This window comes from Zootermopsis nevadensis, unplaced genomic scaffold (genome assembly GCF_977971745.1).
Source record: "Zootermopsis nevadensis isolate Lab colony 2312 unplaced genomic scaffold, Znev_1.0 Znev_ptg000028l, whole genome shotgun sequence".
NCBI lineage: Eukaryota > Metazoa > Arthropoda > Insecta > Blattodea > Termopsidae > Zootermopsis > Zootermopsis nevadensis.
Window position 1 is genome coordinate 20,131,508 of NW_028259160.1, and position 110,364 is coordinate 20,241,871.

At 40.7% G+C, this 110,364-nt stretch overlaps 1 protein-coding gene and 1 long non-coding RNA gene across 3 annotated transcripts; one reads left to right on the plus strand and one right to left on the minus strand.

Annotated features, from left to right (window-relative positions):
• Nucleotides 1-201: 201 nt before the first annotated feature.
• On the plus strand, nucleotides 202-110,111 carry Oamb (Octopamine receptor in mushroom bodies). 2 transcript variants are annotated; one of them, XM_087357828.1, is made up of 6 exons: nucleotides 202-342; nucleotides 51,184-52,609; nucleotides 94,228-94,420; nucleotides 104,117-104,235; nucleotides 105,350-105,585; nucleotides 106,045-110,111. In XM_087357828.1, exons 2-6 carry the CDS (start codon nucleotides 52,358-52,360, stop codon nucleotides 107,030-107,032), a joined length of 1,788 nt encoding a protein of 595 aa, XP_087213954.1. In that variant the 5' UTR covers nucleotides 202-342; nucleotides 51,184-52,357; the 3' UTR covers nucleotides 107,033-110,111. The 2 variants fall into 2 exon arrangements, with proteins under 2 accessions (XP_087213954.1, XP_021913790.2); XM_022058098.2 differs by having other exon boundaries at nucleotides 94,246-94,420.
• Nucleotides 6,707-83,015, minus strand: LOC110826950 (uncharacterized). The gene is made up of 4 exons (XR_002542176.2): nucleotides 82,640-83,015; nucleotides 81,818-81,887; nucleotides 48,245-48,408; nucleotides 6,707-7,694 (listed from the first exon to the last, which is right to left on the minus strand). It is a non-coding gene; the product is annotated as an uncharacterized LOC110826950 (long non-coding RNA).
• Nucleotides 110,112-110,364: the final 253 nt, after the last annotated feature.

A 110,364-nucleotide genomic window follows, 5' to 3' on the forward strand; every position in this document is an offset into this window, starting at 1 on the left:
CTCATAATGAATTCGGACGAATTAGGAAGGAATTAGCCATTCATTGCCTTTTCGAAGTAAACTCCCAGTTCTCTGCAGCAGAGACTGAATACAACCAAGAAACTTATCAGAATAGGCGGTATCGAACGGAGGACCTCCCTTATACGAAGGTGTGACGGTCACTTGAGAGGCGATGTGTCTCGTAGCAACAGAGGACGCTAGTCGCAAGGCCAGAGCTCCGTCCGCATGGACACGAGTGGGCTGGCTCACCTGAGTCCGCTAATTGCACACTGACAGTTGTGCTCCGGTCGGTGGAATTGTAATAGTGCAGTGTGTTCTGTGCACCAGGACGCCGTCAAATGGGTGAGTAGATTCTAAAGTACCGACACTAATTAGGTTAAAATCGTTCTGAAGTAGTTTGCGCTGACCAACTGCTGGATGAGTGACGCGGCACTGGTCATTTCGAGGCAAGTATCGGCCAATTTAAGGCTAACGAAAAGTTTTAACATCTGCAGCGATATTTTATTCTAAACCAGATGTAAATAATGTTTATGTGCATGGATTTCGTCAAAAAAAATTGTCAGTGGAACCACGGTTCCGGAGAATTTGACGTAAATACGTCTATACGGAAAGGAAGTTTATATATTGGCTTTATTCTAAATATTTCCTTTATACATGTTTTACAATTGAGTAAAGTTTAATTAAGACTTTGCTTATTTAACTTGAATTAGTTACGATTAAAATGGGCCTGTGGTAGATGAATGTAATGTAAAGTAATGTAATATAAGGTAAGGTAATGTAAGGTAATGTTTTATAGGTAACAACAATGCCGAGTAAACACGACATTTCCTAGGTAACTAGGTTACTCTTTTTCGTTCCCCTTTTTTGCCGAATGACCCTTCCTTATAGACGTATTTACGTCAAAAATTCGATTGTACTTACGAACGGAAAACTATGCAACGTGATCTGAGAAACAGAATCATGCACTTTTATTCTGAAACCTCTTCGTAGCGTATGTCATTTGTAGGGCTTTAAAGTATAGCAGTTCAACCCCCCGCCCAAAAATCCCGGGACTACGCCCTTAAAAATCACTGCAGAATTCAGGGTATTGATTGGCAACAATAATGCCTTGTGGGAATTTGGATTTAGAGTAAACGGGTTGGCTCTTAACACTTATCAGAGCCTACGAATTGAATTTTAGTCGAAATAAATCGATCATCCGCGAGACTTGGACGCAGATTGGAAGAATTAAAAAAAAAACTTCTTGTTGTAGAAAGACATCGTTATCGAAAAACACAAAGCAGACAGCAGGAATGATTCCGCTTTGTATTTATTGTTGTAACATTTGTACAGTCTCGTTTTTAGGGAAATCTATCAACTTTAGATGTTCGTCGCATCTATTTTACTTGAGAATGTTATTACGCGATAGAGTGAGACTGAATCTCGTCTATAAAGTGTACATAAATAATTGTAATGTGTTCTGTACCCCTGCACGTCTTTTTTCATAAAATAAACATCACTTTGACGGAAAATGTGATAACAAACGCGTAGCCCGAATTTCTGAAAGGAAGATACAATATCGAAGACCCATGCGTGAATAAGAACATAATAAAACAATTAAAAAGAACAATGTGGAAAGGCGAAGTTGTTTGAATTCATTCAGGATAAGAAATAGTGCGGACTTTTCTGAATGCCATAAGAAACTTTCGCGTTGTATAAGGCGTGGGGCAATGCTTGATAGTGCCGCATGGATCTACTTTGTTCTTGCTGGTATATTATTATTTTTGACGTAAATACGTCTATAAGGAAGGGTCATTCGGCAAAAAGGGGGAACGAAAAAGTGAAATGAAAACGTGGAACGAAAATGTGTAAGATCCATATCAACAAATCGACAACAATGGTTACCGAGGGAACGTCGTGTTCACTCGGCATTGTTGTTACCTAGGAAACGTTACATTACCTTACCTTACCTTACATTACATTACAATACATTACATTTCATTACATTACATTACATTACAATACATTACATTTCATTACATTACAATACATTACATTTCATTACATTACATTACATTACAATACATTACATTACAATACATTACATTTCATTACATTACATTACAATACATTACATTACATTACATTACATTACAATACATTACATTTCATTACATTACATTACAATACATTACATTACAATACATTACATTCAGCTACCACAGACCCATCTTAAGCATAACTAATTCAAGTTAAATAAGCAAAGTCTTAATCAAACTTTACTCAATTGTAAAGCATGTATAAAGGAAATATTTAGAATAAAGCCAATATATAAACTTCCTTTCCGTATAGACGTATTTACGTCTAATTCTCCGGAACCGTGGATCCACTGTCAACTTTTTATCATCGATTTCCTTATTATTATGTCCACTGAGCAGAGAGCTTCTGCCTTCAGCGGCCTAAAGAAGGTTCACTCATTCCGACGTACTGCCAAAGTCCTGAATGCTTTTAACATCAACCCTGTCTTTATTACGCGATGCCTAGTTCACTCTTATCGTTATTATTTCTGTTACATTTGGATCCATTCCTGTTTTTATTAGTGGCGTTGTGATAATGCCGTGTTCCAGCTGCGTTCGAAGACGTTTGCCAACCACAGGGCGAGAAGTGACGCAGGCAATGTCTGAGATCGGTGGTGGGTGGACCTATCGTTCTTAAAGCAGGAAGGACAAATGTACAAATGTTTCGAGTCTCTTCCTTGCTGACGTTTTCAGAATCCTATTGCCTCACTAGTTTTCTAGTTTAATTGTCGGATGTAACCAGAAAAACTTAATATCTTTTGTTGGAATTTTTGGATTTTCCATCATATCGTAACCCACAATCATTCCTCACATTTCGTTACAAATTTCTCACAAACTCAATGTGTGACGCCTTCATGTGCTTTGTATAACAACATGTTTGCCAGATAAGAAATTGAAAGGGTCTTCAGTCATGTGTGAAGGACAGGCCTTGGATAATGTGGCGGGCTGATAAGTCATATAGGGGCTGAGGCAAAGCCCACATTATGCTAAGAAATTGTTTTTTGAATTTCTGATACGTATTTTAAAATCGTTTTCCGAATATTTTTTTTAATACATGACAAATAATTTATTTTACGCTAAGCGTGGAGTTTGTAGATCGACAAAAATAAGAACGGCTTAAGTCGACAGGTACAAAACGTGATTAAAGCTTTTGAAGATTTTATATTATGTGGTTATTCACAGACATCCGATACACCGCGTATTTTCGTCTTTAGATGTAATATATACGTTCATACTATATTAATTTATGTTTATCTTCCTTCAAATATTTTTCGGTAAACACAACGTAATTTAATTTTTAATTCAAGACCTGGATCAACTATTGAAGCGTTGATAATAGTTACACAACAAAAACTTTAAAATGAAAACAGCATTACAACAATTTATGTGCAAAAGAATTTCAATTCGCAGGTATACTCGTATTACATTGGGCATTTTCCGTTGTCGGACACAAGTTTCATAACACAGTAATCCCCAACTCGTCGCGGAAGTTATGTTAATGAACGCACTGCGGTTTGCAGAACCAACGCCTTGTGGGAAACCGAGGTCAAGCTACGAACGATAAAAACACAGCATTTAAAATACTAACACAACAGATATGTGCCACACAACAACACACGTCGATAACAATCTCTTCTCCGCACTATAAAACTGATTTCCCGAAGCTACTGCAATTCTGCAGTCAGCGAATGCGCGGAATCTCAAAAACTTCCCGCGTCTGTAAGTCACAAATACATGAAAACAAATGCCAACGCCGGCTACAATTGACGCAAGTTGACAACTGCAGTTGGAGAAACAGCGATTGGCGAGGAATTGCTGACAGGATGTTTCGATAGTTGTCCACACTGTCTTCTTCAGGTTACTGGCTGTCATAAAGGACTCTGATCCATTAAGCTGCTTTCTTGATGTTCATGTACGGTTTTTGCCTAGGGAATAGCATGGATATAAGGCAAGTCGGTGGATTATGGTCTGATGTGTCATTTCTCTGGAATGCGCTAACTGACTTCCTTTTAGGGCGAGATTATAAATGACAACAATAAAACAGAAGCTCGCGACTGACACTGGCTTACGGTCTCACTCATACCCTGTGTCCTTACGTAACCAGAATTCGCTTCTGTCCACGCTACGTCATCGGCAGAGACGAACTTGCACGTCTTTAACATCCGTGAGGTGCACGTACATTCTAGCAACACTGTGTTGCGTTAAGGGAGACGTATTTTGGAGCTTCTGCGATGAGTGCGTACGTATTTAACACCACTACGTCGTCGAATATGAGCCGGGATAGCTCAGTCAGTATAGTGACTAGCTACGGGCTGGACGACCGGGGTTCGATCCCCGACGGGGGCGAACGATTTTTTTTTTTCCTGTGTCCAGACAGGCTCTGGGGCCCACCCAGTCTCCTATACAATGGATTCCGGGGTCCTTTCCCGGGGGTAAAGCCGGCCGGGGCGTGATGCTGACCACTCACCCCCACCTAGTGCCGAGGTCAAGGTAGAGAGGAGCTATAACTCCTCTCCCCCCAAGCGCCTACATGGCGTATAGTGGGACAAACTTTACTTTTACGTCGTCGAATAAATTAAGAAAACGCCATCTGGGTGGGAAAATACATGCATGTGTATCAACGTCAATTTCAACGGAGTGCGTAATTTAATATCTTGGATTCAACATTTTCATTATAAAGCATTTTTCATTGGCTGCAAAGCCTGAAAAAGCCGTTGGGGAGGAAATAACAGGTTAAAAAAAAGTAGACCTGCGTGTTGACAATCGCTAACATATCCAATTTTTTTCTTTCGATTTTTAAGCTCACGACCGACCAAGCCCGTTCTCTTATTATTTCAATAAAAATGTGATGAACTGTTAGATGTTCGAGGACCACCGATTGTCGGCTGTGCCCAAATCCTTGTGCACCTTTTTCGTGTCAGAAGGCAGTCTCTTAAACCCTCGTACACAGGACGAGCCATGCCACTGTTAGAAGTCGCCATATCAACTACTGTCCACAGATCACGAGAAAAACCCTGCTGGGCGAAGTCGTTTCTGGTGCGGTGCGGGGGGAATATTTACTGTCTGGTGGACTAGAGGGCTGCTATTGGTGGGAACTGTGACACGTCAGTTTTTTACGCTACTACAACACAGACTGAAAACATCAGGCAGTTGAGATTAGCCTGTAGTAAGAGCGTCTGTACTGTGTCCTGTGGGTGTTGTAATAATATTCTAGATTAAATCGCTGTGCCACTGTGAGGTAATCTTAAAGCTGTACCCATTAGAACACGTGAAAGCCTGTCGTCTGTTGTTCGTTCAGTGGTTGTGGAACGAATGCTTTTAGGATGGGTCGTCACTCACCGCGAAATCTTGCGCATGCGCGTATATCGAATTCCTAGCAGGGATTTTCTGCTGGTTTGTGAATTGTAGCATGTAGCACGAGGGAGAGAGGGAGTCATGAAGGGTCATTGTACGAGAACCTGTTGGCTGGTCACACGTGTGCTCTGATGTTCCCACGTTTGCTATTTGAATTGTATGTCTGTCAAGGTTCTTGAAGGCCGCTGTACCAATCATATTCTAGAAGCCACAGATTTGAAAGAGGGAAACTGAAAGCACTCTATATGTCCATAGGGCATAGAAGTGTCTTTCTGTATGTTCTAAACCAGGGGTTCTCAACCTTTTTCTCTGGCGTAACACTAATTCTAATATAACACATTAAATGTACCACTAACCAAATGAGTTCAGGGAAAACTTGATGCCTGCCCCCAGAGACGTATAACATAAGTTTCGCGGTCACCATATGTGCATGTATTTCAATGAGAAACATTTTCTCTCTTTAACTGCATTTACTGATAGAAAAACTACATAAAATATACTGAAAGGTACGTACAAAATAAGACTCAATTAGTGAATAGTTTAATAACTACTAAAACGCATAATAGTGGAAATTAAAGTATACATAACCATTTAAACAAACATCTTCGCCCTGAAGAAGGACGTAGCAAGAACCTCTGAAACGTTGGTAAAGTCTACCACACTAAAAGGTGCTATAGCACGGAAGACAGCCATCTTTGTATTAACAGTTGTTATAACAATAATAAATTTAGGATGTATGCGATCTGGGGGCTAAGATGTTGGCCATTTTCAATATCGGACAGCCGGAAATAGAACATCACTTAAACTGGTTTATCAGAAATGTAACATATGAAATCCTTCCTACGCGTTGATGCAGGAACAACTTTGTATGTTAATGGCACAAAGATCAAACAACATACAGGATTAGTTGTAAGTTCGAAATAATAACTGCTAAGGCGTAGTTTATAAGGTAAAGTGAGTAGAGATTGCGCACAATTCGGGAAAAAAAATCACTAAAAATCGAATGTTTATCTATTTTCGTAAATAAGTGTACACATGTTTTCTTTGGTATGTTATGCATATTTAATGAACAATATTCCGATTGTTTTTTTTTCAATTTTTGATAAGATAATGCAGTTTTTTTCAGACATTTGATTTTACGCAATCTCTCCTAACCGGGTAGGTGAGATTGCGCAAATGGATAGGAAAGATGGTTTATGGTTTGAATTACTTATTTCGATCAAACTTTATTAGAAATTGTTATTATAAAATGAATTAGAAGCTTTATTATTACAGAAAATGAATAGTAATGTTAATAAGAAAAGAAATTGTTTTATTATTACAAAAAATAAATAGAAAATTATATCCGACTGTTTATACTCAAAAGCACACATATTATTCTTCATAATTTTAAGAAAGTTAACTCGGCCTATTGTATGTCAAGAGAAGAAACACACTTAATCAAACAAAAAACTGAATCAAACAACAAACGTACTTTAATTACTAATATTAACCCTTTGCGGTCCCTTTTAAATACTACTACAGCTCTCTGCAAGTCTATTTAAATACCAATATTTTGTGTTTCCAGTGCTATTAAAACGAACCAAAGTAATTTTTCCTGTTGTTTGTGTGGGTATCAAAATTTGTGTCTCAGTTTCAGGGGCTAATATTCATTGCGAGTGCTTGAGATTAGGTAGCACCTGGGGAAAATTATATTTTGTAACAACGTCGTGAGTTCAATTCAAGCTGGATTTATTCTACAGCAGTATAATTAAATTCTCACTAAATAATGCTTCATAAATGCGCTTTAAAACAATGTGAGAACAATACTTAAAACACCTGGTCTTAGCAATGCACTGAGGCTTTCATTTCTCACATTCTGTCCCTCATGGCGGGCAATTCAGTGGCCGACACTGACATAATGCTTAATAAACTACAGTGTAGTGTAAACATAACTTTTATATCCACTGGGAAACCAAAAAATTCGTGTGACTCGTTTTATTGCGTTGGTCTGGAACCGAGCCCGCAATATCTCCGAGGTATGCCTGTGTGTCCAGAACGTGTTTCCCGTATTTCTCCACGGCACGGCGCCAGTGAGACCCAGTTGACTCCGAGAGGTCCCCATTTCACGCTATCAACTTCTCGATTGAAAGGCTGCCATCTGCTTGTTACTCAAAGAGAGGAATTTCTGGGGGTCAGGAGCCTCGCTGACGTAGTCACAAGCCACTGTAGAGATCTTCCATCCTCATGGTTGCACGTCCAGATGTAGATCCGATTCACCACGTCGTACTCTTGCGTCATTTTCTGTACGGGACGTACAAAGTTTCTAGGGCTTACTTAGTTTATGTAAAGAGTGCATATATTTTATAAAATTTATTTGTAAAGTAAATTAAATGCGAAAATATTTACCTACAAGCAAATATCCACCACACTCCACTATTAGCATCGAACGAGCTTCGTTTTAATTCTATGCTACCTGAGTCGCATCCCTCAGAACGTACTTTGAATTTATTTTGCATAGCACGAAAGGCAAACTTGTACAATATACGATATACGAGGTGATTCAAAAAGGACTTTACAACTTTGAAAGTGTATAGAAATTTATTCAGAAGGCTTACAGAATCGGTTGAGGTGTCATTTTGTAGCAAAACAAATCAAGTTTGACTCACGTTGTGCTGTAGTACCGAATTCCGTCACCGCGAGCGCAAGCGGCAGTGCATTTGAAAATGGCTCGAAAATTTTCTCATACCACAGTTAGACGAAGATGACCAAGAAGGACGCATTCACTTCCAGCAAGACGGCGCACCACCTCACTACCTCACAGAAGTCCGGGATTTCCTCAATAACCGTTTCCCAGGTCGGTGGATTGGTCGAACAGGGTCGATAGCATGGCCACCTCGTTCTCTCGATTTTTTCTTATGGGGTTTCATTAAAGATCGTGTGTATGTTCCACCCTTACCTGCCAATCTCACTGAGCTCGAAGCTCGAATCACCGCCTCAGTTGCAGAAGTGACATCGGATATGCTGGATCGTGTTTGGCAAGAAATTGATTTCAGGTGGGATGTCTGCAGTATCACCAATGGCAATCACATCGAACCAAAATGACTATTTGAGGTAAAACGTGATTTGTTTTGCTACAAAATGACACCTCAACCGATTCTGTAAGCCTTCTAAATAAATTTCTATACACTTTTAAAGTTATAAAGTCATTTTTGAATCACCCTATATATAAAGGTCTAAATGGCAGGAGGCGATTGCGAGGTAAGGAGCTTTAGAGTTTGTGCTATCCACCATGTATAATAAATGACAACATGAGGATGGGCGGGATGTGTAGCAAGCATTTAGGTGATGAGAGTTATGTCCCAGCGCCTATACTGAAGAGGCAGCTCGGAACTCCACGTCATAGATGAAAGTACGATATTAAAATCGATAAGATAGTGTAATTGCGTCATATTGTGAATATTATAACAATTATTTATTTTAATCCGTCTTATCACAATATTTAAAACATTTAAAATTTCTTATAATTAAGATAATAAAATATCATTGATGTTCCATATCGATTGATCGATTTACATTTCGGAACATTTACACAACATGTTTCGGTTTTTATAAAACCATCATCAGGTGTAAAATATATCTAAGAACTTAAAACTCAATTATGATTTCTGTAGTTTTTTTGGTGATGTTTCATTACGTTTGTTTTTCCATTTTTGGGCGAAGGTGTTGTTTTTCTTAAATATTATTAGATGTACATATCGGCCAAAGATGTAGGAGTGAGTGTCCCGATATGTCCAGAAGTACTAGTGTCTTCGAATATTCGAATCAGAGCGCTTCACATTTGTACTCTCATATCCTATCAGCGCTCGCGTATGTTAGTTAGTCCAAGCTCCACCGCATTGTCTCGCAGATTTTTCTATGTTATTCATTCTATTCTGGAAAGCGGCCTACAAGTTCAACTACTTCAAGTACATCAAAGCCTCTCCTTGGATGTAAAACTCTCAAGTGTTGAGGCTGTTAGAAACTGGCAAGAGTGTCAGGTGGATGTCGGCTCTCCTTTGATCTTGGCTACATCAATAACTATAACCATTATTAAAAATGGAGACAAGATAAACGATTCTGTCATGACGACCTCGAAGTTATCGGTAACGAAGGTAGTTCGTTCAAGGAGCAGTTTGTTAGAACAAAACGGAAAGCGGACTTAGCACATGGGTGGATTACCAAACGCAACTTAACATGGCATTAAGCCAACTCATCATCATTGAAGAACCACGGAGGAACGTCATTCATCTGCAGGGAGTAGAAGGAGATGTCCCAAAAACATTCTCAGCTACCAGAGATTGGTTTGATGAGTTCATCCACATCACTGAAGCTGCGAGTGTGGACAAATCACCCAGGAGATTCCTGTTACTCTCAAAGCTGCAATCGAGCATGGCAAATAGCCTTTTCTGGAAGACAATGCCATCACGAACTTTCATCTCCCGAGAAGAGAAATATGCTTCTGGGTTCAAGGTTGGAAAAGACCGTTCAACACTGCTCCTGGGTGATGACGCCTCAGGAGCCGATGATCGTCTGTCAGTCTGATACACCACGAGCTATGAAGGGATTTTCAAAATTACATCTGATTTGGGAAACAAACGAGAATGCCTGGGTGATAATTAATATTTTCCAGCAGTTTTGTGTTACAATTTGCCCAGAAGTGAGACGCTGATGTGAAGGAAACAAACTTAAACCCGGAGAGAATTGTCGGTGCTCCATAAAACCCCAGGCCACTCACACAATCTAGACATCCTTTGGACCTGCATGTCTGTAGAAGTGGTTTACCTTTCGCCAAGCACAACTTTCTTACTACGACCAACGGATCAGGGAGTCAATTCGAATTTCAAGGCCTACTACCTTCCTCGAACCTTCAGAAAACTTGTTGAAGTTAAACAATCGATCAATTATGGGAAAACTGCCACATCATGAAGGATAAAGAAATCAAAAACTGCATGCACGGGGTCTGGAAGAATCCAGCGACTTCCTGGGTTTGAAGCGACATCAGATGTCGTCAGTGACTTAGTCGAGCCGGCCAATGAAGCAGAACTGGAGAATACCAATGTACCAATGGAGGAGTTATTGCAGTCTCATGGTGAGAGCCTTACCGACGAGGAGAGCAGCGCATCCAGAGTGGGGCTAAAGACCCCGACGACCCTCACCACATAATTCCTCAGTGACATCACCAAGATCACAGCAATCATGGACCAGTTTACTGAGAATGTTCACGACTGCGAGTGCAGCAGCCAGGCTAATTGAGGTCTTCTCGACATGATTTCTTGCTACCGAGAATTGCTTCGTGAGAGACAACTTAAGAAAAGGAAGTCAACCCGAGGTGTCTACTTTAAGAAGCACTTAAGACACGAGAAGGACCCAGAATCTGGCCCCTCATCCTAGATGTAGACTCTTATTCATCAAACCGTTCAGTATTTACGAGGTGCGAACGGAAAGTTTCTAGACTGTGTCAATAGAGGGCGAACCGGATGTAGTACGAGCTTCTGCCGCTAAGGGGTGCGACCTACATTCATAGTGAATCAGTGTGCCAGCCGGCATCATCGAATTAGCATTTGTTTCTTAGTTACGGGCATTTTGGTAGTGCATTACACCGACCCTCCTGCGATTTCGGAATGGCGTGTGCATCACATTTTGCCAAAGACTCGCCAAAACGGCTACGGAAACCTATGAAATGCTAAAGCAAGCATTTGGGGAGTCCGTAATGGGTCGTGCACAAACTTTTGTGTGGCATTCACGTTTTAAAAATGGCCGAACCTCTGTCGATGATGCCGAGCGTTCTGGACGACCATCTTCGAGCACAACGCCCGAAAATGTTACGAAGATCGACGTCGTACCATCAACGACTTGTGCGACATTGTTGGGATAGGCTATGGGACCTGTCAGCTGATTCTAAAGGAAGAATTCCACATGCGATGCATCGCAGCCAAGTTTGTGCCAAGGCTCCTGTCTGAGGACCAGAAGCAGAATCGACTTCTCGTTTGTCAGGAGCTCAAAGATCTTGCAAGAACCGACCCCAACTTCCTTTCTAAGCTCCGTGTGACTTCTCCTCTTGCCAAAGATGAAAATTCAGCTAAAGGGAAGGAGATTTGAGACGATAGAAGAGATTCAGGAAGAATCGCAGATGGTGCTTGACAGGCTGACAAAGAAAGATTTCCAGGGATGCTTCCAGGTTTGGCAGCGGCGCTGGGATCGTTGTGTTCACTCCCAGGGGAACTACTTCGAGGGTGATGGATGAATTTAATACCTGAGATAAGTGTACGGGTTTTTATACGCGCAGTCGCAAGATCGCATCTCCATATATGTAATGTTAACCCCGTAGAACGCTGTTTCGGTTATCGCCTCATTTGCTAGGAATATATTCTTAGCGCTAATTACCGATTATAATCGGCGAAACTTGTATTTCAGACTGCAGACGTAACACATTTTTGCCGAATGACACTGACCCTAAAATATAGACGTATTTACGTCAAAAAATTAATGAACTTAAAACTGGTTACAGAAACAAAAATATTAGTGATTTATACAGAAGATAAATTAATTTAAGAAAGGTTGCCAACCTAGAGTTAATATTACCAAAGGTGGGAATAGTTATCTGCTCGCAGACCCTGACAAGGTTTTGAACAGGTGGAAACATCTCTTTAACAAGGTGTTAAATGTTAACGGGGTTCATGACATTACGCACATAGATATATACAAACGGATGACACATTAGTGTCAGAGCCTAGAATCATCGAAGTGGAGACTGTTATTGAGAAGTTGGAAAAGTATAAATCCCCGGGTACTGGCCGACTTGATCAAGGCAGGAGGCGAAACGTTGCGTCTCGAGATACACGAACTTATTTTCTCTAAATATAATAAAGGCGAAAGTACCATAGCGAAGGAAGGAATCTCGTGTTATTATAAACAATTCATAGGAAGGGTAATAAGGCTGATCGAAATAATTGTCGAGGAATCTGCCTTTTGTCGTCTTCCTACAAAATTTTATCCGACATTCTTCTGGCGAGGCTGACTCTATATACCAATGGAATTACTGGAGATCATCAGAGTTGGATCCATCGAAATAGATCTACAATTGATCAGATGTTCTACATTTGCCAGATGCTAGAGAAAAAGTGTGAATACAACAGTCCATTAATTATTTATATATCGATTTTAAGAATACCCACGACTCAGTTTTAAAAAAGTTAGTCAGGCAAATTAAAACGCGTTTAAGTGAAACCATTATCGAAATTAGTGGAGGTAAAGATTTGTCCGATATATTTCCTAATCAGAATTGCCTGAAACAGGGAAATTCTCTATCGCCGCTGCTTTTCAATTTTGCCTTAGAACATGACATTAAAAAGTCCAAGAAAATCAGGGCGATTTCGAACTGAAAGGGACACATAAGCTGATGGTCTCTGCTGATAATATTAATCTGTTGGCCGATAATATAAATACTATAAGAGCCAACGTAGAAACACACTTACGGGCTGGAATGGATGTTGTTCTAGAAATAAAATCAGAAAGACAAAGTACATGATAATGTCTCGGCATCAGAATTCAGACAAAACCAGAATATAAGGATAGGTAATCAGTCGTTCGAAAATGTGACAAAATTTATGTAATTGGGGACGACACTAACAAGTCAGAATGACACCGAGTGGTAGTGTGGTTCGACGTTTGCCTTTACAAATTATTAATATTTTTATTATCCAAAAAACAAACGTCAAAACAATTATTGCCAAGTTAATTTTTACGTTATGTATTATCTTTTTATATCTCGAATACGGAATCTTTCAAGTAGATCTTCAGTTCCAAAATACTTATTTTGGCTTTTGTAAATCTTCGGAGTTAATTTTTAGTTGTTCAACGATACAGAAATTAAAGTACGACAACGCATATCTGCCTCAATTTGCCTCACTCGGGTTAAGTCGTCTTTTATACACAATAAAAGTAACTACTTCTTACGCAGTTTGCCAAGAAATCACTTCCAAATTTGTCATTTTTCAAAACTGCAACTACGCTCCACAAATATCACCAAAAATATATAAAAAATAATTAATTGATTTCGTCAATATACGGGTTGCAGTTCGATCTTCATCTTCTATAAAATTACACAACCGGTGGCATTCAATTCGTGATTCGAATTGCAACATCGACTCATCGCTCCACATTTAGGTACAACAGAATCGATATCTCGATCGACCAGGTCACGTGGCCAGTATCGATCTCAACATTCTTAGAGGTTTCGTGTCGTCGATTTCCTATTGTCTGATGTACATAAAAACAAGATAAAAACAAATGATTCAAACAAAAATTAACGCCTATGCAGCTGGAGGTCTTGTTTACGTATTTTACAAGCCATAAACCGCTGACTCAAGCGTTGAGTAACAGTTAAACCATCTGTGACAGTTTACCGAAAGTACCAGCCACTGGCCACAATGCAGCGAAAACGATAAAGAACTGATTGTAGTTAAGTGTGATCGATAAGCCACTGTACTTCTGTAGCAGAAAGGACACGGAGGAACAGGGCTCCTTTGGGAAACCAAGAGCTTGTTTACGAGGGAGACTAGCATCCAATTTATTTCTGAATTGCCTGCAGTGGGCGAAAGAAGGGAAGTGTTATTTTGCGGACGGCTGATTGATAGAAGGTAAATCCCCTATTTCATGTACTGCCAAAAGAATAAGGGACAGAAATCACTTGTGTTTCCTCAAAATGTAAAAAAAAGTAAAGACAGACTCCGTCCTGAGGATTTGATCGAATTATTTTACAGTTTTGCAAAGAAACAATTCGTATATCTTACAATTACTAGTCCACAATGTTTCCTTAGAAAATATTAGTATAAGACACGGAGATATCCTCTCATTATGCCGAGAAGGCTTTGAATAATTGTACGCTGAGAATTAATTTTTAACGTGCGGAATGAGCTGATCACCAGATTATGGACTATGTCGCTTGGTACTATGGTTTGTTGGTTTTTAAAAACCGGGTTTAAAAACCGATTTTTTTGGATAAATTTGTAAAATTCGAAAACCGGCTTTTAAAATTTAAAAAACCGGTTTTAGATACTAGAATTAATATGTAAAAATTAATTAATTAAAAACTTTAACATTTTGACTTGAAATCGCCTCGGGCAAAAGCATATTGTAGTAAAACTAATCTTCATGAGTCAGGCGAATGTTTGATTTATTATTTGATAATTATTTGAAAATGATAAAACCAAGTTCAGTAGCCAGTGAGAGAGTATTTTCTATTTCAGGCAATTTTGTATCTAGAATAAGAACAAGAATAAGTAATCGTTCAGTGGACATTTTATGTTTTTTTTAAATCATTTTTCCCGAAGAAAAATACTAAATGAAATAAAAATTTATAATTTATATTTTGTACGGATTCTAGTTATTTTATTTTTTTATTTGGTTTTGTATGGAGTATATTTTATTTTGTTATATTTTTGTAGTTCCATAAATATTAAATAAACCGAATTTTTTCAAAATAAATATAAATATTTTTTTACTGTTTTAATTTTTTTGTAAAAATTCGAAAAACAGTTTAACCGGGTTTTTTTGAAATACTGGAATTCGAAAACCGGTTTTTTCAAAAGTCAGTTTTTGTATAAACCCTAGCTTGTACGTAAAACACTACACTTTACATTCATTGAAATGTGACAGAAGATACAGAATGGAATTTATTGAACAAATCGAAATTCTAACTCGGCTGATGCAGTAATTAATGTCATAAATCAAGTCTTGCGTTTACCATTAATAGGAGATAATTTCTCTCTTCTACTGAGACAAGTATTCGCTGTATGAACACGGGACTCTATGTTTCTACCCTATTTCCAACAACGCCGCGTGGTGGGCAAATGACGAACTCGTGATTCCCCACCCTCACCCCTCCGACCAACCAGAAAAAGTCCAGTTGGCGGGAGGAATACATCCGCATAATTTCTACAAGAGTTGCTGAATTATAAAAGGTGATATGCAGGTGGCATTGTGAAGTTAGGAGTGTCAGGACAGTGTTGGGTTGTGTCAACGGCTAGAAATATTGCTCACTGCTTAGTTGTTGGGTGTTGAAAGCTTCGGTAACCAAGTGATAAGAAGTGTTTGAGTTTTAAAGTGGATAGACGGACAAGTGCGAAGTGATCAGTGTTCATATCGCTTGTTCAAGGTCAATAGAAGAACTGTAAAGTTACATACACAATAGTTGTGTGACAAGTAGCGACGCGGCACGGGAGGAACAAGTACTGAGTTCGACACCTGAGGAGTAATTGTGGGCGTTCCGGAGATGGACAGGAAAGGCCACAAGGAAGATTAATTGTCTCAGTGTATCCCTGTGAAATATAAAGTCAAACTGTTTGTCATTTTATTTGTAATTTCAACAGTATTTGTGTCAAATAAAATCGATTTTGCTTGTACACGTAACAATCTTGTAAAACGAATGCTTTCTGATGTCTATCGACAGTCATCGGACGTCATTACCTGGTCTCTAGAGTAAGATTCATCTTCGTGCTCACTGAGGAGAACAAGAAGATTCTTCCTGTTTTCAGAATCTATCAAGGGAACGAAATTGAGTTCAAACGTAGTGTGTGCTCCGGATATAATTTTCGATGTTTCTTCAACTTCAATGAACACACAAGAACGGTGACAGGTTAGAGGTTCACTGGCCTCTGATCGATTCTCGCCAGTGGTACAATTCTCGTTGGCGGATCCGGTGTCTCTCAAATAATAATAAAAAAAACTTATTGCCGGGAAAGACGTTCCCGTAGAAGACCCAACTAGAGTTTGAAGATACTTGCATATAACCATTCAGCGCGTGCATCTTCATGACAACGTTGTTTTATGTTGTGGCAGGTCCTTTAATGATATGCAGAAAATTTTAAATTATGTTTGTGACGCAAAATGAAAAGTCAATTTCCTGATGAATTTAGTGAACGAGGTAAGGATGTCAGATTAATGTTGTGGCACTAAACACTACTTATGGGCATGTCTGTACGCATTACGTGAGGTGAGTTATAAGACATTTTATATATACGTCCTCGAAATATTATATAAGACGTATGGTTATCTTTAATCATTAGAAAAGCGTAGCCTAACTCACCACGTTAACACTGAGCTGTAATATTTGTTGTGAACCCAACCTAACCTAACCTAACCTAACCTAATCTAACCTAACCCAAACTAACCTAACCTAACCCAACCTAAATTATCCTAACCTAAGTTAACCTAACCTAACCTAACCCAACCTAACCTAATCTAACCCAACCTAAATTATCCTAACCTAACCTAAGTTAACCTAACCCAACCTAACCTAACCTAACCTAACCTAACCTAACCTAACCTAAGTTAACCTGGCCTGGCCTAACCCTACATCAATTAAATCCGAAGAATTCTGAAGATGGTATATTTCAGTAACTATTCTGGGCATATCCATGGTCTTGGTTTTTCTAAAATAAGGTTATCCGCAACATGTCAAGGCCTTCAGCCACGACAAAAATCCCGTCAGTGTAAGCAGGTTCCGAGTTAACAGCCTCGCGATGCACGAATGCTATTTCGTTGCTAGGGACTGCATGATAAGCAGCTTTAAATGTAACTTCCGGTGCCAGAATAAAATTACGCTGTAGGCAGAACACGTGGGCAGGCGAGTGGCACGACGTACGTCAGAGCGCTGTGAGCAGCAGACTCTGAGCGTATCGATTGTCTTGTTTTCTCAATTAGTGACTCTGTGTTTCCCAGCCAGAGGTCTCTGCTAGTTCTTCAGTTAACGTTCTTCCTGTCTGCCTGTCAATTAATCCGACATCTGATCTCTCTGTGTCTGAGACCGTCCGATATTAAAACATGTGAAAGAAGATTCTTTTAGAGTGTTCGTCTTAGCTCTTATATTATCTTTTAAACCCATTAAATAAATACGTATTATTAATTAGCCGTCGGCACACATCAGTGACAAAATATACGCGCCATCCACCTGTTTACATGTCTTGGTATTTTCCTCTGCGACGTTTCGGACTGACATGGTTCATCCAGAGGCCACTACCAACGCAACTATTTCAAACGTCAGGATAGTCATTAAGTGTGATAAAAATATAAAATATGAAACGCGTAAAGCTTTGGACAGTATCTTTCACAAAGAATCAAGGATCTGTCTGATTAAACAGCTTTGAAAATCGAGCTTTCGTCGCAGAATTTCAGTTGGATGTAATACGAGTCTCGGACAGGAAGAGCGAAAGATGAGTCTGGAAAATCACGTCAGCGCTCTGACAGAATCATGAAGGAAATAATAAATTGTAATGGAATTGATTGTTTCAAGTTCACCTTCCTAGAACAAGAACTGGGGATATTTGTTGCCGATAACCGTTCCATACATTAAAGAGAGCAGACGGATTGGAGTGAACATCTGATTGTCTTGCGATATAATTTTATTTATTTATTTAGTGTTCTGTCTGGCGACAGGTCCATATGAACAGGATCCTTGCATCCTTTTCTCGGACTGGGACCTGTTCATATACGTTCTTGGCAGATGATCCAGAAGTGGTTTGCCATTGCCTTCTTCTGTGTGTGAATGGGATGCCACGGAGAAACCGGGGAAGCCCCCGGAGGAAAACTCCGTGTTGCCTAGGCCACGGCCTTGCCCAACACAAGTTATAAATTCGGGCACCGCCGGGAATCGAACCCGAGACCCCAGTTATACAAGGCCAGCGTTCTAACCGCTAGACCACCTCATCTTATTATTATTTAGTGTTCTGTCTGACGACAGGTCCATATGAACAGGATCCTTCCATCCTTTTCTCGGACTGGGACCTGTTCATATACGTTCTTGGCAGATGATCCAGAAGTGGTTTGCCATTGCCTTCTTCTGTGTGTGAATGGAGTAATTGTTGGGATGCCACGGAGGAAAACTCCGTGTTGCCTAGACCACGGCCTTGCCCAACACAAGTTATAAATTCGAACCCGAGACCCCAGGATTACAAGGCCAGCGTTCTAACCACTAGACCACAGTGGCAATTTGCGATATAATCTCTGCCGAAAATGACTGTCGAATACGTCTCACGGCGGTTTGCCCACGCTTTGTAGCTGTTTATTCCCTTCAGCAGAGCGACGCGTAACCCACGGGACCTATCAATCATCCACCTAGTGGCCCTTTCCAGTTTAAACAAACATTCGTGCGCGCCAAACGCGAATCAGTGCCTTAAGAACTGTTTCCTGGTGAAGTTCATATGATAAGGGGATAGTTTTCGTGGTTTAAGGCCTTCAAATGTTCACACTAGAGATTACTGCTACTGTTGGAGGCCCCAGAAGGGATGAGATTCTTTTTCCTGAAGGATCATCCGACTCTGCAGAGGGGTTCATCATGACCTCCTGAATCCGCCCTGCTGTTTCGACCAGATGTATTGGCTCTCCGAGAAAATGGATTGGTTGTCGGAAAAGGGCATTGCGAGGTTCTTAGAGACTTTTGTAGGAATCCTGCAATCCCAAAGTCAGTGCTCAGATCTGCCCAGATACGTTTGCGGACAAGTAACGAGAACCGATGGTCCGCTGGACATTAACTACAAGAGCCGTATGTCTCTTACAGAGAGACAGCCCAAAGCGTTGGGACACTGCAAGCGTGTCTTTTCAAAAGAGAGGGGGACAAGTTAGGCCGATGTGCAGATTCGGTTCACTGCAAGGACGTTTTTGAGGCTCGTCAGTGAACGTATCAGGACAAGGATTTAACCAGTTACGACGTGATATTTGCTTAATAGGTTCGTAACAGAGAATTCTGGCCCATATGGTGTTGAAGGGGCCCACAGAAACGCGTAGCGCCTTTTCAGCCAGGGTTGAGTCGGTACTAAAACCTCGGACTCCGACTCTTTCATAAAGGCTTAATATGAATTAATAAGGGTAAAGCTACTAAAATGGTAAATTCCAAAATAAGAGATTTTATCACCACCATCAGGCTACCTTTTAGACTCATATCCTATATTTAAGAGCCACGCTGGCCTTGTAATCCTGGGGTCTCGGGTTCGATTCCCGGCGGTGCCCGAATTTATAACTTGTGTTGGGCAAGGCTGTGGTCTAGGCAACACGGAGTTTTCCTCCGGGGGCTTCCCCGGTTTCTCCGTGGCATCCCAACAATTACTCCATTCACACACAGAAGAAGGCAATGGCAAACCACTTCTGGATCATCTGCCAAGAACGTATATGAACAGGTCCCAGTTCGAGAAAAGGATGGAAGGATCCTGTTGATATGGACCTGTCCTCAGACAAAACACTAAATAATAATAAGATGAGGTGGTCTAGCGGTTAGAACGCTGGCCTTGTAATCCTGGGGTCTCGGGTTCGATTCCCGGCGGTGCCCGAATTTATAATTTGTGTTGGGCAAGGCCGTGGTCTAGGCAACACGGAGTTTTCCTCCGGGGGCTTCCCCGGTTTCTCCGTGGCATCCCAACAATTACTCCATTCACACACAGAAGAAGGCAATGGCAAACCACTTCTGGATCATCTGCCAAGAACGTATATGAACAGGTCCCAGTCCGAGAAAAGGATGGAAGGATCCTGTTCATATGGACCTGTCGTCAGACAGAACACTTAAAAGAACCTATATTTAAATATACGTCTAATGGTTTTTGCCGAAATCGGTTGATTTGTGGACAGTTTGTATTCTTAAGGTACCGGAGCCAAAGTTACAAATCATTATTCCCACACCACGTGGCTCAACGGGTCGTTGAATCTCCCTAAGCGTGAGGCCACACGGTATAGAAATTATTCTTAAGATTTTATATAGAGGTCGGAGTCGGAAGATTTTTACCGACTCCGACTCCACAGCCCTGCTTTTATCCTCTTGTCAATTTCTTTTTAACACTTCGAGAATATGGGTCACACGCAGCATCGTCCTGGGTCGAAAATTAAAATTTGAGTTCACATGAGTTGTTGAACTGATGATGGAGTAAGAAACCATTCGGAAGTAAAAAAGCGTTGATTGAATTCTATCACAAATTTTACGTTATATGAGCAGTGCCCTTTGAAAACAAATTCTTTTGATTGTTATATAAACTTTAATTTGACTTCTCTAAACCACACGTTTGCCGACTCTCAGATTTCTTCGTCAGTTTATTCGTTTTATAACGGTAATCTGCGTTTACAACGTCAAGGAATCGATTATCACGCCTTGAACAACACAGAAGAATTAAGTACAAATTATAATAATTTCACTGGACCACGACCACTTCTATAAAAATAAGTGTCCGTGCTGAATCTGGGAATCCAGTTTCTTGCTGATTTGGATTATAATTTATATTGCGTCATTTCACTACAAGTCTCTGTCCCACTATACGCCATATAGACGTTTGAGGGGAGAGGTGTATCGCTCCTACTCATTCCTGACCTCGGCACTAGATGGGGGTTGAGTGGTCAACCTCGGTCGTACTTTACCCCCGGGAACGAACCCCGGTACCCGTTGGATAATGGGCTAAGTGGGCCCCAAAACCGGCCTAGACGCAGAGGATAGAGGAAGAAATCCTCTGTCCCCGTCGGGGATTAAACCCCGGTTGTCCAGTCCGTAGTCAATCACTTTTCTGACTGAGCTACCAGAGCCAACGGTTATATGACGTTGAAAACAAAGATTCCACTTATACTTTTGATAAGTTCAAGTACTGTATGAGTTATGAAGCAGAGTGTGCTAATGTTACGTGGGTTTCTAGCGAATGACTGGCGAGCCAAGTGTCCTCTTGAAAACTGACCAAGTAGTTCGGTTCGAGATGATAAATTTCATCCTCTCACCCCGAAACATGATATTTGTGAAGATTGTCGATCTCTTCACTGATTTCATTAAGGATTGGCGGACTGGTTTAAATTTAAATCAAAATTCTTTCCTGTGGTTGGCCGATTTTGACACTTAAGTCCAGCCGCCTTGCGATGTGACGCTCCATTCGGAAGATATTTTCGATATTTCATATCGATGAGGTCGGCCCAGGATTAATTTAATTCATGTACTAAGATGAAGATGCGATAAATTTTGGACTCATGAATGCCACTGATTGGAACAATGTATATGAACTACACCTGAACTGATAAATATATGTAAAAAAAGCTGTATCATCAGGCATTTATTGTTTTGGAGCGGAGAATGCACAATTTATTGTTAATATTTCTATTCGCAAAGTTGCCTAAACAACTGTCTTGATGTCCATCGCTCGATCAGTTGGCTTCTACTTTATTCTTATAAGCGTAATCATCGACTGACGTCTGTCCTATGTGTTACACACGCAAAATAGCTAGAAGCCTACATTGCAACATTCTGCAAATGCAGCCCATCGAATGTGCTACTCAACCTGACCATCATTATTAGGGTTTATACAAAAACTGACTTTTGAAAAAACCGGTTTTCGAATTCCAGTATTTAAAAAAATCGGTTAAACCGTTTTTCGAATTTTTACAAAAAGATAATTAAAACAGTAAAAAAATATTTATACTTATTTTAAAAAAATTCAGTTTATTTAATATTTATGGAACTACAAAAATATAACAAAATAAAATATACTCCATACAGAACCAAATTAAAGACTAAAATAACTAAGATCCGTACAAAATATAAATTATAAATTTTTATTTCATTTAGTATTTTTCTTCAGGAAATTGGATTTCAAAAAACATAAAATGTCCACTGAACGATTACTTATTCTTGTTCTTATTCTAGACACAAAATTGCCTGAACTAGAAAATACTCTCTCACTGGCTACTGAACTTGGTTTTATCGTTTTCAGGGCATCAAATAATAAATCTAAATTCTTTGTTCTTTTATTGGTTCCCTCAAATACTGAAAATTCGGCCTTCAGTGTCTTCGGATTTGATTGATTTCAAGTCAAAATGTTAACGTTTGTAATTAATTAATTAATTTTTACATATAATTCTAGTAACTAAAACAGGTTTTTTAAATTTCAAAAACCGGTTTTCGATTTTTACAAATTTATCCCAAAAAACCGGTTTTTAAACCTGGTTTTTAAAAACCGACAAATCCTAATCATTATTAATTTCAGGTACCGCTGGAAAATAAACTAATTCCTGGACAATTGACAGACGAAACGCATAAGCTAGCACTTCAGTGTCGGCTGATATTCACATTTTATTGGGATCGACAAAATATCGTGGTTTTATTTGGTTGACTTGATGGATTAAGTGATTCTAAGGTTCATGACTCGGCGAACACAGAAAAAAACATATTTCCGAATATCAAGTGCAGAAGAAAAAAATGTTTGAATTAAGTGAAATTGATGTCAATTATTTATTTTAATCCGTCTTATCACAATATTTTAAAATTTCTTATAATTAAGATAAGAAAGCATAAGAAAGCTATTAGCTCAAAAGACTTTTGTACTAATACAAATTTTACAGATTATGAAACACCGTTCCATGAAACGATTTTCAAATTCTAAGACGTAATATGTGTTATTTTTACCATCCCAAAAATATCTGGTGCTTGGTTGGACCCTGCGCTCTTCCTCGGAATCACAACGAAGTCCTGCTTCTTAACCGATCTACCATTTCTCTGCATTCAACTGTTAAGACCAGCAGAATGAGCAATTTTTGTTAACAAATCCGCAAGGCTTGTACATCTATACATCTAGCTGTAGGAGACGTAAGTGGGATATATAAACAAACGAATTACTAAAGATATGTTTTTTAAACAAATTTTGGTTTATATCCTGATGTCAGTGACACTGTGAGTCATCGAAAAGTAGCCATATGACTAAAACCCGTATTTTACGTCTCGTTTGTGTATCTGATATTCAAAATCTGTAGTTACAGACCATATCTGAACTTAGAGGTCGCGCGAGAAGTGATAACACCTGCGCAAAGGACTGATTTTGGTCGTATGAGATGGACTCGTCCGAAGCACGCGCTAGAGGGGTGTAACCTTCAGTTGTTTTGTAGCTCTCGCTGTGTTTAGTTCGGTGTATCACCGCACCTGAGGCTGTGCGACCCCCACTACTACTGAACTCCCCTCTCTCAGCTTACACATCGCGCATTTAGGTGCCACCATTACTCGCGCGACTTCTACAAAAAATTTCTTTACACCATATCAGATTGGCGAGAAATGATATAGCTTGTTCATATTCCTATTACTAGATGGCAGCAGGAATATTTCGCGTGGCTGTACAGACGATAATACCATCAGCCGCTGCAGAGAATCATGGGAAACATGCTCAAATACGTGACACTCAGACGGAAGAGACCGGGAAGGTGGTCATGTTTTCTGCAATTCATATTTTTATGGGCACAAGTTTAAATTCAAGCACCTAAAAGCACGGAGTCTATTTCGTTGTAAGCGACTGGTTTTTAATCACAAAATTCAACGGGGGATGGTATTCGCCAAGAGGAAGGATAGTACAGTGGCCGAATTCATTTTTGAACTGATACAATGGACTTTCTGTTTGGAGATTCGATCCAGAGAGCACTGGAGCGGGGGAAATTCGCTAAATGGCCTCAGGCAGGTCTGTGACTGTCATGGGTCATCAATATTACACATCAAACACGTCTGTCTGGAGCGAAATGCGTCAGTGGGACAGACATGTACTTTCATCCGGTCACAGACAACATGTGACGTCAGGGCGGTATGAGTTACATCCATTATCGATGGCTAAACCTTCCGATTCCAATTTAAACGCAGTGAATCAATCCCACACAGTTTTAGCACATTCAGCAACGTATGAGATTATATGATGCTTATGAATGTGAATTTTCCAGCCAAAAACTTCGACAACTTAGAAGGAATGTTAATAAGTTATGAAGTGTCTGCACGGTCAGTGTGAATGTGACTGCAAGGAGGCTTTATTGTCGTGTCTTAAATCACGAAATCCTGACATTACAATTCTAAAAGAACTCTGCCAAATATAGGTTATCTTTCACCAGAAGATCTTTGCTCAAAACATTTCTTATGTCTTCCTCCAGTAGGGGCTTCCTCGACAGAAGTTCGTTCTTCCGGTTACAAATTAGAGGACGCCAGTTAATTTAATCTGTATATGGACATTCTTGACGAATTATAGACCATGTTCTTTTTAAGTGTTCTGTCTAACGACAGGTCCATATGAACAGGATCTTTCCATCCTTTTCTCGGACTGGGACCTGTTCATATACATTCTTGGCAGATGATCCAGAAGTGGTTTGCCATTGCCTTCTTCTGTGTGTGAATGGAGTAATTGTTCGGATGCCACGGAGGAAAACTCCGTGTTGCCTAGACCACGGCCTTGCCCAACACAAGTTATAAATTCGGGCAACGCCGGGAATCGAACCCGAGACCCCCAGGATTACAAGGCCAGCGTTCTAACCGCTAGACCACCGTGAGACCATGGTTAGGCAGTATAAAATACTGAAGATGGCTGTCTTCTGGATTGTTGCGCCGTGTTGTTTGTTAGAAGTTTACCGACGTTTCAGAGGTCCTTGCTGTCTCCATGATCAGGACAAGGACCTCTGAAACGTCGGTAAACTTCTAACAAAGAACACGGCGCAACAACTCAGAAGACAGCCATCTTCATACTCACCGCCGTGAAAACCTAAAATCCTACGTCATAAAATACCATTCGTGAAATTCCATTGGTCAGGATTGTCTCGGATCAATGTAGTATTTCTTAACCCGCATTCCGCTTGCGTTGTTTGTAATATTTTGTCAGGATCTGGTCTATAACTGTGAAGAAATGTAGGTCAAATCTGGAACTCAGACACCAACGATAACTGTCAGGAAAGAAATGTCTACTGTCCCACTAATGACTGATTTCGTTAAATAGAATTACCGAGCCATTGGTTACCGCAATAACACTTGGCACGCCGTGGGCAACAGACTTGGGAAATCTTTAACCCGGATCTCTCAAGAACGCTCCGAGCACACAGCAGCATTTGAAAACACGTAAGCGTCTCCTCATTTAGAGCTCGCTCTACCCAGGCTATAGCAACTATCAGGCGATACCATAAAATGAGCGTGTCGATTAAACTTAAGATTTTTACAGAAACTCTTTCTTAAGTACCTCACTTCCTGCTCAGAAAAGGAAGTGAAGGTCATTTCAATATATTTCATGTACTTTTCTCTTGTCACACAAACCCAGAACCTAGGCTTCATTGTTTTTCATTCTCTATTGACTTATTTGTTTGCTAAAAAGTGATTGATAAGAGAACAACATGATTTAGAGTACAGAGTCTGGACTTCTTTGAAAACGTCCACAAAAGCCTCCCTACAGTCTGGCAGTGGTTTCCAGTCTTCGGTGGACCAACGAAGGAAATATACTGTTATTAGACTGCATTTCTGCCAACTTTTTTGTGAAGTTTTATAGTACTGCATTCAAAAAGATATAATTAGAGAAATGAGAGAATTGCGCAGTGTTTGGAAACCATGTCACTGCGGAATGAACAGCGCGTACTCATCTTGTTTTTGTCCGCAGTCCGACTCTCCGATCGATTGGAACCCTCCGACGAATTGGCTCCGGTACTGCAGTCAACTCTCCTCTGACTTCTGGGACAAAATATTACGTCCCGACACTCCACTGTCTCTTCACAATACGAAATTAGCCAACATACAAACATTTTCGATCCAAATCCAAATCAGAGAGAATAGAAAGGCTCTGCTGGTTGGATTTAAGTTCCTATTAGCGTAGGTTCGATCACCAGTCTACGTTGTCATCCCATATATGGACCGGCAAGCAGCTTGGCTTTCGGGTGACGTCACGAAACTAGTTGTAATACTTGTCATAACTCAACACGCACTTCACTTGAACTTCTATCCAGATACCAAATACGACATTGCCAGGCGGGATCTATGGGAGATAGGAGTTGAAGGAGACTGGATTTGTTGGCCCAGGACAGGGTCCGGTGGAGGGCTTTGGTTAATTCGGTGATGAACCTTCGAGTTCCGTAAGCCATCTGGTTGGTTGGGTCCACTATTTGGGAAGCCTGAGGGGAAGAGACCTCTGGAGAGACCTAGACGTAGATGGAAGGATAATCTCAGGCGGGATCTATGGGAGATAGGAGTTGAAGGAGACTGGATTTGTTGGCCCAGGACAGGGTCCGGTGGAGGGCTTTGGTTAGTTCGGTGATGAACCTTCGGTTTTGGTAAGCCATCTGGTTGGTTGGGTCCACTATTTGGGAAGCCTGAGGGGAAGAGACCTCTGGGGAGACCTAGACGTAGATGGGAGGATAATCTCAGGCGGGATCTATGGGAGATAGGAGTTGAAGGAGACTGGATTCTGTTGGCCCAGGACAGGGTCCGGTGGAGGGCTTTGGTTAATTCGGTGATGAACCTTCGAGTTCCGTAAGCCATCTGGTTGGTTGGGTCCACTATTTGGGAAGCCTGAGGGGAAGAGACCTCTGGAGAGACCTAGACGTAGATGGGAGGATAATCTCAGGCGGGATCTATGGGAGATAGGAGTTGAAGGAGACTGGATTCTGTTGGCCCAGGACAGGGTCCGGTGGAGGGCTTTGGTTAATTCGGTGATAAACCTTCGGGTTCCGTAAGCCATCTGGTTGGTTGGGTCCACTATTTGGGAAGCCTGAGGGGAAGAGACCTCTGGAGAGACCTAGACGTAGATGGAAGGATAATCTCAGGCGGGATCTATGGGAGATAGGAGTTGAAGGAGACTGGATTCTGTTGGCCCAGGACAGGGTCCGGTGGAAAAATTTTGTTAATTCGGTGATGAACCTTCGGGTTCCGTAAGCCATCTGGTTGGTTGGGTCCACTATTTGGGAAGCCTGAGGGGAAGAGACCTCTGGGGAGACCTAGACGTAGATGGGAGGATAATGTCAGGCGGGATCTATGGGAGATAGGAGTTGAAGGAGACTGGATTTTGTTGGCCCAGGATAGGGTCCGGTGGAGGGCTTTTGTTAATTCGGTGATGAACCTTCGGGTTCCGTAAGCCATCTAGTTAGTTGTCGAGACTTCCACAGCGACTGTCACGACCCGCTCGAAACGTTTTCTAGGGCGCCAAATACTTTCTCCGTCGTCATTCCTGTCAAATACATTGGGCTTTTCGTTGTATTCCAGTTTTTCTGAGACACAGACACAAAATTCTTTTGACATACTCGGTACAACCTTAGAAGTGCGTACTGTAAACAATAGCAAAGAGAAATATCTTCCTAAACACGAGTCCATGGACGCTTTGGTATCAAGCAATGACCTTCATGATCAATTTACTGGATCTGACCGATTTATATTTATGGGACCAATTTAAAACAATTCACCTAAATCATGTAATGGCAATTCATGAACAGAACGCAGTCAGTTGTGGGACCGACGTCACTTTAGAACAAAAATTACCTCTGGGTCGAAATATGGAGGCAGAAACTTGTGTAAGACTGTAATTCAGATGAGCCATAACATTAAGGTATTTATACTAATGTGGCCTGTATATTCTTGTCAACAACCACTGAAGAGTCAATTGACGTAATGACTTATTCGGTCTTGCCTGCATTCCAGCCCGGATATTAACATTTTCTTCAGTCAGTACGTCTTTTAAGCTATTTATTTTTGTCAACAACTTATCCCGTGGAAAGTTGTTTTGTTTCATTATAAGCCACTTTTTTCAGACGATAGAATTTTATTCAACACTACATTTAATTTTTACAAGAAATTTCCCAACACTACGAACTGTAATTTGCACGTAACTGAAGAACGTCTAACCGTGCTAAAGAATTAACTCTGCCGATATTCGAGCGAGCAAGCAGTGGGCCGACGTGGGCGAAAAAGTTTCTAACTGGTCGGTCTAAGTCCAAATTGGATTCCCTTTATATTCGAGGGTAGAACATGAATGTAAGTTAATAAAGTCACATGCTTGGAATTTCTGAGCGAATTCCACTCTCCTATGGAATGAGACGCGTTGTGTGGAAACTCAGGGACAACACCGCGTACTTGCATGTGATTTGTTGTTGTCAGAACAACAATTCGGAACGATGGGACATGTAAATAAACACTTTCCTCTGGACGAGTGCGCACTAAAAGAATTTAACGGACTGTAACTCAAAGCCGCGTATTTATTCAGTTCCCCCCCTTTTCTGTATAGAACACGCCCCTAATTTTTTACCGTGTACTTAATAAATATTCCTTACCATAACTGAATAGCGACGGTGGTCTAGCGGTTAGAACGCTGGCCTTGTAATCCTGGGGTCTCGGGTTCGATTCCCCGCGGTGCCCGAATTTATAACTTGTGTTGGGCAAGGCCGTGGTCTAGGCAACACGGAGTTTTCCTGCGGGGGCTTCCCCGGTTTCTCCGTGGCATCCCATTCACACACAGAAGAAGGAAATGGCAAACCACTTCTGGATCATCTGCCAAGAACGTATATGAACAGGTCCCAGTCCGAGAAAAGGATAGAAGGATCCTGTTCATATGGACCTGTCGTCAGACAGAACACTAAATAATAATAAGATGAGGTGGTCTAGCGGTTAGAACGCTGGCCTTGTAATCCTGGGGGTCTCGGGTTCGATTCCCGGCGGTGCCCGAATTTATAACTTGTGTTGGGCAAGACCGTGGTCTAGGCATCACGGAGTTTTCCTCCGGGGCTTCCCCGGTGTCTCCGTGGCATCCCAAAATTACTCCATTCACAAACAGAAGAAGGCAATGGCAAACCACTTCTGGATCATCTGCCAAGAACGTATATGAACAGGTCCCAGTCCGAGAAAAGGATGGAAGGATCCTGTTCATATGGACCTGTCGTCAGACAGAACACTAAATAAATATAACATAACCATAACTGAGTTGAAGAGGAAATTCTATGTCCACATCTTTGTCTGTTCATCTACAGTAGATTATATTATCCGTCCAAAGTTGATTTGTACGTGACTGTAAAACTCCTTGCTCTGAAGAAATTCTTTAATAATTTCACAAATGGCGCACGGTCACATTCGTGGTTTTAATGCAGCAGAACACGTTAAAAGTTACTGTAAATAACATACATCGTCAAGCTCTCAGTGTGAATTATTCCAGACACAAACATTTGTTTCAGACAACGGTATGAATACTGCAAGTTGAACTTAAGAAGATCTTAAACCTATCTTGTGTGGATTCAGATTTAACTTAACATTTATCTCGGCACGTCATTAAATTTGGCCTGTTTACAAATGTCACAGACATTCCGTTGCCTCGGCAGAAAGATTGATTCGGTATGGGCGGCCGTCAGCTCGGCAGAGACTCAAACCGCGGACCTGCGTTCTCGCGACACCAGGCAGGCGTCTGCAAAACCCTCAGGCGTCTCCGCGAGGCTGCTCGGTTGGCCCACCGCTGGCCGAAATCAATACGCTGCAGCCCTGTGCTCTGCACGCTTAATGCTTTCTCGTGTTATTTCACTCAAGTCCACTATTAAGCCACTCAGAAGAAGGACGCAGAACGTTTTCTAACTGGAAAGGGATCGTTCATTCGCTTACACTGTGAAACGCAAAATGAGCTCAGGTCTTAAGAAGAATTCTGTGCCGCAAAGTCTGTGTCGCGTTCTTTACTGAACGCGTTAAAAACCCAAAATTTGACACAACGCGGCATTAGGTTAAACGTTTCGGCGCTCCATTTTATGCCGTCCTCAAGGCTTTCAAAAATCAAAAAAGCAAACAAGGTTCTGAAATTATTCTACTTGTCCATGGAACTCCACCAAATAAAAATGATGCGATGCGAATATTTATGTAAATCATACTCTATCCTCTGCGTTCAGACCAACTGTACGCCCCCCTGTCTATTGACTGTTTACCAACAAAATGACATGAGTCCTGGACACATGTTGTTTTCATATTGGAATTTTGTTCAGGTTTCGACCGTGACGAAAACTTTTAAAGCCGAAGAGACTAAAATAGGTCACCCCAGCAGTAAAAAATGACACAACCACACGAGTAATAGGATGTTTCTACAATGATAATGAAAAACAGCTTTGGCTTGCAACTTAAAATGCAAAATATGTTACTGAAGTCTAACTGTATCATATGATTAGATAATTTTCAGTTACTAACTAACTAGATGGCTTAGGGAACCCGAATGTTCATCACCGAATTAACCAAAGCCCTCCACCGGCCAGCAAAATCCAGTCTCCTTCAACTCCTATCTCCCATAGATCCGGCCTGACATTATCCTCCCATCTACGTCTAGGTCTCCCCAGCGGTCTCTTCCCCTCAGGCTTCCCAACCAATACCCGGTGCACACATCTTGTCCCATCCATGCGCGCTACATGCCCAGCCCATCTCATTCTTCTCGACTTAATCACCCTGACAATATTGGGGGAGGAGTACAGATTTTTAAGCTCGTCATTATGTAGTTTTCTCCATTCCCCATCGTCTTCTCTCTTAGGCCCAAATATCCTCCTCAACACCCTATTCTCAAACACCTACAATCTGTGTTCCTCCCTCTGAGTGAGAGACCATGTTTCGCACCCATACAAAACAACAGGCAAGATTATTGTTTTGTATACTTTAATTTTCAGGTTCTTAGACATCAGACCGGAAGACAAAATATTTTGAAAAATTTTCAGTTCGGCTTTGTCCCCCCCCCCAAAAAAAATTATATATTCAGTTTTAATGTTTTGTTAGTCTGCGTTATTTCACTTCATCCTCTGGCATCAACCGTCGATGTGTGTCAGGTGACTTAGCGCCACGATGAACATTCAGATATCCTACGATTCAGTCACTAACCTAACCACCGCAGTTGTCAACAAAACGAATTTCGCGATGAATCGAAATTTATTCTGTTGGCTGTGAAATTTCTTTATCAGCCAAGAGGGGTGTGGGGGAACTCTAAATGCAAGAAAACTGCGCGTTTTCGCTTTAAACTGTCGCATTGCGAAATACTTGTTATGCAAACCGAGGGCAAGGAGCAACATCACTACGTCTTGTTCCTCTTGAAACTAAATACGTACACCTTCACGTAAAATCAACAGTTACCATACAATGCCACCAGTTTCGCCAAAGCTAGACGTCCTCTAGTTAGAATTAAAATCTCTCACACATGATTCGTGAATTCCAATCACGCTGTTATAAGTCCTCACCCCCTCAGAGAACATCTGTGATTGGCTGGCGTCTTAAAATTTAAGTTCTCGTTAGAAGACATCCATCTTCGGACACACCGCATTGAAAACTTTAAATCCTGCTGCGTTTTCGTTAGTTGGAGACAGGTGACGCCACGGTATCGTTCCTCAGGGCAATTCTTTCTCCAACCAACGCGAAGATAAACTGTCACAGGGGCTTCAAGGAAAACGCAAGCCACGACCTATGCATGTCTCGGCATAATTATCCCACGTTCCGACCAAACTCGAAACTCTGACTTCAATTGTTTCAAACTTCAGTATCCAGTAAAATGGTCTTCAAGCCGGCAACAGTTGAATTATGGGTCCTCCAGGTGTTCTAAACCAGTGGTATTCAACCTCTTTTGTTCGCGTACCCCCAGATATAATTTCTCTTCAACTTTGTACCCCCAAAGTTGTTGGTGTATAATTCAAGTTATACGTAGTATATAATCTACATCTAAAATAAATTAAATGAATTACATTACTGATTATTCAGTGTTTATCATAAAATAATTTTTTTTTTTAAAATTTCACGTAACCCCTAAGATGTCTTCGCGTACCCCCAGATATAATTTCTCTTCAACTTTGTACCCCCAAAGTTGTTGGTGTATAATTCAAGTAATACATAGTATATAATCTACATCTAAAATAAATTGAATAAATTACATTACTGATTATTCAGTGTTTATCATAAAATAATATATATTTTTTAAAAATTTCACGTACCCCAGGTTGAATAACACTGTTCTAAACCAACAACTACCAAACTACTTACAGTATTTTGCAGTTAAATGATAAACAAAACCGAAATGTTGAAATAATATAACAATTTCGTGATATTTACTCTTTTGGAAGGCCGAGATCAGATTGGAACCACGTGATCTGGGTTTCTTGGGCTCTGGGATTGCTACGAAGTCTCCGTTGAAATGAAGGCAATTTTTTTAAAAAAGCAATGAAGCCGTGTATTAGTTGAAGAATATCGATATGACAGTAGACCTATTGCAAAATGAGTCGGTCCGCCATTAGACAATATTCTGCCTCCCCGGGGACCACTGATAATACTTTGCTGAAAACCACAGCTGAGGAACAGCGACAGGAATTATACAGGACCATCGTCGATATACGACGTCACCGAAACTAGAATTTCTTTCCGGCGACTTGCTTTTTGGGACTCGAAAGTCTCATAACTCCTGGATTTTAGCCATCTCCATACAAAGGAACACGCACCCCCCCCCCCCCGCCACCCACTACCCTCTGCCATCCCTTGCACAGAGCTTTTCCCGGATTTCCCAGGGTTGCTCAATTCAGGGTTTCACTACTTGTGATCCCTTGCTCGAATGCGATGCGTCAGCACGGCGATCATTGGGGCGGGGGCCTGCGGGGATGAGTAGCGCACGGAGGAGTACAGAATCACACTTGCAGCTAAGTCCACGGAGGGAAGTCGTCATTTCTCAGTCACCGTAGTGTTAATGCCACCAGGTACATACACCAACATGAACGAACTCTTAAAAAAGTATTAAAAATCTGTCTTTTACTTTCTTCACTGGATAACTAACTAACTAACTAGATGGCTTACGGAACCCGAAGGTTCATCACCGAATTAACCAAAGCCCTCCACCAGACCCTGTCCTGGGCCAACAAAATCCAGTCTCCTTCAACTCCTATCTCCCATAGATCCCGCCTGACATTATCCGCCCATCTACGTCTAGGTCTCCCCAGCAGCCTCTTCCCCTCAGGCTTCCCAAATAGTGGACCCAACCAACCAGATGGCTTACGGAACCCGAAGGTTCATCACCGAATTAACCAAAGCCCTCCACCGGACCCTGTCCTGGGCCAACAAAATCCAGTCTCCTTCAACTCCTGAGATTATCCTCCCATCTACGTCTAGGTCTCCCCAGAGGTCTCTTCCCCTCAGGCTTCCCAAATAGTGGACCCAACCAACCAGATGGCTTAAGGAACCCGAAGGTTCATCACCGAATTAACCAAAGCCCTCCACCGGAACCTGTCCTGGGCCAACAAAATCTAGTCTCCTTCAACTCCTATCTCCCTTAGATCCCGCCTGAGATTATCCTCCCATCTACGTCTAGGTCTCCCCAGCGGTCTCTTCCCCTCAGGCTTCCCAACCAATACCCGGTGCACACCTCTTCACTGGATGTAAAATTAAATTAGTGCTAAACAACATTAGCGAGCCCCGTGTCTGCATCCACTACACCAGCACTCAACCTCTGTTATCACATGCATGCACAGATATTATCATTTCTCTGAATATACAGAGTAATCGATAAGTCACGAAACCCACATTAAAATAGTTATCGATAATATCTCGTTTCGTGAATCAGGAAATGTGTTAAAATCGACCCTTGGTTAGTGATAAGTGATGGTCTACATTCCAACACCCGACATAACAATGTTTATTTGTTTGTTTTTCTTTTCTGACTTCAATGAAATCTATTTTTTGGCGAGCAGGGCACGTGTCACGAATGTATCGCGTGACTTCCTAATCACGCGCTTATTTCACGAGAAAAAAAGGCAAATTACTCGCGAGCTACAAACATTGTTTTCAAATCTGTTACCTCTAACTTTACTTATTCAAATTGGCAAATAAATAGCAATAATAAATATGAATGAAATTTTATGTCCTTAATAAATAACTTGAATGAAATTGTAACATGAGGTTCAGAAGATACAAAGTTAAGGTTCAACGGAATAAAATTCTAAAAGTGCTAAAAATATAAAAACCATCCCTTTTTGCCAATTATAATTCAACTAGAAAATAACCAGTCAAGAATGATAAAAAAATAGCAAACAGTGAACCTTGATACTGTGGCATGGTTATTTTGTTCCTTACGCCACTTTGGAATCCATGAACAGACATCTGAAACTATAATTATGACAATAGTGATTTTACAAAATTATCGCTAGGGTTCGGATGTTTATGACCTAAAAACCGAGAAATATGCATGCAAATATGCCCCAAAATATAGCTAAATATGACCCCAAAAAAAGCTAAATATGACCCAAAAATAGCTAAATATCACCCAAAAAATAGCTAAATATGACCCAAATCATAGCTAAATATGACCCCAAAAATAGCTAAATATGACCCCAAAAATAGCTAAATATGACCCCAAAAATAGCTAAATATGACCCAAAAATAGCTAAATATGACCCAAAAAAGCTAAATATGACCCCAAAAATAGCTAAATAAGATCCAAAAATAGCTAAATATGACCCCAAAAATAGCTAAATATGACCCCAAAAATAGCTAAATATGACCCCAAAAATAGCTAAATATGACCCAAAAATAGCTAAATATGACCCAAAAAAGCTAAATATGACCCCAAAAATAGCTAAATAAGATCCAAAAGTAGCTAAATATGACCCAAAATAGCTAAATATGACCCCAAAAATAGCTAAATATGACCCAAAAATAGCTAAATATGACCCAAAAAAGCTAAATATGACCCCAAAAATAGCTAAATAAGATCCAAAAGTAGCTAAATATGACCCAAAAATAGCTAAATATGACCCCAAAAATAGCTAAATAGGACCCAAAAATAGCTAAATATGGCCCAAAAAAGCTAAATATGAACCCAAAAATAGCTAAATATGACCCAAAAATAGCTAAATATGACCCCAAAAATAGCTAAATATGAACCCAAAAATAGCTAAATATGACCCAAAAATAGCTAAATATGACCCAAAAATAGCTAAATATGACCCAAAAATAGCTAAATATGACCCCAAAAATAGCTAAATATGACCCAAAAATAGCTAAATATGACCCAAAAAAGCTAAATATGACCCCAAAAATAGCTAAATATGACCCAAAAATAGCTAAATATGACCCAAAAAAGCTAAATATGACCCCAAAAATAGCTAAATATGACCCCAAAAATAGCTAAATATGACCCAAAAATAGCTAAATATGACCCCAAAAATAGCTAAATATGACCCCAAAAATAGCTAAATATGACCCAAAAATAGCTAAATATGACCCCAAAAATAGCTAAATATGACCCAAAAAAGCTAAATATGAACCCAAAAATAGCTAAATATGACCCAAAAATAGCTAAATATGACCCAAAAATAGCTAAATATAACCCAAAAAAGCTAAATATGAACCCAAAAATAGCTAAATATGACCCAAAAATAGCTAAATATGACCCCAAAAATAGCTAAATATGACCCAAAAAAGGCAAAATATGACCTAATTTGTTATGAAAAAATATTCGCTAAAAATATAAAAAAGCGTTTTGCATTTCATTCATGTTATTTATTTACATACGCATGTACAACGATTACATTACTTGATTTCCTAGCAATTTTAATCAAACACCTCAGTCTCTTTAAGTTGTAAATACCTCGTTTTGGATCAGCATCAGATGTTGAGAAGACGTTATTATTGTCATAAGATAAATTTTATGAAATTATCCTTTCATGTATTTCAAATTCATTAATTACAAATAAATAAATGAACAAAATTCAAAATATTAAGTACCTTTCTTCATTCTCCTTTCTTGGCAGCATTACAATATATAACGATGTGCATTTTCAAGGCCTCAAATGAAAATCTTCGTAGATTGTCGAACAATATGATCTTGTAACTTGAGACATCACAAACGTTTCATGGCGTTATCGAAAATTACAGCGATAGAGGAGTGGTTTACTGTATCAAGAAGGATTAAGTCACCAGGACGGTCATCGAAGAGCGTGCCAATAACGATATTCCCTACATATCTGCCGTAGACATCCGTTGTTTCATCAACCGAAACTCAAATCTTATTGTCACCCACAGTACATGTAATTTCTTTTTAGAAAATCTTCATTCTTCTTCTTAGTGTTGATTCGTCTGGAATTAACCGAGTCATGTACTTCTCCAAAAAAAATTTAAGCTACTCATTTTTCATCTTGTTCAGTGATAAGTTGGCAGACACCATAATTGCACACAGGTCTTTTGAAAACTCCGAACTCTTGTTTGATGGTGAAGGTGTTGCAGTGTTATGGAACAGAAGTCGTTGCTTCCTTTGATGACTGATTTTTCAGCTCAAATTATTGTTATGTTTTGCCGTATAACAATGTTGTTTCACATTAAATCGCTTACCAGCTGTAACTTTAACTTTACAAAGTTTACAGAACAGAATTGTTCCATCACAACTAAAATATTCCACTTTCAGAACACTACACTTTCGGCATCTTAACTAACTCAAGGATTCGCTGTAAATGCCTGAGAAACGTAGTTACAAGTAAGAATTTTATACCCAAAATATGAATTTTATCCTCAAAATATAACCAAAATATGAAATCTATCCTCAGAATATAACCAAAATATAAATTTTATCCTCAAAATATAACCAAAATATGAATTTTATCCTCAGAATATAACCAAAATATGAATTTTATCCTCAAAATATAACCAAAATATGCTTTTTATCCTCAAAATATAACCCAAATATGCATTTTATCCTCAGAATATAACCCAAATATTAATTTTATCCTCAGAATATAACCAAAATATGAATTTTATCCTCAAAATATAACCAAAATATGCATATTATCCTCAAAATATAACCCAAATATGAATTTTATCCTCAGAATATAACCAAAATATGAATTTTATCCTCAGAATATAACCAAAATATGAATTTTATCCTCAAAATATAACCAAAATATGCATTTTATCCTCAGAATATAACCAAAATATGAATTTTATCCTCAAAATATAACCAAAATATGCTTTTTATCCTCAAAATATAACCCAAATATGAATTTTATCCTCAGAATATAACCCATATATTAATTTTATCCTCAGAATATAACCAAAATATGCATTTTATCCTCAAAATATAACCAAAATATGCATTTTATCCTCAAAATATAACCAAAATATGAATTTTATCCTCAGAATATAACCAAAATATGAATTTTATCCTCAGAATATAACCAAAATATTCATTTTATCCTCAAAATATAACCAAAATATGCATTTAACTACAAATATGACCGAAAACATAAAAATGACATAAATATGCTTTTATATGCAAAATAAATAGTCTCATTGTGATAATAATAAACCAAATAGTGTTTAATTTCAGTTTATAATTAAAATAGAAGCCTCAATAAAAATATGAGATGTCATGAACATCCGAAACCTAGTTATCACCAAACAAGACGTCTGTGTTACACGGACTTATTTATTGCTGGCTAACGTACCGACTAAGCACCTACTTCGAAGAAAGTCCTTCTTAAGTAGCTGAGAGTGCATTCAACTGTAGAAGAATTAGAGCATGTTAATGAAACACGAAAATTCGCTATCTTATTCAGAACAGCATGAAAAATTATCCTTATCATGCGTAAAATTAATCCACTCCAAATACTCTCTCCTAATTCAAACACATCTGTTTTAATATTATCGTAAATCTACTCTAAGGTCTTCTTGTAGACGCTGGTGGCGTTGCACTCTTGATTTAAATCTATAATGAACATCATTTCACGCACACCATATCAGCACGCAATTTAAAGATTCATGTTTCTACCTTCACGAACGGAACACTAAAATCAATATGGTGGTAGTGTTGCGTTGCTACGTTCCAAGGGACCAGGGCGACGGAGTCAAAGTCCAACGCGTGGTAAGATACGTTACGATCGGCCTTGAAGGGAGACAGAAAAACACGAGAACACTAGCGGAGTGACGAATGGATTATGTGGAAACTTGGTAGGCTACGACAGCTCACATGAAGGCGTCTTTCAATTTCCTTCTCTACCATCACACGCCAAGAAGTCTATGGAGCGCGTATTAATTCCGGGCGTCAAATTGCGGAGTGTTCCACTAAATCTGAAATATTGTGTAGTTGCTACACTGAGTCTAATTTTAAAGTGACTTTCAATGGATTAACCAAATGCTGAATGGGTCTGTCTACTATGTTTGATATGTATTACATGCTTCAGACAACCTCATTCAACAAATGTACACACGAAATAAAGTGGATGAACCACGTTTCCACAGGCCCGGAACCGTTAATTTTGACGAGAGAGTGTCCGTCTGCCGTCATATATGAAACTCTCCGCGTTTATACACGACTATGTACGTGCTGTTTGTTAACTGCATACTTCGTTGTGAATCAAAATGCATGATTCATTAAGCTATAATCCAGACTGCAAGATAATTATTCAGCTCTCAGTATGATAACAAACACTTAATTAGCACATTACCACACTAACAGCGTGTCCCTAACCAGCGGTTGGGCTATATGTAAATCCTGACACCGAGTGAAAGTATAAATGTATTCCCCGTGCTTCTGTAAAGCACGAAATTGTTACCCGACGCACTTAGAAGTCCTTCATAAACCAGTTAGAACGAGAGGAGATTTTTAAAAATGGCAAATGGGTATGAATTTGGAACCAATTATTTATTTTAATCCGTCTGATCACAATATAATTTTTATTTAAAATTTCTTATAATTAAGATAATAAAATATCATTCAATGGAAAAACAAACGTAATGAAACATCACCAAAAAACTACAGAAATCATAATTGAGTTTTAAGTTCTTAAATATATTTTACACCTGATGATGGTTTTATAAAAACCGAAACATGTTGTATAAATGTTCCGAAATGTAAATCGATCAATCGATATGGAACATGAATGATATTTTATTATCTTAATTATAAGAAATTTTAAATAAAAATTATATTGTGATCAGACGGATTAAAATGTGTTGATGTATCTCATTGTTTGTTGTGTCTTATTGTTTTTGTTGTGTCATTTTTTGTTGTTTGTTCTATCTCTGTGTTGATGTATCTCATTGTTTGTTGTGTCTTATTGTTTTTGTTGTGTCATTTTTTGTTGTTTGTTCTATCTCTGTGTTGATGTATCTCATTGTTTGTTGTGTCTTATTGTTTTTGTTGTGTCTCATTGTTTTGTATCTTATTGTAGGTCACTGCCACCGGGTATAAACCCATTTGCAGTCAATAATAAATATAATATATATATATCAATAATTGATATAATATTCACAATATGACGCAATTACACTATCTTATGAATTTGGAAGAAGACAGTTGACAGATTCAAGGCATTGTCTCGGTATTCATAATGGGAGACTGAGGAAAACGCACGTGATGCTAGGAGCCAGCGCCTTCCAGGAAGGTTAAAGTGGGCTTGCCCCATTTTTCGTAACACGCGATGGCTAATAAGAATAATAGCCGAATGATTTTCGTTCATGACACTGCAAGTGGGTGAAAGTGGGTTGCTGTTTGCAAGGAAAAGAAGATAAATGCATACGTCAAGCAAGCATCGAACATTACTTACACCAAAAGCTCCCATATATCGTTTTAGAAAGGCAGCGAGAAATCGAACAGTTTTATGTCTCGAGAGATCGCAATTTATCTTATCCATATTCTTTCCTTGCTCTTCACCACCGAGTGGAACATTTTCTCTTTGCTGTTGCGTTAGTTTTATCGAGCGCCGTGTTCAATCCCACCTCCTTCGTTAGATCGCGTTCAACACTCAGCTTCTGACGGCACAGCGTGAACGTATGCAATCGGACAATCTTCAAATACCGCTCTGTACCCACAAGATTACTCGTTCTAATTCTACGTCTGCGTACCTGAAACTACGAGGCGCGTCCACAAAGTAAGTTTCCCTGGGGCCGTTTACAGAAACAAAACACAATTTCATGGAAATATTTATTGCAACAGATACAGCAAGTGTCCAGCTATTTTTCAACATATTCGCCACCGGAATTGAGACATTTGTCATACCGTGGGACCAACTTTTGAATACCTGTGTCGTAGAAGTCTGCCGCCTGGGATTGGAACCACTGTGTGACAACCATCTCCGCCTCTCTGTCATTCTCAAAACGCTGACGCTGACCGGACAGGAATTTCTTGAGGTGTAGGAAAAGATGGAAATCACTGGGAGCGAGGTCCGGGCTGTAGGGTGAATGATTAAACACCTCCCAGCTGAACTCCTGCAGGAGACTTGCTGTCCGTCGAGCCGTGTGCGGCCTAGCGTTATCACTGACCGCACTTCACAGTCGGCGGGAGCTGGAATAAGAACCTCCATCTTCAACAGCTGCAACGATGCTACTGTGAGAACGCGGGAAGTGCCGTTAGTGCATGCGCCATGCTACGTCATTGCTCTATCACGTACGCACAGTCGCTTCGCGCAATATAAGGTTTGCTAGCTGTGGGACGAGTGGGAAACTTACTTTGAGGACGCGCCTCGGATAATTTCGACCAAGCATTCTTCGACGTCGATCAGGCGCTGTGGCAATCTTAAGAGTGGCCGGAGGATCAGAACTTCTGGGCCTCAAGAATCTTTCCTGGCGTAGATGTTTGATATTACAGTTACCAGTACACGTTTCATCAAAACTTTGACCAAAGTTTTCCAGTGGTTTCGAAGGGTCACCTCAGACATTACCCGGCAAGGATCCGGCTTACATAAGGAGACGCGGAACCAGAGTCATATCGTATCAAAGATGATTGAGGCGACAGACCCCGAGGGTCTGAAAGCTCTGAAGCTCTGGTCACTCCAAGAGATAATAAATACGAACAAAGAAACTTCGTCCGATTTGGGGCCTACTTGAGAATGTTTATCGCTGAGTTGTTGTAAGGCTAATCAAGGAACGGAGGACAGGTGGGTTGGGTACGTAGCACAGTAACACTGATAGTCCAGAACAACACGTACGTTTAATCTTGAACTCGTCCCTTCTTGCACTGAGCGATAATTCCTTGTTTTCACGCGGTGCTAATCTTGACAGCGACAGGACAAGCGAGGACATCGAACACGATAACGCGGAGTGATTGAAATTAATACAGCCAGGATTGCCTCTACGGGTCCCACCTTTTCGTTAGCTTGATCTATGGACATTCGGTACGACTCCTTGGACGAGTGATCGGCCCGTCGCAAGGCCTCTACCTGTACACAGGACAGCACAACACAGAGAGACGCGGACAAACATGAGTGGGATTCGAACCCACGGTCCCAGTGACCAAGTGGCACAAGGCCCACGCCTCAGACCACTGATAAGGCGATTGCTTAAATAACTTACTTTAATTAAGTTTAAAACGCCACTGTGGTCTAGCGGTTAGAACGCTGGCCTTGTAATCCTGGGGTCTCGGGTTCGATTCCCGGCGGTACCCAAATTTATAACTTGTGTTGGGCAAGGCCGTGGTCTAGGCAACACGGAGTTTTCCTCCGTGGCATCCCAACACTTACTCCATTCACACACAGAAGAAGGCAATGGCAAACCAATTCTGGATCATCTACCAAGAACGTATATGAACAGGTCCCCGTCCGAGAAAAGGATGGAAGGATCCTGTTCATATGGACCTGTCGTCAGACAGAACACTAAATAATAATAAGATGAGGTGGTCTAGCCGTTAGAACGCTGGTCTTTTAATCCTGGGGTCTCGGGTTCGATTCCTGGAGGTGCCCGAATTTATAACTTGTGTTGGGCAAGGCCGTGGTCTAGGCAACACGGAGTTTTCCTCCGGGGGCTTCCCCGGTTTCTCCGTAGCATCCCAACAATTACTCCATTCACACACAGAAGAAGGCAATGGCAAACCACTTCTGGATCATCTACCAAGAACGTATATGAACAGGTCCCCGTCCGAGAAAAGGATGGAAGGATCCTGTTCATATGGACCTGTCGTCAGACAGAACACTAAATAATAATAAGATGAGGTGGTCTAGCGGTTAGAACGCTGGTCTTTTAATCCTGGGGTCTCGGGTTCGATTCCTGGCGGTGCCCGAATTTATAACTTGTGTTGGGCAAGGCCGTGGTCTAGGCAACACGGAGTTTTCCTCCGGGGGCTTCCCCGGTTTCTCCGTAGCATCCCAACAATTACTCCATTCACACACAGAAGAAGGCAATGGCAAACCACTTCTGGATCATCTGCCAAGAACGTATATGAACAGGTCCCAGTCCGAGAAAAGGATGGAAGGATCCTGTTCATATGGACCTGTCGTCAGACAGAACACTGAATAAATAAATTAAGTTTTAACACAAAGGCGACATCAATTATACTGACGTCTGCACTGAATTAAAGCGACTAAACGACTCTCACAGATATCAAATTTCATCAAAACCCGCATTTACATTTCGATTCACCCACGTACTGATTTGAGCTCGAAATGTTCACTCCTTTTCCAAACTATTCTTAGTTTCCAGCGTCATGCTTATTGTCTAACTTCTCTTTAAAATTGGTCCCCTGAAATCAAGACGTGTAGATAGACGCCTCCGACTGAGGATCGTCGTAGGGTCGTTGAAAACACACGTTAGTAGGCGTTTGACTAAGGGCAACCCTTCCTTTTAGGTTAGGTTCAGCGAAAGGACAGGAACTTCTCTTAATAACACTTCTACACTGACTGTACCACAGTTCCCGGGTCACGCATTGCATTAGGACTCTAATGAAGGACGGAATTGAACATGGAAATTGTAATTTACGTACAAAGAAACATAGCAAACGGGGATTGAACTCACAGCCGACACTGAATATTCTGGCTAATGCAAATGAACACTGCCTTTCGCTGATTCTTCTCGAAACACGCGGCACTTATAAATACGTTTCCTGTGAAGAGTTTAACTTGCTTTGTAGTCAGGGCAATTTGTGTGATGGTACACTCACATTTTATTGATTCCACTCCTGTGACTCTAGTTCTTATCGTCCCTGAAACTACGCGTGCGTAATCCACCCTTCATATCTCGTGATGATGGAGGCAGTATGAACTCTGAAACGTTGGTTAACATCGACCAGACTACACAGCGCAACAACCCAGAAGACAGAAATATTCATACTCATCGCCCTGATGATGGAGGCAGTATGACCTCCGAAACGTTGGTAAACATCGACCAGACTACACAGCGCAACAACCCAGAAGACAGAAATCTTCATACTCATCGCCCTGATGATGGAGGCAGTATGACCTCCGAAACGTTGGTAAACATCGACCAGACTACACAGCGCAACAACCCAGAAGACAGAAATCTTCATACTCATCGCCCTGATGACGGAGGCAGTATGACCTCTGAAACGTCGGTAAACATCGACCAGACTACACAGCGCAACAACCCAGAAGACAGAAATCTTCATACTCAACGCCCTGATGATGGAGGCAGTATGACCTCTGAAACGTTGGTTAACATCTACCAGACTACACAGCGCAACAACCCAGAAGACAGAAATCTTCATACTCACCGCTGTGAAAGCCTCAAATCTTACATAATGTGGAAATCATTAAACGCAAATTGTGCGTGTTGATGCCTGTAACAAAGGTCAATGAAAGCTTCATATAATGTAAGGGGTCGTTGTTCTGTGTAACGTCACTGTCAACTGAAGTCTGCTTTATAGCTTCTGAGGTGATAATTGGAAGTAGACCGACAGAAACACGAAGACCTTCGTATGCCTTAATAATCTACGCAATTATTCAAAGATTTCTAGGACGTCTGCGTCTACATAGTCACTCTTTTGTGCCAGCAAACGTTACATTTTTCCTTCGTACATTTGTTTCAGAAGTGCCCGAAGCTTCCACCAATGACAGTACTTTGATGACAGGGACAGATAAGCCTTCCGTAAGTTCTAAGGAAATATAATTAATTATCTGGCTTATTAAAGCTTCTTCATTTGGTGTCCCTTTCAGTAGGACAACTCTGTAACTTCCACGAAGACGAGATTCTGATATTGATTAGCTATTGTAAAATTATAATTACATTTTGACTTAGGTTAAAACTTCGTGTAAGGATAAGGCTGCTATAAGCATGATTTACATATGTTTACGGGTCGTCAGTGTTATTAATACGTTCACTGCACTAACAATTTTTGACGTAAGTACGTCTATATTTTAGGGTCAGTGTCATTCGGCAAAAAGTGGAACTGCATTGTTATGTTACCTTGGAAACGTCAATTGTTTACTCGGCATTGTTGTTACCTAGGAAACGTTACATTACTCGGCATTGTTGTTACCTATAAAACATTTCATTACATTACCTTACCTTACATTACTTTACATTACATTCAGCTACCACAGACCCATTTTAAGCATAACTAATTCAAATTAAATAAGCAAAGTCTTAATCAAACTTTACTCAATTGTAAAGCATGTATAAAGGAAATATTTAGAATAAAGCCAATATATAAACTTCCTTTCCGTATAGACGTATTTACGTCTAATTCTCTGGAACCGTGGTTCCACTATCACTTTTTTACTTCAATATGTTGTTCACCTTGTCTACTCCCTGAAACCTGATTCAAATGACATATAATTTTCATTTTGTTTAAAACAAATAAGCTGACTGGCCAAGGGAAAAGTAGCCAAGTCCCCCTGCATGGTTATGCAACACAGAGGTACTTTAGCGTCCCGGAAATTCCAACAATCGGTCTTCACCCCTTTTTGTTCTCAGGAGGCCGACTAATTCCGAATCATAACGAAGCTCTTCAAGAGCTCTCTGTCGTCTTTGTTTCACACTTAAACAAATCGGCTCAGAATAGAAGTCTCAAAAACAGTTAATTGAGATCTGGATATGTACGAACAGAGAAACTGAAATACTACAAACAAGACAATGAGATTTCTGCTATTTTATTTGAATGCTACTGTACTTGGTTAAATACAAAATTCAGACACAAATTAATTACATTCTTCAGTTAACAGCTGCAAAGGCCAACCACGCAATTTGTGATGTGGTGACCAAACGACCACTTCTCCTGGTTAATAAACGTATCGGCACTATACCTAAATGTACAGGCTACCTCGTACAAATGCGAAGTTACTTGCATCACACACAGAAAACAGCGCTTACGTCGTAAATGACATTAATCTTAAAAGTTTGCATACCGTGTAGTGTATTAGAATAAAAATACGCAAACAAACAACTATTAACACGATAAAAAAGACATTATTGCGTATGATAATATTTTTATAGTGTTAATAGTTGTTTGTTTGCCTATTTTTATTTTTAGTCCATGACATTGCTTTTTTTTAATTTGCGGGGAAATGTGACATTAAAAAAGTTTCCTATAAAATAATGACATTACAAAAAACATCTACCCCTTACATAACAGTAGATAAATTATACTGCCCATTTATAGCGGGTGATTCAGAAAGGACTTTACAACTTTGAAAGTGTATAGAAATTTATTCAGAAGGCTTACAGAATCGGTTGGGGTGTCATTTTGTAGCAAAACAAATCAAGTTTGACTCACGTTGTGCTGTAGTACCGGATTCCGTCACCGCGAGCGCAGGCGGCAGTGCATGGCTCGAAAATTTTCTCATACCACAGTTAGACGAAGATGACCAAGAAGGACGCATTCACTTCCAGCAAGACGGCGCACCACCTCACTACCTCACAGAAGTCCGGGATTTCCTCAATAACCGTTTCCCAGGTCGGGGGATTGGTCGAACAGGGTCGATAGCATGGCCACCTCGTTCTCCAGATTTTACACCTCTCGAGTTTTTCTTATGGGGTTTCATTAAAGATCGTGTGTATGTTCCACCCTTACCTGCCAATCTCACTGAGCTCAAAGCTCGAATCACCGCCGCAGTTGCAGAAGTGACACCTGATATGCTGGATCGTGTTTGGCAAAAAATTGATTTCAGGTGGGATGTCTGAAGTATCACCAATGGCAATCACATCGAACCAAAATGACTATTTGAGGTAACACTTGATTTGTTTTGCTACAAAATGACACCTCAACCGATTCTGTAAGCCTTCTAAATAAATTTCTATACACTTTCAAAGTTGTAAAGTCCTTTTTGAATCACCCTGTATTAAGAGCCGAGATAGCTGAGTCAGTATAGTGACTAGCTACGGGCTGGACTGGAGTTCGATCCCGACGGGGGCACAAGATTTTTCCTCTAGCCTCTGCGTCCAAACCGTTTCTGGGGCACACCCAGCCTCCTATCCAATGGATACCTGAGTCCTTTCCTGGAGTTAAAGAGTGACCAGGGCGTGATGCTAACTACTCACCTCTCATCTAGTGCCAAGGTTACGAATGAGTAGGAGCTATACCGTCTTCCCCTCTAAACGACCTCCATGGCGTGTAGCAGGACGGCTATATAAGTTCATGAAAACCCTAATGAACTTTATGATTTATTTGTGAACACCAGAGACTCATCAACATAGTAAAAGGAGTGTGTAATTATCTTTTAAACACTACTTTAAATTTTGCCTTTTTATTTCTAAGACTCGTGGGACTTAATTCTAAATTATTGAAATGTTGATACCCGCATAATATTCTCTGTTCCGTGGACTGCAATGATGGATAAGGCCTGTTTGTCTGCTAACATTCTTAGTATCGTATAAAATAACGTAAACTTCGATCTTGAGTCATCTGGTTTCGATATTTAGTTACGAAACGCTGTAATCTTTTCACCACATAATTTAAATCCCGTAAATTTCTCAAATCATTCAATGCTTTATATAATTTTATGTCTAAACCTGTATGTAGATTACACTTATTATGGATTCGATGTTCTACCCCTAACGAATGAACACCATAAAGTACAATAGCGCTCTGATTACGTCAATTTTAATCCAACTCTGGTCTGATCGTTTTAATTTCCCTCCGACAGATTGAATATAGCTTGCGAGCATAGTGCAACCTGTAAAGTTTCAAATGTCAGCGTGGCTTATACACGGATTTCACTGGATTATCTGTAAATAAGGCAACAGCTGCTGTACGCTGAATAAGGGAAAGTTGGGAGTTGACGCTCTGGGTTCGAGCATGGAAATTTACATTTATAAAAAAAAAACAGCTAGTATATATCATGGCACAACCGTCGACAGTTGATACAAAGATAAAAAAAAAGCGAGGCGAACATCAATCACGCGTGTAAAAAGTTGGTGTTGTTAGAGGAAGTTTACGTGTTTCACTGTTTGTTTACATTGCCGTTTCAAATCACTTCGCTTCGCGCCGAGTTCTTGGAACTTTAACCTTGAAAAATGTTTCCCTGCACGCAATAATACGTCAGAATAGCAAACTTGACGCTGAGAAACTTTGGGAGTTGTGGTTGTTGTACTCACTCGCTTGAAATATAAACTAAAATGCGATACTCTACTTATATCCCTCTTGCCCGATTCTCGTTCAGTGTATTCGAATCATTTCAGTTATCTTATATCAGTGTTTTTAATATAACCCCAAGGATTCAAAACAAAGTAATAAAATCTTATGTTGCGTTAGCATAATGTTTTCCGAACGCAGACAACAAATACACACACGAGCCCATTCCTTTCCCTAAATAAAAGTAGCCCGCAACCTCTGCCTCAAGCTTTGGACAGGCTTTGAAACCGCTTGATAATTAGCGAGGATGTATACGCTATGAGGTTAGGAAATCAAACGAAAATTTGGCCTCCTCTGATTACTTTTGAAACACGTAGCATAAATGTTATTGTCGGTACTGAAAACGCATGCTTCTATCATACTGATACATTCATTATCATTGAAACTCTTTCTGCCTGTCACACTCCGAGAGAAAAAAAACAGACAATTTTTATAAGCACTCAGGAACTAACCTATTTTGATACGTCACATAGCAAATGAAAGAATTCATTTCTGATTATTAGTTCTAGAACTGGCTCGATACAGCGTTGTTATAACAAATATGCACCAACAAAAAAGTCGTATGTTCAACAATGAACTTACGTAGCATCTACTGTTACATGTAATGAATACTCACCAATATGGCGCTCAAAATCGTCATTGCAGGACAGAAAAATATAATTCCTATTTCATTGTTTAAAAAGCGAGAACAGTAACTATGAAATGACACTGTACGAGAGGGCAAGGTCGAGAATCAGGGACAGAACGACTTATTTAATCCTCCTTCCGTCTTACCTGGAATGCAGTATAGTAATGGTTGTAACAGGCTTCACATAAGATGACGCGATTGCGCAGTAGCAAGGACTGTCATCTGGTGGGAGGTAAACCAATCAGAGCAAGTCTTTCTTATTGCTACTGCTCGCTTCCTCTCGCAGCTGTCACACCTGAACTAGGTTGTCCTGGAAAAGAAATGTTTCAAGTCAGGGGCTACTGTGTTAAAAAAAAAAGAACGTCTCGCGTTTGATATCTCTTAGACGATGTACATGTTCAGTTACATTTGCGTTTAATTCGTTTAAGTGGATCAGAACACGTGCCACCAACTGACGGTAATAATGGTCTTAGTCTCCTTCAGTGCCATCTTGGACGTCTTCAAGGTCAGTATCTTGTTATATTCGGCCAGTACCAAGGACGTGTCAATTTCAAGTCGCTGCTGGAGGCTAAGTGCAGACAGAATGGTGCGTGAACGCTGAAGGACAAAGGCATGATGAACTGTTAATGACTACAAGCTATCGAATTGTCTCTGCAGAGTTTAGCTGTGATATTCATTGACGCCTATAGAACGTGGTTATTAATGCCCAAAGTCGTGAGGTGCCTAACAAATGGTTGACCTTGAAAGCTTCGTGCATTACGACAGAACTTAAAGAGCCGTCTTACCTTGAAGTCCTGTTTATATGGCAAGTCCAGAAGAGTGACATTAGAAGTGTATGAATTTATACAAATTTTAGTATTTGCTGTCAGTTGCAACTGTCACAAAAATTATTACGATTCTGATGAAACTATTTATTTATTTTATTTAGTGTTCTGTCTGACGACAGGTCCATATGAACAGGATCCTTCCATCCTTTTCTCGGACTGGGACCTGTTCATATACGTTCTTGGCAGATGATCCAGAAGTGGTTTGCCATTGCCTTCTTCTGTGTGTGAATGGAGTAATTGTTGGGATGCCACGGAGAAACCGGGGAAGGTATATAATCAAGTTAAATTAATTTTGTATCACAAATCTTGTTTTGAACGATCCCTGTGTTATTTCGACACACACATGAGACCAGAAATAAATTTCATCTGCTCCTGGCACACAATTTCATCTGACTATCTTTTTCTTGGTCTATCTACTTCACCTTCCTCTAAGACGGTGACAAACTGATGATCGCTCGAATATTGACGGAGTTACCACTGTTCATTGCAACCAGACATTACCGTGTTCACAAGACCCTGCCATTGGTTCGTATCTTAAGCCAGATTAATCCAGTCCACTCCCACACACCCAATTTCTTTAAGATACTCATTTTTCAATTTCTGCATTATTTACAAGATGTTCATAAAATTAAAGCAAAGCAATCTTTCCTGTTGTAATTCGTACTTTTGAATTTCACACAGTCGGTAATACCAACATGTCAGATGAACAGATTCGTCAGGTGGGATCAACACCAGCGCCACTTGCGACAGGGCCGTACACTAATGTATGGTTATAAATAAAAAAAGTGACTGTCGTATATAATTTTTTGTGTAATGTAGAATAACAATATGATGGCAGCTTGAAAAAAATTTCAACCTCACCAGGAGTCAATCTTATGACTACTACGCTACCACAGAACTAACGCATCTTAAATTTCTTGAAGAAGTCACATGATTTTTAAACTTTAAAACTAATGTTGCCTGAAATGAAGATGACTGACGTAATCTTTTATCAGCGATACAGAATATACGAACAACGCTTGTATCTACGGAATAAACATTTCCAGTCTCTTTTAGTATTATCCCACGCCTGAAGGTTTTTTTTTATCTTCAGATTTTACAATTAAAATTTTGTTTTCGTGTTATGGGGTGGAGGGGGGATATAGCTGACGTATTGTGAGGAACAATAAATGTATTTTACTGGGGGGGAAAAAACTGATCGAAAATATCGATACATCGCAGAAGCTGAATTCACATTGGGAAGCGATCCCAAGTATCTCTAGAACACAAAATGGTCTGAGACATACTCACTGGAACTATCTTCGTAATTATTAGCTTATCACTCATTTACAAAATGTTATATTTTTAATGCCAATTATTATTTTTTATTTTTCGTTATGATACCGATAACTAAACGTATATTTTTTAACGGGCCTCTTAGCATAGAACAGGCCTATCGATTGGTAAAACTCCGTGGTCGTATTCTAGCAGAATTCTCTTTTGATTCCCGGCTCTTCTGACTCAAACTGTCGTGTTTTCCTTCCTAAGCCAAAGCGAATTCTGACGTCACGATCTGACCAGTAGAAACGGTGTCAGATGTAATCGATTCAACTGGCATTCCGTCCTTACGTGTTTTCCTAGCACAGATTAATGACGGTTCTGAATAGACATTCGTGCTTTTAACGCGGTATTCGTCGTCCATATGACGTGCATGAAATGCAACAAGCAGCTTTCCAGCGTCATATTTTCGATTAATACCGCGTTGTCGAATGTCAAGATTTGTTGCTATCAAACGTAAGCTCGACTTTTTATACAACTCTGGGCCCCGAAAGTCCATTTCACACCCCCTTAACCTACCTCATAATTACTATTTTAATATTATTCTCACAGATGATTAATTTTAATGAAGACTTCCAGTGGGACTTAGCACATTTGCATGAATGTTATCGTAGTGTTAATAACTTTGTTCTGTTCACTCGAGTGGAGGTAAACAAGGTGGAATATTCCTCGTCTGTTGGTACAACTCTGTTGGGTCCAGATGCACTTCTTACCAACAGACTTTGTACGACTAAAAATGGAACAGATCAATATCTGGGCGACTAAAACATGTGGTTATTGTGTCCAACCGAGGGTGACCCAGTCTCTTTCTATCAGAATTAGACGCTGCAGACTAAGTTCTTGGTAACATTTTAATATTTATCTTGTTCAGAGATTTTCCTTTGGCCAGGATTATACTTATTTTGCCTTTAGGTCGTTTACATTGTGGGGGTCTGTTTCAGGTCTTGACGTCAGGTCGACTCATGCGCTGTAATGACGTGGCAGCGTCGGTAGAAGACCGTATGAGCTCGCGAGATCAGTGAGGCGTCGGTGACTGGCGAAGGGAGACATCGTCCTGGCTTCAGTCACAAACTTCGTCACCTGACGCAGAGGAAGTTCGTCGCTGAAGGAACTCGTGATAAGTGTTGTCCAGTAACGTCCATATTTCTTCTCTTAAACACGGAAAGTGTTATAAATAATGTTCTGTCTTTTGAATTTTAATAAATGAATGCAGCTGACAGTCCTCCTGCGAGCACAACTGTGGCCGATATGCAGAAACATGCTATCAACATGTTCGTGAGAAAGCAACCCGCAGGGAAGTTTCCTTCGAAACTGTTTCATCATCGTCAGTGTTACCACCCTCCAAACTGCAGGCTGATTATACGTTGGACACGGGGTGTGATGTGAAGAACACGGGAGGCTTCTGTTCGCTTCCAAACCCTTTCTAGTCTGTGGTCGAATGTTCAAGGACAATATTGGAAAGAGTGTTTAACGCTTATTACAATGTGCATTGTAACTTAGCGGGATTTATCCTTGAAATTTGATGTTCAACTCGTTTTATACAACGGAGTAGCGGGACATATAAGATGTTTCGTATCCTAAACCGAACTACATTTTGTCCAAACGTGTGTTAAAGTGTTAATAAAGATTACAACTATAAATCAACTGTTTTATCCACCGTTTACTACAAAACAACACCGGAAGGGAAGAGACAGGCTTTGACCGGAACAAAAATATCCTAAACAAAGGTTTTGAATGAAAATGTAAAGAATAAGAAGACCATAACTGAACTAATATTAAGCCTGAAAGTATTTGAGATGTTCCTGATTTTTGAATTACTATGTCGTCCCAAGTATAAATGACTTTAAGGTAGATTTACGAAACTTTAGACGAAATATTATAAACTTCCAGAGCACGCCGAAGTGCGTCATATCTTATATCATTCCGCACTTAACAATTAAATTATCGAATTCCATTTCCCCAAACTTTGTGTGCTGAAATGAATATTTAATCTGCAAATGCTTCTCACAACTGTGAAACAGAACTAAACGCTAGAAACTTCTCAAGACGTGCGTGTAATACAAGAAGACTTAGAAATACGGGCCTAATTTGAATGAACGCGCGGAGAGACTTGTTATGAACCGTAGCGCGTGTTCTGCTCTGTTGGAGCAGGTCACTTGGGATGATCCCAGTTTGGTCGCTTCGCTCGTCGTCCTCCTGCTGATCAACGTCATGGTGATCGTGGGAAACTGCCTGGTTATCGCAGCGGTCTTCATCAGCTCCAAGCTACGCTCCGTCACGAACCTCTTCATCGTGTCCCTGGCAGTCGCTGATCTCATGGTGGGGCTCGCTGTTCTACCTTTCAGTGCCACGTGGGAGGTCTTCAAGGTCAGTCCCATCTTAACTTCCGCCTAATTTCGATTTAACAATCGGTGAACGTGGTAGTATCAGAAGTTCTGTAATTCTCGGCCCATCTGCGGACCGTACGCTTGGAATCATGGGTAATAATGACGATGTTGTCATGTCTGTTCCAAAAACATCAACTGGAGCTGGCCATACTTAACTGTCGAACCATTATTCTCAACAAATATCAATCCACTCTTGAATTTGACACTGTCCGCCGGTGTCGTTATCTGCAACTCAGAATTTTAAGTCTCTTTTCGGTGCTTTTGCTGTATTATTTTGATTTTAATTGATAGAGTCTCAAACAAACAGGCATGATACATACAGTCGACAGGCCAGGAGAAAATCCCTGCTAAGAATTCGATATACGCGCATGCGCAAGATTTCGCGGTGAATGACGACCCATCCTAAAAGCATTCGTTCCACATCCACTGAACGAACAACAGACAACAACCTTCCACGTGTTCAAATGGGTACAGCTTTAAGATTACCTCACAGCGGCACAGTGATTTAATCTAGAATATTATCAGAACACATTAGAGATGCACAGTCCACAGACCAGGAGAAAATCCCTGCTAAGAATTCGATATACGCGCATGCGCAAGATTTCACGGTGATTGACGACCGATCCTAAAAGCATTCGTTCCACAACCACTGAACGAACAACAGACAACAGGCTTTCATGTGTTTTAATGGGTACAGCTTTAAGATTTACCTCACAGTGGCACAGCGATTTAATCTAGAATATTATCACAACACCCACAGGACACAGAAGAGACGCTCTCACTACAGGCTAATCTCAACTGCCTGATGTTTTCAGTCTGTGTTGTAGTAGCCTTAAACTCTGACGTGTCACAGTTCCCACCAATAGCAGCCCTCTAGTCCACCTGGCAGTAAACATTCCCCCCGCACTGACCAGAAACGACTTATAACATCAGGGTTTTTCTCGTCATCTATGGACAGTAAGACTGAAGACGTCTTCCCTCAACCGGAGACTATGCTTTGCTATAAACTAGTTTTTTACTCGCGAGGACCATCTCTAACATGACAATCGGAATTTTCTGCTACGTTCATAAAAATATTCTATATGTAACTACATTAAATATCATACAAATACATTGCTTTAATCTAGTTGTGAAACTCGTTATCCCAATCGAAGACTTCGTGGGTTTATTCAGAACCCCCATACTCATACTTTGACAGAACTTTGAGAAAGCCATCAAATGTCTCCTTCCGAATTCGTCACTGCCTACTACCAACGTTAGACGACTACTGGGCCCTGCGGATACTTTTTTTATTATTATTAGTGTTCTGTCTGACGACAGGTCCATATGAACAGGATCCTTCCATCCTTTTCTCGGACTGGGACCTGTTCATACACGTTCTTGGCAGATGATCCAGAAGTGGTTTGCCATTGCCTTCTTCTGTGTGTGAATGGAGTAATTGTTGGGATGCCACGGAGGAAAACTCCGTGTTGCCTAGACCACGGCCTTGCCCAACACAAGTTATAAATTCGGGCACCGCCGGGAATCAAACCAGAGACCCCAGGATTACAAGGCCAGCGTTCTAACCGCTAGACCACCTCATCTTATTATTATTTAGTGTTCTGTCTGACGACAGGTCCATATGAACAGGATCCTTCCATCCTTTTCTCGGACTGGGACCTGTTCATATACGTTCTTGGCAGATGATCCAGAAGTGGTTTGCCATTGCCTTCTTCTGTGTGTGAATGGAGTAATTGTTGGGATGCCACGGAGAAACCGGGGAAGCCCCCGGAGGAAAACTCCGTGTTGCCTAGACCACGGCCTTGCCCAACATAAGTTATACTACGAAAAATGAAATATCAGAGAGAATTCACACGAAAGGTGTAATCAGTAACAAATGCGTCTTTTGCAAGTTCTGCAGCTGCTCTGTTTAATACACACGCAGGGTGAGACGATAGGATGTGACGTATTTTAAAGTCGTTTTCCACCTTGCGTGGAATAAAACTGGCAGGCAAAATGCTTCTGAGAACAAAGCCATGGATTTAGGTGTTAAATCTGGGTCGGTTAAAATAAGTACCAGTTTTGGACTTTTATGAAATTAATTTTGCTTTAAAAGTTTGGGATTTCAGAAAAAGAAGTTACTAATGAAAAGCAATTAGGCAACTCTCGGTTTACGAGTTCCGTTCCATGATGTTGTTCGTTAAGTGTGTCTTGCATTTCTGAACTTTTACGATACGTACCGTATACGTTAGCAGCCATTTTTAAGCATTAAAACCATGTACTATCGAATGGTATACACGTTTTATTATAATGTATATATGCGTTATGCCACTGTGGTCTAGCGGTTAGGACGTTGGCCTTGTAATCCTGGTGTCTCGGGTTCGATTGCCGGCGGTGCCCGAATTTATAACTTGTGTTGGGCACGGCCGTGGTCTAGGCAACACGGAGTTTTCCTCCGGGGGCTTCCCCGGTTTCTCCGTGGCATCCCAACAATTACTCCATTCACACACAGAAGAAGGCAATGGCAAACCACTTCTGGATCATCTGCCAAGAACGTATATGAACAGGTCCCAGTCCGAGAAAAGGATGGAAGGATCCTGTTCATATGGACCTGTCGTCAGACAGAATACTAAATAATAATATAATAATATCGAATGGTATACACGTTTTATTATATGGTTTATCGTATACGATACGTAACGTACACCACGCGGTGTGGCATGTAAACCAACGTTTTTTTAACTGCCTAGATTAGTTTTATAAACCAAGAACAGTTAAGTATAATTATAATATAATAATTTTCTTATAATTATTGTAATAAATACATTTTTTAAAAGTTTATTTATTTATATCTTACAATTATGTTCACTATATTTTTAGAATTTCGTTTTATAAGTAACTCTACCTATTGGCGACTTTAAGAAATTTTAAATGTATTTTGACGTTCGTAAACCGAGAGTTGCATGCCTTTGTAATAACAGATCAACCTCTGTTCTTAATAATTTTTCAAAGAATATGACTGTTTCTTGTTATTTTAATTTTAAATTGTACTGCTCTCAGCATGAGATCATGAAGTACATCCACCAATTCAACCTGCCTCGATTTTATTACGAGTTTCGTTCTTTATCAACGTCACACTGACAACTTTTTAACTTGGCGATAGATTTGTACTCGCTCCTTCAAACACTTAGTTACCGATTATACACCATCTGCTGGTTACCCAAATTACTTTACCAATGGCTTAACGGGGCTGTCTCTGTTTAATCCATTTATCAATTACTTGTGCAATGTTCTTACGTTTTCCAATAATCTTCTTCTTACTGATGACATAAAGACGCTCGGGGTCATAACGTCTCCAGAGACGTTCACTGGGGCATCTCTAACCTCATGAAACTTAACGTTGAAGAAAGATGAGTTATTCTTTACAGGGAAAACTGAAATTACGTGCTTCTAAGCACAATTTTCTTAGATCTCCTATTAATCTATGGGCGTCTTAGAAGACTTTTTCTAGATTTAAAACTATTTTCACTAACGCGAAGACTATAAATTTCAACAAGTTATAAAATTCTTCGTTATCGTACATACTGAAAACTTTTACGTTTCATGTTTACGTATATTATTTATTCTGTAACGTTTGAATTTAGATAAGCCTCAATTACGTGGAATATTTTAACCTTTACTAAGCTTCTGTGTAACCAGCAGTTCGTTAAATATGAACGTAGGAAAATGGTTAAGATAAGAAGATATGAATAATTTGCTCCGGTTTCAAACTAAATTCTCCTTTATACATATTTATATTTTCCTTGCCCGACCATGTCTGGAAATAAACATGGATGTTGTTAAATAAAGACACGTTACGCCTTTGCTAATAACGTTTAACAACTCACAAAAAAGTACTTAAAATTATTAATTGTCAGGACTTTTTCAATCATCTATGCTTTAAAACCCAAGACGTTTCAGAGGCTGGTTCTGCCTCCGTCTTCAGGTGAGAGGTACCTACTGGAAAGAAACCTGATAATGAATAATTTTAAGTGTAATCTACTGTCGTCAAAACCCTTTAGAACTGAATCACAAAAAGTAGTTTAAATTTTTTTTAAGTTTCACGTTGCTCGCGATAAGAACTGCCTTTTTTTAAACTTGGCACTGCTAAAGGAAGATTATGGGTTGAAGAATATGGCAGTTGAAATCAATTATATCTTTACTTCAGTGTTTTCGACGAAGTTATACGTCAAATAGAGTTGTTACCCAGGGTGCGGATTTCAAAGACCGCTCAGGGTCCTTGCTTCGAATGCCAGATAGGGTTGGGGTATGATTTTAGGTTTTCACAGCGGTGAGTACGAAGATTTCTGTCTTCTGGGTTGTTGCGCTGTGTAGTCTGGTCGATGTTAACCAACGTTTCTAAGGTCATACTGCCTCCATCATCAGGGCGATTCTTAGTATGAAGATTTCTGTCTTCTGGGTTGTTGCACTGTGTAGTCTGGTCGATGTTAACCAACGTTTCTAAGGTCATACTGCCTCCATCATCAGGGCGATTCTTAGTATGAAGATTTCTGTCTTCTGGGTTGTTGCACTGTGTAGTCTGGTCGATGTTAACCAACGTTTCAGAGATCATACTGCCTCCGTCATCAGGGCGATGAGTATGAAGATTTCTGTCTTCTGGGTAGTTGCGCTGTGTAGTCTGGTCGATGTTAACCAACGTTTCAGAGGTCATACTGCCTCCATCATCAGGGCGATGAGTATGAAGATTTCTGTCTTCTGGGTAGTTGCGCTGTGTAGTCTGGTCGATGTTAACCAACGTTTCAGAGGTCATACTGCCTCCGTCATCAGGGCGATGAGTACGAAGATTTCTGTCTTCTGGGCAGTTGCGCTGTGTAGTCTGGTCGATGTTAACCAACGTTTCTAAGGTCATACTGCCTCCATCATCAGGGCGATTCTTAGTATGAAGATTTCTGTCTTCTGGGTTGTTGCACTGTGTAGTCTGGTCGATGTTAACCAACGTTTCAGAGGTCATACTGCCTCCATCATCAGGGCGATGAGTATGAAGATTTCTGTCTTCTGGGTAGTTGCGCTGTGTAGTCTGGTCGATGTTAACCAACGTTTCAGAGGTCATACTGCCTCCATCATCAGGGCGATGAGTACGAAGATTTCTGTCTTCTGGGCAGTTGCGCTGTGTAGTCTGGTCGATGTTAACTAACGTTTCAGAGGTCATACTGCCTCCATCATCAGGGCGATGAGTACGAAGATTTCTATCTTCTGGGTAGTTGCGCTGTGTAGTCTGGTCGATGTTAACCAACGTTTCAGAGGTCATACTGCCTCCATCATCAGGGCGATTCTTAGTATGAAGATTTCTGTCTTCTGGGTTGTTGCACTGTGTAGTCTGGTCGATGTTAACCAACGTTTCTAAGGTCATACTGCCTCCATCATCAGGGCGATTCTTAGTATGAAGATTTCTGTCTTCTGGGTTGTTGCACTGTGTAGTCTGGTCGATGTTAACCAACGTTTCAGAGGTCATACTGCCTCCATCATCAGGGCGATGAGTATGAAGATTTCTGTCTTCTGGGTAGTTGCGCTGTGTAGTCTGGTCGATGTTAACCAACGTTTCAGAGGTCATACTGCCTCCATCATCAGGGCGATGAGTATGAAGATTTCTGTCTTCTGGGCAGTTGCGCTGTGTAGTCTGGTCGATGTTAACTAACGTTTCAGAGGTCATACTGCCTCCATCATCAGGGCGATGAGTACGAAGATTTCTGTCTTCTGGGTTGTTGCGCTGTGTAGTCTGGTAGATGTTTATCAACGTTTCAGAGGTCATACTGCCTCCATCATCAGGGCGTTGAGTATGAAGATTTCTGTCTTCTGGGTTGTTGCGCTGTGTAGTCTGGTCGATGTTAACCAACGTTTCAGAGGTCATACTGCCTCCATCATCAGGGCGATGAGTACGAAGATTTCTGTCTTCTGGGTTGTTGCGCTGTGTAGTCTGGTCGATGTTAACTAACGTTTCAGAGGTCATACTGCCTCCATCATCAGGGCGATGAGTACGAAGATTTCTATCTTCTGGGTTGTTGCGCTGTGTAGTCTGGTCGATGTTAACCAACGTTTCAGAGGTCATTCTGCCTCCGTCATCAGGGCGATGAGTATGAAGATTTCTGTCTTCTGGGCAGTTGCGCTGTGTAGTCTGGTCGATGTTAACCAACGTTTCAGAGGTCATACTGCCTCCATCATCAGGGCGATGAGTACGAAGATTTCTGTCTTCTGGGTTGTTGCGCTGTGTAGTCTGGTCGATGTTAACCAACGTTTCAGAGGTCATACTGCCTCCATCATCAGGGCGATGAGTACGAAGATTTCTGTCTTCTGGGTTGTTGCGCTGTGTAGTCTGGTCGATGTTAACCAACGTTTCAGAGGTCATACTGCCTCCATCATCAGGGCGATGAGTACGAAGATTTCTGTCTTCTGGGTTGTTGCGCTGTGTAGTCTGGTCGATGTTAACCAACGTTTCAGAGGTCATACTGCCTCCATCATCAGGGCGATGAGTACGAAGATTTCTGTCTTCTGGGTTGTTGCGCTGTGTAGTCTGGTCGATGTTAACCAACGTTTCAGAGGTCATACTGCCTCCATCATCAGGGCGATGAGTACGAAGATTTCTGTCTTCTGGGTTGTTGCGCTGTGTAGTCTGGTAGATGTTAACCAACATTTCCGAGGTCATTCTGCCTCCGTCATCAGGGCGATGAGTATGAAGATTTCTGTCTTCTGGGTTGTTGCGCTGTGTAGTCTGGTCGATGTTAACCAACGTTTCAGAGGTCATACCGCCTCCATCATCAGGGCGATGAGTACGAAGATTTCTGTCTTCTGGGTTGTTGCGCTGTGTAGTCTGGTAGATGTTAACCAACGTTTCAGAGGTCATTCTGCCTCCGTCATCAGGGCGATGAGTACGAAGATTTCTGTCTTCTGGGTTGTTGCGCTGTGTAGTCTGGTCGATGTTAACCAACGTTTCAGAGGTCATACTGCCTCCGTCATCAGGGCGATGAGTATGAAGATTTCCGTCTTCTGGGTTGTTGCGCTGTGTAGTATGGTCGATGTTAACCAACGTTTCAGAGGTCATACTGCCTCCATCATCAGGGCGATGAGTACGAAGATTTCTGTCTTCTGGGTTGTTGCGCTGTGTAGTCTGGTCGATGTTTACCAACGTTTCGGAGGTCATACTGCCTCCGTCATCAGGGCGATGAGTATGAAGATTTCCGTCTTCTGGGTTGTTGCGCTGTGTAGTCTGGTCGATGTTAACCAACGTTTCAGAGGTCATACTGCCTCCATCATCAGGGCGATGAGTATGAAGATTTCTGTCTTCTGGGTTGTTGCGCTGTGTAGTCTGGTAGGTCACCGTCCTGGTATGACCTCTGGAACGTTGGTAAACATCTACCATACTACACGGCGCAAAAACACGGAAGACAGAAATCTTCAGGGTTAGGGGTGATTGTGACCCGAAGGGGGAGTTGACAGTACTTGCGATAAGACAGACACAGAGAAATTCGCTGCCAAAGGTTAGTATCCCCTGATGAGTACTGAAATGCCACCAATTGATCGTCTGGCGATGTAAGGATAACACTTTCTAGTGGTACGGATGAGGAAAGGAGTTCCTTCTACGACTGAGGCTTTGAGCCAACCATTTAAGGAATTCATTAAGCTCCAAGGACAAATATACATCTGCCTTTACACAACCGGAGGTTCTGGATAAGTTAAATTTCTCCAATATCAAAGTTCGCACCACGGTCATGTTTACAATTATTAACAGCAGGTGTAGATAAATGTCTACCCAAAATTTTAAATTCCTATCTCAAGTCATTCATTAGTTGCCATTATAAAACGGGACGCTTATATGTTTGACTTTACTACCATATTGTCATCTTGCGTTCTGTAGAGACTTACAATCACGAGACATCTGAAGATCGTAAACCAGGGCATTTGTGCGATCACCACGTCAGATGTTCGATGGTACAACATTTCAGTGACCTGTTTTGAAGTAGTCAAGGTGGTCAGGCATGGACGTGGGAACGCAATGTGGAACAATACACTGATGTAGTGTACACCGTATCACGTGTTGTGTGGCCGATGGACCAATTACGTAAGTGAGGCTGTAATACGCGTTGTGTCATTGCGCGATTATTCCCGAGCTGTTTATTGTTTCCACCGACGTTTTAAAAGAAGGGCTGTAAAATTTTGTGACGTTATGTACCAGCGGAATGTCGCAAGAACACAGAATCACTTCAGAAAACAAAGTTAACATTCCATCTGGACTATAATAAAATTAAACTTTTCAGAGAAACTTCCCCTGTAACAACAGGGGAAGCTTTTAAACCTCATACTCCCTAAAGTGAAATCTCACAATCCTCTGACCTTTTAAGGGCGTGACCTCACAGATGGACCCCACAAACACGACTAAAGTATAAAAGTAACACAGAATTACGTATAAAGGAAAGGAACGGACATGTAAATTAGTATTTTTATATTTATTTAGTGTTCTGTCTGAGGACAGGTCCATATGAACAGGATCCTTCCATCCTTTTCTCGGACTGGGACCTGTTCATATACGTTCTTGGCAGATGATCCAGAAGTGGTTTGCCATTGCCTTCTTCTGTGTGTGAATGGAGTAATTGTTGGGATGCCACGGAGAAACCGGGGAAGCCCCCAGAGGAAAACTCCGTGTTGCCTAGACCACGGCCTTGCCCAACACAAGTTATAAATTCGGGCACCGCCGGGAATCGAACTCGAGACCCCAGGATTACAAGGCCAGCGTTCTAACCGCTAGACCACCTCATCTTATTATTATTTAGTGTTCTGTCTGACGACAGGTCCATATGAACAGGATCCTTCCATCCTTTTCTCGGACTGGGACCTGTTCATATACGTTCTTGGCAGATGATCCAGAAGTGGTTTGCCATTGCCTTCTTCTGTGTGTGAATGGAGTAATTGTTGGGATGCCCCGGAGGAAAACTCCGTGTTGCCTAGACCACGGCCTTGCCCAACACAAGTTATAAATTCGGGCACCGCCGGGAATCGAACCCGAGACCCCAGGATTACAAAGCCAGCGTTCTAACCGCTAGACCACCTCATCTTATTATTATTTAGTGTTCTGTCTGACGACAGGTCCATATGAACAGGATCCTTCCATCCTTTTCTCGGACTGGGACCTGTTCATATACGTTCTTGGCAGATGATCCAGAAGTGGTTTGCCATTGCCTTCTTCTGTGTGTGTGTGAATGGAGTAATTGTTGGGATGCCCCGGAGGAAAACTCCGTGTTGCCTAGACCACGGCCTTGCCCAACACAAGTTATAAATTCGGGCACCGCCGGGAATCGAACCCGAGACCCCAGGATTACAAAGCCAGCGTTCTAACCGCTAGACCACCTCATCTTATTATTATTTAGTGTTCTGTCTGACGACAGGTCCATATGAACAGGATCCTTCCATCCTTTTCTCGGACTGGGACCTGTTCATATACGTTCTTGGCAGATGATCCAGAAGTGGTTTGCCATTGCCTTCTTCTGTGTGTGTGAATGGAGTAATTGTTGGGATGCCACGGAGGAAAAATCCGTGTTGCCTAGACCACTGCCTTGCCCAACACAAGTTATAAATTCGGGCACCGCCGGGAATCGAACCCGAGACCCCAGGATTACAAGGCCAGCGTCCTAACCGCTAGACCACCGCGGCATGTAAATTAGTATAAGACACTAAATTAAAGATATAAATGTCAAAAAATAATTATGGATTTAATAACAACAGAACACAAAGGCATAACCAGATTAATTAAACCAAATTTAATTAGCCCCTGACTATGTTCTACATTTGTTGCAGGCTGTATCTTAATTCATTGTACAAGTTTAGTATTATTTTTACTTTTTAAGTTTTACTTTCTTCATCTTACTGTCGAATTTAAATTCAACTCTGTAAACAACGCTCTCATAGTAAGGTCATTTTGTTCGAAACTCAACACTTTACTTCACGATACTTTTTCATAAACATCTAACATCTCTGCTTTTATTCAGTTATTATTTCCAGGCCACTCCAACAGAAGGGGCACAGCCCAGTTTCCAGCCCCCTCTGAATTCCCAAATCGACGACCTCAATTCCCCTCCTCCAATTCCTGTTAGAGCAATCGATATATTCTACTCTGCCACACTTTTATTTCATGAAACAACAACGAGATCTTTTCGGGCAGCCTACAAAACAAATTCTGGTTTCCCGAGAACATTACCTTCTTACAGAACCCCCCATACATTACACAGTTGTCTAATTCATGCTGGTTCTGACAAATTAATGCCAATTAACTCTTCCCCGTTTCTCTATCACCTTCGTCCAGTTTCCTACCAGCCACAACAACTTTAATAATATCATGACTGTCAATACGTAAAAAACTTTTCCGATAATTCAATGTCAAACTCATAACATTTTATCACGTACCTAATTATCTAACTAATTAGATTTCTGATGCACCATTTTCAGCACATCTCGGATTTAATATATATTGTTGTATCCCGAGGGAATTACCGATCCCACAGGAATCGAGATATCCCGGATGAGAGCAGGTTCTTGACAAACATCTTACAGTTCAACCCAAGTCGAACGTAAGATACAATAAATACAGAATTTATTTAGTAACTATGTTGAATACAGGTTCAGAAGCCCCCATCTGATATAACACCCGCAACGAGTCACGGGGGTGCCTCCCCCCCCCCCCCCCCCGACACACGTAAAATACGGGAGCCAAGTTTCGTCTCTCGCTGTGACAAAATGACTGAAGATTTCTGTCTTCTGGGTCGTTGCGCCGTGTAGTGTGGTAGAAGTTTGCTGACGTTTCAGAGGTCCTTGCTTCCTCCATCATCAGGGCGATGAGAGAGGACCTTGCTGCCTTCATCATCAGGGTGATGGGCGATATCATCGCCCTGATGATGTTGGCAGCAAGGACCTCTGAAACGTCGGTCTCATCGCTCTGATGATGGAGGCAGCAAGGACTTCTGAAACGTCGGTCTCATCGCTCTGATGATGGAGGCAGCAAGGACCTCTGAAACGTCGGTCTCATCGCTCTGATGATGGAGGCAGCAAGGACCTCTGAAACGTCGGTCTCATCGCTTTGATGATGGAGGCAGCAAGGATCTCTGAAACGTCGGTCTCATCGCTCTGATGATGTTGCCAGCAAGGACCTCTGAAACGTCGGTCTCATCGCTCTGATGATGGAGGCAGCAAGGACTTCTGAAACGTCGGTCTCATCGCTCTGATTATGTTGCCAGCAAGGACCTCTGAAACGTCGGTCTCATCGTTCTGATGATGTTGCCAGCAAGGACCTCTGATACGTCGGTCTCATCGCTCTGATGATGGAGGCAGCAAGGACCTCTGAAACGTCGGTCTCATCGCTCTGATTATGTTGCCAGCAAGGACCTCTGATACGTTGGTCTCATCGCCCTGATGATGTTGGCACCAAGGACCTCTGAAACGTCGGTCTCATCGCTCTGATTATGTTGCCAGCAAGGACCTCTGATACGTTGGTCTCATCGCCCTGATGATGTTGGCAGCAAGGACCTCTGAAACGTCGGTATCATCGTTCTGATGATGTTGCCAGCAAGGACCTCTGAAACGTCGGTCTCATCGCTCTGATGATGTTGCCAGCAAGGACCTCTGAAACGTCGGTCTCATCGCTTTGATGATGGAGGCAGCAAGGACCTGTGAAACGTCGGTAGAACTTCTACCAAACTACACGGCGTAACAACCCAGAAGACCGCCATTTTCAGACTCACAGCCGTAAAACCTCAGATCCTACAAACATGAAAACATCGAGAAAACTTATTATCTTAAAAACGCACCACCGTCACAAACTTTTAGATTTGAGAAACATGACTGAGTTGACTGTATCCATTATTCATCATGTGGCTCACGATTGTATATCATACATGGTGCTGGATTCGCTCACCAATCATAGACATTCTGTATCGTCTTAACTTTCATACCAGGTATCCCAGCTAGACACGTACATATATCAGAGTTTGGTTTCCTGTATCCGTATTCTTTCTCGTGGTTTCTCCATCTACCCACACAGCCTAGTGGTATATCCTCATGTATTATTTAATCTTACACGTCAACATATTTTTCCCATATTATCATAATTTCTCTGCCTTTCCCCAATTTTTTTAAAAAAAACTAATGTTTTAGACGTATTAAAATTCCAATTCAAACTTCATTCTTCACTGTACTTCGCCATCTGACCAAAAGCTTTCTTCACGTTATTTATCAACCAAGAAGGACCCTAAAGCCAAATCATCCGCATATAATAATCCTGCAGAGCACGTGGGTAGATCGGCTTCTCTTAGGGACAACGGACAGACGTAGAAGTTCATTTCGCGTAGGGTTACTGTGACAGACAGGTCTTAAGATTATAGGCTATGGTTTCACAATCATCGTCACCGAAGCAGGACGGTTTCCAGCAGCTCGTGTTATCGGTTGCCACACACATAATCACCACAAGCAGCACCAGCGAGGGACTTCTACGACGAAACGTAGTGTTCACGGCCAACAACAGAGTGCGGACATTCTGACGCAATCCGACAGCGAGCGTTGGAGAACTTCCCAGGGGGACACATCTCGACTGCAGTCACAGGGAACTTCACGTCTGATGGTCTGAACCCAAGACGTTCAATCCGAGGATGACACTTTTACCCCTTTTTTGGGTAATTTACCCAGGTTCGGGAAGCACTGATGTATAGTAAGCACCAGATTATTTGCGAGTTCTTGAAGAGCAAGGTGATAAGGACTGCGCGCGCACCTCCACGCTTTTCCTATCCGTTCTACCCGGCCGTTCCGCGCACTGACCAGGCCGTGCCGAGTGCAACTATCCACAGCACTAGGGAGCTCAGCTAGCTAGTAATGTGGTCCCTGCTTTACGTAATTAGTTATTTCTTAAAGGAATTAAAAAAACTCTGTTTCAGAAGCGATTATTCTGATTATGAGAGGCTGATTATCAGTGAGGGAATGGAAATTATTTCACGATCATATTTCAAATGCAATCGTAGATGCGTAAACAGTTTCGATTGTGTGACCTTCGAAAGTTCATTCACCAATTTCGATTGTGTGACCTTCGAAAGTTCATTCAACCTGGAAGCCTTATGCAGAGATCCGAGACGATAATGAAAATTTATTTATGTAAAAAATTGTAGTGAAGTGGGGTTCGATGAAGTGAATCGGTTTAGTAAACAGGTTTATAGCACCAGAATTTTAAGAGCAATTATACTGCTGCATTAAATGTAGATATTACGCGACGTCGATTCAAGTTAATAGAATTTTGACGTCCTGTTGTTTTCATTATCGTACGCTGTGACACGTGACTGTTGTTTCAGTGTTGTCGACTGTAACGCCATTTTCACAAAAAAAAACATTTTCAATCGTAGTGTATTTTGCACTGTTTCCCTACCAACGATACATAGAATATTCTTTCATTTTCGTAAACCGCCTCCGTAAAAAAAAAATCACGTACAGAGAGCGAAGTCTCCGAAGGTGAAGTCTGTTACACAGTTTACTCATGCGCCCCATGCTAATTTTGGATTCTAAATATGTGCCGCTGATACCACGTTTATGTGGGTACATGTTGTGTATTCTGCTTGTTTTTTCAGTCTTCTGTATTTATTTTTTATTTTCTCTTTTTTTTTGTGGTGTGTTGGTCGTTATGCAGAATAGTTCAAAAGGTTTTACGGTTTGCTTTCAAATTTCTTTTGCTTGTCATAATGAAAGGCGAGTGTTTAGTCCATTTGCTTCACAGCTGATACTTGTTTATTTTGTGCTCGTTCAGATGGCGTTGAAGTAGGGTTCCTCAATTTTATAAAACTTTGATTTTTTTGTGGTTCCGACGTATTGTTAAGTCTTTAAAGTTTAATCTTTTGACGGATTATTTTTCTAATATTAAATTTACAGAAGAATGCATTGCACTGCATTTTGTTAGGATTTTATTTGTCCTATTTTGTAGAAAATGATGAATGGATCGCTCTGCGTATAGGTCGCGCGAGTAGTTTTGCGTAAGCCGATAGAGGGGAGTTCAGTAGCAGTGGGGGGTCGCACGGCCTCAGCTGCGGTGACGCACCGAACTAAACACAGCTAGAGCTACAAACCAACTGAAGCTGACACCCCTCTAGCGCGTGCTTCGGACGAGTCCATCTCATACGACCAAAATCAGTCCTTTGCGCAGGTGTCAGCATTTCTCGCGCGACCTCTACTTGAAATATCCTACAGTTTGTCACTTGATTAATACTTTATTATTTACTGCTGTGACTATGTTAAAACAATTACTCCACTCCGCTGGGCGTCCTGTCTCTGATCATGGCGTCGATTATCAAACCGATCTTGTTTTAAAGGGCATGTTACATGTTTGTTATATCGTCCGCAAGATTTTTTTTGTAAGGGTATAAATTACGTTTACTGCATCGTTTGTCAGTCTGGCAGAGAATGAATTACGAACATAACAAGACGATGTATTACAGACCTTTTATAGCGTAAATATCATCTTGCACTAGAAGTGAAAATTACATACAACTTGGGACTGTGAAAACAAAGACCAATTCCTGGAAAGTAACAGAAAAAAGCCAAGGTCCAAATCATAGATCATTATTTTATAAGCTGTGACCATCACCCGAGAAATTAAATAAACTACACTGGCTCTCCTTTCGACACTCGTGCAACTATCAATTTGATTATTAGGAAAATAGACGATGCGTAGTTACAAATTTCTTTGGCCCGAAAGGAAAGGTTATAAACTAGTTAATAAAACGCTGATGAAATATAAATTAAAATAGTACATTTTTCTGCTTTTAGTTTAAGAAACACGCTGAGGTTACCTTCTGTGCTAATCAGTTGCTTCCACTGGACATTACAACTTGACTGGAACCACATTTGGTTTACGGAAACATAAATTAGATTTATCCAATGAACCCGATTTCTTGCGTAATAATTTTCACCTGATAATGGAAGGAAAGTCAGGTTTCGAAATGTTTTGTACTAAATACGAAGGAAAATGAACAAGAATATTTATCGGTGTAAACCACACATTCAAGCAATTCCCTGTCTTTATGCAACCGTCAGCGTTACCACAGCTGGCCACTGGACCCTATCGCCAGTTTAATCCAGTATAAACCATCTGAAAGTGCTCGAATGTGAATGGTTTGAGTATTATCTTCACATACGCCACTAAGCTTTTCAAAGTGTCTCTTTCTTTCAAGTGTTTAAGACTGAGTAAAGGTACAATTTGGCTGCACGCGACAGAGACAAGCGACCGAGGCAGGCGACAGAGACAAAGTACAGGAGACCGCTCTCGGACCAGTAGTGTCTCGCGACGGGCTCAGGCAGCACGTCAGTACGTAACCAAACTGCTTATGATTCAATCTGAAATTATCTTCTTCTAATGATAAATGGTTCTTTATTAACAGACAGAAAGATCCTTCTTCACGTCTGGTTTTGAATATTGAACTCATAGGATTTCTTTGTTTCTTTCGCAACAAATAACACAGCAACACATCATCTTCTTCTTATTCTTCGAGTAACCTTTTTAGAAGCATTTTTCTACTCATTTTTCACAGAATATGTGCACGTATGTCTCAACAAAACAAAGAAAACCAACTCTTTGCCGCATGTCTCCGTCGTCACCTCAGAAGTGTGTGGCGACAAGCTGCGATGTGTCCGTCTCCCATCTCTGTCGCTTGTCTCTGTCGCGTGCAGCCAAATTGTACCTTAAGAATTTATCATCTTTTACGTGCATGCTTCATGCCTTACCCATCTATTTCCCCGTGATTTTCTCATTATGACAGTAATTATAGCAAACAATAAGGGATAAGTGTTTGAGCATGTAATAATAATAATAATAATGTCACAGGGAATTTTGGCACACGAATTCTCTCCCATTAATCGAATTAATGGAGGGGTACAAGGATTAACAGACCATCAGACGCCTACGAAACCTTCGTTTAAAAGCCTGGTCGAAAGCCAGTGCTGTGTGATAGTCACTCAGCTTACCAAGAAGATACCTGCCAGTTACGAGCCGAAGGTTCATTACCTTGTTCGGAAAAAGCCATCATCGAGTGACATTAATCTAACCGACAGACTTTTATGTTGATTACCTTTTAAAATGCCGTTTAGCATTATTCTTGCATCTACGAGGTGCGATCAGAAAGTTTCAAGACTGTGTCAATAGAGGGCGAACCGGATGTAGTACGAGCTTCTGCCGCTAGGGGGTGCGGCCTACATTCATAGTGAATCAGTGTGCCAGCCGGCATCATCGAATTAGCATTTGTTTCTTAGTTACGGGCGTTTTGGTAGTGCATTACACCGACCATCCTGCGATTTCGGAATGGCGTGTGCATCAAATTTTGCCAAAGACTCGCCAAAACGGCTACGGAAACCTATGAAATGCTAAAGCAAGCATTTGGGGAGTCCGCAATGGGTCGTGCACAAACTTTTGTGTGGCATTCACGTTTTAAAAATGGCCGAACCTCTGTCGATGATGACGAGCGTTCTGGACGACCATCTTCGAGCACAACGCCCGAAAATGTTACGAAGATTCGGCAGGCCATTCACGAAGATCGACCATCGTCGTACCATCAACGACTTGTGCGACATTGTTGGGATAGGCTATGGGACCTGTCAGCTGATTCTAAAGGAAGAACTCCACATGCGACGCATCCTGTCTGAGGACCAGAAGCAGAATCGACTTCTCGTTTGTCAGGAGCTCAAAGATCTTGCAAGAACCGACCGAAACTTCCTTTCTAAGCTCCGTGTGACTTCTTCCTCTTCCCAAAGATGAAAATTCAGCTAAAGGGAAGGAGATTTGAGACGATAGAAGAGATTCAGGCAGAATCGCAGATGGTGCTTGACAGGCTGACAAAGAAAGATTTCCAGGGATGCTTCCAGGCTTGGCAGCGGCGCTGGGATCGTTGTGTTCACTCCCAGGGGAACTACTTCGAGGGTGAGGGATGAATTTAATACCTGAGATAAGTGTACGGGTTTTTATACGCGCAGTCTTGAAACCTTTCGATCGCACCTCGTATGCCTAGTTCTAAGAAGCTCTTTTCCTTTCTGAACTTCCGACTGGACTTTGTACTCATATATCAGATGTTAACGTACAAATCAAATCGGAGATCAGTTAAATGAAGAAAGTTGTACCTATTGAGAGCTTTCAGTTCGTTCAGAAGACAGCTGATCAGCCCTTGATCAGGTTGGGATTTCTTACACGTTCATAAACTGCTGTGAAGTATCAGTTTTCTCTTGGGCTACGTGTTTATACCGATACTGGGTCATCGTCAGGTGTGCTCATAATTTTACTGCATTTTTGATGAAATACAAAATGTTTTGTGATAAAATCTTTTGTATATGTCGTGCCACTTTCTTTGGAGTCACTCCGTGTGTCTGTAGAAACAAATTATGTTTGTATGACAGTACACTCACCTTTGTCTACCATGAAGTGTTTTTTTTTTGGGGGGGGGGGGGCTGTGTTCCTTGCCGTCCTTTGTCGTATTGATTGTTCAAAGTCTTGTTTTATGTGTTTCTGAGTTGTGGACGTTGTAGGGGATGGGGGTTGCTATTTGGATAATTCTGATAAATTATTTCAAGGTCTGAGTTATTATGGTCTACATTACAACCATTCTTTTAATATTTTAATATTTTCCGTCAAATCACAATTTTAATAAGATAATAAAATATAAAATATTTAAAATATCATTTCACGTTCCGCATCGAATGATCGATTTAATATATAAAGTAATCTGATAAGAACATTTCAATAAACTGCATAACATTGTAAATGATTGTAATTCGAGTTTTAAATTTTACCAATCTAATTTATACCTGAGGACGGTTAAATATAACCGAAACATGTCGTAAGAGACGTTCCAATTTGTAAATCATTCGATGCGGAACGTGAAATGATATTTTAAATATTTTATATTTTATTATCTTATTAAAATTGTGATTTGACGGGAAATATTAAAATATTAACCTAATTCACAATATGACGCAAATATACTACCTTAGGAACCATTCTTTTGTATCTGCGTTTTGCTGATTGGGGATATATTAGCTTGTATCTTTCTGAATTATTTAAGTACATATACTTTTAGGCTGTTTTTTTTACGATTTCCGTAGTACTATTTATATTTAAATGTGCAGTCCCTGTATGAAGTGTTACGTCGACCGTACTGTATGGTCTGAATATGCTCTTTGAATATAGTTTAAAACGTGAGACCTGTTTTGAGTTATGCAATTCAATGGACAATCTACACAATTTAACTGACATATACATTTATTGTCACGTATATTACGTGATTCTGTTGTTTTTATAGTAATATATCCTCTTTTGTGTTTCGTAGGTTGTATTTGATTAGTTTCTGAATAAATTTCTAACAGTTTTTATTTTCCTTCATGAATATAGGAATTTTCCCATTCTTCGTTTTGTCTGTATTCATTGCATTGCGCATGCTTGTTACTGACAGTTATTGTGGAATATGGCTTTTAGAGATTAATATTGCTAGCCTGTTCTTTATTCTGCTTTCAGAAACAATAATCCAGCATCAAACAGAACGAATGAGCATGGCACAGTAGATTATAATAACAAACGAAACAAAACGACATCTGAATAAATATAAAATTAAATAAGACCTATATCATTCACATTTATACAACGGACAGACGGTATGAGTACGAATATTTCAAGTAGCAAACAAAACGTTAGAAAAACAAATGAAAAAACACTTGAAAAATAAAATTTAAAAAAAATTAAAAAACTGATAAACATCTAGCACAGACCGCACGTATCATGTCGTGCATGCAATGCATACTTAATTACAGAGAAAATAAAATAAACTTTGGAATTTGCTTATACATAAAGCATTAAGAAATCTCTTCAATTTATACACGATATTAAAGGCATTCCAATCGATGCAAATACTATATTAAGTTCGTCTGGCATAGAACACGCGGACACTAAGCACGACAAGTTTCAACAACGTATGAATTTAAAATAAGAATCTAGCGGGCGTTGTTAAACATTTCGCTAACTACATCTGAACAGAATTACTCTCAATATGACGGTCGGTCGTATGAACAGAAGTCAAGACACGTAGAGCGTGAACTAAGACACGGAGAAGTGGCTGAAACACAACCAGCCACTAATAAAGTACCAGATCCTTACAAAAACAAATGTTGTCAACATCAAACTCCACAAATTTGCCATTTCTTTTGTCTCCTATATCAAAAGTACAGTACTTCCGACATCATATGGCACATCAGTACTTGAATCAATAAAAACCTGTCAAAAAACACAAAATATTTCAATTTACCGCCAGCCACGCCCAACGTCAACATCGCCCGAGAACAGAGCGTAGGATAATATTAAAATTGCATTTTAAATCCCACAATGGTGGCTCGAAGGTTGTGCGTACGTGGCTCGATTCAAGGACCTCCCCAACAACGCTCTGTGAGATTTGAGGTTGTCACGGCGGCCAATATGGCGCTGAGTGTCTCCTTATTGGACCGGCGTCGGATAGGCTAAACGTCGAAACGATCCAGAATACACGAAAATTCAAAACAAACTACAGTTGACTCGCACGTTAAAATGCACAGGTACGCCGCCAGGCGGCTGGACGGGAACTACAACTGTTTATACACAAAGTGCATACAGGCAGCAAGATGGCTTCAGCGCGCAACAACAGTTATGTTTTCCTTCATGCTATTGAATCGCATACTTGACAGACAGACTGTGACATGGCTATTGGCCGTGCCCAATCACGTTACAATTCCAAATAATAAACCAGATATTATAATCCGAAACAAAAATGGAACTTGTCTCTTAATTGATATAGAAATACCAACCGATAGAAATATAATTAAGACGAAAGCGGAGATTTTGAAATACAAGGACCTTCTCAATGAAATACAGAGAATGTGGAAAGTGAAATCAAAAATAATTCCAATAATTATAGGAGTAACTGGAACTGTCTCCAAGTCACTTAGAAAATATTTGGCCAACATCCCAGGCGAACACAACATCAGGGAACTTCAGAAAACTGCCATTTTAGTATCTTCATACATTATTCAAAAGACCCTGATGTAAAATATATAGTCGTCCCTCACAATTAAAATATATAATACATGTAACACGTATTAAAAATAAAATGTATTTCGGAAATAGCTGCTGCCCTACGTACCTTAGGGGCAAGGTTTGTCTTGGGTACATACAAGTAAATACCCTATAAAGTGGTGAATAGATGGAATAATAATAATAATAATAATAATAATAAACACGCCGAACACACAATTCTACATGACACAAATAGCTCAGCAGTGACAAATACTTACACGAAGCAGTCTGATAAATATATATAGAAATTAAATTTGTCAGACATATTTCCGAGAAGGAAATACAGCACTCGATTCCATCGACCGTCGTTCTCAGAACTCGTTTTGTTTCGACTCGGAAAATATATCTTGAACGATTCATAATTCCGAAGGACTTGCCGGATCAGTCGTGTTCCGGGGTCGTCAACCTGTAAAACCTTGGACACATTCACCCACCTTATCAATTAATCGACTCAGAAATGAGGGGAATTTATGGAAAAAATGGCACGAATGCGAACAGATTCACGCCTACTCAACAATTTTCTTCATCGAATTCAGTCAATTTCCGATAATTCGCCTCAAACATGGAAGATAAAATCTATGAGACGCGTTGTAATTCTTTTCTTGTCATCCGTCATTGAGCTCAACAGTTTCTGACAGATACTGACATTATCAAAGCATCCTTCCCGATATTACGTTCATTATTTTCCATCATACGGAATGGAAAAATATTGCTGAAAAGCACGTAACCCTTATAAACATATTCACGGGTTCAGAAACGTCATTAACGGTCTATCTGCTATTCGCATCGTTCACGATCTGACGTAGGCTATTTTTAATGTGTACAGAACATTTCATGAGCCACTTTTGCTCTCAGATTGTTGTCATTATATTGACAGATTTTTTTTAAAAAAATATTTATTTATTTAGTGTTCTGTCTGACGACCGGTCCATATGAACAGGATCCTTCCATCCTTTTCTCGGACTGGGACCTGTTCATATACGTTCTTGGCAGATGATCCAGAAGTGATTTGCCATTGCCTTCTTCTGTGTGTGAATGGAGTAATTGTTGGGATGCCACGGAGAAACCGGGGAAGCCCCCAGAGGAAAACTCCATGTTGCCTAGACCACGGCCTTGCCCAACACAAATTATAAATTCGGGCACCGCCGGGGATCGAACCCGAGACCCCAGGATTACAAGGCCAGCGTTCTAACCGCTAGACCACCTCATCTTATTATTATTTAGTGTTCTGTCTGACGACAGGTCCATATGAACAGGATCCTTCCATCCTTTTCTCGGACTGGGACCTGTTCATATACGTTCTTGGCAGATGATCCAGAAGTGGTTTGCCATTGCCTTCTTCTGTGTGTGAATGGAGTAATTGTTGGGATGCCACGGAGGAAAACTCCGTGTTGCCTAGACCACGGCCTTGCCCAACACAAGTTATAAATTCGGGCACCGCCGGCAATCGAACCCGAGACCCCAAGATTACAAGGCCAGCGTTCTAACCGCTAGACCACCTCATCTTATTATTATTATTTAGTGTTCTGTCTGACGACAGGTCCATATGAAGAGGATTCTTCCATCCTTTTCTCGGACTGGGACCTGTTCATATACGTTCTTGGCAGATGATCCAGAAGTGGTTTGCCATTGCCTTCTTCTGTGTGTGAATGGAGTAATTGTTGGGATGCCACGGAGAAACCGGGGAAGCCCCCGGAGGAAAACTCCGTGTTTCCTAGACCAAGGCCTTGCCCAACACAAGTTATAAATTCGGGCACCGCCGGGAATCGAACCCGAGACCCCAGGATTACAAGGCCAGCGTTCTAACCGCTAGACCACCTCATCTTATTATTATTTAGTGTTCTGTCTGACGACAGGTCCATATGAACAGGATCCTTCCATCCTTTTCTCGGACTGGGACCTGTTCATATACGTTCTTGGCAGATGATCCAGAAGTGGTTTTCCATTGCCTTCTTCTGTGTGTGAATGGAGTAATTGTTGGGATGCCACGGAGGAAAACTCCGTGTTGCCTAGACCACGGCCTTGCCCAACACAAGTTATAAATTCGGGCACCGCCGGCAATCGAACCCGAGACCCCAGGATTACAAGGCCAGCGTTCTAACCGCTAGACCACCTCATCTTATTATTATTATTTAGTGTTCTGTCTGACGACAGGTCCATATGAACAGGATCCTTCCATCCTTTTCTCGGACTGGGACCTGTTCATATACGTTCTTGGCAGATGATCCAGAAGTGGTTTGCCATTGCCTTCTTCTGTGTGTGAATGGAGTAATTGTTGGGATGCCACGGAGAAACCGGGGAAGCCCCCGGAGGAAAACTCCGTGTTTCCTAGACCAAGGCCTTGCCCAACACAAGTTATAAATTCGGGCACCGCCGGGAATCGAACCCGAGACCCCAGGATTACAAGGCCAGCGTTCTAACCGCTAGACCACCTCATCTTATTATTATTTAGTGTTCTGTCTGACGACAGGTCCATATGAAGAGGATTCTTCCATCCTTTTCTCGGACTGGGACCTGTTCATATACGTTCTTGGCAGATGATCCAGAAGTGGTTTGCCATTGCCTTCTTCTGTGTGTGAATGGAGTAATTGTTGGGATGCCACGGAGGAAAACTCCGTGTTGCCTAGACCACGGCCTTGCCCAACACAAGTTATAAATTCGGGCATCGCCGGGAATCGAACCCGAGACCCCAGGATTACAAGGCCAGCAATAGATGTCTCTACCAGTTGGTTAAGTTCTATAATCCTGTGTACAGTTGCTAAGGGGTTTTAATTGTGATCGATACTCGCAAAGCGGTTTTCTATAAAATTTGTAATTACAGAGATGTTTCTACACCCAAATAATCGTACATCGTCAGTACAAGGAAGGAAAAATACTAGGCAGAGTCCCCACGAAGACCCGGGCTTCCTCACGCACGCACACATACACACACGGCACCCTGGAATAGCCTGTCCTAGGCCCTGAGACCAGAACAATCACTAACCAGCGTCCGTTACGAAGTCCACGGGGGTTAAATCGGTGATGTTGATAGCCACGGAATTTGGTCACCAATGCCAATCTATGTACCAGTTTGAAAGATTTTAATCACGAGACGCCAAGAAACACATACAAACAACAGGCACGTAACTTTTTGCACTGAATCTGTATTCTTGGTACATACACTGAAGATGCAGCTGGTACGATCCTCCGAAACGTCATTACGCAAATACAAGGATGCTGAGTTTATAACCCAGTCCTGAAGATGTAGGCAGTATGTTCATCCAAAACTTCAGCATCTTCGTGTAAACCTACGCGGAATTACATCCAAGTCCTGAAGATGGAAACAGTACGTTTATCCGAAACATAGATCTACCTACAACTTAGCCCTGAAAATAAAAGCAGTATGCTCCTACGAAACGTCGATATTTAACTAGAAGTACACACGGCTTACAACCACGCCCTGAATATTAAGGTTGCGTTCATCGAAACGTCGAACCTACATACAGAGTTACAAAGCGTTTAAGCCCAGATAGAACAAAATCGAGAGTAGCGTTTTTCTGGGTCGTCGCGACGTGTCGAATTTCGGATGCGTGCGGACGTTTTAAACGAACACCGTACTTCAATCTTCGGGGCTAAAGTGCGAACATTTGTTCAGTTTTAACACGCACGTTGTATCTCTGAAGGCATACCTAGCTTTTATTATAGAAACATTCGACGTTTCGAAGAGACTGCAATATTTGTGTCACGAGATATCCCATTCCACGCGATCTAAGAAGAGTGTGTTTCGTCCGTTCAATGTAAGACGAGCCTCGACCACTCCTCCTTCGTATTCGTGGGGTCCCGGGTTCCAATCTTGGCCTGGAGACCTCATGACTGTGTTTTTTTCGAGGTTTTCCTCGGTCCCTCCAGACAAATATCGGGAGAGTACCTTACCTTACCTTCCACATCATTTCCAATTCAGTATAACCCTCTCATTCGACGCTGTTCTATATGAGCTACTGATAAGACGTCGTTAAATAAATGGACCGGTCTATATTTAGGACAGGCATCAGGCAGTATCAGACACCATCAGCCATCAGAAACGACACGATACAGCCTTGGCATTTTATGACAATGTTCTTCCTGGTAGCGTGAGTTCGTACCCCGAGGAATGTACTCATATGCCGTGTTCGTCTTTGTCTCCTGTTCATTTTGTTGAAATATCCCCACCCAATGTCTGGGCCCTCAGAGCACAGCACCGGGGAAGTTAAATGAATTGACTACGTTTCCCAAGAAGCTGATGAAATATAATTACAATTGAATTCGTGAAAGTAAATTAGCGGGGACATTTCCCTCGCCACGTGGTTCGGGTATCGACGGGCAACGTCCATGGCGGACTGCACTGGGCGTAGGAAATAAGAGACTTTTACATATTTCTCGCAGGATCAAGACATTAGAGCAGAAAAGGCATCGAAGTCGTGGGCTCATTAATTGTCCTGCAGTGACATCTTCTGAATGAAACAGAATATTTCCCCCTGATTTCGACTATTCCCGTTCGTATTTGACGGAAATCCCACAGACTGGAGAAGATTCGCGTACATAGTTTGATCGGGGAGACTACAAGAACATTTAAAATCAAAAACTTTCAACATTTGTTAAGTTTATATCGGTATTTACATCGTCTGAAGTTTGGTTAGAGGAGTAAAGAGTCACTGGGATATGACGCTGATAACTCACCCCATCTAGTGCCGAGGTTAAGAATTATTAGAACCAATTTTATCCTCTCCCCCCAAGCGCCAACATGGCGTTTAGTGATTCAGGTTTAAATCTTCTTTCAACACTGACAACCAAAACAAAAGTGCAAAAGGGGAGTTTAGTATTTACGCTCATTACACTTTTCAGTGCTGCCAACACCACTTTTGCGATAAATTATAATTATCCTAAATATTTCTACTTTCCCTTACAAGAACATAATAAAAATTTGACATGACCTATGAACAGTGATCACAGACAGAATATGACTATGTTAGAGTCAATGTGTTACATCCATTTCACGTTCCACAGTCTGCCATCTTTGATCCTCTGAGTTAATTAGCATAGTGTCCTCAGGTTAGTTTACCAAGAGGGTTAGTCAAATATGTATGCGTACGGTGAAGGACGTCTGGTTTTGCCTTGTACTTGAAATAATAACCTAGCAGAGCTCAAATACTTGACTGCGCTGTAAGAATGTCGTTCCCTGTACAACGGCAGGTGGACTTCATCTGTTTTCAGCATAAGCCACATCGATACACGCTCATATTTATGTTTCGTTACACTAAAAAGGGAAGTATTTGAATGGGCGCATTCTTCCGGGGAAACGTTTAACTACGTAGTACCGACCTCGTCTTGCAACGCCATAGTTTTGAGATTTATTTTTATCTACAAATGTTTTAAATCTATGTCACAGTGGCCTGGATTACGTTCCAATCTTGTGATTTTATAAATGTTTATGGTTAAATATTACAGAACGGAAAGCAATACGTGAGAAAGGAGTGAGTGAGATAAAGTAAGAAGGACGGAAGATGAGAGAAGTTGAGGTGTATGAATTCCGCGTTGCATTTGAACGATCTCTTCACACTTATTTACATGTTATATTCAGGGATGAATAACAGCGCTGTGTGTATTCACTTATTAACCCAAGCTTCGTGTATTTTCCTTTGTGAGACTGGAATGAATTTGCATGGTAAGAGGGCGGTAATACTGTCAGAGCAAGTTTGAAAATGTCATAGTTTGCCCTGCGATATCGAAGTTTCGCTCTACACACACACACACACACACACACACACACAGCAGTCCATCTGATAAATGTTGAACGACGTTCTGAACACGAAAGCTGAAAGCAACTTCAGGCGAACTGCCTGTCCACATCGCATTTCTCCGGCGTTAATGTCAGGAGTTCAATGAAACATAAGGCAGAGAGAATATGCAGAGTACAAATGCGGGCATCTCTGACCTTTTGATGTGTTGTAAAAACGTAAATACATGGCGTCCACAGGATTGGAAAAAAAAAAGACTATCGTCCTACGTCACAAAGCTGTGTGGGCCGTCCGCAATTATTCTACTCCGGAGTCTCCACTTCTATTCTCATTAGGCTGTTCCTTGAACAGATCATCTCACATTCAGAATTGTTACCGGCGAACTTTTTCAATTTATTTTCAAAATTTATTTTATTTTATTTTACAATTTATTCCATAAATGGGCAGAAGGATAGAACAACGAGATAACAAAACAGGGCTGAAGAAGAATACATATGCCCTGAAGAAGGTTGTGAATGTCCCCTCCGAAACGCTAAACGAGACGTGTCACATTTTACGGTGTGTTACGGATTAATGTCATTCTGTCAGTGGACAAACACAATGATGTCAGGAACCAGTGCCCATTGGCCATTTTACAGAATTAATTTCACGTCATCGAAGTATATACATTTGGAAAATTCATTAGTTTATCACAGAGAAAGGAAAATGGCACCGACATTTTTAAAAATAAAATGCGTTGAGGATCACAGCGCCTAATTTGTACATGGATCTGAGATTTAAGGGTGTAGACTGACTATCTGACTGAGCCTTCTACGAGCTTCTCAAGACAGACTGTGCTCTATGGAGTTAATTGTTTAATTCAATAACATTCTTATATTATCGTTAATTATATTTTCATTTAAATTTAGTCATTGTCTTTTTGGACAATTGCTGCTATTATACGAGGTGCGATCGGAAAGTTTCAAGACTGTGTCAATAGAGGGCGAACCGGATGTAGTACGAACTTCTGCCGCTAGGAGGTGCGGCCTACATTCATAGTGAATCAGTGTGCCAGCCGGCATCATCGAATTAGCATTTGTTTCTTAGTTACGGGCGTTTTGGTAGTGCATTACACCGACCTTCCTGCGATTTCGGAATGGCGTGTGCATCAAATTTTGCCAAAGACTCGCCAAAACGGCTACGGAAACCTATGAAATGCTAAAGCAAGCATTTGGGGAGTCCGCAATGGGTCGTGCACAAACTTTTGTGTGGCATTCACGTTTTAAAAATGGCCGAACCTCTGTCGATGATGACGAGCGTTCTGGACGACCATCTTCGAGCACAACGCCCGAAAATGTTACGAAGATTCGGCAGGCCATTCACGAAGATTGACGTCGTACCATCAACGACTTGTGCGACATTGTTGGGATAGGCTATGGGACCTGTCAGCTGATTCTAAAGGAAGAACTCCACATGCGACGCATCATGACAACGCGCCAGCGCACACCGCCCTCAAAGTTCGGCAGTTTTTGGCCTCAAACACCATGGCCGTCATCCCGCACCCTCCTTATTCGCCGTGTGACTTCTTCCTCTTCCCAAAGATGAAAATTCAGCTAAAGTGAAGGAGATTTGAGACGATAGAAGAGATTCAGGCAGAATCGCAGATGGTGCTTGACAGGCTGACAAAGAAAGATTTCCAGGGATGCTTCCAGGCTTGGCAGCGGCGCTGGTATCGTTGTGTTCACTCAAAGGGGAACTACTTCGAGGGTGATGGTTGAATTTAATACCTGAGATAAGTGTACGGGTTTTTATATGCGCAGTCTGGAAACTATCCGATCGCACCTCGTAATTTCTTAAAAGTGACCAAACTTTGTAACTCGGAACGCTGATGAATCGAGTTATATTTTCTCTGAGTAAGACAGCTGTCTTCTGGGTGGCAGAGTTGTTTTGTTTTGTAAAATTTTACCAACGTTTCGGGGGTGATTGCTGCCTCCATCATCAGGGAGATAAGCACGCATCTCCGAAACGTCGGTAAACTTCTGCCAGAATACACGGCGATGCAAACCCACAAGACAGCCATCTGCATACTTGTCCCCGGAGAAACTCAAATCCTACTAAATGTATTTATTTATTTCAATTCTCGCCTTCAAATTATGTTTTTATCAACCTCGACTTCAATTTTGGCCTCAGAACTGCGAATCACTCAGTTTGCCTACATATTTGTATTATATACAGGGTGATTCAAAAGTATTTTTACAAACTTTGTGTGCGTGTTCCTGGATCAAAAGTAAGAAAAAAAATGTCCCTATGAACATGTGGTCGCAAATGCTTCTTTTTTTCAAAATAATAGCCCAAAATAAATAACTAAACTGCAAAAGCCAGTGTTAAAAGAGTATCTCTTATCTCAACTCTTATATACAGTAGAAGAATTTACATCTTTAGAATTGGGAATAGTTTAACATTCCCATGGGGCAGTACGACATAAAAACACTTGAATCCATTCTTAATAATCTTATTTCAAAAACTGACCAAAACATGAGTGCCGAAAAATCCTCTGCATCCATCACTAATCAAACCCTAGTCGTCACTTTTCTGACTGAGCTATCCTGGCTCCATTTATTATAGACACAAATGAAAAGAGGTTTTAAAATTATTTCTGAGCTCCTATGGATGATAATGCTCTTTATACGTGGGACAAACTAAAAGCAGATGTTAATGTTAACAAAGCAATAACTCATCAAGGCAAGATTAAAGTCACTCATTTCAAAATAAGACTCCCAAGAGCTGAATATGAACAAAATCATGCATAAATGATCCTAAGATCATGTTATCATTTTTCACGTGGAATGTGATTATTATAATCTCATATTTGGAGAAAAAGTCTTACGTGTGATATTAAGGATGAAGAAATTACTGAAGAATTTTTAATTTCTATTCATAATAATATCATTCTTTATGTTATTTCCTCTTAAAAACTAAATTTAATAAACTATCTTCACAACCATGGTTACTTAACAGCAATTGGCAGTGAAATTAGTAAAGTTAACCTTACAAATTCTCTATTTTTATTTCAAGAGTTCTAAAATTTTAATGTAGATGGTTTAATAAACAATGAGACATTAAAACTAATTAATTCTTCAAGATGTTCTGTTTGCAATGATCCAAATAATTTTGCAAAGCAAAAAGTGGCAATATCAATTAGCTAATTTAGGTTAGGTTTTCCAAACAACCAAAGCTGCAAATGAAACTTGGTAAAATCATACATGATATTGAAACCCTGACATCCTAGTTTATAATAAATATCGTGTAAATGAATTCAAAAACTTACCTAGCTACTGCACGAGCAGATCTGATGGTAGAGGAGTCAAATGCTTTTCCCCCAAAACCCGATAACACACCTGTGGAAATTAATATGGATGAAAAACAAAATTGACGTCTGTTAACAGATGATAAAAAGACCTGAACATCAAATTAACTTCTTTGCTTTAAGAATATATCATTAAAAAGATCCATATTCTATTATTTATGCTCTATATCAAGATAAACTTGGACTTTGAGCAGATATTTTGGCTACACAAAGCTCATATGATGCTCCTTCATCTACTGAACCAGAACCAAAAGAGTGTGACTGGCATAATATTAATATATTTTAATTGTAAATTAACTTAAGTACATATTTTATAAAAATGGTTTTTGGCACAGTTAATATAGAATAAATTACTTACAATAGTAAACCACAACTTATCACTGACTGTTTATTATTTTTACTGAATAGTTTTGAAAGTATTATTGTTATTTACCAAAGAATCTCCAGTGAAATAGTAATTTTCATAAGAGATAAAATGTACCTGATTGAGTATCATACCTTAAGACTTGTAAGCAGTAATCCTAAATCCATTTCTACATTAGGAATTACATAAATGCAAATTACATGCAAGGTAAACCTTTAATTTTTAAAATAATATTTATTACATGGAATTTGATGATTGTCAGTTTGAGGTTAAAAGTTATAAAATGATCTCCAGAATATTTCCTGGTATACCACCAAGTAAGAAAAGGCTTTTAGGTATAATAATGGTATATTATACTTCCTTAGGGAATTGCCAACTTTATGGACTTTCAGTTTTGAGGTTAAAATACTCAAAAATACCTTATTCATATGTAGAAATTCTTGAACAGCTGAAAAATCTTGTCTCAAAGTTATATGCACTGTCTTCTACAGATTGACACTACAAGCACAGTCAAAATTTGCAAAATATCCGTTTTTAACTCAATTACACTTGTCTCTAGTACGAGACTGAGATCACTAATTATGTTTTACTGCTAAGAAGAAATTAGAGATATTTTGATAATATGGCGGCACTCTACTCTTCCAACCAAGGAATTACGTTTAAGACTACGGTCGCTTGTCTAAATACCATACGAAGTTGTTGAAGTAAAGCGCATTCTCCTACATATACGTGAGAACTTGCGAAACCAATTCCTACGTCGAGATTTTAACCTGCATTATCAACAACGCAAATCTGTAAATCAAACACACCGTGCGACATCTGTCTGACAATTGACATACTACATGAAAGGTTAGAACATAGTCATAAAAGATGGAAGCATTATCCAGCCTTCCTGATAGATATTCTTGATGAGAGTGAACATCCGCTCTTTTCCCAACTGTCTGGGGAAATACTATTTTAATTATTTTATCATTTTCTAGGGGCGAACAAGATTTCTGAGTTGTTACACCATGTAGTCTTGTAGAAGTTTACCAGCGTTTCAGGAAGCTTTCAAATATGTAGTCTGCATTCAGACAGGAAATAATCACTTGCCTGTTAAATTATTTTTGAAGCGTGGGTATATTCTATTTGTGTCCAAAGTCGTTTCAGTTTACAAGAGATTCACAATCTAGGTCATGATTTTGTGGCTATAAAAAAAATTTAGATGGTGACCTTAGGAGCGATTAGTTACTGTCTGGGGGTCGTTATATATCCACAAGACCGCCGGCGTCACAGTCCATAAGACAGTGATCGATATTATTCGTTCTTAACTGCAAATAGCTCTGATTTAACTTGTGGCCAGCGTCATAACAGTATTTACAATTTCACTCACGCACGTTCTTAAGTATGTTGTAATAATTATGTAACTTTCTGGAGTAATTACGTGGGAATACGTGATACAAAGCTGGAGAGGGCAAACATACTGACGGATTTTAAGATAACCTAACAAGTTCGCAGAATACGAAGAAAATGTAATTATCTGATGACATGCACAAACAGTACGTGTGAGGATAAAACAGCCGGACTAAATATATGACGTTTTCCGGAGGAAAATTTGTTTAATCCGTTCCTTGCACAAGATTTTGCGACGTTAACCTTTCATATGAGCGTCGGTCTCACATAAAAGAACTGGATTCACTCTGAAGTCGATAAACATACCGGGCAGTAGCGCTGGGCGTCAGTCTCGGTTGTGGGCAAAAGAGGGTCATTCATGCTTACTCGTCAGCAGTGGTTCAGTCGCTTGCCTTTCCACCCGAACGCGGACTAAACCGAGCTCAGGGACTGATATAACTAGAGCATTCCAGACCGCGGGTATATTTAAAAACTGTAATCATTGCAGACTGATGATTCCTCGTGCCATATATCACTGCGCTGTGTATTCAAATAGTCCGCGAGTTCGTGAAACTGTAATGCACAGTACCATATTAACAATATTTGCCACTGGACCTTATTCTGATCTAATTAGAATCCATTTTAATATTATCCATCCATAAAGTCGCCACTGGACCTTATTCTGATCAAATTAGAATCCATTTTAATATTATCCATCCATAAAGTCGCCACTGGACCTTATTCTGATCAAATTAGAATCCATTTTAATATTATCCATCCATAAAGTCGCCACTGGACCTTATTCTGATCAAATTAGAATCCATTTTAATATTATCCATCCATAAAGTCGCCACTGGACCTTATTCTAATCTAATTAGAATCCATTTTAATATTATCCATCCATAAAGTCGCCACTGGACCTTATTCTGATCTAATTAGAATCCATTTTAATATTATCCATCCATAAAGTCGCCACTGGACCTCATTCTGATCTAATTAGAATCCATTTTAATATTATCCATCCATAAAGTCGCCACTGGACCTTATTCTGATCTAATTAGAATCCATTTTAATATTATCCATCAATAAAGTCGCCACTGGACCTTATTCTGATTTAATTAGAATCTATTTTAATATTATACATCCATAAAGTCGCCACTGGACCTTATTCTGATCTAAGTAGAATCCATTTTAATATTATCCATCAATAAAGTCGCCACTGGACCTTATTCTGATCAAATTAGAATCCATTTTAATATTATCCATCCATAAAGTCGCCACTGGACCTTATTCTGATCTAATTAGAATCCATTATAATATTATCCATCCATAAAGTCGCCACTGGACCTTATTCTGATCTAATTAGAATCCATTTTAATATCATCCATCCATAAAGTCGCCACTGGACCTTATTCTGATCTAATTAGAATCCATTTTAATATTATCCATCCATAAAGTCGCCACTGGACCTTATTCTGATCAAATTAGAATCCATTTTAATATTATACATCCATAAAGTCGCCACTGGACCTTATTCTGATCTAAGTAGAATCCATTTTAATATTATCCATCAATAAAGTCGCTACTGGACCTTATTCTGATCTAATTAAAATCCATTTTAATATTATCCATCAATAAAGTCGCCACTGGACCTTATTCTGATCTAATTAGAATCCATTTTAATATTATCCATCCATAAAGTCGCCACTGGACCTTATTCTGATCAAATTAGAATCCATTTTAATATTATCCATAAATAAAGTCGCCACTGGACCTTATTCTGATCTAATTAGAATCCATTTTAATATTATCCATCAATAAAGTCGCCACTGGACCTTATACTGATTTAATTAGAATCCATTTTAATATTATCCATCAATAAAGTCGCCACTGGACCTTATTCTGATTTAATTAGAATCCATTTTAATATTATACATCCATAAAGTCGCCACTGGACCTTATTCTGATCTAAGTAGAATCCATTTTAATATTATCCATCAATAAAGTCGCCACAGGACCTTATTCTGATCCAATTAGAATCCATTTTAATATTATCCATCAATAAAGTCGCCACTGGACCTTATTCTGATCTAATTAGAATCCATTTTAATATTATCCATCCATAAAGTCGCCACTGGACCTTATTCTGATCAAATTAGAATTTATTTTAATATTATCCATCCATAAAGTCGCCACTGGACCTTATTCTGATCTAATTAGAATCCATTTTAATATTATACATCCATAAAGTCGCCACTGGACCTTATTCTGATCTAAGTAGAATCCATTTTAATATTATCCATCCATAAAGTCGCCACTGGACCTTATTCTGATCAAATTAGAATCCATTTTAATATTATCCATCAATAAAGTCGCCATTGGACCTTATTCTGATTTAATTAGAATCCATTTTAATATTATACATCCATAAAGTCAACACTGGACCTTATTCTGATCTAAGTAGAATCCATTTTAATATTATCCAACCATAAAGTCGCCATTGGACCTTATTCTGATCTAATTAGAATCCATTTTAATATTATCCATCCATAAAGTCGCCACTGGACCTTATTCTGATCAAATTAGAATCCATTTTAATATTATCCATCAATAAAGTCGCCACTGGACCTTATTCTGATTTAATTAGAATCCATTTTAATATTATACATCCATAAAGTCAACACTGGACCTTATTCTGATCTAAGTAGAATCCATTTTAATATTATCCACCAATAAAGTCGCCACTGGACCTTATTCTGATCTAATTAGAATCCATTTTAATATTATCCATCTATAATGTCGCCACTGGACCTTATTCTGATCTAATTAGAATCCATTTTAATATTATCCATCCATAAAGTCGCCACTGGACCTTATTCTGATCTAATTAGAATCCATTTTAATATTATCCATCCATAAAGTCGCCACTGGACCTTATTCTGATCTAATTAGAATCCGTTTTAATATTATCCATCCATAAAGACGCCACTGGACCTTATTCTGATCAAATTAGAATCCATTTTAATATTATCCATCCATAAAGTCGCCACTGGACCTTATTCTGATCTAATTAGAATCCGTTTTAATATTATCCATCCATAAAGTCGCCACTGGACCTTATTCTGATCTAATTAGAATCCGTTTTAATATTATCCATCAATAAAGTCGCCACTGGACCTTATTCTCATCTAATTAGAATCCGTTTTAATATTATACATCCATAAAGTCGCCACTGGACCTTTTTCTGATCTAAGTAGAATCCATTTTAATATTATCCATCCATAAAGTCGCCACTGGACCTTATTCTGATCTAATTAGAATCCGTTTTAATATTATACATCCATAAAGTCGCCACTGGACCTTTTTCTGATCTAAGTAGAATCCATTTTAATATTATCCATCCATAAAGTCGCCACTGGACCTTATTCTGATCTAATTAGAATCCATTTTAATATTATCCATCCATAAAGTCGCCACTGGACCTTATTCTGATCTAATTAGAATCCGTTTTAATATTATCCATCAATAAAGTCGCCACTGGACTTCATTCTGATCTAATTATAATCCATTTTAATATTATCCATCCATAAAGTCGCCACTGCACCTCATTCTGATCTAAGTAGAATCCATTTTAATATTATCCATCCATAAAGTCGCCACTGGACCTTATTCTGATCTAATTAGAATCCGTTTTAATATTATCCATCCATAAAGTCGCCACTGGACCTTATTCTGATCTAATTAGAATCCGTTTTAATATTATCCATCCATAAAGTCGCCACTGGACCTTATTCTGATCTAAGTAGAATCCGTTTTAATATTATCCATCCATAAAGTCGCCACTGGACCTTATTCTGATCTAATTAGAATCCGTTTTAATATTATCCATCCATAAAGTCGCCACTGGACCTTATTCTGATCTAAGTAGAATCCATTTTAATATTATCCATCCATAAAGTCGCCACTGGACCTTATTCTGATCTAATTAGAATCCGTTTTAATATTATCAATCCATAAAGTCGCCACTGGACCTTATTCTGATCTAATTAGAATCCGTTTTAATATTATCCATCCATAAAGTCGCCACTGGACCTTATTCTGATCTAAGTAGAATCCGTTTTAATATTATCCATCCATAAAGTCGCCACTGGACCTTATTCTGATCTAATTAGAATCCGTTTTAATATTATACATCCATAAAGTCGCCACTGGACCTTATTCTGATCTAATTAGAATCCGTTTTAATATTATCCATCCATAAAGTCGCCACTGGACCTTATTCTGATCTAAGTAGAATCCATTTTAATATTATCCATCCATAAAGTCGCCACTGGACCTTATTCTGATCTAAGTAGAATCCATTTTAATATTATCCATCCATAAAGTCGCCATTGGACCTTATTCTGATCTAATTAAAATCCATTTTAATATTATCCATCCATAAAGTCGCCATTGGACCTTATTCTGATCTAATTAGAATCCGTTTTAATATTATCCATCCATAAAGTCGCCACTGGACCTTATTCTGATCTAAGTAGAATCCATTTTAATATTATCCATCCATAAAGTCGCCATTGGACCTTATTCTGATCTAATTAGAATCTATTTTAATATTATCCATCCATAAAGTCGCCACTGGACCTTATTCTGATCTAAGTAGAATCCATTTTAATATTATCCATCCATAAAGTCGCCATTGGACCTTATTCTGATCTAATTAGAATCTATTTTAATATTATCCATCCATAAAGTCGCCACTGGACCTTATTCTGATCTAATTATAATCCATTTTAATATTATCCAACCATAAAGTCGCCATTGGACCTTATTCTGATCTAATTAGAATCCATTTTAATATTATCCATCCATAAAGTCGCCACTGGACCTTATTCTGATCTAAGTAGAATCCATTTTAATATTATCCATCCATAAAGTCGCCATTGGACCTTATTCTGATCTAATTAGAATCCATTTTAATATTATCCAACCATAAAGTCGCCATTGGACCTTATTCTGATCTAATAAGAATCCATTTTAATATTATCCATCCATAATGTCGCCACTGGACCTTATTCTGATCTAATTAGAATCCATTTTAATATTATCCATCCATAAAGTCGCCACTGGACCTCATTCTGATCTAATTAGAATCCATTCTAATATTATCCATCCATAAAGTCGCCACTGGACCTTATTCTGATCTAAGTAGAATCCATTTTAATATTATCCATCCATAAAGTCGCCACTGGACCTTATTCTGATCTAAGTAGAATCCATTTTAATATTATCCATCCATAAAGTCGCCACTGGACCTTATTCTGATCTAAGTAGAATCCATTGTAATATTATCCATCCATTAAGTCGCCACTGGACCTTATTCTGATCTAATTAGAATCCATTTTAATATTATCCAACCATAAAGTCGCCATTGGACCTTATTCTGATCTAATTATAATCCATTTTAATATTATCCAACCATAAAGTCGCCACTGGACCTTATTCTGATCTAATTAGAATCCATTTTAATATTATCCAACCATAAAGTCGCCATTGGACCTTATTCTGATCTAATTAGAATCTATTTTAATATTATCCATCCATAAAGTCGCCACTGGACCTTATTCTGATCTAATTAGAATCCATTTTAATATTATCCAACCATAAAGTCGCCATTGGACCTTATTCTGATCTAATTATAATCCATTTTAATATTATCCAACCATAAAGTCGCCATTGGACCTTATTCTGATCTAATTAGAATCCATTTTAATATTATCCATCCATAAAGTCGCCACTGGACCTTATTCTGATCTAATTAGAATCCATTTTAATATTATCCAACCATAAAGTCGCCACTGGACCTTATTCTGATCTAATTAGAATCCATTTTAATATTATCCAACCACAAAGTCGCCATTGGACCTTATTCTGATCTAATTAGAATCCATTTTAATATTATCCAACCATAAAGTCGCCATTGGACCTTATTCTGATCTAATTATAATCCATTTTAATATTATCCAACCATAAAGTCGCCACTGGACCTTATTCTGATCTAATTATAATCCATTTTAATATTATCCAACCATAAAGTCGCCATTGGACCTTATTCTGATCTAATTAGAATCCATTTTAATATTATCCATCCATAAAGTCGCCACTGGACCTTATTCTGATCTAATTAGAATCCATTTTAATATTATCCTACCATAAAGTCGCCACTGGACCTTATTCTGATCTAATTAGAATCCATTTTAATATTATCCAACCATAAAGTCGCCACTGGACCTTATTCTGATCTAATTAGAATCCATTTTAATATTATCCAACCATAAAGTCGCCATTGGACCTTATTCTGATCTAATTAGAATCCATTTTAATATTATCCATCCATAATGTCGCCACTGGACCTTATTCTGATCTAATTAGAATCCATTTTAATATTATCCAACCATAAAGTCGCCATTGGACCTTATTCTGATCTAATTAGAATCCATTTTAATATAATCCATCCATAAAGTCGCCACTGGACCTTATTCTGATCTAATTAGAATCCATTTTAATATTATCCAACCATAAAGTCGCCATTGGACCTTATTCTGATCTAATTAGAATCCATTTTAATATTATCCAACCATAAAGTCGCCATTGGACCTTATTCTGATCTAATTAGAATCCATTTTAATATTATCCATCCATAATGTCGCCACTGGACCTTATTCTGATCTAATTAGAATCCATTTTAATATTATCCATCCATAAAGTCGCCACTGGACCTCATTCTGATCTAATTAGAATCCATTTTAATATTATCCATCCATAAAGTCGCCACTGGACCTTATTCTGATCTAATTAGAATCCATTTTAATATTATCCATCAATAAAGTCGCCACTGGACCTTATTCTGATTTAATTAGAATCTATTTTAATATTATACATCCATAAAGTCGCCACTGGACCTTATTCTGATCTAAGTAGAATCCATTTTAATATTATCCATCAATAAAGTCGCCACTGGACCTTATTCTGATCAAATTAGAATCCATTTTAATATTATCCATCCATAAAGTCGCCACTGGACCTTATTCTGATCTAATTAGAATCCATTATAATATTATCCATCCATAAAGTCGCCACTGGACCTTATTCTGATCTAATTAGAATCCATTTTAATATCATCCATCCATAAAGTCGCCACTGGACCTTATTCTGATCTAATTAGAATCCATTTTAATATTATCCATCCATAAAGTCGCCACTGGACCTTATTCTGATCAAATTAGAATCCATTTTAATATTATCCATCCATAAAGTCGCCACTGGACCTTATTCTGATCTAAGTAGAATCCATTTTAATATTATCCATCAATAAAGTCGCTACTGGACCTTATTCTGATCTAATTAAAATCCATTTTAATATTATCCATCAATAAAGTCGCCACTGGACCTTATTCTGATCTAATTAGAATCCATTTTAATATTATCCATCCATAAAGTCGCCACTGGACCTTATTCTGATCAAATTAGAATCCATTTTAATATTATCCATCCATAAAGTCGCCACTGGACCTTATTCTGATCTAATTAGAATCCATTTTAATATTATCCATCAATAAAGTCGCCACTGGACCTTATTCTGATTTAATTAGAATCCATTTTAATATTATCCATCAATAAAGTCGCCACTGGACCTTATTCTGATTTAATTAGAATCCATTTTAATATTATACATCCATAAAGTCGCCACTGGACCTTATTCTGATCTAAGTAGAATCCATTTTAATATTATCCATCAATAAAGTCGCCACAGGACCTTATTCTGATCTAATTATAATCCATTTTAATATTATCCATCCATAAAGTCGCCACTGGACCTCATTCTGATCTAATTAGAATCCATTCTAATATTATCCATCCATAATGTCGCCACTGGACCTTATTCTGATCTAATTAGAATCCATTTTAATATATCCATCCATAAAGTCGCCACTGGACCTCATTCTGATCTAATTATAATCCATTTTAATATATCCATCCATTAAGTCGCCACTGGACCTTATTCTGATCTAATTAGAATCCATTTTAATATATCCATCCATTAAGTCGCCACTGGACCTTATTCTGATCTAATTATAATCCATTTTAATATTATCCATCCATAAAGTCGCCACTGGACCTTATTCTGATCTAATTAGAATCCATTTTAATATATCCATCCATAATGTCGCCACTGGACCTTATTCTGATCTAATTAGAATCCATTTTAATATTATCCATCCATAAAGTCGCCACTGGACCTCATTCTGATCTAATTAGAATCCATTTTAATATATCCATCCATAATGTCGCCACTGGACCTTATTCTGATCTAATTAGAATCCATTTTAATATATCCATCCATTAAGTCGCCACTGGACCTTATTCTGATCTAATTAGAATCCATTTTAATATTATCCATCCATAAAGTCGCCACTGGACCTTATTCTGATCTAATTAGAATCCATTTTAATATATCCATCCATTAAGTCGCCACTGGACCTTATTCTGATCTAATTAGAATCCATTTTAATATTATCCATCCATAAAGTCGCCACTGGACCTCATTCTGATCTAATTAGAATCCATTTTAATATATCCATCCATAATGTCGCCACTGGACCTTATTCTGATCTAATTAGAATCCATTTTAATATATCCATCCATTAAGTCGCCACTGGACCTTATTCTGATCTAATTATAATCCATTTTAATATTATCCAACCATAAAGTCGCCATTGGACCTTATTCTGATCTAATTATAATCCATTTTAATATTATCCAACCATAAAGTCGCCATTGGACCTTATTCTGATCTAATTAGAATCCATTTTAATATTATCCATCCATAAAGTCGCCACTGGACCTTATTCTGATCTAATTAGAATCCATTTTAATATTATCCAACCATAAAGTCGCCACTGGACCTTATTCTGATCTAATTATAATCCATTTTAATATTATCCAACCATAAAGTCGCCATTGGACCTTATTCTGATCTAATTAGAATCCATTTTAATATTATCCATCCATAATGTCGCCACTGGACCTTATTCTGATCTAATTAGAATCCATTTTAATATATCCATCCATAAAGTCGCCACTGGACCTCATTCTGATCTAATTAGAATCCATTTTAATATTATCCATCCATAAAGTCGCCACTGGACCTTATTCTGATCTAAGTAGAATCCATTTTAATATTATCCATCCATAAAGTCGCCACTGGACCTTATTCTGATCTAATTAGAATCCATTTTAATATTATCCATCCATAAAATCGCCACTGGACCTTATTCTGATCTAAATAGAATCCATTTTAATATTATCCATCCATAAAGTCGCCACTGGACCTTATTCTGATCTAATTAGAATCCTGCGTCTTCCAAGTGATTTAATCTTTTTCGCGTTTAAAGCTGTCATGATTTTTCTCGTTTTCTCCTTGTGACGTCAGTCCACATTCTGTCCTTGGCAGATTCTTCCTGTAGAATCGACGTAGACACACGTCCTTTCTTACGATGTAGAGTCACTACTGTGAGAGTGGAAACCGACCCGTCGCCATTGCTGGTACTACATCTCGATCCTTATCTGGGGAACTTCAACAGCACTCGGTCGCGTAATGAAGTCTGCATCTTCAAATACTTGACCTTTCAAAAAAAAAAAAAGTGGTTCATATTCCGTCAAGAACACAACAAAACATAATTTTACCACCGCAATCAACGCCATCTTTTATTATCTGATGGAATATGACGACGTATAAATTGATTGAACTTTGCCAATTTTTAAGCGGATATTAACATTTAAAATTATTCATTATCTGCACTTTTTCCATCGTCCTTGTTTATAAAGACGAAACCACGACGTTTCGGAAATAGAGTGTTTCCAAAACGTCGTGGTTTCTTCTTTTTTAAACAAGGTAGCAGCAGGATAGCCCGTTATACAATATAATTAATAAAAAATATGTATCTTTGTCTATGCAGGACGTTATCCAAAAATCTTACATTTCAACAATTAATTTATTGTGACGCATTCGGACAGTCACTGCGTGAAATCTACCTGTTGGTGTTTTCGAGAAGGCGGTGGACGAAAGGAGAGGTTTTTTCGGAATCAGCCGAACAGTTCTCAGGGCTACATAGGATACGAATTTTTTTCGTTGAATAATAATCATGATCACGCATCTCGGAGTATTCGAAGGGCCGTGGACGTCACGACCTCCTCCTGGATTCGGTCTGTAACAGAAGAAAGAGTTTTACAAGTCGATGTTACGGCGCAGAATCGTGACGTCACAGGTTTCTTTACTACGAGGCCTTTCCATCTGTATTCCATCTTTTTTCCGTTACCTACATTCACCACCTTTTCGAGATAAATTTTCACGACCCTCACAAATTACCATGGCGTCCGAGTTTTAGCTGGTTTGCTATGTACAGGCTAAGAACCACTGTCATAGAGCTCATTTTGAAATGTATCTCGCGCACCTGATAATTCCTCATGACCGTTATCTTTTAAAAATAAACTCTGAATAATCGCATGTACGTCTCACGTGACAGACCGAAACATTTCACCGTCTGTATAAGGGAATAATAGCAGTGAAGTGCTGTAGTTGGTTTGCTGTGCGCAGGTGTGGATTTTTGGCGATGTTTGGTGTTCCATCTGGCTGGCTGTGGACGTGTGGATGTGCACGGCCTCCATCCTGAACCTGTGCGCCATCTCTCTGGACCGCTACGTAGCAGTGACGCGTCCAGTAACGTATCCCAGCATCATGTCCTCTGGCAGGGCGAAGTTGCTCATCGCAGGTAAACAACCACAACCCTCCACTGACACCTCCCCCGCCGCTCTGACCGGATTCACTTCAAGGTTATACTCAAGTTCAAAGAGTAAAGAAAGGTAAAGCCGTCCCATTATACGCCATGTAGGCGATTGGGGGGAGAGTTAGTATAGTTGCTATTGATTCTAGACTTCGGCACTAGATGGGGTTAGTGGTTAGCGTCACTCCCCGGCCGGCTTTACCGCCGGGAAAGGACCCCGGTACCAATTGAACAGGAGGATGGGTGGGCCCCAGAGACGGTCCGGACGCAGAGGCTTGAGGAAACGTCGGGAATCAAACCTAAAACGTCGTGCAGTCCGCGGTCAGTCACTACCCTGAATTTTCCGCAAGATCTAATACCCATAAGATGACGACAGAGGTTTGAAAGTTCTTGCGACCTGAGCTTGAACCATCGGCTTCTTGGACGAACGACATTTAGAAAAATATCCAGTAGCGAATTGTCTGCTGTATATACTCGTGGACAACTCGACAGTTGTTCTTCTCCAAATTAAATTAATGTACTAGGACAAACAATTCCCCGAAGGCTACTCATTTCAAATATGGCTGTCGCCTGGGTTGTACTACCGTATAGTCTGGTAGAAATTAACGAACGTTTCAGAGGTTCTTGTCGCCTCCATCATCAGGGCGATTAGTAAGCAGCGCGCATAGAACTAATTTGAGACGCAGGAAACAGCCTTGATCGGACAACGAAACACCTTCCAAAAGATGTTTAAGGGCGGAGACGTGCTCAAGCCTCGGTCCCTTACCAGGGCACACAATTTCTACGTACGTAACGCGTTCCTGCAAATGGTAAACAGAAGACTGTCATGGAGGAAGGACTTTACTTTTTAAATTAGGAATGACGGCTGTGACTGCTGATGGGGGAAGTATATCCGGTCACAAAACCTGTCCTTTGTGAGAAGGAATTTGACGGGATGGCTCTCTGGGCTTTGAATCCAGAAGTCCTGTGATCGTTTCGGGTGATGGACCCTGCGAGTTATGGGGGAAATCAATTCTGATGAAGGCTTATGTGATTGCAGAAGGCGGGTCGCACCCCTCTTAAGTTATATATTCGTATTTTAATTACACGTCAGAAAGACCACGGAATACCTCAGCAGGGATAGACGAGTAGTCCTACACCACTCGTTGTATTTTTAGGGACTAGGCCGGCCTCCTGAGCAACTGGGTGTGATCCGTGTCCTTCGCGTTGAGGACACCCAAAGAAACTTACAGACAGAAAGTCTCCGATCAATCGATGACCTTTCTGATCAAACCTCCAAACCAAAGAGCATGGATAAGATCGGGCGAGGACCATAGACTGACTGATTCCCATATCTCAAAGCAGATTCAACGCCCTCGGCTTCCTAATGACACTGATGACGGAGGCAGAAGGGACCTCTAAAATGTCTACCAGACTGCACGGCGTTGCAACCCAGAAGACAGTCAACTTCGTACTTACTGTTGTGAGAATCTCAAATCATGCATTTTGCTTCAGGCTTCGACTTCGAGTCTAATTATCTCCGTAAATCGATTTCCAGTCCGAAAGCCCGATTCCTTTTTAAATTCGTAAATCAGATATAATGAGTTCGCTTAACTGCAAGTATGTAATCGCTGTTCCATTTGGCAGCCTCGGCGTAAATATTTCAGTGAAGGATTTATGACTTAGCTACTTTTGGTAAGCGATATTGCCCATCTCAGCGGTTCGCTTTGAGTGATAAGAAGATAAATCTCAGCTACGGATACAAATTTTACACCTCGCTAAGTGAACAGCTATCTTAACCTCTTCCCTGAATATTTACAGTAAAACAAATGTCATTTAGGAAACTAAATTATAATAAGACGTCTGATTTCTGCAGTGAAATGTATCCTCAAATTTTTAGGAAATCGGTGAAAATAAAGTGTTTAAAGCCTGTCTGAAAAGTATTTTCACAACACTGTAAAGAGAAATGCCAAGAGACTTTTTCTCCGTCTTTCGGATTACGTAATGGACACGCCGTGTCACCCGTCAGGTTAGGTGACAGCGAAACAGCGAGAGCATTTCTTAGCGAAAAAAGCTCGAACATTTCGGACAAAGTTTTCCGTTGGCCTTGTTGGACAATTTTAAGGCTGCACAAACCAGAAACGAGACACTAAAGTCAGGGAAGACGGGCTGGAAGGTACAGTTTCGATAACCGATCGAGACCTTTCTTCACTCTGCGGGGATCATCTAATCTTTTTGCCTCCAGATTTTCAAACTTAAGGGCTGGCGAAGAATGAAACTCCAACGAAATTCAAATTTTAAACATTTGTGACATTTATACTGCATTTAAGTTCAGATTCTTATTTAGGATTTCAGGTTTTCACAGCGGTGAGTCTTAAGATTGCTTGTCTTCTGGGTTGTTGCGTCGTGTAGTCTAGAACAGTGGTATTAAACCTGGGGTACGCGTGCCCCCGGGGGTACGCGAAGACATCTTAAGGGGTGAAATTTAAAAAAAAAATATTTTATGACAAACACTGAATAATCAGTAATATAATTTATTTTAGATGTAGATTATATGCTATATATAACTTGAATTGTACACTAACAACTTTGGGGGGTACAAAGTTGAAGAGAAATTATATCTGGGGGTACGCGAAAAAAAAGGTTGAATACCATCGGTCCAGAAGATTTCCACCAACGTTTCAGAGGTCATACTGCCTCCGTCATCAGGGCGCCCTGATGACGGAGGGAGCATGACCTCTGAAACGTTGGTAAACATCTGCCATACTACACGGCGCAACAACCCAGAAGACAGAAATCTTCATACTCTGATGACGGAGGCAGTATGACCTCTGAAACGTCGGTAAACATCTACCAGACTACACAGCGCAACAACCCAGAAGACAGAAATCTTCATACTCTGATGACGGAGGCAGTATGACCTCTGAAACGTCGGTAAACATCTACGAGACTACACAGCGCAACAACCCAAAGATAGAAATCTTCATACTCTGATGATGGAGGCAGTATGACCTCTGAAACGTTGGTTAACATCGACCAGACTACACAGCGCAACAACCCAGAAGACAGAAATCTTCATACTCATCGCCCTGATGATGAAGGCAGTATGACCTCTGAAACGTTGGTTAACATCGACCAGACTACACAGCGCAACAACCCAGAAGACAGAAATCTTCATACTCTGATGACGGAGGCAGTATGACCTCTGAAACGTTGGTTAACATCGACCAGACTACACAGCGCAACAACCCAGAAGACAGAAATCTTCATACTCATCGCCCTGATGATGAAGGCAGTATGACCTCTGAAACGTTGGTTAACATCGACCAGACTACACAGCGCAACAACCCAGAAGACAGCAATCTTCATACTCATCGCCCTGATGACGGAGGCAGTATGACCTCAGAAACGTTGGTAAACATCGACCAGACTACACAGCGCAACAACCCAGAAGACAGAAATCGTCATACTCATCGCCCTGATGATGGAGGCAGTATGACCTCTGAAACGTTGGTAAACATCGACCAGACTACACAGCGCAACAACCCAGAAGACAGAAATCTTCATACTCATCGCCCTGATGACGGAGGCAGTATGAACTCTGAAACGTTGGTTAGCATCGACCAGACTACACAGCGCAACAACCCAGAAGACAGCAATCTTCATACTCATCGCCCTGATGACGGAGGCAGTATGACCTCAGAAACGTTGGTAAACATCGACCAGACTACACAGCGCAACAACCCAGAAGACAGAAATCTTCATACTCATCGCCCTGATGACGGAGGCAGTATGACCTCTGAAACGTTGGTAAACATCGACCAGACTACACAGCGCAACAACCCAGAAGACAGAAATCGTCATACTCATCGCCCTGATGATGGAGGCAGTATGACCTCTGAAACGTTGGTAAACATCGACCAGACTACACAGCGCAACAACCCAGAAGACAGAAATCTTCATACTCATCGCCCTGATGACGGAGGCAGTATGAACTCTGAAACGTTGGTTAGCATCGACCAGACTACACAGCGCAACAACCCAGAAGACAGAAATCTTCATACTCATCGCCCTGATGACGGAGGCAGTATGAACTCTGAAACGTTGGTTAGCATCGACCAGACTACACAGCGCAACAACCCAGAAGACAGCAATCTTCATACTCATCGCCCTGATGACGGAGGCAGTATGACCTCAGAAACGTTGGTAAACATCGACCAGACTACACAGCGCAACAACCCAGAAGACAGAAATCGTCATACTCATCGCCCTGATGATGGAGGCAGTATGACCTCTGAAACGTTGGTAAACATCGACCAGACTACACAGCGCAACAACCCAGAAGACAGAAATCTTCATACTCATCGCCCTGATGACGGAGGCAGTATGAACTCTGAAACGTTGGTTAGCATCGACCAGACTACACAGCGCAACAACCCAGAAGACAGAAATCTTCATACTCATCGCCCTGATGACGGAGGCAGTATGAACTCTGAAACGTTGGTTAGCATCGACCAGACTACACAGCGCAACAACCCAGAAGACAGCAATCTTCATACTCATCGCCCTGATGACGGAGGCAGTATGACCTCAGAAACGTTGGTAAACATCGACCAGACTACACAGCGCAACAACCCAGAAGACAGAAATCGTCATACTCATCGCCCTGATGATGGAGGCAGTATGACCTCTGAAACGTTGGTAAACATCGACCAGACTACACAGCGCAACAACCCAGAAGACAGAAATCTTCATACTCATCGCCCTGATGACGGAGGCAGTATGAACTCTGAAACGTTGGTTAGCATCGACCAGACTACACAGCGCAACAACCCAGAAGACAGCAATCTTCATACTCATCGCCCTGATGACGGAGGCAGTATGACCTCAGAAACGTTGGTAAACATCGACCAGACTACACAGCGCAACAACCCAGAAGACAGAAATCGTCATACTCATCGCCCTGATGATGGAGGCAGTATGACCTCTGAAACGTTGGTAAACATCGACCAGACTACACAGCGCAACAACCCAGAAGACAGAAATCTTCATACTCTGATGACGGAGGCAGTATGACCTCTGAAACGTTGGTTAACATCGACCAGACTACACAGCGCAACAACCCAGAAGACAGAAATCGTCATACTCATCGCCCTGATGATGGAGGCAGTATGACCTCTGAAACGTTGGTAAACATCGACCAGACTACACAGCGCAACAACCCAGAAGACAGAAATCTTCATACTCATCGCCCTGATGACGGAGGCAGTATGACCTCTGAAACGTTGGTTAACATCGACCAGACTACACAGCGCAACAACCCAGAAGACGGAAATCTTCATACTCATAGCACTGATGATGGAGGCAGTATGACCTCTGAAACGTTGGTTAACATCGACCAGACTACACAGCGCAACAACCCAGAAGACAGAAATCTTCATACTCTGATGACGGAGGCAGTATGACCTCTGAAACGTTGGTTAACATCGACCAGACTACACAGCGCAACAACCCAGAAGACAGAAATCGTCATACTCATCGCCCTGATGATGGAGGCAGTATGACCTCTGAAACGTTGGTAAACATCGACCAGACTACACAGCGCAACAACCCAGAAGACAGAAATCTTCATACTCATCGCCCTGATGACGGAGGCAGTATGACCTCTGAAACGTTGGTTAACATCGACCAGACTACACAGCGCAACAACCCAGAAGACGGAAATCTTCATACTCATAGCACTGATGATGGAGGCAGTATGACCTCTGAAACGTTGGTTAACATCGACCAGACTACACAGCGCAACAACCCAGAAGACGGAAATCTTCATACTCATAGCACTGATGATGGAGGCAGTATGACCTCTGAAACGTTGGTAAACATCGACCAGACTACACAGCGCAACAACCCAGAAGACAGAAATCTTCATACTCATCGCCCTGATGACGGAGGCAGTATGACCTCTGAAACGTTGGTTAACATCGACCAGACTACACAGCGCAACAACCCAGAAGACAGCAATCTTCATACTCATCGCCCTGATGACGGAGGCAGTATGACCTCAGAAACGTTGGTAAACATCGACCAGACTACACAGCGCAACAACCCAGAAGACAGAAATCGTCATACTCATCGCCCTGATGATGGAGGCAGTATGACCTCTGAAACGTTGGTAAACATCGACCAGACTACACAGCGCAACAACCCAGAAGACAGCAATCTTCATACTCATCGCCCTGATGACGGAGGCAGTATGACCTCAGAAACGTTGGTAAACATCGACCAGACTACACAGCGCAACAACCCAGAAGACAGCAATCTTCATACTCATCGCCCTGATGACGGAGGCAGTATGACCTCAGAAACGTTGGTTAACATCGACCAGACTACACAGCGCAACAACCCAGAAGACAGCAATCTTCATACTCATCGCCCTGATGACGGAGGCAGTATGACCTCTGAAACGTTGGTTAACATCGACCAGACTACACAGCGCAACAACCCAGAAGACAGAAATCGTCATACTCATCGCCCTGATGATGGAGGCAGTATGACCTCTGAAACGTTGGTAAACATCGACCAGACTACACAGCGCAACAACCCAGAAGACAGCAATCTTCATACTCATCGCCCTGATGACGGAGGCAGTATGACCTCAGAAACGTTGGTAAACATCGACCAGACTACACAGCGCAACAACCCAGAAGACAGAAATCTTCATACTCTGATGACGGAGGCAGTATGACCTCTGAAACGTTGGTTAACATCGACCAGACTACACAGCGCAACAACCCAGAAGACAGAAATCTTCATACTCTGATGACGGAGGCAGTATGACCTCTGAAACGTTGGTTAACATCGACCAGACTACACAGCGCAACAACCCAGAAGACAGAAATCTTCATACTCTGATGACGGAGGCAGTATGACCTCTGAAACGTTGGTTAACATCGACCAGACTACACAGCGTAACAACCCAGAAGACAGAAATCTTCAGATTGTTATTGTAATCAGATTAGTGAACACTTGTGTTCAGTGATGAAACAGATAACTTCTTTGCCCTCTGATGGATGACGCTAAGAGCAGCGGATGTTCCCCTAACATTTCCCGTCAGGCCATGCCACAGCCAGTCTGGATGCTTCCAGAACACAGCCCCAGGGACAGATGCACTCAGGCCCGATTCTCCGGTTTGCTTCGACAGAATCCTGCAGCTTCCCATCCCACTTACCAACAGCGGAAACAGGAAGATTGCTCAATAACATCTATTGACGACTACACGACGCGTCCTAGCGAGCGAAGCAGAGATTTCATTAGCACTGCCCCCTTCTCTGGCGACTGGCACAGGCGGATCTCGCAGATAAATTCACATCCAGCGTCTGGTCGGACTGATGTCACGTTCTGTGCCTCTCTCTCTCTCTTTCGATGGATGAGGGTTTTTTTTTCATGTTTACGTCTGGCTCTACAAATAATTCCATAAATTTATTCACCTCAGTTCTCAGACTGTCACCGTCATAACCTCTTCCTGATTTAAAGAACCGCGCTTAGCCATCTTGAATTATCTTCATATACGAAAGCAGAAATATCACTCATTTTTCGTCCGAGATTCTTTGAAAAAGTCGTAATTAATTTTGACTCTTGTTGATTAAACAAAATTGGAAAACTCAAGTCGGTTCTGGAGTATACAAAGTTAGGGCTTGGTTTGTTGATTCATTATTTATCAGAAGCTAGTTGCTGAAAGTACAGTATAAATTGATTCAGAGGGCATTGGCTGCTTTTACGCTATACGAGGTGCGATCGAAAGGTTTCAAGACTGCGCGTATAAAAACCCGTACACTTATCTCAGGTATTAAATTCATCCATCACCCTCGAAGTAGTTCCCCTGGGAGTGAACACAACGATCCCAGCGCCGCTGCCAAGCCTGGAAGCATCCCTGGAAATCTTTCTTTGTCAGCCTGTCAAGCACCATCTGCGATTCTGCCTGAATCTCTTCTATCGTCTCAAATATCCTTCCCTTTAGCTGAATTTTTATCTTTGGGAAGAGGAAGAAGTCACACGGCGAATAAGGAGAGTGCGGGATGACGGCCATGGTGTTTGAGGCCAAAAACTGCCGAACTTTGAGGGCAGTGTGCGCTGGCGCGTTGTCATGATGCGTCGCATGTGGAGTTCTTCCTTTAGAATAAGCTGACAGGTCCCATAGCCTATCCCAACAATATCGCACAAGTCGTTGATGGTACGACGTCGATCTTCGTGAATGGCCTGCCGAATCTTCGTAACATTTTCGGGCGTTGTGCTGGAAGATGGTCGTCCAGAACGCTCGTCATCATCGACAGAGGTTCGGCCATTTTTAAAACGTGAATGCCACACAAAAGTTTGTGCACGACCCATTGCGGACTCCCCAAATGCTTGCTTTAGCATTTCATAGGTTTCCGTAGCCGTTTTGGCGAGTCTTTGGCAAAATTTGATGCACACGCCATTCCGAAATCGCAGGAGGGTCGGTGTAATGCACTACCAAAACGCCCGTAACTAAGAAACAAATGCTAATTCGATGATGCCGGCTGGCACACTGATTCACTATGAATGTAGGCCGCACCCCCTAGCGGCAGAAGCTCGTACTACATCCGGTTCGCCCTCTATTGACACAGTCTTGAAACTTTCCGATCGCACCTCGTATCATAAGACTACTAAAAATATGCAGAAATTCCTATTAACCTGTTAATATAAACTGTTATTCATAAAAACTACTTTAATTTTAACTTTAGAAACAATGCTTTCATAATGTCCTCTCAACGACTGTGGATCGATAGACGTACACGGAATGTACGTACAGTCATGGGATTTAATCCTGACTGGGTCAAATTATTCCATCATTTCATGCAATAGCCACGTTATTGTCTTGCATTATACAAATAATTACGAATAACTTTGGATATTTTTCGAAGATCTATTACCGTAGATCATTTCTATAGTACATATTTCGTGGCGCTGATCTCGCTATCACGTGGCAAGTGCTGTAATCTTCATCAATATACATCCAGCTGTTCTCGAGTTAAAGAATGCAGAGACACGTACTCGGTCATCCATGCCTTCGTTATTTTTCGTGCATTTCATTAGACAACGCTCATGAGGCTACATGCTCTATTAACCAACAACATTAACTTCCCTGTATTATGACAGAATCTGAAAATAGTTTCGCACAATCTCTGTATAAATTCAACGCCTCCTCGCTTTTGCTGTTGATGATTTCGAAATGCCTGTCTCTTGTGCGAGCTGTCTCAGTAGTTTCTGTGGTGTGCGCCCCAACCTAGGCCTTGCTACGTCTAGATCGTCTTCAAGCATGACGTTTTCTAGCAGGCTTCTTATCCAGAAGTGACTTAGTCCTGACTTTATGAAGACGTTCAGGGATGCCCGTTGTTATCACGGGAAATTCTCTCCGACACTTACTTCTAACATCACATTTTACATACGATTCACACAGAAAAACACGCCGTTAAACATTTCATCGAAGCAGACCCACAGACAGACACGACAAGAACCACAACTTCATTAGATGTTAGCTGTACGTAATTTTAGCGGCAGATGTTTTTAGCGTTTGGCGATGAGTCATGCAGCTCCTCCCGGGGACCCGAGATGAGAGTGTTGCCTGCGAACGCACAAGCTGTAGGATTTCTTCGTAACGTGGGCGAGTGACTCTCCATCGTGTTCCAGGTGTCTGGGTGTTGAGTTTCGTGATCTGCTTCCCCCCTTTGGTGGGCTGGAAGGACAAGAGGGACTCTCAGGCCCACAGCAACTTCATATCATCTCGCTCAGCCAGTTCGCCTCTGCAGGTAAGGAACATTACGACAGACCCCGAATGCCCCCAGTTGTGAGGTTAAGGAAGACATAACAAATTATTTTTTCAGTAATTCGTTACCATAGCGACTGAATAAATAGTTTCCTGTTCCATGTTCGTCCCATTCCTGCTTGACATGAGGAGTCTGAAAGTCTTGAGTTCTTAACTCTGTCTGTTTCAAAGTCCTGATTGTAAATCTGTCAGCAGATGAACTAATTTGGCGACAATACGTCGTTAAGCCTGAATGTTTTGGCTTCGTTTCCTCTGGCAGGGCCAATTGGATGGTGGCCAGAGGCCTGTTCGCCTGAACAGACTCCCCAAACCGTATTAAATTTCCTTTCGTTTTTGATCGTGGTTTTTTTGTATACGTTGAAACTATTCATCACAAAGAATTCCACTTCTGAGCTTTGAAAACTTCCTGAATATTTGAGTTCTGTTAATCGTTTACTTTCCGAAAAATAATTTTCATCAATGCGTGTTTCGGTGGCATTATTTAGTGATTTGTATCGGGACGTACTACACCACACTCTGAATTTTTTTTTAAAAAAAAAAAAATATTTTCATTTATCGCAAAAATAAAATTCTCAGATGACACTCGTCACTTGCGACTTATATATCCTGACATTTTGAAACGTATCTGACAAATTCCGAGAAGAATATCGGTAATCGAGTACGCGTACAAATATCGTACAAGATAGCTGGAGAAATTTTAACCCCAAAATTAATAAAGCCAAAATAATCACGAGATAAAAGGGACTAGTGACATCTTACATTTTTTATCTCTTGTACTTAAGTTCCATGTGAAGATTATTTTCATTGAAAGTGTGTAGTATTAGGCGTAAACAGTAACTGGAATAAGAAATAAGGTAAAAGCTGTCATTAAAATACGAACAGAACCAGGCGTATGTCGGCAATATTCAAAATTCCCACACAAGTTGGGACACAGTGTACGCGGTCCCACATGACCCAGAGTGTACGGTGTCACAAACCAGAAGACACGGAATGTCAGCTCTCATAACCGTGAAAACCTCCGATGCGACTGGAGACCAAGGCGATGCCGGTCGGCCGTGTGCGGATTTCGCCTACAGAGAGACCCCGTGACTGTGCAGGTACCGGAGCGATGCCCCTGGGTCTGCGAGCTCACGAACGACGCTGGATACGTCGTCTACTCGGCGCTGGGTTCCTTCTATTTGCCGATGTTCGTCATGCTGTTCTTCTACTGGCGAATCTACCGCGCTGCCGTGCAGACGACTCGTGCCATCAACCAGGGCTTCCGGACTACCAAGAGCTCGCGTACCTTCGGCAACCGCTTTGACGAGCAGCGCCTCACACTTCGGATCCACAGGTTCGTAGGCGAAAACGTTGCTCAGGAATCTGATTCCACTTTTAGAGTTAAATATCGAGGCAGTAGTTCCCTCCGAAAGGTCTTTCCCTATATGCGATGTCACAACCCAGAAGACCATCGTAGGCATTGTCAGGGCTTTCAGGATGTTAAATCGCATTCGATTTTATATCAGCACTACTTAAATTGCTACTAGAACGATAGTTTACAGCTGATATTCCAGCATTTTAGATTTCAAGGTCATTGCCCGTAGAATCTCAGAAAGAAGCCGTTTGGCGAACATATATTCACTGATTCGTTGCTGAATCAATTAGGCTGCTGGTCACAACGTCGGGGAACACATCCCAAACACGTAAGGACTCAAACCCTGCTGCAAGGGAAATTCAGGACACATCCGTCAATATCGTGACTCGACTTGACTTTCTGGTTTCGTGTCATTAATGGGACTCCTTAATTTCTCAGAGGGCGTGGATCCTCGGTGATGCGGCACGGACCACCCCCGGAAGGCAGCGTGACGGAGACCAGTCTGACAAGCAGCGGTTGTGGCTCACCCAGCAGCGTCAAGTCGCCCGAATGCCAGCGTCTGAACCGCTCATCAACGCGACGCAGCAACAAGCCAATCAAGATCAGCGTCAGTTACCCAAGCAGCGACGCCATCAGTAACAACGGAGGGGCGCCGGCCTCCTCTTCCCCGAGCCCTAACAGCTCCAAGAAGTCCAGCTTCTCCTCGTCCTCGCCACCTCCCGCCCTCTACGCTGTCCACTACTCGAACGGGAACCGCGACTCCACGTCGAGTGTCCACCGCAACTGCCACCTCCGAGTGACGGGGTCCCGTCTCACTTCCCACAGGAGCAGCACGGACAGCACTCTGGCTGTTGGAGCCAGTCAGCAGCTGCTGGAGGACAGGGATTTGTCGCCGTCGCCAACCTTCGACGAGAGCAACGCGGCCAGTAAGCCAAGGCTCATCTCCAAAATGGGCAAACGAAATATCAAGGCACAGGTAAAGCGGTTCCGGATGGAGACCAAGGCTGCCAAGACCCTGGGCATAATTGTGGGCGGCTTCATCGTGTGTTGGCTGCCGTTCTTCACCATGTACCTGGTTCGCGCTTTCTGCGAGGACTGCATCCACCATCTACTGTTCTCCGTCCTCTTCTGGCTCGGTTACTGCAACTCAGCCATCAATCCTTGTATCTACGCGCTCTTCAGCAAAGACTTCAGGTTCGCCTTTAAGAGGATCATCTGCCGTTGTTTGTGCGCAAAGAAACTGAAGAACGAAAATCGAGACTGGACGAGACGGAGAGGGTCAGACGGTTCTCAGCTCGGAACTCGGGGGCCGGAGCCCGGCTCTGACAGGGGCAGATCCCCTTCCAACAGCAACACACAGCAGTACCCGCACAGTCTGACCGGCGATGACAGTGACCAGGGAAACGAGGGTTCTGACTCCAGGTGACCTCCGCTGCCTCGTGGAAACACTGCTCTACATTCTGTTACATTAGACGTTTCGGCGGGGCATTTCTCTTTATCCAATTGGAAATACGTTTACATCTAAGTAACAACGAACTACAGGGTTTAATTCAACTGGAAGAATAACACTTCGCGGTATCACTTAGATGAATTTGCGTTATTATTATTCAGTGTTCTGTCTGACGACAGGTCCATATGAACAGGATCCTTCCATCCTTTTCTCGGACTGGGACCTGTTCATATACGTTCTTGGCAGATGATCCAGAAGTGGTTTGCCATTGCCTTCTTCTGTGTGTGAATGGAGTAATTGTTGGGATGCCACGGAGAAACCGGGGAAGCCCCCAGAGGAAAACTCCGTGTTGCCTAGACCACGGCCTTGCCCATCACAAGTTATAAATTCGGGCACCGCCGGGAATCTAACCCGAGACCCCAGGATTACAAGGCCAGCGTTCTAACCGCTAGACCACCGTGAATTTGCGTTATCGACAGAAAATCTATTAATCATTACATTACGTTATGAAGAGAATATCTGACTCCCAGTTCCCTGTACAGCTTATCAATACGCTCATACGAGAAGCTCGTGGCAGAAGGCCCCTCTGGTTCAAAATCTACCGCGACCCGGAGGTATGTTCCGCTATCAAACATCCCTTAAGACAGTCATCTTCGAAATCATCACCGGGTGTTTGTTAATACACACAAATTGCAACGTAACTGTGTCGAAGTGTAGAAGATTTGTCTGCAGTGCAGTTATAGCCTTTAAGACGTGAATCCAAATTTTATATTTACTGGCCCGCGACGTACGTTCAGAAACCGATGCTGTGGCGAGTAACAGACTTCAACGGCAGTCCTGGCGAACGACAGATGATACGAGCCTACATCGTGACACACCCTGCTTTCATTTTCCGAACTATAATAATACGATAATATCGTCAGGGTGAATAAGGCAGAACAAAATATTATGACGTTTAACTACAAGACTTAAAGTTAAGAACACAAGAATTACGATCAAAGTATAATCTATCCATAACATTAAAATGTTAAGAAACGAGGCTACACCCACCGAGAAAGGAGAGATATTATTTTGTTTCCATTATGAGTGACGCAATCTGAGTATCTTAGTGGGTCTAGACGTGTCCAGGAATTACGTAGACCAGAGGTTTTCAGGCTGGCAGATAATTCATGATCTTCCTATCACAAATGAATTTATTTTTTGTAGTGTTCTGTCTGACGACAGGTCCATATATTATGAACAGGATCCTTCCAACCTCTTCAGGTTGTCAGGGACCTGCTCATACATATATACATTCTTGGCAGATGATCCAGAAGTGGTTTGCCATTGCCTTCTTCTGTGTGTGAATGGAGTAATTGTTGGGATGCCACGGAGAAACCGGGGAAGCCCCCGGAGGAAAACTCCGTGATGCCTAGACCACGGCCTTGCCCAACACAAGTTATAAATTTGAGCACCACCGGGAATTGAACCCGGGACCCCAGGCTTACAAGGCTAGTGTTCTGACCGCTAGACCACCGTGGGTCACAAATGAATAGAACGTTATGTTTAAATAGGTAAGAATTCGTCGTTCTCTATGTCCACTAATGTGTACCACTCGTAAGCACAACGCATCTAACTGCTGGCAGATTGATCAAGGATAACCTCCCTCCTCCATTACTGTTTGGCTCAAAAATATTGTGCATTCCCGAAACCCAAGGAGACCTGCAGACGGCGAGGGTCTTGGCTGTTCATCCAATGATCGATTACTTTAAAGTAAGTTACATTAATCGTTTTGGAATCTTGACTAGTTCGATATAAGATTAGCACAGAAAATATAAACGTGTGTGAATGCGATGTATCGATTTGAACAGGACATCTAGTGAACTTCCGCGTCAGGGCAAAGCCTGCCGAAGGCACCGGAAGCCTCGAACAGCGATAATTGGAGTCATTTTATGTGCAGTGTGAATTTTATCAGCAGTGGGAAAAATAAACACTTCTATATGCCACAAATATCCAGATTTTTAATTTCTGTCTAAGGAATATTTTCACGAGTACAGTTTGCTCCTAAAAAAAGTGGAAATTACTGAATAAAGAAGCAATTTATCGATATTAACGTCGACCCATGTTCGTGACAAGACATCAACGAAGCCTTTGGTCGGTGGACAGAACACGTAACTCCAAGTATTGTTCCTTACATGTGAATTGTTTCAACTGAAATGTAGGCTACCAATATTAATAATGCCTTACACTTTACTGCCCTGTATTTATTTGCGTACTGAACTCGTTGCTGATAGCATCTTGTGTCAGATGACGCAGCTGATAACTTATTACAAATGACAAAGCACCGGATCGTAACAATGTCAACACAAATGTCATTATTCTCACTGTTATTCAAAGTGTGTGTGCACTGCATATTCAGCGATTATTTACAACAACAAAAACCACATTTAAAACGGGTATTACCATTAATATGTTTAACAGCTGCTACGTAGTTCACATTTTGTATTCATTTTCTACGTCATTCATAAGTTCAAGAACTACATCATCATTATATCTTGATTATTGTCGTCGATATTATTATTATTATTGCTAGTCATGCTTTTTTGTTAAAGTGTTCATTTATTTTGTGATTATTGTCGCTAGGAGGTCTACTGTCATCACGTACTAATGTTTGGAACTGTACAACTTATAGTCGGCGTAGTAGTTTTTGGCCGGTGGAATTTTCAAGGGAAAGGCTAGGAGCGAGTCTCTTGTGCGATAGTATAATGCTGACTGAACGCCCAAACAAAAGAAATTCGCTGACCGTGCCACCTCAAGTACACAGACTAGGCCCGTCCGCCAGCTCCGCTAGCTTCTCCAACGGCCAAAAACTACTACGCCGACTATACACGTGCACGTTTCCCGAACATTTTATGTTACAAAGCCCGTAACCAATGTAAATTAAACAGTGAGAGTGGCCAGCCTTCTAACCTAACCCATTGCGCCACACAAATACGATGTGACCACTTTTTCTGAGTGGAATGATTGTCTGCTGTGTATATCTTATGAACCAAATATATTTATGTCAACAAGTAAACATGTTAAACACTTCGCTTGTCCTTACACTTATTTCCACCAGTCCCTTTTGACACGTGTCAAAGAAACTGTGCAGTTCACACAAAAGATTGTCCAGGAACCTAAAGGGTAGAAGGAGGTAAATATTAAAATGGGTATCAATTATGTTGTTTGGGACATGTTGACAGGGTTAAGCTGGCTGAAGACAGCGATGGTAATAAACATTAGAGATTCGTAAAATCCGGGAAACTTTTTGACTGGTTGAGCGAGTATCA

Bases quoted from the DNA above. Each gene is read 5' to 3' on its own strand.
- Oamb (XM_087357828.1), top strand. From the start codon at position 52,358: ATGAACCGTAGCGCGTGTTCTGCTCTGTTGGAGCAGGTCACTTGGGAT. The intron at 52,610-94,227 runs GTCAGTCCCATC...GAAGTGCTGTAG, and splicing joins CCACGTGGGAGGTCTTCAAG to TTGGTTTGCTGTGCGCAGGT. The intron at 94,421-104,116 runs GTAAACAACCAC...ATCGTGTTCCAG, and splicing joins GGCGAAGTTGCTCATCGCAG to GTGTCTGGGTGTTGAGTTTC.